The sequence below is a fragment of the Archocentrus centrarchus genome, chromosome 2, assembly GCF_007364275.1.
Source record: "Archocentrus centrarchus isolate MPI-CPG fArcCen1 chromosome 2, fArcCen1, whole genome shotgun sequence".
Classification (NCBI taxonomy): Eukaryota; Metazoa; Chordata; class Actinopteri; order Cichliformes; family Cichlidae; genus Archocentrus; species Archocentrus centrarchus.
The window spans coordinates 29973173-30117351 of record NC_044347.1 but is presented as its reverse complement, the minus strand read 5'-3'; the positions used below and the strand labels follow the sequence as shown (position 1 = coordinate 30117351).

The following is a 144179-nucleotide window of genomic DNA, read 5'->3' as shown; positions in this document are numbered from 1 at the left end:
TGCCATCGCTGTAGCTCTCCACTCTGTGTTGAGCCACTTGGAGCAGCAGCAGAGCTCTTTGTGGATTGCAGCTCAGCATTCAACACAATCATCCCGGATATTCTCACCACCAAACTGCACACCCTGGGCCTCCCCCCTCGCACATGTTCCTGGATCAAGGACTTCTTAACCAACCGGCCCCAGACTGTGAGATTTGGCCCCCATCTCTCCTCCACCCACACACTGAGCATTGGCTCCCCACAGGGCTGTGTGCTGAGCCCCCTCCTGTACTGCCTCTACACCCATGACTGCAGTCCGGCCCACAATAACAACCTCATCGTCAAATTTGCTGACAACACCACAGTGGTCGGACTCATCTCAAGGGGAGATGAGGCAGCTTACAGAGAGGAGGTACTGAAGCTGACAGCCTGGTGTTCAGAGAACAACCTGCAATGAACACCATGAAAACCAAAGAGGTCATCATCGACTTCAGGAAGCACAGGAAGCACAGGACTGACCCAGCCCCCCTCTACATCAATGGCGAGCGTGTGGAGAGGGTCCACACCTTTAGGTTTCTTGGTGTCCTCATCTCTGCTGATCTCTCTTGGTCAGATAACATCACAGCTGTTATCAAGAAGGCTCAGCAGCAACTTCACTTCCTGAGGGTCCTCAGGAAGAACAACTTGGACTCAAACCTGCTGCTGACCTTCTACCGCTCATCCATTGAGAGCCTGCTGACCTACTGTATCACAGTATGGTACGGCAGCTGCACTGAGGCAGACAGGGTCAGGCTTCAGAGGGTAGTCAAGACAGCACAAAGAATTGTTGGCTGCCCTCTCCCCTCCCTGATGGACATCTACACCTCCCGCTGCATCAGCAGAGCCAGGAACATCATCAAGGACAGCTCACACCCTGGCTTTGACCTGTTTGACCTGCTGCCCTCTGGCAGGAGCTACAGGAGCATCAAAGCCAGAACAAACAGACTCCAGAACAGTTTCTTCACCAGAGCAATCACCACCCTGAACTCTCACACTCACCCACCGTAACTGTGCAACACCCACATCTCTGTGCAATATTATATTATTCATACTGAACAATATCTATCACTCCTATATTGTGTAATATCCAGTATTCATTCACTAGTGCAATATTCATTCACCAAGTGCAATATTCTTTTCTTTTTTTTTTTAGCCTGTCATGTCTGGCAGATCTTGCAAGCAGAACTGTGATCTGAATGCATTGTTGTGCCAAACTTATTTGCTATTTCAAGATGAGCTCTATAGGTTCACTATAGGCTGCTCTTGTTATTGTGTGACCCTTTATTTTATTTGAGTTATTTTTAACATGCTATGTGACAAATTGTGTCAGAAGTGACAGGCTTAGAAAAAAGAAAAGAAAAAGGGAGAGAGAAAGAGAGAGAGAAAGAGAGAGGGGGAAAAAAGAGAATAGAAAGAAAAAAAAAAAATAGGAAAGAGCACAAGTAAATAAACCAAATAATTCATCAATTGTTAAACATAAAAGATACTGATAATACTTGCAAAATTAAAAATTGTGTGGGGAAAACAAAAATTGCTTGGTTACACAAACCAACCATTTTGTATTATGATTATGTGAGTGTTTTTGTCTGTGTCATGGAATGTACTTACAATGAGGGCAGAACGCCCCAGCTCTACCCATCAGAAGCTAGAGGCAGGCAAAGAAAGCCCCAGGAAGCCCAGGCCGCCAGCAGCCCATGAAGACCTACGAAGACCCGCGGCCACTCATTCCAAAGACAACCGTACACCCACCCCAGCAGACGGGGGAGGGAGGTCCCAGACGGAGTGCCACCAGTCAAGGAGCAAGGGCACCAGAAAACCTGAGGCAACGAGAAGCAATCCCCCCACAGAGCCCCCCCCCCCACGCCAAAGAAACCAATGCAGCCCCGTGCCGCAGCCCCCAGGGGAGCAGGTCAACACCCACGTCAGAACATCCAGCCCGACCCAGTGCAATATTCATCATCTTCATTATTATATGTATACACTTACTTGACTTTTTGTACAACGTATTTTTATACATTTTCTTATTTTCTGTATTTTTAATACATTCTATTTTCTGTATATATTTTCATACATTTTATTTTTTGTATATTTTATACATTGTGTTTTATTTGTGTATATTTTTAGATTATAATATTTTTATTTTAGAGAGTTTGGCTTTCTATTGCATGGCACTGAACAGGAGTGGCCCTCCAATCTCATTGTACATCTTGTATAATGGCAATAAAGGCATTCTATTCTATTCTATTCTATTCATAAACATGACAGACATCCAAAACAACAAGATCATCTAGTAATAACAGAAATGGGACAATGGGAGTGGTGTCACTGTTGCCTTCTATTATTTTAACATATGACAATAATCCAACATACCTGCAGAATGCTGGGTGCCTCAATGCTCACCAGGCTCCTTAGTTCCTGTTTTTCGGCCATTTCAACTTTTCTGTCTCTTATTGCCCAGGCTTCCAAAATGTAAACCAGCTGCCCTGTCCTGGCAGTTCTCAGAGGAAAAGGAGGGCCCCGCACCTGAAAATATCCTCAGCTTCTCATGTTCTATTGGTGCAGTCACCTGAGATAGAAAACATCATACAGCAGGCTGTCCTAACTGAACACAGCCCCAGCAGTGGACCCCCCAATCTATGGTATGTGCCTACTTCAGCCCGCTCAGCCCGCTAGTGCTGGTTAAAAAGCCTGACTGCTGCAGGCAGGAAGGACCTGCGATAGCACTCTGTCAGACCTTTGGGGTGCAGCAGTCTGTCACTGATGGAGCTCCTCAAGGCTGTCACTGTATCTCACATGGGAGTCACGTGGGAGTCATTTGACAACATGGAGCGCAGCGTTGTTGTCATCATCCTCTCTGTCACCACCTCCACAGTGTCCATGGGGCAGCCCAGGACAGAACTGGCCTTCTTGATGAGCCTATCAAGTCTCTTCCTGTCAACAGCAGTTATACTACTCCCCCAGCATGCCACACTGTAAAAAAAAAGGCTGATGCTACAACACAGTCATAAAAAGTTTTCAGGAGAGCCCCCTACACCCCAAAGGACCTAAGTCACCTGAGCAGGTCTGACCTGGTCTGCTCTGACCTTTCTTATAAAGTTCACTGGTGTTGTCTGACCAGTCCAGTTTATTGTTCAGGTGAACACCCAGGTACTTCTAGGATGTAACCCTATCAATGTCCATTTCCAGGATGTTCACCGGTGTGGGGGGAGTGCACTTGTGCCTGCAGAAATCCACCACCATCCCTTTGGTTATACCTGCGTTTATCTTGAGGTGGTTTCTTTGGCACCAGACTGAGAATCTTTTTATCAACTCTCTGTATTCCTCGTCATCCTCGTCTCGGTGAATGATAGGAGAAGTCGGCAGTGTATAAGGTGAAGAAGAACAGGGCTAGAACTGTTCCCTGTTGGGCCCCTATTGTCACGAGGACGAGGTGGGTGGACTCAACAACGCAGACTCCGGAGGAAGGTAAAAGGTGGTTTATTGGCAACAATAGTAACACTGGAATAATGCAAGGAATCTGGGGCTAGGGGCTGCGGGGCTTCCTGTGGGGGTCCGAATGTCTTCCTCGGGTCTGATCTCCTTGATATGGGTCTCTCCCTCTGCTCACAGTTTCTGAGGCACAAGACAAGAAAAAACAGGTTAGCGCATAGCCAGTACATGAGACGTTTTGCAGGCGAGAATCTGAGACAGCCAAACTAACACTTGTTCAGTCAACGATCCAGCGAAGACTAGATGCCATCCAACGGCTTAAGAAGGGGTCCTGATGGCCACATCAGGAACTGGTGTGCGACAGCCTCCTGCAGCAGCTGGTTTGGTGGGAGGAGACTCAGGCTGGCCAAGCCCAGTCAGCAACGAGAGAGAGCGAGAGAGAGACAGAGAGGGACAGAGAGACAAAAAGAGGCAGAGAGAAAGATCCCCCACAGAACCACCCCAGGACTACCAGGGACCATGACACCAATGCTGCCGACAGCACTTTGATACTGAACCCCCAAGTTCCTTTCCAATGTGTCCATTGGAGTATGAATGTGAGTAATAAGACAACTCCTCCTACTCCTGCTATTGCTACTAATAAAAATTCATGATCATACTGATATTGGCTGTAGGTGTGAAGTTTGTCTGAAAGCCCTGTGATACTCCCTGGACAGGTTACTTAATTTGTATAAGCAAGTTATGAAACTTGACTATACAAATTTTCACACATAAGACAATAAGTTTCATAGCTTAACAATAAAGCTGAGTGTGTGAGATGGAAAAGTGCTGTATTATCCTACCAACCAACCAATCTATAATTCATATGGTACCTACATAGAGTACTACTTGATAGTACCTTTATGTTTCCAGTCTGTGGAAAGAGGACATTCCATATGACGTCATTCCGATTTCAGAAAAAAAAAAAAAAAGATGCCATTTCAAAGCACCTGTAAGAGGGGTGTCAAACCCAATCACTGAACGGGCTAAAACTGAAAGCAGTCTAAGTGGCGGGCCAAACGGGATTAACATTAATTGAACAGTCTAAAATTGAACAGATTTTAATCAGCAATATGAATTTGAATAGTCAGAATACAGCATCTTTTTCCTCAACACATAAATAAAATATAAAACATGTTTTTTTTTAAATAAAATCAGGAAAATGTGAATATTTCAAGCTGATGAAAATTTGCAAATTTTTAAAATAAAAACTGTGATGTAATCTCAGCAAAAAGTCCAGAAACAGGCTATTTGTTTTCCTCTCTTATTTCATTTATTACCTATTTTCCATGAACTGACAAATGTCCTCAGGCAGCTCAACGCACCTCTGTATGATACGGCAGGTCGCTAAATTTGGTGACGTTCCCCGCACATAACAGGCAGGGAAATGAAACACATGGGTTTACCTCCGATGTCAGTGAACAGGTCCTCTGCCTTCTACCTGTTTTGAAAATCCCTGCTGTCAAAGTCCACTTTAGTTTGGCCATTTTTGGGGGTCAGCCTAGCTTAAATGTAAAAAGTGCTTAACCATGTCTTTATCTGCTGACCACTGATTACTGTCTCACTGGCAACGCAGGAAAACGGGTTAGTGCACAGGTCTTGACCAGTACGGCAGCTGTTAGAGTGCATAGTGGGATTTGTAATATAAGTGGTGGGAGGGTTATTTACCAGTGGGGCATTAATAGCTATATGAAATGATCTTGCAGAATGTATATAATTATGTTGCAGGCCTGATTTGGCCTTGACTTTGACACTTGTGGCTTACAAGATATTTCCAAGGTTTCTATTTTGAAATCCAAAATCAGATTGACTTGATATTGATTGTGTAACATCAAGAGAGTAAACTGTTGATCTAAAGTGAAATTAGTCCATAGAAACAGGAAGTTTCCTTTTAATAATATTTTTTCAACTAAGACAAAAATATACTGCTGTACAGTCATGTTTTTTTAATGAAACTCAGTGGATTATTATTCATAACTGTGATATTCTGTCATCACTGCGGTGAGGGATGTGGAACAAATCACATTCTGTATACCTTATTAAGAAAAATGTTCTGCTCTTCATTAGGTATGATTTGCTTCACTAGGAGACAGGAGACACGACTGTGTTATGTTTCCCTGTGTTCAGCAGCAGTCACATTACTGCATGAATGATTCTCACGCATCATCACCCAATGAGCCAGATTGAGTGACACAGTGATAATGAGGACACACAGAGAGGGCCAATCATGTCTCAGGAGAAGCAGGTGTCATTTTGTTGGGTCTGACTTTCAGCTCACCAACTCCACTAACTCTTCTATGCCACACTTAAGCATGAAGCTCAATCACAAGCTAAGAAATTATAATGCAAAATGTTTACTACTAAACAGGAAACTTTTAATTTTTAATAAAAGACAGCAGTGGCAGTCAGTGAAGTATTCTTACGTGAAGACCGAGGTCTGCCATGCTAGAAAACCTATTTTTTGCTTTCTCATTTAAGTTTAGTTACCTACAACACAACCGTTTAGCCCTTTAAAGCCTGAAACATGAAATAATTGCCAAAATTGAAAATGTTGTGATTATTGAACCATCTGACAATTTTTTAAATGAAATATTAACTTGCATATATGACTTTTTAATTTGTGTCATAGTTGCTACATCTGACTCTTTTCTTTAAATTCATTGCTTAAAAATATATTGTGCAATTTATTTATTTATTTTAAAAAATACAATTTATTTCCTCTATATTCATTTATTTATTTAAAGTCGTGGTGGGGGGTCATACTAATGTCAAAAACCTGTTTATCAAATATGATATGCTAGGCCTTAAGAAGTTAATAGCATAACTGACACACTCAAAGTATTTTGTAGATTTATAAATCAATTAAAAGAACACTTTGAATTCAGCCACCTGTAGGTTGATAATATTAATTTCCATCAAACAATGTGGCAGCCTTTCATTCTTAGATAACCAGGATGAATTTTTTTCCCGATGAGATCTGCAATGTTTTTAAAGATACCCTGAAAATCAAAGTGAAATAATAATACACAAGGTTAATCCATGTTGCTGAAATCTCATTGCAGCAACTCAAAATGGCACTCAGTAGTCTGTGTGGCCCCGTGTGCTTGTGTGCATGCCTGACACAGTCCTGTATCTCAGGAGGTAGAGCAGGTCATCTACTAATCAGAGATCAACTTGGGGTTCGGTGTCTTACACGAGGATAGTTTAGCATACAGACTGGAGCAGCCAGGGCTTGAAGCACCAACCTTTTGAATAGTAGATGACCTGCTCTACCTCCTGAGCTACAGCAACCACCAAGGCCCATGTGTCAAAGTACTACACACAATTAGCACAATCACACACCCAAGTAGATGAAAAACTTATTTATTCGAAAAATGCAACACTTCAGTCAAAACTACACAACTGTCTATAAAAACGCAATTTCGTCATCATATTGCAGACACAAGTCATATGATCGAATTCTGTATGTGTCGTGGTCCACAGTCCTCTCCTCATCATTGCCCCCCCCCCCTTATTGGTTTGAGTGTGTTTGTATGAGTGTGTGTTTCAGAGGTGGAACATGCCAGAGGTCTCAGTCCTGCTGATTACACACATGGGGATCACACACCTGCATGCTGCTGGATTGATTTCCCCCTGGCTACACAAGGCTGGAGCATCGTCTTAGTCATCTCCAGATTGTTGCACTGTTTGTGGTATTTCAAGCTTGGCTCTCGCAGTGCTTGTGTGCTGCTTTGGTAATTGCTGTTAGCGATCCCCCACCCTCCAGAGAGCCCTCATGCAACCCATTGTGGAGCCCTGTGATCAAATTGATGCAGCAACTCTCCAAGGATGGAATGTTTTCTTCTGATGTTCAGTACTGAATATCTGAGAACATGGAGAGAAATACCGTCCAAAATATTTCTATTAGTCTGCAGAATTGGTTTCTTGTAGTGTTTTATGAATTTATTTTTGCACTTTCTGCACATTAATCATTACAGAAGTAAAAAGTGTTTTAGATTTGGCACAATTATGTGTAACTTATTCAAATTGTCAAGCAATGGCAAAACCAGGACACAAGTGGTAAGGTTAAAACAGCATTTATTAAAGAGAATTTGCAAACAGCTCTTCCTTTTTTTTTTTTTTTGGGGGGGGGGGGGGTGGGTGGGTGAGGATGTGGCAGGAAGGGTACTGGTGCCGAGCAATGCTCTCCCTTCCATGTCTCTCCTCAGTTGTCCTCTTCCCATAGCTTCATCATGCAGTGGTGGGTTCTGAACAAAACAGCTATTGGGCTGTAAATTTTGGATTCTGAGGAAACCCGTTATGGACCAGAGGAGATACATTGTCCCAGACAGCAATTCATCACATCTGGTCCATTTGATTTGCTGATGTGGTGATATTGTGTTGCCTTCTTCTTCTTTCAGCTGCTTCCTTTAGGGGGTCACCACAGCAGATCGTCTGCCTCATTTCTTCCTGTGTCACACCACTCTCTCTACACCTGTAAAACATCTCTGTGGTCTTCCTCTTTTCCTCCTGCTTGGCAACTCCATATTCAACCTCCTTTGTCCTATATGTGCACTATCCCTCACCTACACACATCCACACTGTTTCACCCTGGCCTCTCTTTGTATCCTACAATTCAGCCTGAGCTATCCTTCTGATAAACTCATTTCTAATCCTGTCAATCCTGGTCAAGCTTAATGAAATACCTACATCTTCAGCGCTGCTGAATCCAGCTCCATCTCTTGTCTTTCTGTCAGTGCCACCAGCTTCAAACCATACATCATCATGCATCAGAGCAGTTCTCACTACAATTTTGCAAACTTTCCCTTTAAAGGTTTGCGAAGCAGCTGCAGCTCAGGAGATAGAGTCTGTTATCTCCTGCTCCTGTCAAGGCATCCTCAGGCAAGATACCGAACCCCAAGTTTCCCCTGATGCATCCATCGGATTGTTGGTGTGTGTGCGTGTGCGTGAATATTGGAGTGCTTCAGCATGGATAAAGGTGCTGTATGAATGTGTATGTAATTGGGTGAATGCGATTTGTAGTAGAAAAGACAAAGGACATGCTGTGGAAGAACAAAATAGGTAAAATTTGCCAAAATAAGTATTTAAGAGTAGTTAAGTTTTAGGGGTTTTAGAATCCACTAATACAAAAAGCAAAATACAGCAGACAACACAATACCAAACACGTGTAAATAATCTAGAAGATTTAATTATTATAGAAGAACAGCAATATGGTTAGGTGAGTTAAAAATGGATTTTTGAATAAAGAGTGGTATTAGTTACATTAAAATAAAGAAGGCTTTAAAAATGGAACAGCTTATTGGCTGTATTTTCAACTTAACATCACAGTTGGCTATAAAAAAGGAAGAAATGCATTTCAGTAAAATAATTATTGTAAAAGTAGAATATTTGAAGTTTTTCACACAGTCCACATCTACCTCCACATTATCGGACCTCCAGCCTCGCTCACATCCATCCACACTGCTCCGCCTCAGTCTGCAGCTTATTACCACCACACCACACTCTGAACTCTCGGTTCAGTTATGGTTCCCTTACTGCTCAGCAGCTCTTCCAGTGTACCAAACTGTGATCGTCTGCCAAAAAGTGATTTCCAGTATTTGCCAAAAATGAGTACCTATATTTAAACTAATATGAATGACTTGTTGGCCTAAAATCTGCCAAATGTCAAAAAATATTTCCCATCAATGTTATCAAGCCATTTTGAGCCACAAAGAACATTTCCATCATAAAATAGAAGCTACAATTACTTTATGGCAAAGTAACTTTTGTATATCCTTTATTTATCTCCGTAAAAAGTGTCATTGACATTATGGGCAAAAGGGCAGCAGAAATAGCAACAAATATACATCACGGTTTGATAAAGATATTGTAAGTGGCCAAAAATGACCGTATTCATTATAATGATAAATAGCATAACACAGAGTCATAAAGATACTTGCAAAAGTATCTAAATGTATTACCCATTCATATTTACCAGATTTACCAATATAAAAAAATATATTACACCTACAAAACATATAAGCATTGAAAATCACGTTTTACATCCCATCACGCACTCTGACCTGTCTCAGCATCACACCCGTGACCCGTTCATCCCTGCAGTCATTATTCATCTTTTAACTAATTACATTCTCATATAAAATGTATCAATCAATCACACCTTTCATGCTCTGGCTCATGTTTCAGCAGTTTTTGGATCATATGTGTGTCAGCAATGCATGTTGCAAGGCAAACTGACATACTGCATTTACATTAATTTCTGTGGAGTCAAAATGATGTTTTCGGTGGTTCTATGTATTAGTCATATTTTTTTTTCTTTTTATCACACACTAGCCAGAATTCACTATGTGATGAATAAAGCCATATGAGATGATGGGGTTTTCATTTAACAGCCTTATTTGATTTTTAGAATGTCAACATTATGGACTTGGGGGGTTCTAGTGTTAAAGTTTCCTTGTACTGACAATTTTTTAGGACAGCAGTCTCCTGGTAGCACAAGACAGTCACATCACTTTTTTGTGTTTCCTGTAGAAGGAAAGGTTGAAGAGTCTATTTAGACACAAATGTTTCTGATCTGGGAAAACAGGACAACAAGGAACTTTATAATTTTGACCAAAAGGTTGTTGTAGATAGGGCCTGTCTCAAGGGCTACAGTACTGACATGATGTGCACTGCAGCTAAAGATAACAGACAATCAGCTTTGGGTTTATGGCAGCACTGCAGAAGACACGAAGTCTGAGCCAGAGATTTTTTTTCTAAGTGAACTCAACAATTTGAAGACAGCTTTTTGAAATTAGATAAAGCTCAAATTTCTGTGAAGAAGCTGTTACCTTTGACACTCTGTGACAATGTGTGTGAGTCCTCCCTGCTGCGAAGGTGTTATTGTCTGACACAACAAACCAGTAAGACCATAAAGAGGTGTGTTCAGGAGTGAAGCTACCATGGTGCAATCACCAGATGTGGCAAAAGTAGACATTCTGTACTTAAGTAGAAGTACAGATACTTGAGTTAAAAAATACTCTGGTAAAAGTTTAAGTTCTAATTCAACTGCTTTACTCAAGTAAAAGTGAAAAAGTACAGCATCTGAAATGGACTCAAAGTAAGGTTGTAAAAGTAACTCTTTGGAGGACATTTTTTCTATTTTTGTGCAAAACTAACTGAACCTCATGCTATATTAATGTAATAATCCATCCATTTGCTTCCGCTTATCCTTTTCAGGGTCGCAGGGGGGGCTGGAGCCTATTCAATTCAATTCAATTCAATTTTATTTATATAGCGCCAAATCACAACAAACTGTCACCTCAAGGCGCTTTATATTGTGGGTAAAGACCCTACAATAATACAGAGAAAACCCAACAGTCAAAACGACCCCCTATGAGCAGCACTTGGTGACAGTGGAAAGGAAAAACTCCCTTTTAACAGGAAGAAACCTCCAGCAGAACCAGGCTCAGGGAGGGGGGGGGGTCATCTGCCGCGACCGGTTGGGCTGAGGGGAGAGAAAGACATGCTGTGGAAGAGAGCCAGAGATTAATATCAATTAATGATTAAATGCAGAATGGAGTATAAACAAAGTAAATAAGGTGAATGAGAAACAGTGCATTATGTGAACCCCCCAGCAGACTAGGCCTATAGCAGCATAAATAAGGGATGGTTCAGGGTCACCTGATCCAGCCCTAACTATAAGCTTTATCATAAAGGAAAGTTTTAAGCCTAATCTTAAAAATAGAGAGGGTGTCTGTCTCCTGAATCCAAGCTGGAAGCTGGTTCCACAGAAGAGGCGCCTGAAAGCTGAAGGCTCTGCCTCCCATTCTACTCTTAAGTATCCGAGGAACCACAAGTAAGCCAGCAGTCTGAGAGCGAAGTGCTCTGTTGGGGTGATATGGTACTATGAGGTCTTTGAGATAAGATGGTGCCTGATTATTCAAGACCTTGTATGTGAGGAGAAGAATTTTAAATTCTATTCTAGATTTAACAGGGAGCCAATGAAGAGAAGCCAATATGGGAGAAATCTGCTCTCTCTTTCTAGTCCCTGTCAGTACTCTAGCTGCAGCATTTTGGATCAGCTGAAGGCTTTTCAGGAAGCTTTTAGGACAGCCTGATAATAATGAATTACAATAATCCAGCCTAGAAGTAATAAATGCATGAATGAGCTTTTCAGCATCACTCTGAGAAAGGATGTTTCTAATTTTAGAAATATTGCGCAAATGCAAAAAAGCGGTCCTACATATTTGTTTAATATGTGCATTGAAGGACATATCCTGGTCAAAAATGACTCCAAGATTTCTCACAGTGTTACTGGAGGCCAAAGTAATGCCATCCAGAGTAAGTATCTGGTTAGACACCATGTTTCTAAGATTTGTGGGGCCGAGAACAAGAATTTCAGTTTTATCTGAATTTAGAAGCAGGAAATTAGAGGTCATCCAGGCCTTAATGTCTTTAAGACATTCCTGCAGTTTAACTAATTGATGTGTGTCATCTGGCTTCATTGATAGGTAAAGCTGAGTATCATCTGCATAACAATGAAAATTGATGCAGTGCTTTCTAATAATACTGCCTAAGGGAAGCATGTATAATGTAAATAAAATTGGTCCTAGCACAGAACCCTGTGGAACTCCATAATTAACCTTAGTGTGTGAAGAAGACTCCCCATTTACATGAACAAACTGGAGTCTATGAGATAAATATGATTCAAACCACTGCAGTGCAGTACCTTTAATACCTATAGCAAGCTCTAATCTCTGTAATAAAATGTTATGATCAACAGTATCAAAAGCTGCACTGAGGTCCAACAGGACAAGAACAGAGATGAGTCCACTGTCAGAGGCTCTAAGAAGATCATTGGTAACCTTCACTAATGCTGTTTCTGTACTGTGATGAATTCTGAAACCTGACTGAAACTCTTCAAATAAACCGTTCCTCTGCAGATGATCAGTTAGCTGTTTTACAGCTACTCTTTCAAGAATCTTTGAGAGAAAAGGAAGGTTGGAGATTGGCCTATAATTAGCTAAGACAGCTGGGTCAAGTGATGGCTTATTAAGTAGAGGTTTAATTACAGCCACCTTGAAGGTCTGTGGTACATAGCCAACTAATAAAGACTGATTGATCATTTTTAAGATTGAAGCATCAATAATTGGAAAGACTTCTTTGAACAGTCTAGTAGGAATGGGATCTAATAAACATGTTGCTGGTTTGGAGGAAGTAACTATTGAAGTTAACTCTGAAAGATCAACTGGAGCAAAAGAGTCTAAACAAATACCGGCAGTGCTGAAAGCAGCCGAACATGAAGATAAATCTTTGAGATGGTTATGAATAATTTTTTCTCGAATGTCTAAAATTTTATTTGTAAAGAAATCCATGAAGTCACTACTAGTTAACATGAAAGGAATACTCGGCTCTACAGAGCTCTGACTCTTTGTCAGCCTGGCTACAGTGCTGAAAACAAACCTGGGGTTGTTCTTATTTTCTTCAATTAATGATGAATAGTAAGATGTCCTAGCTTTACGGAGGGCTTTTTTATAGAGCAACAAACTCTTTTTCCAGGCTAAATGAGCATCTTCTAATTTAGTGAGACGCCATTCCCTCTCCAGCTTTCGGGTTATCTGCTTTAAGCTGTGCGTTTGTGAATTATACCACGGAGTCAGGCACTTCTGATTTGAAGCTTTCCTTTTCAGAGGAGCCACAGTATCCAAAGTTATACGCAGTGAGGATGTAAAACTATTGACGAGATAATCAACCTCACTGGGAGCAGAGTTTAGGTAGCTGCTCTGCACTGTGTTGGCACTGAAGAGCATAACAATGAAGGAATTAGATCCTTAAACTTAGTTACAGCACTTTCAGAAAGACTTCTACTGTAATAAAACTTATTCCCCACTGCTGTGTAATCCATTAAAGTAAATGTAAATGTTACTAAGAAATGATCAGACAGGAGGGGGCTTTCAGGGAATACTGTTAAGTCTTCAGTTTCTATGCCATATGTCAGGACAAGATCCAGAGTATGATTAAAGTGGTGGGTGGGCTCCTTTACATTTTGAGAGAAGCCAATTGAATCTAACAATAGATTAAATGCAGTGTTGAGGCTGTCATTCTCAGCATCTACATGGATTTTAAAATCACCCACTATAATGATTTTATCTGAACTGAGCACTAAATCAGATAAAAAGTCTGAGAAATCAGACAGAAACTCTGATTAGGGACCAGGTGGACGATAGATAATAACAAATAAAACAGGTTTTTGATTTTCCCAATTAGGATGGACAAGACTAAGAGTCAGGCTTTCAAAAGAATGAAAACTTTGTCTGGGTCTTTGATTAATTAATAAGCTGGAATTGAAGATTGCAGCTAATCCTCCTCCTCGACCTGTGCTTCGAGCATTCTGACAGTTACTGTGACTCGGGGGTGTTGATTCATTTAAACTAACATATTCATCCTGCTGTAACCAGGTTTCTGTAAGGCAGAATAAATCAATATGTTGATCAATTATTAAATCATTTACTAATAGGGACTTGGAAGAGAGAGACCTAATGTTTAACAATCCACATTTAGTTGTTTTATTTTTTGGTGTAGTTGATGAAGCTGTATTATTTATTGTTTTTGAATTTTTATGCTTAAATAGCTTTTTGCTCATTTTAGCTTTGGTTTTTGGTGGTCTGGGAGCAGGCACCGACTCTATGGGGATGGGGTTTTGGGGGGATGGCAGAAGGAGAGAAGCTGCAGAGAGGCGTGTAAGACTGCAACTCTGCTTCCTGGTCTCAACCCTGGGTAGTCAGTTTTCCCAGCTATCCCAGCTGTCATAGGGCGAGAGGCAGGGTACACCCTGAACAGGTTCCCAGCCTGTCGCAGGGCTAACACAGAAAGACAGACAATCTTTCACACTCTCATTCACACCTATGGGCAATTTAGAGTGGCCAATTAACCTAACCCCAGTAACTGCATGTCTTTGGACTGTGGGAGTAAACCGGAGTACACAGAGGAAACACACGCAGACATGGGGAGAACATGCAAACTCCACACAGAGAAAGGTCTGGGCCAAGGTGGAATCGAACCCGGACGTTCTAGATGTTATTGCAGCTGTGAGTGCTAACCACCACGCCACCATGCTGCCCATTATTACTAATATTATTATGCTATTATTATGAGAATCGTCATTCAATTATTATTTTTTTAATTAAAAAAATTTGATTGAATAAAGTTACTCCAGGCCTGGAGCAGCCAGGAATTGAACCGCTGACCTTCCCATCAGTAGATGACCTGCTCTACCTACTGAGTTACAGCCACCCCGGCAGAGAGTATTCTGTACAAGGTAGTACAAAGGTACAAGACTTTGCACCAGTCCCCAGCACTATGTGCACCTCTGGGGACTAGTACGCTGTCCACCAGATTGACCCCTCTGAAGCCACAGCCAGGACATCCTGGCAATTTCTGCAGGTTGATCAGCACTCAATCAGGATGAATCATCTCTGATCGCACAGTTTCTCAAAGGTGCCCATAGGCTTACAGTCATGTCTAACATCTCTGGACCCTTGGTTCCCCCATGGAACCCCTAAGAAAAAAAAAAAAAACCTAGTTTTTGGTGCTCTTCAGCATACCCCCCGTTGATCCCCTCAAGGATTCTGATTTGAAATGGCTTTCACTTAAACTTTCTGATAACCATGAGGGTTAGAGAATTCATGCCCTGTCACTTCGCAGGGATTGCTGCAGATCTTTGTTGGAAGGATTGGGGGTTATCCTTTGGCCTAACCTGTCCCACCTGTTCAAGTCTGTCGTGCTATGGTCCCTTCCCACTAGTGGCTTAGATCTGGAGGTAACTCTGCACCAGGCCGCTCTGTGCCCTGGCCAGATCTTGACAGACTATATCAGGTACACAGACTTTTAGTAAGACCGACCAGCTTTTCATCTGCTTTGGGCAGACCCTTGTCAAAGCTCAGGTTGTTCCACTTGGTTGTAAAGGCCGTTCAGCAGGCCTATGCATCTTTAGGTACTCTCCTGCCATTGAGAGTATGGTGCAACTCAACCCAAGGTGTGGCCACTTCATGGGCCTTGTGGAGGGCCATTTGTGCAGCTGCGACATGGTCACGTGAGTCAGTGTTTCCCAGATTCTACCATCTTAATATGGAGAGCAGGTGCTGTGTGCATCTCAGTGGTAGCCAACTGGGCAGCAGGTCAGCTGCTTTGCCATTTAACGTTCCAGTTTTTCTTGGGATTTGGTACCCAATCTTGGCGTGTGGGGATGATGAAGTCTCCCCCCTCGCCTGACATTGTGGTTCCCCCTTGCCGTAGCATTTATGCTATACCTCGTCATACTCTCTCTCTCTCTCTCTCTCTCTAACACTCAGTAACACTAAAATATCAGCTAATTAACTTTAATAAAACTTACTCACAGACTCCCACTTTTATGTGTCTTGTCGTTCTGTAATTTCAGAGAGACAGGGGTGCTACAATGAGTTGCATTAATTTACACCCACTCTGATTTCTGATATCTATACCTCCATTTTTACTGGACTCTGTCTGACCTATGGCTGTTTGAAATTCACTGTGTAGTTGAGCTATTTACCACCACATAATATCGTAACACATATTTTGCTTCAACAACCCCCCCCCCCCTTTAATGATTAAAACAAATAGAGTTTTAATATTTCCAACAAAAGGTACTGCTCTACATGTTCCCAGTGCATCTGTTGGCAAATGATAATATGGGCCATAAAAATGTGCTGTTTTCTATTTATAGGCTAGCAGCCTAATAACCTGTGCTTGACATACTGTTTAAACAAAGCACAGAGCCACAAAGAGGATCAAAATACAACACAGCTTGTTCCTTGTAAGCTTCTCTACCCACAAAAAAAGGACTTGCCTAATGGTTAACCCATGCTACTTTCTTTTGAATGAATGATTATAAATAATTTAAAAAGATACTATTGCCCAGTGTGTATCATTTATTATAGTACAACATTCAAAAATTCCTCCAAAGGGCAGAGGTGGCAAAGGTACAGACATTTCTGTTAAAAAAAACTTCAGTAAAAGCTGAAGTACTCATTCAATTCAAGTCAATTTTATTTACATAGCACCAAATCGTATTTTTATTTCTAACTTTCCTTTTGTGTGACTGCTTCTCTGTGTAGGCTGGAGTTTCAGCATGGGATCACCCCACCAGTTCCACAGCTGTGTTTGTGATGTGTGTGTGTGCTGCCCTGTGTCTCTGCAGTGGTAGCTCTCACGTTTATGCCTGAAAGCCCCCACTTCTACCTCAAGGTAAAGGAGAAACAGTGTACTGTATGAATCTGCTGCATGCAACCTTTCATTTGTTCATTCTTCTGTGCCATAAAGCTCAATTACTGCTTACAAACTATTAAAATCACATTAGTGAGTCACGCTGGGTAACAATTCAGTTCAATTCCTTTCAGTTCAATTTTATTTATATAGCAGCAAATCCCAACAAACAGTCACCTCAAGGTGCTTTATATTGTAAGGCAAAGACCCTACAAAAATTACAGAGAAACCAGTCAAAATGACCCCCTATGAGCAGCACTTGGTGACAGTGGGAAGGAAAATCTCCCTTTAAAAGGAAGAAACCTCAAGCAGAACCAGGCTCAGGGAGGGGGGGGGGGGGGGGGGGGGGGGGGTGTCATCTGCTGAGGGGGGGGAGAGACAGGACAAAAGACATTATGACTGACTTTATTCTTAATACTTGTGGGGTTTTTGCTGAACACAACCCTTGTCAAGATGGCCACCCCATGGCTTGAGGTGCATGGAGATAAACAAAATGAGAGGTGACTTGATTATCCAGAGCTCTGTCTGTCTTTTACTTAGCGATTACACAAAAAACAGTGAAACACAGTGACATCAAACACACACCTAACAATAACTCCAGTACAAAAAAACCTCCTCTATTTATAGATTACCTTCCTTATAACTACAGGGGAGTCATTCCCAAAGATATTTACAATTATGTACACAATATCTCATAAGATACCTGTATTAAACCCTAAAATGAATAACATGAGCATCCTACCAAAACTAGCGCAAATCTAAATAAAAATAGAAAACATTTTAACAAAATCCCCATGGCAAAATAACCCCCTTCCCTACCTTCCATATCCTATGGTTCAGTCCAATCCGGTGATTAAGAATGGAAATCAGGTGGCGTATCCTCATGTGCGCGCTTCATGAAAACACCACCCCCCACCAATCAGAAATGGACCTCGGAAGAAACAAGGGTTAATAACTGCCATAACTAATTACTTTAAAACCGTCAACACCTTAAATACATTTAAATATATCAAATCAGTGCTCACATCATTCACTAGTATATGGTTTAATCAAATCGTTGAGATATCAAAATCTTCAGGCAATATCAAAGATATAAAATGATTCATCACCTATCAAGTGAAGGATGCAGCTCAGAGCTCCTTCACAATACTATTTTCATGGAAAATATAAAACACCCAGGAAATGTGCTCATAAATAATACTTGTTTCACAAATGTTTCTGTAGCCAACTGTATACCATAACTGTAACTGTATACCATAACTTTAACTGTATACCATAACTGTATACCACCTGTGGGACGTGGAGGACGGGAGTTACCCCTCCCTACCGCTCCACGCTGCTCCCCACTGGTCGTCACTGCCGCTCCTGGGGTGTGGATGCCCGTGGGTCCCAGGGTGTGTGGCTGGATGTCTCGGCATGGTTTTTGACCTGCTCCCATAGGCGGCTGTGGCCTGGGGGTGGCTTGGGCCTCTTTGGCGTGTGGGGGGGCTCTGCCGGGTGTCGGACTGCTCTCGGGCACTTGGGGCCTCGGGGGCCGTGTGCTCGTCACCTCTGGCTCTCTGGACTCTTCCCCTTCGACCGTGGGGGCTCCGTCTGTGGTCTCCCTCCTTCCTCCTCTGGAGAGTGCACACGGTTGCCATCAGGATGTGTGGCCTCAGGTCTTCTGAGCTCCTGGGCTGTGGATGGCCTGGGTCCCCTGGGTCCTTCCCTATTTGCCTCTGGATCGCGGGGGGCATGGTTGCAGTTTCTTGCCCTCATTATTGAGTGCACTGCATGACAGAGGCGCATACACACACATTACTACAAACAATAAAATTGTGTGTGTGTGTGTGTGTGTGTGTGTATATGTATGTGCATGTGGGTGTGTGTATGGATGTGAGTGTGTGTGAGTATATCTACTTTTCTTCTATTTTTTTTTTTCCTTTCTTCCCCCCCCTCATCTCTGATTGTGAAAAATGCCAGACATGACAGGCTAAAAAAAAAAAACTGTAAAAATATAAAATATAAAAAATAAAGTTACATCAACAGTTTGTATTTATAAGAACATTTTATTATAACAACACACTCTCTGAATATTTAGTATATATTTATGATGTAGCATATATTTATTTCCACAGTAGTGGTAGTGGGTAAATTTTGTAAAATTAAGCATCCTGCTAAAGTCTAATGATAAATGTTATTTTTTTTTTTTTAAATCAAAGCCACAGATAAGGTAACATTAGGCTAGAGTGTCCTAAAAATCACACTTTCCTCTGACATTGTCACATCATATGAGACTTTATTCACTAAGTGCTTCCGTCCAACAATGTTAGATCCGTTTCAGAGAAATGTATTTTAATGTGCCGGCTTTAATGAGCATTTTGTTTCTTTGGGGTCTTTATTTGAATCTTTAAATCCAGAATTAAAACAGTTTAATGAACAGGAGGCTCTCTCTGCAACCATTTGAACTGAATCTGCAGGTCCATATTAGGACCACTGCTCTTCTCCCTATGTATAAATAACCTTTGTGATAATTTTTCAAGTGTTGCATTCCATAATTTTGCAGATGACACAATTATCTTTTGTTCATCTCTTTCAGTTGTACAAACCCTTGAATTTCTGCAATCTGCCTTTGATCTTGTTCAGTACCATTTAACTCAGCTTAAGCTGATGTTAAATGCAGACAAATCCAAGTTCATGTTATTCTCAAAAGGCAAGACCTGTTGTCTAAGCTGTCGAAGATCGAAACAATTAAATTCTCTCTTCAAGGGAGGAATCACGTGATCTCTGACTTTTTCCTTTACTGGATTATGGCAATCTGCTCTTTATGGATGCACCTGCTAGAACCTAAAGGGGTTTTTATACATCTATCCTTTACGTTTTACTACTGACTCTGGAAATTATATGCATCACTGTTCTCTGTATGCTGCTGCTAAATGGTCATCTCTGTATATCTGCAGACTTTCTCATGGAGTGTTTTTTATCTGTTGATCTCTGTTTCACGGCTTCCTTATTATCTGTGTGGCCATGCATGTAAAGAAAAAAAAAGAAAAGAAAACACAACCAGTGTAGCCTAAGGCCTCACAACATTATAAAAAATGTTTGGCCCCAGCATCAGAATGGAATTAGGAAAAAGGCATTTAAATACACCGCCCTTGCTTCCTTGAACAATCTTCTGAAGTAGCTGAAATTGTCTGAAGTGGTTACGATGGGGAGTTTAAGTCCGTTGTAAATGAGTGAGAGAATACTTGTTTTGGTCACTGTGACTGCTTTTAATGTTGCTTCCAAACATGCAAATCATATGTTATTACATATGATTTGCATGTTTGCGTTCACTTGCCTGTACTGAATATCAGTTGTATTTGTTTCATTATATGTTATATTGCTACGTGTTGAATTTTGTTTGTAATTTTGTTTGTTTGTTTGTTTGTATTGCTCTCTAGGCTAGCTTTCTCTTGAAAAAAAGATTTTAATCTCAATAAGTCTACTCCATGGATACATAGAGGATAATAAATAAATAATCTGTGGGAAAAGGAGACCTTTCAAACATCTGTTTGGAAGAAACCGTTTGGTTTTATTTTCCATGTAGCCCATTCAGGAAAAAACAAAACAAAACACCAAACAACTGTGCAACCTTTATTGACTGTTATCAATTTGTGACTCCAATAGACCTGCTTAACTTCCATTTCTGTGTTCACTGCTTCTGTCCAGACCAGTCTTGGTTTATGACAACTTTTCTCCTTTTTTTAGGTTTTCACCTACAGTCTAAACACAGGTATGAACCGTTAAATTGAATGTAAATGGAAAATGGAAAAAGCTACTATGTGAATGTGACTACTTATCCCAGCTGTAACAGGCGACAGGGATGGTGAAAAAAAACTCATTCAGGCACAGGGAAAACTTGCAAACCTCACACATAAAGGCCAAGAGACTAGGGGATTCCAACCAGGAATTTTCTTGTTGTTTGTGCTTTCTATTTATATTTCTGTTGTTGCTTGTTGTTATTCTATTGTTTCTTGACCAAAGTAGCACTGTGGCCATCGGTCCCCTCAGTAGTGGTTCCTGTGCAGTACTTTCATTTGTGCCCATAGTTAATAACTATTCTAGCTTCCCTGTAAAGACCTCATGAAACTGGTTAGGAGATTGCCAGTGGTGTGCAAAGTTTTTATAAAGGCAAACAGACTACTCTGAGAAATGCAACATATAAAACATATTATAGTTTAATACTTTTTGAACAGTTCCATATTATTTAATTTGGCTTCATTTTTAATTTCTACACTCTAAACAATAAAAAACCATACAAATTATCAAAGTATAGAAAATGATCCCATGAATTAATACTACTATGATTTAGTACTAGTACTATTTTGCATCGTAGGTAATCCAGTCATACTTTGAGACTGGCTTTAAGTGATTTTTAGTGTCATGAAGGTAATTTACTAGTAATGTGTTACTGCACTATGAAAATTGTTGGTTACAGTTCTTAATCTTATCACACAGGATGTGACAATTATTTACTTGAATTTTAAAATTTACATCAAAGTTGCTGCATAAATATATATCCATACAAGATATAAACTGTTGAATGTGGTTGGATCCTCGGTTCTTTCACTTTTGAAACTGATAGTGGAAAGATCTTTCATTGTCAAATGTAAACATTATTTCCAGATTTAATGGCTCAGCCATCACTGGCAATGATGAGCTGCCTGCTAGAGTATCAGTAAACTTTTTGTACAGAGGAAATGGCAGAGGACCTCGTGATACAGAATGAACCAGAGCAGAGGAAATGAGTGGAACAAGCAAAGTGTAGCAATTAAAAATAAGCCTTTGATAGCAAAATGAAAATCCATGTCAAGTCAGTGAGGAAGAACTGAGCACAATATGTGTTTACACTGCCAAACCTTTTCATGCATTTGTGTCAGAAGACAACGTCCTTTCAAATGTGTGACAATACAGAGGAAGAGACAGAAGCGACACCTTTTCGAAATTCATAACTGATTATGACAGGGTGTGATATTATTGTAGCTCCAGTCATTTGCATCTCACTGTGGTGAAATGAACTCATTTCATGGTCTGCTGGGTGGTTCAGGCGGCCCACAAATGAGTGAGAATTGCCGCTTGCCCAGATGGTTGGGGCATTGAGCAGTCCAGAGAAGAGGGTGTATGGAGAAATGTAGAAATCAAGTCTATGATGCCTAGTTGCAGTTCACATTAGTGCTAAGAGATTTCCTTCATGTGCCGTAGAAAGAGATGGATCATTTCCCGAGACTTTCAGCCCAGATAAGGCAGGTATTGGAGGGAGCTCTCCTGTCAGTAATGTCAGTCTCACCCTCCTGGACTGAGCTCAGATCTGTGGACTCACTCCATGACTTTTGCAATCCAAGGTCAAGGTCATTTTGAGTTTCTACTTTTAGTATTCATCCTCAATAAACTATTTCCATGTTAATTCCATGATGTTGGTATGATTATTGCAGCTAAATGAGGCCATCACTAAAAGTGTGCTATTTGTCAAATAACACAGTTGGTCTATCTTTCCCCTTGGCATCTGTAAATACAACCAACTTAAGATCAAGAATTGATCTAATGCACATGTCTGAGAGAAAATCGGAGCAGTTGGAGATTCAAACTCTATACAGAAAGACCCCCAGCCCACTACACTTGCAGTAAATGAACAGTGACTGGAATAATATCCATCCATCCATCCATTCGCTTCCGCACATCCTGTTAAGGGTCGCGGGGGGGGCGTCCAGATGGTATTCTAACTGTGAGGCAGCAGTGCTAACCACTGCACCACCGTGCTGACTGGAATAATATATCATACATAATTTAATTTTCTAGTTATAAATTACACAAAACTATACAGTTCTTCTCTGAGGAGCATAAACTCTACAAATGGGTCATTTTAGCCAATATGTAGGTGATTTCAAAGCAACACAATGGCATTATAATATATGATCTAGGTGAGAACCTTCAGGGGCCTACTATACTTACATGCCAATTTTGTTTAATCAACCCCCGACTGTGTAGAAGAGTTAGCAGTCAAACAAACAGAGATTTAGTGTATTACAGTAAGATGCACTGATTAATTTAAGGGATGTTTTTGCTGTTTTATCTTTAAGTCCTAAGAATGTAATCTACTATAATTTGGATAGTATAAATTTATATTGATAAATTAAATAAAGCCACTCATTTTTCTTGTAAGCAAATGTATTGGAACATGTGACTGACAGGTGTATTTTGTTGACCAGATTTGTCCTGCTACATAGATTATTCAAACAAATAATGCTGAATGTCTACACTCATTTTCAAATTTGGGTTTTGCCTGTGTAGACTGTGCATTTACAGTATAGTTAGAAGAGTAACATGAAAACCAGAGAGCTGGACGGAAAATTGTGAAACTGAGAGAAAATCAATCAGAGCCATTGCACAAACACTGGCCATCGCCAGTACAGCCGTTTGGACTGTCCTGAAGAACAAGGCAGTAACTGGTGGTAACAGATGTTCAACAGGTAGGCCAAGGAAAGCAACAGCAGCTGATTATAAGTGCTATAAAGCAAGACCATAAAACAGCTGTTAGTGACATCAGCAACAACCTCCAGAGGGCAAGAGTGAAGGTATCACAATCTACACTTTGCAGAAGACTTCATGAACAGAAGTACAGGGGCTTCACCAGCCAACAACTAGCAAGAAGAACAGGATTGCCAGGCTGGAATTTGCACAGAGAAAAGCCTCAGAAATTCTGGGATATTTTATGCACTGATGAGACAAAGATAAACTTCTACCACGGTGATGGAAAGGCTAAAGTTTGGAGAAAGAAAGGATCTGCTCATGATCCCAAACATACGCGCTTCTCTGTGAAACACAGTGAAGGTGATGTCATGGCTTAGGCTTGCATGGCTTCTTCCATAACTACACAAACGGTTGTAATATTGGAAAAATTCAAACAGTTTCTGAAAGCTGAGAAATTTTGCTTCACAGCCAACATAGGGTTATTATTGTAATTGTTGCCAGAAGTCACAAACAGTGGGACATTTGAAGTATGCTCTGTCCCCTGATGACACGTTCGGCTTTATGGGTTAAACCCAAAACACTAAGTTACAGACCTAGGACCATGACACATACATAAAAAAAAAGTCCCCACTCAGCCTATGGGTAGTTTTTGCCCTTCAAGCTCAGGTCCTGTATCAGAGACCTGGTGGCTCAAAGGTCCTGTGCTGTATCTTAGCTGTTCCTAAGACTGCACTCTTCTGGACAGAGATTGCATTAATATGAGGAATAATAATTATAGTATCTGTGTAAGGACTCACAAATGTCAGCAAATTCCTGGAGGGACATTGCTGAAACGAAAGGACGTGAGGGAATGAACAAAGAAGCGAAAAAAACTAGAAGGATGTTGGAGAAACTTTTCATTTATCAAAGATCAGGAGCACTGAACAGCTCTCATAATAAGGAGTTTATTTTTCTTGAAAGAAAGGAGCAGTTACACACACAAAGAAGCTGTCTGCAAAATGCTCACTTGAGGAAGTCTCACAGAGCATTTTTATACACATGATTAAATATAAGGCAAATTACCTTTTACACACAAGGGAGTGCAGACAAAGAGGAAACAAACCCACACAATGACAGTTTGACACTCTGTCTCCTCCTGGAAAACAAGTCATGTACTTGTTGCTGTAGCTAAAAAAAAAAAAAACATTAGTATGATTGTTTACAAACTGACAGTATAACCTTTCACTTCCCTACCATCTATCAACAAAAGCTGAAGTCTCTATCATTCTACTTTTAAATACCCTAGAAACCACAACTAAGCCAACAGTAAGAGTGAAGTGCTCTTTTGGGGTGATATGGTACTATGAGGTCTTTAAGATAAGATGGGACCTGATTATGTTTCTAATTTTAGAGATATTGTGGAAATGCAATAAAGCAGTCCTGCATATTTGTTTAATATATAGATGGAAGGACATGTTCTGGTCAAAAATAACTACAAGATTCCTCACAATGTCACTAGAGGCCAATGTAATACCATCCAGAGTAAGTGTCTGGTTCGACTCCATATTTCGAAGATTTGTATTGCTGTGTACAATAACTTCAGTTTTATCTGAATTTAGAAACAGGAAATTAGACATCATCCAGGTCTTTGGTTCCTAGGATACTTCAGAGTAGAATGGGAGGCAGAGCCTTCAGCTTTCAGGCCCCTCTTCTGCGGAACCAGCTCCCAGTTTGGAGACAGACACCCTCTCTGTTTTTAGGCTTAAAACTTTCCTTTTTCATAAGGCTTATAGTTAGGGCTGGATCAGGTGACCCTGAACCCTTCTTTAGCTATGCTGCAACAGGGCTAGGCTGCTGGGGGGTTTCAATGATGCACTAAGTGTTTCTGTTGATTCATCTCTTTTTACTTTGTTTATACTCCACTCTGCATTTAATCATTTATTATTAATCTCTGGCTCTCTTCCACAGTGTGTCTTTGTCCTGTCGCTCTCCCCTCAGCCCGTCAGCCTCCCTGAGCCTGGTTCTGCTGGAGGTTTCTTCCTGTTAAAAGGGAGTTTTTCCTTCCGACTGTCACCAAGTGCTGCTCACAGGGGGTCGTTTTGATTGTTGGGTTTTCTCTGTATTACTGTAGGGTCTTTACCTTACAATATAAAGTGCCTTGAGGTGACTGTTTGTTGGGATTTGGTGCTACATAAATAAAATTGAATTGAAGTCTGTGTGTGACATGAACAAAGGTGTGTGGGGAGGTTAGACAGAGACTTTTTTTTTTTCCTGGAAATATGATGGTGTTCTGCATGGTACTTTGAAGCCAGAACTATATGATCAGTTGTTGTCAGATGTATACATTAAATACACTCATCATGGGTATGAATGTTATAGTAATTCTGGGTTTTTAATGATTCTTTTTCCAGGGTGGAATGATTGTACAGCATGCATCTTTAATGACTAAAAAAGAAGAATTGGGTGAAGAGGTTTGGATTCATTTTAGGCATTCTTTAATCCTCACACAAGGTTCTGCAATGTCTTGCATATCTTGACTAGGCCAGGGCCTACTAACGTCTTGTTAGTGATCACAACTGGCAGTTTCTCCTTGCCAGTATAAAACTCATTTATTTGACAGCACTCACCGGATTGCCAAAAGGTCAAATTGTCACTGTCAGATGAAAGGAAATTGGTTAGGATGTTAAGGTACAACCCAGGAACCACCAAGGCTCAAGCCTACCAAGAAATGAAAAGCTGCCAGAAAACTATCATCACTGTCATCACTTTAGACTCTTTCGCTCCAGTTGATCTTTCAGAAATAACTTAAATAGTTACTTCCTCCAAACTAGCAACATTTTTTATTATATCCCATTCCTAATAGACTGTTCAAAGAAGTCTTTCCAATTATTGATGCTTCAGTCTTAAATATGATCAATCTATCTTTATTATCTTAGCTAATTACAGGCCAATCTCCAACCTTCCTTTTCTCTCAAAGATCCTTGAAAGAGTAGTTGTAAAACGGCTCACTGATCATCTGCAGAGGAACGGTTTATTTGAAGAGTTTCAGTCAGGTTTCAGAATTCATCACAGTACAGAAACAGCATTAGTGAAGGTTACAAATGATCTTCTTACAGCCTCTGACAGTGGACTCATCTCTGTTCTTGTCCTGCTCGACCTCAGCACAGCATTTGATACTGTTGATCATAATATTTTGTTAAAGAGATTAGAGCATGCCATACTGTAGGTATGAAAGGCACTGTGCTGCAGTAGTTTGAATCATATCTATTTAATAGATTCTAATTTTTTGGTAGCACTTTCTATTACAGCTCGGTAATAATGTGGTAATAAGGGGGTAATAATGGGGTAACAAGCTGGAAACAAAAGGTAATAATGGGGTAATATACAGGACATTATCATCCAATTACCAAGGTAATTACCAGCTAATATCCAAGTAATACCACTAGTAACAACAGCGAAAAAGCTGGAAACAGAAGGTAATAATGAGGAAATTTAACGGTTATTGCCATCCAATTATCAAGGTAATTACCAGCTAATATCAAGTAATACTGCTGGTAACAACAGCGGTTACAATTGAGTAATATTCCACTGAAATTTATGTAAATGGATCGTAAGGCCCCCAAAACTGATGGTAATGCTGTGGAAACAGAGATATGCCCATGAGGCTAAACCCTTTAGTAATAGTAGCTTAAAAATGTGGTAAAAATATTGTATGGAGATAGCAATAAGGAAGTAATGTTTATGCATTTAACTTTTCATAATTTTTAATAAATTGTAATAAACGCAAAATTATGAAGTAATATTGGCTAATGTTTTAACATAATAGGATGGTATTACCATGTTATAAGGCTTGAATTAATTATACCTTAGGTTCTCAGCATTCTGCTTTGCTTAATAGCCTAAATATTATGCTTAATGCTTTGGCTTATTAAATGGAAATATTTATGGTAATTTCTTTGTAATAAGCAGGAATCAGAGCTGCAAAATGCAAAACCGACTGTTTCTATGCAATAACCTATTTAAGTAAACTGCAACAAGTGTGAGCATTATCTGGAAATGCTCATGGTAGTTTCTGTGTAATAAGCAGGAATCAGGGCTGCAAAATGCAAAACCGACTGTTTCTATGTAATAACCTATTAAAGCAAACTACAAGAAGTGTGAGCATTATCTGGAAATAATGGTGGTAGTTTCTGTGTAATAAGCAGGAATCAGGGCTGCAAAATGCAAAACCAACTGTTTCTATGTAATAACCTAAGTGTGAGCATTATCTGGAAATAATGGTGGTAGGTTCTATAGCAATAACTGCAAAAACCATCAGATTACAAGAAGAAATTTCTGCTTGTTTACATATACTAAACTAAAAATGCTGACCAAATTCCTTCATGAACTTGCAGTTTTATTGTCATTTTCCTTAAAGAACAAAGCAATGTCTGTATAACACAACATGGATAAACTTGAAGCAACCTTATAAAAATGATAACTGGATCAATGCCTGAACATAAGTAAATAAAGAAATATTGTATTCTAAGATATGAGATCAGGATTTACAAAATGAAAATACAAACAAACAACCAACATCAACAACACAAAGACATGCGAAAAAATAAAACAAAGTAAATCAATAAAACAACCCTATGGTTTCACTTCTTATGGGTAATATTCAAAGAAAAACTTATCACACATGAATAGTTATCACAAAGAAATTAATAAAACATCATCCAATCCTGGAAATAGCTGGAAAAAACAGACTTCTCATTAACTAAACTATTCATGTTAAAACTGCAAACATTTTCTCAAAAGGTTGTGACAAAAAAATAGAAAAAAGCAAGAAGAACTTCCTAATTCCCTTTGATTTTGTAAGAGATGGGCAACAACTCTCTCTCTTTTTTCTTTTTGTCTATTCTTGCTCTTAACTCTGGCTCATCATCAAGGAAAACCTTCACCTCTTTTGCATACTTAAGGAGTGAGCCGCCAGTAAAGGGTGGAACCCTACAAGGACTTCAGCAATGACGGCTGTGTAGGCAATAGTGTTTCGATCCACGTTGAGTTTTTCACAACTTCGGTTCAGGCTGTGTGTTTTCTTGAATGTTTTAAGAACAAACATATACCTGTGTTTGACATCTTCTGGGTGTTTCACTGTAAAAGCCAAGAACAAAACAATCACAACACATCCAGAGGCATGAACAAGTAAGTATATATGTGTTGAATTGTTTCCAATATTTACACTCTTAATACCTAAAATGTTAAAATCACACAACTGAGCAGTCATACAAGACAGAACTCACTGTGACACATAGCTATATGACTGTGTCAGCAAATCTGACATTTTCTAAAAAAAAATGTAAAAAAAGAATGTTAACTGCTACATAACATACTTCTTTTGCCAAACTGTGACACTTTCTTCTTCTTCTTCTTCTTGGCCTTCTTGCTCTTTTTCCCGTCACTCGGTGAAGAAGACGACTCAGAGTCTGAGGCTGATGAATCTGAGGAACTGGAACTTGAGGGGGAATGATGTCGTTTTGCTGAGAATTGTAAAAAATAAATAAATAAAAAAATAAAATAAAGTGTACTGTGAAAAAGAGACAGGTGGAGTATACAGTTGTGATCAAAAGTTGTGACAATGGCACAAAGTTTTTTATCCATCTACTTTTACATGTTTATATTAAATTATTTATAAATGTGTCTATGACACAGTGAAAATCTATCACAAACAATTCGTCCGTCCATCCATCCATCCATTCTCTTCCGCTTATCCTTTTCAGGGTCACGGGGGGGCTGGAGCCTCTCCCAGCTGACATAGGGCAAGAGGCAGGGTACACCCTGTACAGGTCGCTAGCCTGTCGCAGGGTCAACACAGAGTGCTAACTCGCAAGCAATTCATATTTTTCAAAAACTGTTACTGGCAAATAAATTTTGCTTTCTTAGTGTTGCAACTGCTGAAGCCTTTGGCCACGACTCTAAAAACAAACCATTTTTTTCATTGACCGGACTGATGGAAGATGACTGACAGTTGAAGTTCTTCAACAGGTTAGATTATAAACTCTAAAAAAATGGATGAGGCTTTAGATTGTAGGTGTCCTCTGTTTTTATATATATATATATATAAGCCATATTGCATTTTTAAATTATCAATCAATCAAAGCAGATCACAATTTCTGTGTTTCACCTGAAGTAGTAGGGATGTTATCCAGTGCTTTTTTCAGCTGTTCTCTGAGGAAATTTCTTTCATCTTCAAGGACAGTAATTTTGTCTCTTAGCTGCTGAATTATTGCTGTAGCAGTTGGAGCCAATGTAGCTGGAGTTCCTGGCGCTATAATGGTAAAAAAAATATATATCATCACAAAACAAAAGAAAAAGGACATGTTTAGATACAATGAAAACCAAGGAATCAATTTTGATGTTTTAATTGTATTATACAATGTATGGCAACATTGTTGGGTTTTTTGTTTGAGTTTCTCTTTTCCATAATGTTCTTCTTCTACAACAATTAAATTATTTCGGTGTCTTCACTGTTGTGTTATTAGCAGATTCTAAAATATATGTTACGTTTCAATCTATGGCTGCCAATAAATACTAACTTTTGCTTCAAACTTTACTTGTGAATACAGTCAAATTCTACAACAGAATGCTTTTTAACATATATGACAGTTTGCGCTTACAAAAATGAGTAATGATAGGTATTTTCCCCCTGTATTTTTGAAGACTTAATAGTGAACTGTAGGAAGTTTGAGAGGAGTATAGAATTAGGGGGTAGTGATTTATAAATACTGGTGCATTAAAGGTGTCATACTGAAAAAGCCTACATGAGTGTAGTCAGTTAATGCTTGTGGATAAGATTGTATACTTACTTTCTCCTTTACCCTCTACATTGTCAAGTTGTTCCACCTGTGCAGATCCAGCACTGCCATCAGCACTCACAGATGGATGTACCTGGTTGGCTGTGTTGTACCTTCTTCTTAAAGGCATAGCTCTGAAATGTTAGAATATTGTATTGGAAACATTCAATGGTTTACTGGTAACTTTGGAATATTTAATGGCTATCGTTAATAATGAGCCAGTAATATAGTTAAGCAAATACAAAGTGCAGAATTTAACTTTTTTTTTTTTTTTTTTAAATAAGGATACAGGAAATACACCTGACTATAAACCAATAACCCTCTGGGTCTACACATATACACAATGGTCCAATATCAAGTATTTTTTGACAAACCTCAAAACATCAATTATCAGGATCAAAATAAACCACACAGTGATTCAGACTGACACAAACTAGTTCCTTTGTTGTATGTATGTATATATATATATATATAATAAAAATGTGCCAACCCCGAAACATCACAGCATGTTATCAAAAAAAGACAAAAATGCGCATAATTTTCTGTAATATTAAGAATTCATGTTCTTACCTTGCAACCTTACAACAGTAGAAAGTATGGCGATTTTATTCCAAAGACACTCTTGTAATCCAGTGGTTTTTGCCAGCTTGGAACTGTGAGGTACGCCAAAAAAGGAGGCAAAGTGTGGCTGTTGGCGCCAACTTCTTCTTTCTCTCTCCTCCAGAGATAAAGAAAATGCGCATATTCCCACCAGACCGCAGTCTGCCACCTACTGGCAGCCGGTTCTTTCCAGCAGAGCTTAGTTTGGAGGGGGAAGATTTAAAGTGATGCACAGGCACTCCTACGGCTGTAACGAAAACAGGGTACATTGTCCCACTTAACTGAATCTAAATTGACAATAAATCCAAATAAATTTGCTTTTTGCACTTAAAGAATGAAGTTATTTATTATTTTTTATTTACTTTTCTTACTGCCGTGGAAGCAGAGTGAATGGGGGACCATTAACTGACGGACCAGACAGCTGCTTTACTATCTGGCGCCAGTATGTGATTCATACTCGACTTGCAGTCCATTCAACATGAACACCGCTGAAAAATTATTAAACATAACACAAAGGGGAAATAAGAAGAAGCTTGTACTTATAAAATGGCTTCAAAAACTGAAATTACTCTCAAAAAAGAAGAGATGCTCTCTGTGTGAAAGAAAAATGAAAATGAGAAAAGGTGGCAACACAAGAGATGGATATCGCTGGTAAGTTCTTGATTTCCTATAAATTTCTTAAATTTGACCTATGTCTTCCATATGCCTGAATTACACATTTCTAGGTTAGTTATTTGCATTTGGAGAGTACTTTGAAAGTACTTTAGTAAGACATTTTGTAAAATACCATCAGCTAATCAGCACAGTCACAAAAATTTAAAATATTATTATTGTTGTTTATTGATATTTAATGTATTAATTCATGTATTCATTATGTTTTACCAAATGGCATATTTTGTTCAAAGGGTGTGTCGAAGACATAATAGATTCATGTCCAAATCCATAAGAGATGGGTCTATTTTCTCAGGCTCTCGCTCCTCCTTGACTTCTTGGATGATGTTCATGCATAGGTTTGTTACACAGACATACATATAGTCATGATAAACAGTAAGTACATATGTACTGCATGTAGTAAACTATTTTGACTCATAGCATAATATTAAACACAAACTGTTGTAAAATTAGGTAAATGCAACCTTGAATGAGCAGCAACAACATTTCATTATTTATTTAATAAAAGCTACGCAAAAATGAAGAAGCAGTATATGAAAAACTAAGTACACCCCATGATTAAGTAGTGTGTAGAACCACCTTTAGTAATATCCCTTCTATTCTACCACATTATTATTTTATAATAATTTCATACATGTGACATAACAGTAACACCTTTTACATGATTAAGAAGTCAGTAATAAACTGTGTTAATATCACATTAACATTATTCATATAGGTTTACTACATTGCTGCAGGTTTGCACAAGGGCTAAGACTGAGGCAAGTGGACTTAATTGAAGAGGGAGTCTGTGGAAGCACCCGCACTTTGTCCAAGATGTCCAAGACACTAAGGAGGGTGTGTGTGCAAGCAGTTAAGCACCTGAAGAGGAGGGGGAAAATGAGAATAGGTGGAAGACATGGTTTTGTTGTCATTGATGAGAGCAAGTTTTGTCACAAGAGAAAGGTAAAGATATGAATTTATTTAAGATATTAATTGGTGAATAATGGTGATAGGTACATCTGTATCTATGAAATTGTTGTTCAGACAACTGCAAATAAATCATGCCTTAACACTGTCCTCTTTCCAAAAACTTCTAATTTTTCAGTATGCACGCGGGCGATTTGGTGCTACTTGGCGCAGGAGAGGCTGGGATTTTGGATTGTTGGAAGTCAATCAATGGAGAAGGAGGCCTGTGTTGAAATTTGTTCGCCGACGAAATTCTGAAAGACTACTTCCTATTATACAGCGATATGTTAGACCTGCAAGTACAATTTTGAGTGACTCTTGGCGTTCCTACTGCAGACTGAGGCAACATGGGTATATACACTACCAAGTCAATCACCAGAGGTTTTTGTTCACCCTGCTACAGGAGCACATACCCAGCATATAGAAAGGTCCTGGAGAACCTTTAAGCAAAAGGTGTACTGTTTCAGAGGCAACATGACTGAGAAGTCACTGAGAGAGAGCCTACATTTTATTGAGTGGAACTACTGGCTGGGTAGACAACACAGAAATGGACCCCTTGGTCGCCTTTTCAAGGATATAAGAGCCATACATCCAGTACAATAACATCACCCCTGTGGCTGGAGCCTTTTTGCATGGAGTTTGTATGTTATGTCCAGATCTGTGTGGGCTCTCTCTGGCTACTCTGGCTTCCTCCCACAGTCATGCATGGGGTTAGATAAATTGGTGATTCTAAATTAGCTCTAGGTCTGACTGTGTAAATTGACCCTAGTTGTAAATGTGAATAGTTCGTCTCGGCATTAGCCCGATGACAGACTGGTGACCTGTCCAATGTGTAGCCCATCTCCCGCAAATGACAGCTGAGACAGGGTCCAGCTCCCCTGGAAAAAATGCATAGATGGATGGCATTTTGTTTTTGTGTATTGGACATTTAAAATATGTATTCCATTGTCATCCAGATATAAAATGTGCTGTGACAGAGGATCTTCTACACTCCTATGCAATTTCAAAAACTATTTTAAATAGACCTCTTAGCTATGCTTAATATTGTGATCCTCAAACAAATACAATGCAGTTATTTTCCAGCGAGCTTTTAATGAGTGTTTTATGCATGTTTATTTTTTTAAATCTAATACTTAATGTTTTTCAAACAGGTAGTTTAGCATTTTCCATGTGTTTCCAGTTCATCATCAGAACTCTTGACTTTTGTTTTATTCAGTGATTAACTTGGCAATAAATACAGTCAGTTTACAAGCCTGATTCTTGCTTATTACACAGAACCTACCACCATTATTTCCAGATAATGCTCACACTTCTTGTAGTTTGCTTTAATAGGTTATTGCATAGAAACAGTCGGTTTTGCATTTTGCAGCCCTGATTCCTGCTTATTACACAGAAACTACCATGAGCATTTCCAGATAATGCTCACACTTGTTGTAGTTTACTTAAATAGGTTATTGCATAGAAACAGTCGGTTTTGCATTTTGCAGCCCTGATTCCTGCTTATTACAAAGAAATTACCATAAATATTTCCATTTAATAAGCCAAAGCATTAAGCATAATATTTAGGCTATTAAGCAAAGCAGAAAGCTGAGAACCTAAGGTATAATTAATTCAAGCCTTATAACATGGTAATACCATCCTATTATGTTAAAACATTAGCCAATATTACTTCATAATTTTGCGTTTATTACAATTTATTAAAAATTATGAAAAGTTAAATGCATAAACATTACTTCCTTATTGCTATCTCCATACAATATTTTTACCACATTTTTAAGCTACTATTACTAAAGGGTTTAGCCTCATGGGCATATCTCTGTTTCCACAGCATTACCATCAGTTTTGGGGGCCTTACGATCCATTTACATAAATTTCAGTGGAATATTACTCAATTGTAACCGCTGTTGTTACCAGCAGTATTACTTGATATTAGCTGGTAATTACCTTGATAATTGGATGGCAATAACCGTTAAATTTCCTCATTATTACCTTCTGTTTCCAGCTTTTTCGCTGTTGTTACTAGTGGTATTACTTGGATATTAGCTGGTAATTACCTTGGTAATTGGATGATAATGTCCTGTATATTACCCCATTATTACCTTTTGTTTCCAGCTTGTTACCCCATTATTACCCCCTTATTACCACATTATTACCGAGCTGTAATAGAAAGTGCTACCAATTTTTTTTGTGTAAATGAGGAGTCTTCTTCACACACTAAAGTTAATTTGAGCATGATACAAACCATCACTAGTATCAAACACTGCAGCAGTTGAGTGTGAAAGCCTTTTTATTTAAATCCTTTTATTCTTGTTTATTGGTTAGGAGCTTAGATTAGAGGATAGTCTTTGTTTTCCCTTTTATTTACTGCTTGGAAAGAGTAGGGAACATTAGAGATGTTTGTTTTGTCATTATTCACCTCCAAAGCAAATAAAACCTGTTTAATTTCTTGAATTGTTCTGTGCTGCTGAGTCACACCTCATGTTATGTCTAGGTTATGCCTAGGCTGGGGACGTAACAAGGACCGGGGGGCTCGTCCACCTTTTCTTTTGTTCATTGCCATCGTCATCTTTGGTGAGTTAAACAAAGTTACTCTAAATGTTTGTTTGGCAGTTTTTTCTTCTTTGTGGGGGTGGAGCTTAAGTTGAACTTTACTTTAAGGCCAACAAAGGAAAAGTTGGAAAAGTGTAAGAAAGATGACCTCCTACTCACTGCAAGTTTCTTTGATATGTCTGCACCACTGAAAGTGAATGAAAAAAGAGCTGAAGGAGCTCCTGTGTGCAAAGCTGGATGAAAGGGGTTTGTTTGGTGAGCCATCTCCAGCAGAGGGAGTTTGGGTGCTACTGCCGGTATTTCTGCCCCATTGCAAAATCTCCCTCAACAAAATGGCTCTTCTACAGAGGAGCTATAGCTTACACTGTGTATAACAGCAGCAGTTGGAAGTGGAAGCCAAGCACTTTAAGGTGAAAGCTGTGGAGTGGGTGAGTAGACACATCAAATTAGTCCCACCTTTTAGGGAATCTGAGGCAGATGCATATTTCACAGCATTTCACAGCATTTGAGCACATTGCTGTGCTCTACATTGGTCAAAGAGTATGTGGTCTCTGTCACTTCAGTGCAAACCAGTGGGTAAAGCACAAAACGTATGCACAGCCCTGTCAACTGAAGAGTTTGAATAATGACATACAGAAAGCCACTGTCCTGTCTGCATGCAAGTTAGCACCAGAAATATTTAGTTTAGGCTCAGAGAGAGAGAGAGTGCACACTCTTCCTCTGAGTCCCACACATGCATGTGTATTTTTTTCTGATTCTTTAATATGTTAAATGTCTTACTTTTTTAATTAAAGTGTTTCAGGTGTCTTCCTTCATAAACGTCCTGTTTACCTGTAAACTCCACCGAAAAAAAAAAAAAAAAAATTAAAGATTTACAAAACCACAATAAAGATCACAACTGGAGACTGTGTGGGAAAAGTTCCTGTCTGTCACATTTCTGAGTATACATGTTGCATAAGATCAAGGTGTCATATAGGAAAAAAATGTCTGGGACTGTAAAGTCTTACATTGTGCAGGTAAATGATCAACTATGCACTGTGCAAGCATTGCACTACTTCATCAGGTTAAAAAAAAGTGTTACATGCCTTTGAGAAAACATGCATTTGGCACAATTTGCATTTCTGTGCTGTGCTATTGTTATTTTAACTGTTTTTTCTTGTTGTCTGCCAAAACATGGGTGGAATGTATTCTGTCATCTTTATACTGATCATGTCTCTTGTTTCTATGGAGGAAAAGTTTATTCATCTCTGACTCAATGAGTCATGGACATCCGAAAACCTTTGAAGGCACGCTGTGGTATCAGGCACCGCATTTAGGGAGGGACCTCTAAATTCTGGAAGGTGTGAAGCAAAGCACCCATCACTCAGTATTGTTTCCAACACATTGCAATGAATTCAGTTCAATTCAATTCAATTTTATTTATATAGCGCCAAATCACAACAAACAGTCACCTCAGGGCACTTTGTACTGTAGGTAAAGACCCTACAATAATACAGAGAAAACCCAACAGTCAAAACGACCCCCTATGAGCAGCACTTGGTGACAGTGGGAAGGAAAAACTCCCTTTAACAGGAAGAAACCTCCAGCAGAACCAGGCTCAGGGAGGGGGGGTCATCTGCTGAGGGGGGGCTGAGGGGAGAGAAAAAAAGACAGCGGTCAAGTTATCAACTCAGATAATGCTGCAGTGAAGCAGGGTGCACTTTCCTTCACAAAAAAGATCACTTCCATCAGGGAATACCACTACGGTCACATAATGATTGCTTTCTTTTTTTTTTCTTTTTTTTTTAAAGCTAGGTTTAGTTAGGTGGTGCATAGCAAAGTGTCACCCACATAAATACTATGAGCCCAAATTTCCCAGAAAATTGCTCTCACCATCACACTTCCTTAGCCAGCTGACCTTCTTCCTATAGTGCATTGACAGGTACACACATGCATCAATATTCAGTGTATTCTTAAAAAAAAAACTTTGTTTCAGGGCAAATCTGGATTACTTTCCTTTTTGTGCTTTGGTGGTGGAGAGATGAATACATTTCCTACGATAACTGGACTCATACTGTGTCTTCCTGCTTGAGGTTTTAAATGTATAAGAACGTGGCATTTTGCTTCTGAGTCAGCTGCAACAGGCAGCTTTGTCGTTTGCTGAGCTGCCCTTGCTGCAGCCTTCCTTGCTCACTTGCACATTTGATTGAACTGAATCAGAACCACATCTCCTTAAGTAGGTAAGGGCAAGACAAAAACAAGATGAACTGGAAAATACAGATGTTCTTGTTGGTGTCAAGATGATAGTGTGGATTTTCAGACCAGTGGGAATGAAACAGATAAGGCACCATGTACCATAGTCACTTTCAAAAAATCTAGTTTAAACTGCTAGTTGGGTCCAAAAATAGGTCAGGAGGCTATTTTTGGGAAAATCATAAGAAAGTATTCTTATTCAAGTCCCAAGGCAGTGGGGGTATAATTTATTCCTTGAATTTTTAAGCCCAGGCCAAACTGAAAAGCTTAATGTCTTCTCATTTAGGCCTGAGGCTGAATAGGCTTATGCAGGCTTATCTCAGTGATGCTCAGTGGCCCAAAATCCCTATTGAGTTTTGATTATTAAAGCCTCTTACAAGGCAGATGTAGATGCTAGTGAACCTCTAGAGCCACATTCTATACTATACTTGCAGCTCTGAACTTTCTAAGACTGTCTTGTCTCTTTGGTGGTTAACCTCCTACACATATGGGTGTTCTGATGACTTTCAGAATCAGACACTAGTGCAGTGTCATCAATACTGTTTTGAGAGCTGCAGACACAGGGAGAGGCCAATAATTTAGATACTATTTTAGGTGCAAGCCAACTTTATTATAATAGATGTTCAGCTGGGAATTGTATGAGGTTGCCGTAAAATGACTGCACCTTACATTACTACATCACTAATTAGTTTTCACCCACTTAAAATAAGTCTCAGAGTGAAACTGAAGCCCCTCAGACTGCTATGCTTTATCATGTTTCATTTAATTGTTCTATATTGCTTTTCCTTCCTTCTTTCTGCTGCTGTTTTTGCTTCTTCTTAAGATATGAACCAACATTCAGTCACTTGCTCTGCCTTTTTAACCCCTTAACTGGCCGGTTTTCCTTTTGTCTCTGAAAAATAAACCATAAGTGAATAAGGCATATCTTCCTGTGCACCTTTGTAACCTATATGCACACTTATGTGCCTTTTTAACCACGCAGTTGTGAAAGAAGTGTAGCTTTTTAAGCTTACTTTATGCAAATTTCAGTAAAATTATACACAACTTTTTTCAGACCACTTGTTTAAATCACTGTGTAAGTGAAGGCATCCATGTATGTCCTCTGCAGGAAGCATTATGTGTTCAAAAAAGCTGACCCAATTGCAAACAAGGAGATTGGCAGATCGGGCAGACAAAGATGAACATTAATGAAACTTGCTCAAGTTTGACGAAAGATGCTCCAGAAGAGCGAAACACCAGATTAGATACAAGACCAAAACTCATCAAGCCTATGCGTCAGTTCAGTGAGGAAGCTCGGTAATCACTCATCTACTTTCCCAGGTGTTAGGCTGCAAGTTTATTCTTCTCATCACTTTTTCACACGCTGTCAAACTCAAAGTTGTCATCATTGCTTTAGTCCAAACATCTTTCTGCCCTCCTTCTTCAAGCCAATCAGTCTCCTCTCTGCATACTTTAAATCTCACCACTTACCTGTCTCTCTTGCAAACTTATTTGTGCAACCCACCTCTGCACCATCTCCACCTTAGCCACGTCACTCAGTCCTCTATCCAAGCCTCCATCTTTATCTTCATCACTGCCAAGCATCTAGACTCCGGGTGGTCCTGCCCTAATTCTTATCACCGCTGAGATTCCATTCTGCCATGATGGATCATCAGAGTCTAATTGACCAATAGCTTAATTAAATTCTGTATATCAATAAATCATGTTCAATCCCTCCTAATGATTGCTCCTTTTTGAAATCTTGACATAACGAGACAAAGAGAGAAAGAGAGATGGAAAAACAAACAAATGGACAAATAAAAGAGGGACAGTTTGTTTTGTGGTTCCGAGCAGCTCAAGTGTCTCAGGCTGTGTCAGTGACAGCGATGGGAGCGTGTTTTAGTTTTTTCTTTATAATCTCCTTTGACTTAAGATACATTAGATCATCCTTTATGAAAGTAAAGGAAGGGAATGATGTTGTTCCAGAATTCCTTGTAGCACCACCGTAAAATAGACTTTATATCTGTTTTACATACGTGCACAGCAAGATAAGCCCGAGAAACCATTCTTAATGTGACCAAGCACTTTTTTCACTCAATGATTGTAGTGTTACTGTTGTAAATTATTTGAATTGATGGCTTAAAGGGAAAAAAAAACTGCTTGTAATCAAATTATGAACATGCTTTGAAACTCACCTACAGTATGTCTTCATTGCTTTCACATGACTAGTATTTAGTTACTGCACTCCAGCCATCCAAATACTGTCTGGAGGTCACTTGCCAGATTACTGACGAGAGGTTTTCTGTTGGCTTTCAAAATTAGTTTGCAATGAATGCCTTCAAAAAGGTTCTTATTGCAAAGTAAATTATTATTTATGTTTATAAATTATTATTTAGTTTACAGCCTTCAAGAATTAATTCAGTTCTGTTTATTTATATAGCACCAAATCACAACAACTGTCACCTCAAGGCACTTTATATTGTATGTAAAGACCCTACAATATAACACTGCAATTATTGCAATTAAATAATGCTATCAACAGAATATGAAAAAAATGGGTATAATGTTCTATCCAAAACACCCATGAACTGATTTTTTTAATTGTCTTGGAATGATTTTATTAATATTCAGAACACAGGTCAGACTTTTGTGTAATACCAATTTGTGCCATGAGATGATGTAACAAGTCAATGCAGCTTTGAGTCAGTGAGCCCAACAGGACAAGAAGATGAAATGCTGGTGAAAATGCAAATATGGAACAACATATGTTGCTGTTACTATGTTTAACTAATGACAACAGTAGGCTCATGAATATGTTTGCTCAAAAATAGTTTTATATTAAAGGTTCCAGGTTTGTCTATTAGGAAATACCTGGTGCTTAGGCTCCGCTGGGGTCAGCATAACACAACAGCTGTTTGTGATCAGCACTTTACAGATATCTGTTATCTGAGTGATCTCTGAAAATCTATCAATCAGCTTTCTTAACTGCTTTGGTCTAGAGCCTAGAGAAAATGTTTTTGCTCTCATAGTCATAACTTTGGCCAATTTAGATTTTTCAGTTAATGGAAGAAGCTCATCTTGTTAAACTGTGGGAGAACAGACTCCACAGAAAAGCTGCAGCTAAACAGGATTGCAAAGCAGAGCACCACAGTAACTGAAAGCACCCCTAGCGCACTTAGGTCTAATTCTGGGACTAGTTAAAACATCTCCACCAGATGACCTGAGAGGTCTGGCTGGGTTACAGATTTAATATGATTTAATAAAAGGATATTAAAGATTATTCTGTGTTGAGCTGGATGCAAATGAAGTGACTTCATTGCTGGAGTAATATAGTCAAATTTGCATGTACATGAAAGTATTCTGGCTACTACATTCTGAATGAATTGATGTCATCCTACTGATGATTTGAATAAGATAAGAATTTTTTAACGTTTTAACTGTCCAAAATAATGCCAAGGTTTGACTTGCTCACTGTTTCAGAGGAAGAGATATTGTTGTAGCACTCGAGATCGGTCTTGGTCTCGAGTCCACTTTGTGATGGTCTCGGTCTTGTCATGGACTCGGACCTTGCGGACTCGGGATTTTATTTCAAGACCAGTCAAGACCACAGCTCTGGAAATATCACTAAATTGCCAGAATATTGTCCAATTTATTTGTTAACATCTTTGCTTTTATTGGATGCAAATCGTACTGATTCAAATCCAACAAAGATTGTGCTCCTCTGCCTCTCAAAGGAGCACCTCGCAGACTCCGCCCCGGCTAGGTCACTGCTATTATTGCTACGCCTGTATCATTTCACCACAGTTTGCAATCTACCACAGAGCACGGACAGTTTCATTCACAATGTGCATGTTTGATCTCACTATGGTCACGCGTGTGCTGCATAAATAGAAATAACAACCGGCATGAACACGAAGAGAAGTAAGAGGGAAATGAAGATCAAAGGAAAATTTCAGGCTTCCGATTCAACAAAAAAATCCCAGCATGAAAGGTAAATACCAACCTTCATGTATTTGATACACAAACTGAAAATTTAATGCACGTTTTAGGGCTGCAACGATTCTTGGAGTAACGCAATTTGATTATTAAAAATCCTCGACACAAATTTGTTGCTTTGATGTTTCGTTTCAACTCTGCAGCTCAGGTGTCTCCGTGTAAGCGGAGCATTTCCTCCACGTTAGTTCTTCATCGCTGTAACGGATTTCCGTCATTTGGAAAAAAAAAAACAAAAACAACCCTTTAACACGAGTGGATCGCTGAGATGTTTTCCACGCCCCCACTTCTCTGTGCTGTGAGTGCATGTTGTGCAGAGGATGTCAGCTGTTATTTTTTACTGTATGTCAGCTGTAGCCACCAGAACAGACCTATAACCACAGTGTACTGGGGAAAGGGGGGCTGCCATTAGCACTAGCAAACGTTCGGTGCCTGCCCCCCCCCCCCCCCCCCCCCCCCCCACCCCCTTCAGTACAGAGGGGATCTGTCAAAATGTTTTTTATCAACCACCTGATCAGCAAAATGAAGAACAGAGAACTTTGTAGCTGCTCCATCCACCCTGTTTGTTTCACCCAGAGAAACATCTGCAGTACGGAAGTTAAAATATGCTGATGAATTGTTAAAATGAAAAATGATTTCTTATCCAATTACTTGATTAATTGACGGAGTAATCAATTGAATACTTGATTACTAAAATAATTGATAGTTGCAGCCCTACTTGTATTCAGAAAGCCATAGTCAAACATTAGTTTTCAGCACCAGCATGAGAGGCCTTCAAGAATAAAATAACTACAGTTCCCAGCAAGATGATGTCCCTTCCTATTGTTGCATTAAAAACGTGATAGTTTATGCTCACAACATGGTGGCTGATATTCAAATGTAGGAAATGCTTTTAGCAGCTGAGGAATCTGGATTATGTTTTTGTTGTGTATGTTTTTTTATGTGATTTCTGCAAACACAGTGGAAGGAAACGGCACTCTGGGACACATTAAATGCTTGATATATAAATGTAACTTTTCTGGATTATATGCAAAAATTATCATTCTATCGATCTAATAAGGCCTGATTTAGAGTTCTGCATTGATCCTTTGTGTATAACTGAAAATCCTCTCTGAAATGTAACTACATGTCCAAAAAAACTGATTACTGCTTTCCAGTTACATCTTAGGCCCCATTACTCAATTAACAAGTGGGAGCGGCATTTAGCTGTTAGCATTAGCTTACTAATTAGCATTAGCGTTAGCACTGGGGTGAGAAATATTTCTTGCTACAACCCTGAAGTTACCATGGCCACCACCAATGGTAACGGCAAAGAAGAAAGTAAGTTGTTTCTCCGCCATTAGTACATTGAGCTAGTGGTGGGCAGATCGATCCTGATATCGATAATATGGATGCCAACGTTGGTATTGGTATTGATCAATATCAGTGTAATGAGATTGATACTTTGGCTTCAGTTTCTCTCCTGTATGCAGTGCTGCGGTGTCATCAAAGATGCGAGCTGACTGTCTAAGTGTGGCTCCTGTCACAGCACAGAGCAGGCACACTTTGCTCCTCCCCTCCCCACAGTGTTTTGTTATACTGTCATGTGACGCATAATATATTTTATTTGGGGAAAAAAAAGGATTTTGCTATGAAACATTTAAATCAAATTTAAATTTAAATTTGTAGAAAATTAGTGAATGAAGGAACATTTTTTATTAATTTTTTTTATTATACTTTCTGAACGATCTACCTGGAAAAAAGTTTGCATTTGTTCTTGAGTGATGATTTTGTACACTTAATTTATGAAAAAAATATTCCAGACATCAGTGTATGGGGAAAATTGTTTTGTTAATGTTCTATTGTTTCAGAACAATAACTTTCTACTTATATATAAACTTTGCCCAATTCTATCCTGGGTTTTAACTAATTAATAATCCAAAGGAAAAAAATCTCAAACCAGTTAAACTTCATGGACATTCTTCATAATTATTAAAAAGTATCGGTATCAGTATCGGTGATAATTGCCCTGTGTTTACTTGGCATAGGATCGATACCAAATCTTGAAGTATTGCACACAATACTCTGATGGCGGCGCGCACAGACGCAGCGGCTCACGGCTCTTCATTTCGGTGCTCTTTTTTTTACTTTTTGTATTTCATATTTGTTAGTTTTGGTGCATTTGTCTCTGCAAACAACTGCTACACACGCCAGGATCTTGTGGACATTGGCTACCGGCACAAGATATCAGTATCAAGTGATTTTCACTACACTCATAACATCCCAGACAACATAGCGAGACCGCCGGGGGCTCCGTGGATTGTTATCGGGTCTGGAAGGCGCCGCCGACGGCGGAGGGAGACGAAGCAGAAGCGAGGCTGCAGGTCCGGCTTTATGCTGAAGCTGAAATGCCAACCACACAGACCTCCTCTGCCGAGCCTGTATCTCTCCAACGCCAGGTCTATGGTAAATAAAACGGACAACCTAGAGTTAGAGCTGGCTGTAAATCGCTATGTTCGTGACTGCTGTGTAATGATTATCACCGAGACCTGGTTAAACCCGCAGATTCCCGATGCTAGCGTGCAGCTAGCAGGCCGCACCCTGCTACGCGGAGATCGGGCCAAGGACTCCGGTAAGAGCAGGGGAGGGGGTCTCTGTATTTACGTGCATGAGGACTGGTGTAACAACGGAACAATTATAGACAAACATTGTTCCCCAGACCTCGAGTACATGTCTGTAAGATGTCGGCCTTTTTTTCTACCCAGAGAGCTAACAGTAGTGATCGTCACAGCTGTGTATATAGCTCCCGATGCTAACGTTAGCATGGCGCTCTCTCTCCTGCTGAACGCCATTAACGAACAGCAGCGGGTCCACCCCGATGGTGTTTTTATTATCGCGGGAGACTTTAACAAGGCCAACTTAAAGACTGTACTCCCGAAATTCCACCAACATGTCAAATGTTCTACAAAAGGGGAGAACACTCTTGACCATGTTTACTCCAACATTAAGCATGCTTACAGAGCCAAACCCCTCCCCCACCTCGGCCAGTCCGACCATCTTTCCCTGCTGCTCACCCCAGCATACACCCCCCTCAGACGGAGAGCCAGGCCTACTGTAAAAACCATTACAACCTGGCCTGAAAACGCACTCTCCGACCTACAGGACTGCTTTGCATACACAGACAGGGACTTATTCGAACACGAGGACCTAGAAACATTCACAGGGACGGTACTGGACTACAATAAGTTCTGTATCGGAAATGTGACTGTTAGCAAAAACATCCGGGTTTTCCCTAACCAGAAACCCTGGATGAACAGCCAGGTCCGTTCACTCCTCAAAACCCGTGATGCTGCCTTCAGGTCAGGCGACAGAGCTTTGTACAGTGCTGCTCGAGCTGACCTGAAAAGAGGAATTAAACAAGCCAAGACGGACTACAGGAGGAGAATAGAGTCCCATCTGTCCAGCAATAACACACGGGAGGTGTGGCAGGGCATTCAGAACATCACAAACTTCAGAGGCTGTGATGTGACTGAGTGTGTCACTAGCAGAGGAACTTAACTGTTTCTTTGCTCGCTTTGAGATGCCTCAGGACCACCCATCTGCTCCAGTCCTGCCCCCCAGACCAGGCTGCACCCCACTCACTGTCCAGGAGCATGAGGTACGGCGTGTGCTCCTGGCAGTGAACCCCAGGAAGGCTGCCGGACCAGACGGAGTACCTGGCAAGGTGATCAGAGCGTGTGCCCACCAGCTCACCCTGATTCTCACCAGGATTTTCAACCTCTCCCTGGCCCAAGCAGTCATCTCTCCCTGCCTAAAAACAGCCACAATCATCCCCGTGCCCAAAAGGTCATCTGTCACCAGCCTAAATGATTACCGCCCTGTGGCCCTCACACCGGTAATCATGAAGTGCTTTGAGAGGCTGGTTCTCCAGCACATCAAAGACCATCTGCCCCCCACTTTCGACACCCATCAGTTTGCTTATCGTGCAAACAGATCCACAGAGGACGCCATCACTGTAGCTCTCCACTCTGTGTTGAGCCACTTGGAGCAGCAGCAGAGCTACGCTCGCATGCTCTTTGTGGATTACAGCTCAGCGTTCAACACAATCATCCCGGACATTCTCACCACCAAACTGCACACCCTGGGCCTCCCCCCTCTCACATGTTCCTGGATCAAGGACTTCTTAACCAACTGGCCCCAGACTGTGAGACTTGGCCCCCATCTCTCCTCCACCCACACACTGAGCATTGGCTCCCCACAGGGCTGTGTGCTGAGCCCCCTCCTGTACTGCCTCTACACCCATGACTGCAGTCCGGCCCACAATAACAACCTCATCGTCAAATTTGCTGACGACACCACAGTGGTCGGACTCATCTCAAAGGGAGATGAGGCAGCTTACAGAGAGGAGGTCCTGAAGTTGACAGCCTGGTGTTCAGAGAACAACCTGGTACTGAACACCATGAAAACCAAAGAGATCATCATCGACTTCAGGAAGCACAGGACTGACCCAGCTCCCCTCTACATCAACGGTGAGCGTGTGGAGAGGGTCCACACCTTCAGGTTTCTCGGTGTCCTCATCTCTGCTGATCTCTCTTGGTCAGATAACATCACAGCTGTTATCAAGAAGGCTCAGCAGCGACTTCACTTCCTGAGGGTCCTCAGGAAGAACAACTTGGACTCAAACCTGCTGCTGACCTTCTACCGCTCATCCATTGAGAGCCTGCTGATGTACTGTATCACAGTATGGTACGGCAGCTGCACTGAGGCAGAAAGGGTCAGGCTTCAGAGGGTAGTCAAGACAGCACAAAGAATCGTTGGCTGCCCTCTCCCCTCCCTGATGGACATCTACACCTCCCGCTGCATCAGCAGAGCCAGGAACATCATCAAGGACAGCTCACACCCTGGCTTTGACCTGTTTGACCTGCTGCCCTCTGGCAGGCGCTACAGGTGCATCAAAGCCAGAACAAACAGACTCAAGAACAGTTTCTTCGCCAGAGCAATCACCACCCTGAACTCACACACTCACCCACCGTAACTGTGCAACACCCACATCTCTGTGCAATATTAGATTATTCATACTGAACAATATCTAACATTCCTATATTGGTAATATCCAGTATTCATTCACTAGTGCAATATTCATCATCTTCATTTTTATATGTATGCACTTATTTACTTTTCTTACAATGTACAGATGCACCAATGTATGTATATATTTTTATACATTCTATTTTTTGTATATTTTATACATTGTTTATTTTCTGTATATTTCTTGATTATACTAGACTATAATATTTTTATTTTTTATTTTAGAGAATTTGATTTTCTATTGCATGGCACTGAACAGGAGTGGCCCTCCTATCTCATTGTACATCCTGTATAATGACAATAAAAGGCATTTTATTCTATTCTATTCTATTCTACAACTACATTGGCCCCATACACGAGGAGTGATTGACAGTGCTAAGACCCTCCTCCTGGCTCTGATTGGTTGTTTTTGACTGGGAGCAGTTCAGGGAGGAGGTGGAGGAGCTCCATTTTTTCCGCAGATTATCGGTCTCATACTGTCGTGACATGGTGACAGTTTTAACAAATATGTAAAAACCATTTTTATAAAAGTTACATCCTGCAGCTTTAATCTGTATAAGTTTAAAGGCTTTAGTTCTTACTGTCGATGAGTGTTTGCCATTTTTTCAGTTTTACACATTTAGCTATGTGGTTTTGAAAAAGCACCCATTTTTACAAAGATTGTTGGTTTAAAAACAACACAACTTTATGCATTGTTTATGAAAGACAGAGAAAAGTTAAGACTATTGTGATGAACTATGAATAATTGTTTTACATTTTGTGATAAATGATGGAAGTCACCCAGGAAGATTAAATAAAGATGGTTATATTTATTTGAGCTGTGAGTGTTTAATATCAGGATGATTTTATGGGAATGTGGATCTTTCAGATCAATTTGAGAAGTGATTTTGATCATGTTTCACATTTTATTGGGTCATGTAGCGTCAGGCACTGGTCTTGGTCTTGTCTCGGTCTCGCCCTCCCTCAGTCTTGTTCTCGACTGGTCTTGGACCCTAAAAGTCTTGGTCTTGTCTCGGTCTCGATACAGTCTGGTCTTGGTCTTGTCTCTGTCTTGGGTTAGGTGGTCTTGCCTACAACACTAGGAAATGTGAACAAACTGTCAGACTCTGACTTTAGCCAGTCTCCAGACCTGAACCCAATAGAAAACCTTTGGAGGGAGCTGAAACTCAATGTTTCCCAGCGACAGCCAGAAACCTGAAAGATCTGGAGCAGATCTGTATGGAGGAGTGGGCCAAAATCCTGCTGCAAACTTGCTCGAGAACTACAGGAAATGTCTGACTTCTGTAACTGCAAATAAAGGTTTCTGTACCAAATATTAAGTTCTGTTTTTCTATTGTATCAAATACTTATTTCATGCAATAAAATGGTAAATGGACTAGTTCTTATATAGCGCTTTTCTACTCAGCTAAGCTAAGTGCTTTTTAATTATATAACATTCACACACATTCACACTCCGACGGAACGGTCGGAGAGCAACTTGGGGTTAAGTATCTTGCCCAAGGATACATTGGCATGTAGCCTGGAGTAGCCAGGAATCGAACCCCTGACCTTCCGATCAGTAGGTGACCTGCTCTACCTACTGAGCTACAGCCACCCCTGTAAAATCAGATTAATTGTTTAAAAATCATACAATGTGATTTTCTGGATTATTTTTTTTTTTAGATTCTGTCTCTCAGTGCACCTACAATAAAAATTACAAACCTCTCCATTTGTTGTAGGTGGCAAAACTTGCAAAATCAGCAGTATATCAAATACTTATTTTCCCCACTGTATTTAAATGGGTGTATCTATGTGTACCTGTGCTCTGTCCCCTTATTTCTTCTGTTTTCTCCCCACTACCTTTTGTTTTCTTCCTCTTACACTTTTCTCCCTGCAGTAATAGAAATGAATGAATAAATAAAATAAAAGGACAAATATTAACAAGAATAGCCTATAGAGAACTTACAGAGTTCTTCTGGTTAAAGCAAAGATGTTTGGTACAACAGTGCATTTGGCTCATGATTCTGATGGCGAAAACTGGCAGACATGACCGGCTCAAAAAAAGAAAAAAATGACAGGAGTAATGGAAGGGGAAAGGGTGGCTGTACTAACAGTATTCTTCCTGACTTCTATGATTGCCAGCTGGTTAGTAATCCAGCTCTTGGACTGTTTCATTTTGCTCAGTAAACCCAGAATCTCTATGGGTCCAGCTAATTGTTGTAAATAGGACATAAGGAAAATATCTCCCCAGTGGTGGTCTACATCCATCTACTTCCACTCAGAGCCAGGTCGTGGAGACAGCAGCCTAAACAGAGAAGCTCAGACCCCTCTCTCCCCAGTCACCTCCTCTAGCTGAGTTCTGCGTCCATCCCTTAAATTAATGCCATTTTGTGGCTGCAGTTGTGTATTGTCTCTGGAAGCTGGCTTAACTCTGCTTGCTGTTATTCTAATGGGTTTCTCATTAACAAAGTCAGTTTTTTCTGGTTGTTTTCACACTGTGGATAAACCTGAGGTCTTTGACGAGAAACTGAGGAGAGACTAGCATGGTAGGCCACTGACTCTGAACCCTATACTATGAAGTGAGTTCAACATACCCAGGGTATCTTTCCATTATCTGGATTCACTTACCCTAACATTGGTAAACGCAAAGCTGGTTATTAACCCGTTAATTTAGCCCAGTTTCCCGTTTGTGTTCACATGAAAGTGGTGGTGTTGGCAGCATCTGGCCAATCTAAATGGAGCGTTTCATGGGTCATATGACACTTGTTCCACAGAAAATGATCCCTATGCCACCTACACTGGAGACATTATCAAATGGTGATTAAAAATCTACAAAGACCAGTAAAATGCAAGAACAATAGATGAATACTTCAAATGATTAATCTGGTTATTTAGCACATAGAGCAGTAAAACAAACATTTTAATTCCAGTTAATAGTTTTATTCCTGTGACAATGTAACACAGTTTGTGCTTCATTCAGTGGTTTTAGTAAGGTACAGCTTAACAAGCTGCACATTTAAAACATATTCTCCCAGCAGAGAACCTATATTGCACTTAAAACATGCAGTAAATAAAAGACTCAGTAAAAACGTGTCACTTCCAGCTGATTTTAAACAGAAACTTTGAACATAACCTGCTCCTGACAGTTTTAGGTTTTTTCTCTCAGCTGCAGACTCAGTGCTATTTAAGGGTTCGAGAGTAAAGATTAAATATAAAAACAGACTTAAAACGTAGGCTTAGTGTACGTACAAATTTGATATGAGGTGTACCAAATACACAGTGGGTGTCCTGTTTTAGGATCATATGCTTACAGAACAACAAAACTCTATTTGCTGCCAAAAGAAAAAGAATCTAAGATTCTATGATTCTCACTGATGCTCATCGGGAAAACATGAGACTTTAGACCCTCCTACTCTCCAAGGGTCCAAGTCTAAGGGATTTTCCAGGAATGGTGATGCCGTTTTCGGAAGAACTGATTAGTCAGTAGGCAGTAATTTCTTACCTGTTGATCTCTAACCTGCTCTGGAGGAGATTAGGTTCAAAATATAAGTTATGATACTCGATTTACCCCAGTGAAACGTGAGCCACCTTTGTAGTTGCCTGGATAAACCAAAATCCTGCTTCGTAGTATACACTGTAAAATCCAATTAGTTTTAATTACTTAAAAAAAAGGAAGTAAACCGATTGCACTTATAAAAACAAACAAACAAGTGTTGTATCCATCCTCTTCTGCTTATCGTGTTCAGGGTCACGGGAGGGTTGGAGCCTATCCCAGCTGACATAGGGCAAGAGGCAGGGTACACCCTGTACAGGTTGCCAGGCTGTTGCAGGGCCAACACAGAGAGACAGACAACCATTCACACCTATGGGCAATTTAGGTGCCGTTTACACGAAGCCGTTTCCACTGGAAACGGTGTCGTTTTGATGCGTTTCGGCCTTGCGTTTACAAAATAGCGTTTCAGAAACGATCCGCGTTTACACGAGGACACGTGAAACGATGAAAACGATGTAGTTCCCATGCCAGGCCACAAGTTGGCGTTGGTTTTCTTTTTGCAAAGTTTTTTTACGCATGACGCGCATGTGTGGAGGGATTCAGTAGGAAGCGCGGCAAATTGTTCATTATTTACAAAATGGCCGGTGTGAGAGGTTTCGTGTGGACAGATGATGAAGTGGAGTTGCTGCTCCACACAACCCTAAATTACAAAACCTCAAAATCACAAGAAAATGTAGACTGGGAATCGTGCTACTCAAGGTACGCTGACATCCACGCTGAATACCTTGAGCATTATCCTGCTAATGGGACGGCAGATGGCAAAGACTTTCCGCACGACCGCAGCGCAATAACGAAGGCCCAGGTAACCGGCAAGCTGAAAGCGGTAAGGATGAAGTACAGGCAGGCAGTGGATTCGGGGCGTCGTAGTGGTCATGGACGTGTTGTGCTCCTGTTTTTTGAACTCTGTGAGCAAATATGGGGCGGATCGCCAGCCACTAGCACCCTGGAAGTAGGTCTCGAAACCGCCGATTTAGAAGACAGTGGGGCGGACAGCACAGCTTCGAGTTCACGAAGCTCTACGCCCTTGCCAGCCATGAGCTACGCTCCCATGGATGACCCAGGTGCCTCCCCAGTTCAGCTGGATGTGTCACAAGCCCGTCGGGCTGAGCTTGAAGTACGTATAAGTAAACAGTGCTAAACGGTGTAATTGCTGTTTGTTTTAAAAAATGCTTAGATGTGTACATCTGTGCCGTATTTACAAATAATGTAACATCTGCTTTATTTTTTAAGGCAAAGCTGTCCAACCATAGGAAAGACAGACTGAAGCGGAAAATGCACTCTGACCCAGCAGTTCTGGAAGAGCTCCAGCTAAAGAGGAGGATGATCGACCTACTAGAGGAGTCAGAGAGACGCAACTCAGAGAGACTGGATAAAATTTCAGAAAATATTTGCAATATAACCTCAACGATTAGAGATGGCTTTACACTTCTTGGGCAACTAATGACCCAGCAGCAACAGCCATACAGTTTTGCACAGGGGCACATGGGAGGATATGCACAAGGGCCATTTGCACACACCCAACAGCATTTTTTCAGCGGCCCTGCCAGTGCACAGGCACATAGGGCTCCAACACAGCACAACTCTCAGCACAACTCTCAGCACAACTCTCAGCACGGGGACTTTCTGGACTTGTGACAGACTTTGGAGTTCACTTCATGTACATAAATGGGACATGCAGATGGTGTGTAAAAAGCACACCATCTTTTGTAAAGCCACTTTGTACTTGCTCTTATAACCTTTTTACTATTTATGCATGTATAGCACTATTAGTGATTTTGGTATTGACATTTTATTTTCCTCAATAAAAGCATGAAAATGGCACTTTCAAACAGTTACTTGTTTACAAACATCACTCAAAAATTACACACAACTTTTTTTTTTCCCCAAAGCAACATCAACATACTGCTGTCTAAAACTATCAGTACCTACATAAGCAGTTTTCCATTTAGATTTATTACACAAGTAATCACAGGACGGCAGCTCCAAATTACATGCAGTGTAAAACTGTACATGACAGAAACAGAATCATAGATCGAGGTACTTTGTGACAATTCTTCTCACACGTTTCCCAGCACTTTCATTGCAGTCAGTCACATATCTATTATTCTGTGTGCGAGGCTGCCAGTCGTGGTCGATCTCTATGGCGTTACGCACACATTGTGCATCCACAGTCTCTTGTGCGGCCTCGCAGTAATTGTGTAGGACAAAACATGCGTAAATCACATGGGGCAAGTCCTTTAGGTTAATGTCCATTGGCCGCCTGAGTGCTGCAAATCAGGCCTTGAGTCTGCCAAAGGCACACTCTATAACCATTCGCGCTCGACACAAACAAAGTCCAAAATACTGTTCCTGTGCAGTTGAACCACCGTTTGAGTAGTCCTTCATGAGGTACGGCAATAAAGGGTAAGCGGGGTCCCCCAGAAGAAAAATTGGAACCGGTTCCTCATCATCAACAATATGCTTTGCTAGGGCAGGGATTTTACCAGTCTTGAAATAAGTGTTTATTTTTGAGTTCGCAAAGACGCGGGCATCGTGCACACTTCCAGGCCACTTGATAACAACGTCCATGAATCTGTATTTATAATCACAGACTGCTTGAACATTTAGGGAATAATTACCTTTCCTGTTAATGTAGTCTGTGGAGTTAGCTGATGGTTGTTTAATGCCGATGTGTGTTCCGTCGATGGCTCCCAAACACTGCGGCATACCGTGAGCATCTTGGAATCCGTTTACGAGCCTTTGTGCCTCTGGTTCGGTGAACGGCAGCTGTATGTATTTTGGTCCGAGGTGAACAGAGATGGCGTGGCACGTTTGCCTGATAATTATCGACACAGTTGCCCGTGACAAACCGAAAGCATTGGCCGTTTTCCGCAGTCTGCCCTCATCACTTAAGTAATAAATTGTACACGCCACCTTTGTGAGTGCATCCACCGGCGCTCTCATGGTTGTATTTTCACCATCGATGTAAGGGCGAAGTTCCTCGCACAGGGCTACAAGAGATGTTTTGGACATTCGAAAATTTTCCCTCCATTCATCGCCATCGACCACATCAGCCACAAAGTTATCCCACCATTTGCTTGTCCTCCCAGGCCGCTTCCAGAAGCGCCTTCTTGCTGCCCTTCGTCGCCGAACATGCCCGCTCAGAACCTGACGCATGATAGAAATGCGTCTCCGTTGATCCACATGATGGTGTAGCAAATGTACATTTTGTTGAAGAAGGGCTGCTAAGTTTAAAAGACTGAGCAGCACAAGAAGCACTCGTGAATCCGCCATAGCGAGTATTGTTTACCAATTTGCGCGTGCGCGAAAACCTTTGGCCGTCGCAACCAGAGTGCGCATGTGCGAGTCGAGCGTTTTCAAATCACCCCGGTTTCAAGTGTTTACACGAGAACGCAAGCCGGTGCGTTTCTGAAACGCTCCACTCTGGACCCCGTTTCCAAAACACAGCGTTTTCACTCTGTTGTCGTGTAAACAGAAGGGCGAAACGCATCAAAACGACACCGTTGTCGTGTAAACGCAAGGCCGAAACGCATCAAAACGACACCGTTTCAAAATGAAAACGGCTTCGTGTAAACGGCACCTTAGAGTAGCGAATTAACCTAACCCCAGTAATTGCATGTCTTTGGACTGTGGGAGGAAACCCACACAGACATGGGGAGAATATACAAGCTCCACAAAGAGCCTGGGCCAAGGTGGAATCAAACCCAGACCTTCTAGATGTTATTCTAACTGTGAGGCAGCAGTGCTAACCAACACGCCACCGGCCTATGGGCTGGACTGTTCAGTTGCTGAATGGGAGAGACTAAACTGCGTATGCTCATTTCTTTGAATACGAAGTGGGAGTGACACTGGCTACTTATTGTTGATAGTGAACTTAACTCTAAATTAATTATTTTGCACTTTTCCTATTGGAAGTAAATGTTACTTCTTCATGAGAGCATATTTTTGATAACCTTGTAAAGTTAACTAATATATGTAAGTCAGGATAGCTATTGGATTTTAAATGGTAAATGGTAAATGGACTAGCTCTTATATAGCGCTTTTCTACTCAGTCAGAGCACTCAAAGCGCTTATTTTACAGTGCAGGTCCCTGATCTTACTGTTCTGAGATCAGTTCAACCTGTGCGTTGTATGGAAAGCAGTTGGCAGTTAACCATGTCACACAGTGCTCATGCCATTTAATTCAGCTGTTTTTGTTTCATTATTATTTGTTTTTACTAATACTCTTTAATATACTTTCTTAATCAAGGTCTAGACCTGTTTTCTGAATACATTAAACGCTCATTTTTAGAGATATCTTCCATTACTGCAGATTAAATAGAATAAACCTTTTTTGATACTGCTTAGCATAGAAGTTCAATCACAAAATAGCACTCCAGTTTAGATCAGGCAGGACATTCTTCACAAACACCCAAAAGTGTGTCCCTGTAGGAGTGCCTGCCAACTATATCAGACCCTGCATTTTGAAAAATGATGGATTAGCACCCAGTTTGATAACAGTGTGACCCTTATGGGTCCTGACAGTGTCTCTGACACCTTTGGAGTAAGAATGATCAGAACATTCAAGTGTTCTGTGTGTGTCTCTCTCTTTTCATGACTTTCATTTTCAAACAATACAGTAAAGTAAAAATTTAGGGACAGAATTTTTACTGCATGTGGGATTAATAAATAAAAAAGCATTTTGCTTTTCAGCCCCTTTTAGCTTCCAGTGTCTGACACAATAATGCAGTATTTTGGATAAACCCAATATTTAGTCAGTTTGTTGGCTGCATAACACAGAAACACATTTACAGCATCTCATTTCTCCACCATATCAGCTCCAACACTCTTGTCTGCCAGTCAATATTTTCTTGATCTATTGGCACCACAATCTGAATGCATTGGGTGTAACAGAGCATCTTATCAGGCAAACACACAAGCAGAGCTGATGAAATTGTTATTGAACATCATCCGAGACCAACAATGGTGCAGCCACAGTGAAAAATGATGTGCTAAGTGGCTAAAGCAGCTCTGCAGGAAAAAACAAATCTGCTCATCATTTTGTTTAAAAAATTGATTTTATTTAAACAATGACAGCGACATGACAAAAATGTTATAATGAGGCCTTGATGGATATGTTAATTGAGACTGGTGTCTAGAGGATGGTGATTCAACTGCTGCAATGTTTTTATTTTAATACCAAATTACTGATTTTCTTAAATCTTGACTCTGACATATGATCTTTTTGGCTATGTTATGAGACCATGACGCTGTTATTCTAGCTGCAAATGTGCTTAGATCTGCATTGCACTGGCTAGAATATATCTCTAAACTCACATCCTCTAAAGAACATCCATCCTCTTATCCTTTTCAGGGTCACGGGGGGACTGGAGTCTAACCCAGCTGTCATAGGACAAGAGACAAGGGACACCCTGTACAGGTCACCAGCCTGTCACAGGGACACAGAGAGACAGACAACCATTCACACTCACACATATGGGCAATTTAAAATCACCAATTAACCTAACCCTACTAAGTACATGTCTGTGGACTGTGGGTGGAAAACGGAGTTCCTGGAGAACCCATGCAAACATGGGGAGAACATGCAAACTCCACACAGGATAGCCCGGCCAAGAGTTTTACATTATTTTGGTAAAACATGCCAGACAGATTGCATATACTTTGAGATACATTTGTCAGTTCACAGGTGCATAAAGTTGCAGAATTTGGTATTTGACATATCCAGCAATAGATACATTTACTTCCTGTCAGACATAGTCCAGTAGTATTATGATGGTGATATTATGTGTTATGATGGTGTAGCAATCACAACAGTGTGTAAATATGACACCACCTGTATTTGATGTATATGTATGTTTGTATATTCCTATCTGGAACAATCTTGATGAAATTTCCATAAACATTGTGTAGGGCACTGTTCATTTGGCATACACAGATATTTTATACAAATCCCACAATCATATATATTTGTACATTTGACAGTTCAGTTGAGCACTGAATGGAATAATATTATACAGAAGGGAAAGTCAGATTAGAATGGTGTCACAATATAATGTATCAAAGCAGATCTCAATGGGAAGAAAAAAATCATGTTGGATGTCTATTTTGATATGGACTTTATAATGTGTTAGGAACAAAGGTGCCCCATCATGTCATAGATGTCACAGTCCTGTGTTTTGTGTTTAATTCTGTTTCCACTGTGTTTTGTTATATCCTTCCTTGTTTTGGTTTTGATTATTCATCTTAGTTTCCTGTCTGGTCAGTTTTGGTTTAGTTCCCTTTGTTCCTGCATCTCTGTCCTGTGTCTGTGTGTTTCCTGTTTTACTTTGATAGTGCTGTGTTCCTGGTGCTTTGTGTTTAGTTTTGCTTCCCCATTGTCTCGTCTAATTAATTACATTCAGCTTTGCCCCTCACCTGTTGCCCGTTCCCTGATTACCTAGTGTGTGTATTTAAGAATGAATGAATGAATGAATGAATGAATGAAGTTGAATGAAGTTTTATTGCCATGTGGGTGAACAAGTTCACACATTGGAAATTGCAGTTACAGAACACCATCCAAGAATACACAAAAACACAACACACATGGGGGGATATGTGTCCTCGGGTCATGCAGCCGACTTGCAGCGCTACCTTTGGCAGGAGGAGAAAACAACACATCATGGGGAAGTTAGGTTAAAAAAAAAAGTCATCTGGTACAGTGCTCAAAAAGAGCACTATACCAGGGTCCAAAAAAACCACCTTAGCAAAGCATTTGCACATGTAAAGCTAGGACAGCGGCGGTAGGTGAGGTCAGGTCAGGAGGGGATGCAGACGGAGACGAGAGGTGGGGGCATTGTGGAGCCAGATGCCAGTTTCCAGCCAAAACAGTTCGCTGATAGTGGTGGAATTTCATCAGCGGCCGTGATACACCAGACCCAGCTTCACAAATCACAACGCGGAGTGGGGGGAAGAGCAGCCGCACACAGAGCCCTGGAGAGAGATATGGTTGCCAACCCAAGGCTGGCAGGGGAGCCGAATTCCTGATAACAAATGTTGTTTTGGAACAGGCTGCTTGTAAATCCAACAGCCTTCAGTCTTACTGGGAAACCATTCGAAAATCCAATATTCCAAATTCGTTGATTGCCGTCCTCACTGTGCAGAACCGAACTATATCTCCTGATCTAACCCCTCTCGCCTGCGAGCCTGCTAATCTTGCGGCTCAGGTCCACCAGGCTTTGAGTCTGAGTTTGTACGGCTCTGCTCAGCCCTTCCACCTGGGTCGGCAGCCTCTGCAGATGTCGAACCGCCGTCCAGATTTTCTTAATTTGCCAGTAAAGCAGGTATCCACCGAGCCCAAACAGAGAAGATACCGCTACCAAAAAGCCGAATATATATGCGTCTTCCACGTCTTCCACTCCAAGGGCTGAGAAGCACACCAGTCTCCACGAGCTCCAAGAGTCGATGACGTATCCAACCGGGTCTGTTCCACTCGGACACACAGGCTCCCCTGTCCCGGGTCTCATAGTGGAAAAAATTCGATCAATGATGGAGAATGCCCAGTTTGCCAGATCCATGTTTCAATCTTGTTCTTATTCGGACAGTGTGTAAAAGACGCTCTCACAGCAAGCAGCAAGCGGAGAGATGGGGAGGGCAGGGAGAGAGAGATAGTGCGACCGTCTCCGACAAGAGCAGGAATAAGTGCTCAGTCTGTGTCTGTTCCTTGTGGCGTCATCGTTTGTCTTCTTGCTGTGTGCCTCTGTGTTCTAGCCTGTGTTCTAGTCCTTGTTCAAGTCCGTAGTTGTGAGTTCTGGCAATAAAGCTGTGTATTTAAGTTCAAGTCCGCGTCTGGAGTGTCCTGCATACTGGGGTCCTCAATCCTGCCTGCCACAGTGTTCCATGGCAATAGAAATAAAAATGATCAATCTACAGAGGGCTGAATTCAAAGACACCATGAAAATCAAAGTGAAAAATGATCCATTTTGCCAAATTTCCATTGCAGCAACTCAAAATGGTATTTTCTATGGTCCCCAAATGCTTGTATGCATGCCTGACAACACCAGGGCCTGCTCCCACTGAGACGATGGATGGTGTCCTGGAGATATCCTCGCACATCTGGACCAGAGCACCGATGAGCTCCTGGATAGTCTGAGGTGCAACCTGGTGGCATCTGATGGAACAAAACATAATGTTCCAGAAGTGTTCTATACCATTTAGGTTAGGCGAGCGTGGTAACCAGTTAATGGTATCAATTCCTTCATCCTTCAGGAACTGCCAGCATACTTTGACTACATGAGGTCAAACCCAGGACCCACTGTACCAGCATAGAGTCTGACAATACTTCCAAGGATTTAATCCCAATGCCTAATGGCAGTCAGTGTGCCGTTGCCTAGCAGTAGAGGTCTGTGTGTCCCTCCATGGATATGCCTCCCCAGACCATCACTGACCCAACACCAAAGCGGTCATACTGAATGTTACAGGCAACATAATCAATGATTCTTTCGTGCCTGCCACATGTGCTCAAGGTGAACCTGCTTTCATGTGTGAAAAGCACAGTGGTGGACATGCCAATTCTGGTGTTCCATGGCAAATGCCAGTAAGGCGCCACGGTACCGGGCAGTGAGGACAGCGCCCACTAGAGGATGTTGCACCCTCAGGCCTCCCCCCTGGGTTTGGCAGTACTCAGCCTTTTCCTCCTTGCACAAAGGAGCAGATACCTGTGCTGCTCATGAGTTAAGCACATGATAGCTATTGACGATAAGACTCATGCCTGTGGACGAGTGTGGACTGTAGAAGCTGTATACTCATTCTGTCATTTGCACTGGACAAATTGCTTGACACATTTAGCATATTTTTTGTCAGGCTCTGGGAAGTCTATGATTTTTTATTTCTCTTTCTCTGTTATTCTCTGTTTCACTCTGTTCTCTCGCAGGAGAGGTGGGCCTACCTGTTTCTCTACCTGCAGGCACGTGTCCTAAAGCACCTGTAGCACATTTCTTCATCAAGGAGTATTTAATGTACATTCCTGTTATTATCCGCCAGATTGTTGCTTGCACCATGGTGGTAAATTGGCTCACATACTTTAGTTGTGCAGCACTGTCTTTGTGCTTTTTTCTCAGTAATCCATTTCCATGTGTGTTTCCCAGTCCCCTGCCTGTCATTCATTTTATCCGTTCTGTAAAAAGAAAAAACAAACTTTTGCTGGCTATCTGACTCTGTTCCATGGGTCCAGAAATTGCAAAATTATGACAGAACAATCTGGCATATTACTGGACCCAGCAGACTCAACTGCCATAAGAGTTGCCATCTCCTGTCTGAGGGCAGTGATAGATGAGCACAAACTAGTCTTAGCTTCTTTGGCTCAACAACTGATACACATCAGTGAGTAGACCAAATGCATTGCATTATTCAGTCTAATCATTCTAAGCTTTCCTCCACTCCTGCTGCTGAATCCTTGGCCCAGATCAGCACACCCACTCCCAGTGCTACAGTTAACCCACAGCCAACTGGTCGCGATCTGGCTCCTCCCTCGCCCAGGCTATTCAGGGGAGAGCTGAGTTGCTGGGTTGCAGTTCAAGCAAACATCTTAGGCTTTCTGAAATGGCTATACCAAGAGCTCTCATCTCATAGATCTGTTAAAAGACCCAGCTCTTTAATGGGCCTTACCTGATTAAGCAACTCGCTGTTGATTCAGCCTCCAGCAGGGTAATAATTGCTAAATTTTCCACAAAGTTTTGAGTACTGACTGCAAAGCTTGAATGGGAGGAAAGAGAATTAAGAGGAATCTTTTTTGCTGTGTTTTTTTGTGTTTCAGTCACCACACCTTCTTGTAATTCTTTGTTACACGTTAACTGGGCAGACAGACTTGAAAATTAGTCTTTGTTTATCACATTGCTGCAATTCCACCTGCACACAAAACAGAGAAACCAGTAGGACTTAACCCTCTTGACCTCTTTCTTGTTTCCAAGGAATACAACAAGCTGGGACTAGTATTTGTTAAAGAAAAGGCATCGTGTCTCCCAACTGTGCCATCAATCTCATGCTGGGAGCATCTCTTCCCTCCTATCAACTTTACAACCCCTTTTGCTCTGAGTGAGAAGCCATGGAGAAATGCATCAAGGGCTCACTCGAGGTTGGCGGGGGTGGGGTGGAGGTGTAGGTGGAAAGACTGTGATAAGACTCTCAGGACTGCATCACTTATTGAGGACTAAATCCAATCACTGTTAAAAAAACAAACCAAAAAAAAGTACCTCTGTCATTGTTCATGTCAGCTGTGGTGTCAGTGTGGCTTAAACTGGATCTCCAACATGCATATCATCTAGTAAGAATATGAGAAGGCGATGAGTGGAAAACACCTTTCAATACCGTGCTTCTTGACATTGAATATTTAGTCATACTCATGAATATTCCTGCTGTTTTTTTCAAGCCTTGGTGAATGATGTGCAATCTAGATGACAGCCTGATCTTTTTAAAAACCATAGAAGAACACAGGGGCCACATCAGGCCAATGCTTAAAGGCAGAAAAATGTGGGTGGCATGCCAATTCTGCAATATTTCTGGGATGTATCTTAGAATGGACAGATCCCAAAAAGGTGAAAGCTGTCATGGACTGGCCAACTTCCTGTAAACTCAACAATCTTTAGGTTTTGCAAATTTTTAGTGTTCCTTCATTCAAAATTACAGTCAGTTTGCTCTTTCTCTAACTCAGCTCGCCTCTAGTTACTGTTTGTGTGTATCAGTGCAGCAGAAGCTCAAGTGTTCCAGAAACTCAAATACAAATACCAATCAATTCAATTCAATTCAATTCAATTCAATTCAATTCAATTCAATTCAATTCAATTCAATTCAATTCAATTCAATTCAGAGAGAGAGAGAGCGACAGGACAAAAGACACACTGTGGGAGAGAGCCAGAGATTAATAATAATTACTGATTAAATGCAGAGTGGGGTATAAACAGAGTAAAAAGAGGTGAATGAAGAAGAAACACTCAGTGCATCATGGGAAGCTCCCAGCAGATTGGAAATTAATATATCAGACTGTGAGATGGAGGTAGATAATCAGCTGTGGTTGACCTTAAAGGGAGCAGCTGAAAAACAGAGAAAATGCCAGTTAGGAGACCGGGGAAGTATATTTGGAGGCAGCAAAAGAGAAGGAAATCCAGGAGAGTGGAAGTGGAAGTAGGGGCTTTAATGGTAGGGACTAGGACTTATAGGTTAGTGGATAAATTGGACAAAGAATGTGGAAAAGAGGAGTACAGCAGAAGAGGAAGACCACAGAGAAGCTACACTGAGTCAAGGAGGAATGTAGAGTTGGGCTGACAGAAGAAGACGAGAGGGATAGGGTGAGAAGGAGGCAGATGATCTACTGTGGTGGCCCTTAAAAGCTGAAAGAAACAGAGAAAATGCCAGTCTTTAGAGACCTGGAAAGGAAATTGATTATATTTCCCAAATGATTTATAAGATAATGGAATACAGATTTGACCAGTTTAATGGGGATGGGGTCAAGTAAAGAGATATGAGACTCAGCTGATAATTAACTTCATCCAGCTCTTTAGAATTTACAGGTGAGAACACAGATGTTGAAAGAAGAATTTTGCTTATACTAAATATTACCTGTTCTATATCTCTGTTATTACTATTTTTGTTTCATATCCTTTGTTCTGGCATTAGTCGTCTTTTATTTACTATTTTGTTTCTCTTACTTGTCCTCTTATTTCCTCTCACCACTTTTATTTGGATTCCTTCTGTTTTCCCTTTTCTGCTTCTGTCTTTTGTTTTTGTATACCTTCTGTCCATCTCTTTTTTCTTTCTCACCTCATACCCACTTTCCCTCCTTTCTTCTTTTCTTTCCTGCCTCCTCTCCCTTTTTCCACTACACTACTGTGTTCCTTTGCTTTCATTAATTTTCTGTCTTCTGCCCTCAGTCTCCCCTGCTCACCATAATAGAGTAAGTGGCCCATATAAACCTGCTTGTAGCTCCCTGGGGTCTGGCTGGTGCATTAGGCTTTGGGTGATGGTTTCTGCCTTTCCACTTTTTGTTTTTTTGTTTTTTTCAGCCTAGCTTCTAATCTGTATTCTGTGGACTTTTCTCCCTGTGGATGCTCACTTTAAACTATTTGGGAGGCAGACACCAGAAAAAACAGGTCTTTTCAGCCTTGCAGAAAAAATATCTGCTGACTTTGAAGCAGAGGGGTTTTTTTCATGTCTTATCTTTTTTTAACAGTTTGCAAATTGCAATTATTTTTTCATCTTTCTGGGGTGAACATGTAGTTGACAAAAGAATCACTGAAAACAAATGAACATGGGTGTAGATGGGTTTGGAGAGTGAGGTTGAGTATTTGGAGTTGGAGCTAGTGGGGGACATCAGTAGCACAGTAACTTCCTGGCTAGTTTATCAGCACATTTGTTGACCACAGGCTACAGCAGAGCTTAGAGCACTGAAGACACACAGATCTGTCCAACACTCCCCCAAAACGATGAGCAGCCACTCCATTACTTCCTGAAAATATGTTAGATGTCAAACAAAGTTGTTTTAGATACAACCCAGCTAGATGGACACCAATATAATTACTTTTAAGTGCTGTCCACCTACTTCTATAAACTGTAATCAAACCCATGCACTGAAACTGCAGTTCACCAGGCCTGTACACAAAGGTGGGTGAAGTAGTAGAAACAAGTGATCAAGTAGAAGTAAATGTTATGACGTGGTTTGGACTTACTGCTGCAGTCTTCTGATCAGCTCTGTGTGCACAGTTTGCATGTTCTTCCTGTGAATACATGCATTTCTTCCTGGTGAAGTATTTTATGTCACCATTTCATGTCTCTTAGATTAATTAGTGATTCTGAAGTGTCTTTCTCAGCCTGTTCTCATCTCTGGGGTGTGAATTTGTGCAGTTTTTTCAAAAGCATTGGTGTGGTGTCTTTGGTGTGTGTACCCTGATTGCACAGGCCTATGGCACAAGTGACACTGAGTGGTCACCCCCAGTTTGTATTGGTCATTGAGCAGGAGTGCTTTTATGAGGTGGCATGCCTTAACACAAACAACCAACATTTTCCAAACCATAACCAATTACCAAAGTACACAAGGAAGAGGGAGGCAGTCCCTGAGGAGATCATAAAAAATCATAAATGAAATGAGAGATAAAAATCCCAAAATATTACAAAATTTAACTCATGACTGACAAAAATATCCAAACAGAGACCAAAAACTTAACTTCTTGTTGTTCTTATTTTGGCTGCTTCCTTTAGGGGTCGCCAAAGCCATCTGCCTCCATCTCACCATATCCCTTGCATCTTCTTCTGTCAGTCCAACTCTGTATACATTGAGTCCTCATCCCTACCATTAAAGGCCCTGTTCTTACTTCCACTCTACTGGCTTTTCTTCTCTTTTGCTGCCTCCAAAAATGCCTCCTCCCTCCTGGATTTCTGTCTTTGGCCAACACTAACACAGTTTCCACAGGTGCTGGTCAGCAGCACTGATGACTGCTGTTAACCCAGACCCCAACTGATCTAACCGAACTTCCTGATTAACCATTTATGCCGGATGCACTTCCTGATGTGACTCCCCTCATTTCTCTGGGTTTTGGAGCGACACTTGTACAATGGCTTGTGAAACTGAAAATTTTAACATTCTGCTCTTCTATGTGCCAATATGACCTGGATGAATGGAAGGCTCCATAGTATCATGTTTTATCTCTGTATCATCTTTTATATACTCATATACTCAGCTGTACAGGTTATCTTTTGTACAGAATGTTCTGATTGTATTCTGTGACCATGGCTAGTAGATATTGTTTGTTTTGGTTGTTTGTATTGATTGTTCCTACAAATTATTCTATGCTTGTTATTATTCCTTGTTAAATGCCATGCAGACTGATGTTACACTCTGTATTGTTATTTAATCCCTTTGCAACAGCAAATGAAAACCTGAACATGACAATCTATTTGTGTGAAAATTGATTTATTTCAGATTTCAGTCAAGTGGGATCTCTTGGCTGATGTGGGGTAGCTGTAGCTCAGGAGGTACAACAGGTCATCTACTAATCCAAAGGTTGGTGTTTGATTCCTGGCTGCTCCAGTCCGCGGGCCAAAGTATCCCTGGGCAAGATACTGAACCCCGAGTTGCTCTCCGATGTGTTCATTGGTGTGTGAACAGAAAACACTCAGATGTAGAAAAAAGTGCTTGTATGAATGGCTGTGAATGACAAATGATGTATTTACGATGTGCATTCTAGGGTTGACATGGTGGTGAATGATCATCCTGGAAGAAAGTCTTTCTAGCCTCAAAACTCACATAGTTGAGAGAAGAGAGTCTACCATCTCCCAGACCATCTCCACTGGGAGAACAGGAACAGGGAGCGAGCTTTAATAAACTGTTATAACTGGGGATAAGGGAAAAAACGAAAACAAACAAACAGGAAAATGATTGTTTCCCCATAATCCTCTCTGATCTAAGGTCATTACATGGCTGAGTAATGACACCGTGTTATGTCAATCGGAGGTCACTAAAGTTAATATTGACTCGGTGTGTAACTTTGCAAAAACAATGTCGGACTCTGTAGTTTTCTCTGGACCCTCCCCAATCAGACCAGGAGCGACATGTTTAGCTGCATGTTCTCCTTGAATCGCTGGCTGTCTGAGTGGTGTCCAAAAAACGACGTGGGCTTCATAGATAATTGGCAAAGTTTCTGGGAAAACCTGGTCTTGTTAGGAGAGACGGCATCCATCCCACTTTGGATGGAGCAGCTCTCATTTCTTTAACTCAAGCCACTCAAGTCACCAATTGTGACTATCCAGGAGTGAGACCAGGAAGCAGAGTTGTTGTCTTACATGCATCCTGTCATGCCCCGTAGAGAAGGTGTCTGCTCCCAGACCACCAAAAACCAAAAATCAGTAAAAAACTATTTAAGGATATAAATTCACAAAGAAACAAAAATATAGAATCCGCAACTGCACCAAAGAGTAAAACATCTCTCTCTGTTAGTAAGTGATTTAATAATTGATCAATATATTGATTTATTCATCCTTCTAGAGACCTAGTTACAGCAGGATGAATACACTATTTTGCCAAAAATATTTGCTCATCAGCCTTCACACACAATGTGAGTGATCTCATTCTTAATCCATAGGGTTAAATATGATGTCGGTCCACTGTAACAGCTTCAACTCTTCTGGGAAGGCTTTCCGCAAAGTTTAGGAGTGTGTTTATGGGAATTTTTGTGAGGTCAGAATGCTGAGTCAGCGAATGCTTTATGAGAGGCCTCTGCTCTAATTCATCAGAGGAAATGGCGACTCAGTCATTTAGAAGATTTTCATTTAATCTGGAAAAATAATTGGTTGCTCTATTTAACAAAGTTAGGACATCTTAATATTCATCACTGATTGAAGAAAATAAGAACAACCCCAGGTTTGTTTTCAGCACTGGAGCCAGGCTGACAAAGAGTCAGAGCTCTGTAGAGCCGAGTATTCCCTTCACTTTAACTAGTAGTGACTTCATGGATTTCTTTACAAATAAAATCTTAATCATTAGAGAAAGTTATCCATCACCTTCTAACAGACCTGTCATTGTGTGCATAAATGATTTAAATGATGGCATCAGGAAGCGCAGTTATTTTATGACCCTGACCAAGTACCTTCCAGCACTGCTTCAGATCACCTTTAATAAACTCACTATATTTCCACTTACTCACTCTTATAATGTGTCAGTTTATTTTTATATATAATTCTTTGTTTGTACAACTTCTAATATAAACTTAAAAAATACAATATAGTTTTTTAATTGATCTTGAAATGTCTCTAATAAGCCATTTTTTCTGACCTCCCACATCACTTTTTATAATCATTTCAGGTATGGTGGAGTTTATGGAATCAGTTTCCAAGGAATACAACAAGCTGGGTACTAGTAGAGTTCCTCATAGGTTTTATCAAACATTTTTCATTCAGTATTTTCACTTTCATTTCTAGATGTAAATTGATCTTTTTATTGAGGGCAATAAATAGTACTGTAGGAAAATGATCTGTAATATCTGACAGAATTAAACCAGAGTCAACACAAGCATGGCACTGAACAGGAGTGGCCCAATCCAATCTTATTGTACATTCTGTATAATGACAATAAAGGCATTCTATTCTATTCTACTATGAATATTTGTGATACTATCAGTGATTGACTTGCTAGATTTTATTTCTGTACTGAATCCATTTATTGTATGAATAAAAGATGAAGCGTAAACAATATTCAGAAAATATTTTTCCACTGTTTAATATTTGTAATATCAATGTATAAAACAATTTTTATTTATTTTACTTATATATGTGTTCTTCCAGTTTAATATTGAAAATGTTGAGATCAGTCTTGAGATTGATAAATCATTCCCAGTATTATGTTTCTTTGCCATTTTTTACATGTATCTAAAATTAATTATCTAATAAAATCAACAACAAAATCATCACAAACACAGAATGCCACGTACTCACATTGAAGCACACTCCACCACATGATCCATTTCCATAATATAGTGTATAAACTTTCAGATATGTTCTATCATGAAATGAGGTTGCACTGCAGCCAATTTTACAAAAATATGGTCTAGAGTGCCAATGGGCTATTCAATTCAATTCAATTCAATTTTATTTATATAGCGCCAAATCACAACAAACAGTCGCCTCACGGTTCTTTGTATTGTGGGTAAAGACCCTACAATAATACAGAGAAAACCCAACAGTCAAAAATGACCCCCTATGAGCAGCACTTGGTGACAGTGGGAAGGAAAAACTCCCTTTTAACAGGAAGAAACCTCCAGCAGAACCAGGCTCAGGGAGGGGCAGTCATCTGCTGTGACTGGTTGGGCTGAGGGGAGAGAAAAGACATGCTGTGGAAGAGAGCCAGAGATTAATAACAATTAATGATTAAATGCAGAGTGGAGTATAAACAAAGTAAATAAGGTGAATGAGAAACAGTGCATTATGTGAACCCCCCAGCAGCCTAGGCCTATAGCATCATAACTAAGGGATGGTTCAGGGTCACCTGATCCAGCCCTAACTATAAGCTTGATCATAAAGGAAAGTTTTAAGCCTAATCTTAAAAATAGAGAGGGTGTCTGTCCCCTGAATCCAAGCTGGGAGCTGGTTCCACAGAAGAGGCGCCTGAAAGCTGAAGGCTCTGCCTCCCATTCTACTCTTAAGTATCCGAGGAACCACAAGTAAGCCAGCAGTCTGAGAGAGAAGTGCTCTGTTGGGGTGATATGGTACTATGAGGTCTTTGAGATAAGATGGGGCCTGATTATTCAAGACCTTGTAGGTGAGGAGAAGAATTTTAAATTCTATTCTAGATTTAACAGGGAGCCAATGAAGAGAAGCCAATATGGGAGAAATCTGCTCTCTCTTTCTAGTCCCTGTCAGTACTCTAGCTGCAGCATTTTGGATCAGCTGAAGGCTTTTCAGGGAGCTTTTAGGACAGCCTGATAATAATGAATTACAATAATCCAGCCTAGAAGTAATAAATGCATGAATGAGCTTTTCAGCATCACTCTGAGAAAGGATGTTTCTAATTTTAGAAATATTGCACAAATGCAAAAAAGCAGTCCTACATATTTGTTTAATATGTGCATTGAAGGACATATCCTGGTCAAAAATGACTCCAAGATTTCTCACAGTGTTACTGGAGGCCAAAGTAATGCCATCCAGAGTAAGTATCTGGTTAGACACCATGTTTCTAAGATTTGTGGGGCCAAGTACAAGAACTTCAGTTTGATCTGAATTTAGAAGCAGGAAATTAGAGGTCATCCAGGCCTTAATGTCTTTAAGACATTCCTGCAGTTTAACTAATTGATGTGTGTCATCTGGCTTCATTGATAGGTAAAGCTGAGTATCATCTGCATAACAATGAAAATTGATGCAGTGCTTTCTAATAATACTGCCTAAGGGAAGCATGTATAATGTAAATAAAATTGGTCCTAGCACAGAACCCTGTGGAACTCCATAATTAACCTTAGTGTGTGAAGAAGACTCCCCATTTACATGAACAAATTGGAGTCTATGAGATAAATATGATTCAAACCACTGCAGTGCAGTACCTTTAATACCTATAGCAAGCTCTAATCTCTGTAATAAGATGTTATGATCAACAGTATCAAAAGCTGCACTGAGGTCCAACAGGACAAGAACAGAGATGAGTCCACTGTCAGAGGCTCTAAGAAGATCATTTGTAACCTTCACTAATGCTGTTTCTGTACTGTGATGAATTCTGAAACCTGACTGAAACTCTTCAAATAAACCGTTCCTCTGCAGATGATCAGTTAGCTGTTTTACAACTACTCTTTCAAGAATCTTTGAGAGAAAAGGAAGGTTGGAGATTGGCCTATAATTAGCTAAGACAGCTGGGTCAAGTGATGGCTTATTAAGTAGAGGTTTAATTACAGCCACCTTGAAGGTCTGTGGTACATAGCCAACTACTAAAGACTGATTGATCATTTTTAAGATTGAAGCATCAATAATTGGAAAGACTTCTTTGAACAGTCTAGTAGGAATGGGATCTAATAAACATGTTGCTGGTTTGGAGGAAGTAACTATTGAAGTTAACTCTGAAAGATCAACTGGAGCCAAAGAGTCTAAACAAATACCAGCAGTGCTGAAAGCAGCCAAATATGAAGAATAATCTTTGAGATGGTTATGAATAATTTTTTCTCTAATGTCTAAAATTTTATTCGTAAAGAAATCCATGAAGTCACTACTAGTTAAAGTGAAAGGAATACTCGGCTCTACAGAGCTCTGACTCTTTGTCAGCCTGGCTACAGTGCTGAAAACAAACCTGGGGTTGTTCTTATTTTCTTCAATTAATGATGAATAGTAAGATGTCCTAGCTTTACGGAGGGCTTTTTTATAGAGCAACAAACTCTTTTTCCAGGCTAAATGAGCATCTTCTAATTTAGTGAGACGCCATTCCCTCTCCAGCTTTCGGGTTATCTGCTTTAAGCTGTGCGTTTGTGAATTATACCACGGAGTCAGGCATTTCTGATTTGAAGCTTTCCTTTTCAGAGGAGCCACAGTATCCAAAGTCGTACGCAGTGAGGATGTAAAACTATTGACGAGATAATCGACCTCACTGGGAGCAGAGTTTAGGTAGCTGCTCTGCACTGTGTTGGCACTGAAGAGCATAACAATGAAGAAATTAGATCCTTAAACTTAGTTACAGCACTTTCAGAAAGACTTCTACTGTAATAAAACTTATTCACCACTGCTGTGTAATCCATTAAAGTAAATGTAAATGTTACTAAGAAATGATCAGAAAGGAGGGGGCTTTCAGGGAATACTGTTAAGTCTTCAGTTTCTATGCCATATGTTAGGACAAGATCCAGAGTATGATTAAAGTGGTGGGTGGGCTCCTTTACATTTTGGGAGAAGCCAATTGAATCTAACAATAGATTAAATGCAGTGTTGAGGCTGTCATTCTCAGCATCTACATGGATGTTAAAATCACCCACTATAATGATTTTATCTGAACTGAGCACTAAATCAGATAAAAAGTCTGAGAAATCAGACAGAAACATTAGATGATCATGATGGTTGGTCAGGCTTCAAATATTTAAATGAAGCAAATAATATGAGTAGCTATTAATCTTTGGTTTATGTTTTAATTTATCCACTGTATAACGTTTACACTTTAACTTCTCACCGTCATCAAAGTAATGCTCTTCCAATACTCCACAGTTTTTCTGACAGATTATATGGTTGAGCTAGAGAGTATCTCAATATTTTAAATAGAGTACCCAATGTCTAATAATCCAAACATCTAAAATCAAAACTACGCTAATACAATTTGGAAAAACAAAAGAGAAACAAAAAAAAAAAGAACAAGAAAAGGAACACAAACAGAAGAATTCAGTACCTGCTTTAGGGAAAAGAACTGATCAACCTCCAATGAAAGATCGTACCAACAACAACAATAACAATAAGTACAACAATTCACTACTTCTAGTAGATTAATTATGAATATACTGTCGAGGAGGTATAGATGCTTTTGTCCTGTCTTCATGTATTTGCCAATCACAATCAAGTTTAGTGAAAATGCAGCTTCTTGGCATCACACGGTTTATTGAAAACATATCACTGATTTGAATTTTTAAACAAATAAATACATCCATCCTGAGTCGAGCTGGCTGCGAGCTCATCCTTAAATCTTTTGCATAGATCATCCTAAAGTTTCACCCTTTTTTGCAGTTAAACTTCCCAGGATGTACATCTTTGGTCTCAACCGCTTAAGGTTTTTTTGCACAATGGACCCAGTAATTGCATTCTTGATCAAAGAGTCCACCAATATCTTGCTGATTTTGCAAACAAATTCACAATCCTAAAATAATGTGTCAATCTGCTTCCTTAATGTATTTTTGGTGTCAACTCTCGATACATTTCTGGATATGTTTTTGCCCAGGTTTTTCCGATTAAACTTTACTCATGGTTTTCCCAGCATCAGTGTCATGCTGAGTTATTTGCTCAGCAGTAGCGCTGCAGTGAGTCTTAGTCTGTAGTTGCCATACAGAGATTCTTTGCCAACAGCAAGTAAATAAGGTAATAAAATTATTGAGGTTAGGTTAGGTTACAGGACAGAGACAAATTTAAGTATCGGGGGCATATTTAAATCATATTGATTATTGCCAATCTGAGTTTGGATTAGCACCACCCATCTCCTCTTGATGAAATCATCATTGGTCAGCTCACTTCAAGGTTTGTGCATTTTTAGAATAGATGGCTCTGCAGAGGCCTCTTCTGGATATAAATCTTTTAAATGCAAGGAGAAATTTTTCTGTTGACTGGTCTGACACTAACTCCAGGTGAACAGCATGAGTCACAGCACAGGTGAACAATCCTATTCTTCACTGTGATCCTTTTTTGACATAAAGAGGAATTGCAAAGTCCAAACCTACTGTTTTAAATGGGGGTGTTTCAGTGAGTCAGTCTCTTGGCACTGGTGTTGTTAACTGCTGTATGGCTTTTACTCTTAATCTCTTGCATATGCGGCAAACAGCAGTAATAATTTTTGCCATTTACCTGGCTCGAGGAATCCAGTACTTTTCTCTTAGTTGCACTAATTTGTGTCTCAGACCTGATGCATAACTTGTTCATGACTGTGTTGAATGAGCATCTCTGACAGTCTGTGAGTAGAAGGCAGCATCAGTGGATACTGTTCCCTAAAAATGTTTGAATGTTGCAGCCTTCCCCTACACAAAGCAAACCATTTCCATCAAGAACTGTCTTAAGATCTCTGCTCTTTGAGCTGCTGCCTTCGTTTCCATTAACTCTCTGTGGTAGGTTTGCTCGTGTACATCTAAAATCCAGTGTTTTTTAGCTTCTGCTATTTCCTCTGCAGTAAGAGCTCTTTGTCTATTTGCCCTGGAGCGAGCGTTGTGAATGATCACACTGCAGTCCAGGCTGAGCGTGAGCACAGTTTTTAGTTTACTGCAGTTCTCCAGCTGCAACAGTGAATCTGGTTGTATGGTTTCAGGATTACTCGGGTGGACTGTGACTTTTGGTTTTTTAAGCTCGGCTCTTATTTCTTCTTCACAGAGCTCCCTAGAAAATGACTCTGTATTTGATGTATTCAGAAACTGGGAGACAGCTCACCAGAGCTCCACTTTGTTCAGTTTTGAGGCTGTTTTACCTCTTATGATAAGGCATGCAGGATTCAGCCTCCCACTGCAACATGATCAAGCCTCTGGTGTGCTTACTGACTGCATCTCTCTAGCCATCTCTTCCAATAATTCTTGTTGCTTTGCCTTTCCAGAGGTTAAGATGATCCTGATAATCCACAATTTTAAGCATTTCTGCCTCCAACATGTCAGTTGGTATCTGTCTTTCTAATTCCAGGAGATTCGTGGAATTTGTGTGGTTAGGATTAGGATGGCAGCGTGCTGCTCTGAAAGGGACAGTGTAGATACATAGATTTTCTCACTGTAATTAATTATGCAGGGGAAATTTTCTGACACAAAGCCTTGGAGTTTTAAGGGAACCAATAAATGCAGAGCTCATTCGTCTCCCTCCTCATGTCTCTCTTTCTCATGCAGAGATTCATCTCTCATTCCTCCTCTCTGCTTCATTTCCTTCCTGTGGTTCACCCAAGATTGATGTTCCCCTCCTCTGATTGTGTTAATTACCCCTGTCCTGCTGCTGCGATGTATTATGCACAACAGACTCACAAAGCATCTGTGGGGGGTAAGGCCAGATTGCTACTCACTGGCCTCTTGATGCACGCTGGGAAATGATGAAATGCTCATGAGGAACCTAGTCGAGCACTGGAGACAATAGCTGGCTTGTACTTGAAGCATTTTGCATCACTAGCAGATGATTGATGTGTTGACACTGATCAAGTGAGACCTGCCTCATTGTAGTATTGTATGTCAAGCTGAAGATTGCTGCTCACCCTGTTGGGTCTTACTACAGTGTCAAATATAGCTTTGTGATGCAACAGAGATTGAACACTGCTCAAAAAAATTTAAAGGAACATTTAGAAAACATCAGATTTCAATGGGGGAATAATACTGTATATATAGGCTGGGTAATCTGTTAGGAATGAAAGGATACCACATTGTTTGATGTGGATAAAAGACACCCCGAAAGTTAAAAAACTGATGTGGCAGGTTAGTCCATTTTGCTGAAATGGCATTGCAGCAGCTCAAAATAGTACTCAGTAGTTTGTATGGCCCTCACATACTTGTATGCATGCCTGAATACGTACTCCCGAAGAAATGATGATGTCCTGGGGGATTTCAACCCAGATCTGGACCAGGGCATCTCTGAGCTCCTTAACAGTCTGAGGTGCAACCTGGTGGCATTGGATGGACTGAAAGATAATGTCTCAGAGGTGTTTTATTGGATTTACAGTACTGGACAAACTTTTGTCCAGTGTCCAAACTTTTGACTGGTACTATAGGTCAGGTGAGCATGGGGGGCAGTCAGTGGTATCAGTTCCTTCATCTTCCAGGAACTGCCTGCATACTCTTGGCACATAACGCCAGGCATTGTCATGCACCAGGAGAAACCCAGGAACCACTGCACTGCTGTGATGTCACAGTTTTGTAACAAAAAACTACCGAGCATGTCCAGGAACAATCAAAACAAAATCCAAAGATGTGACAAACTGCAAGATCCACCAACGCTTGTCATTTGGTCCACATAATAGAGGAAGATGAATGGAAGACAGTCTTCAGCATGGCCCACACTTTCAGTATTTGGCCATGCCTTTCAGACTTAAAGGCTTTGGTGAACAATGTGCACCAGGATTTTCCACCTTGTTTTTGTTTACCTTGAGAACATCGTCGTTTTCAAGACACTTTTGGACCATCAACAGCATTTTCTCCAGGTACTTGAAAGACTGCTTTAATATTATTTTTCTTGCTGACTTTCTTCTGCAGAGCAAAATTATTGTGTGATAGACCAAAAACTGCTAGCTTTGGAGGAGTGGAGAAATTAACTAGAACGCATAAGAACCTGGCCTACTGTTAAGCTCTTGTTGTTAACTGTACACATGCACAGATTATGGTGGTAAAGTTGAATTAATGTTTATTCAGATTAGAAACAAAAAGTCGCCTGGGCGGCTGAGGCTGGATTTCCCCCACACTCTTCTCTTAGTCTCTCCACTCCTCTGTCAGAGAGTTTTCCAGTCCTTTACTCTATGGCTACTGCTGGCAGGCTGGAGAAAGGAAGGAAAAGGTAAGCAGAGGACGAGACAATAATCTGAGTATACGAAGGTTGTGAATGAGAAGCCAAGCTTTGTGTTACAGCTTGCGATGAGACAAGAAGATTCCATTTTTTAAAGCCAGGGTCTCAATCAGCATGATAGCCAACAGGTGAGTAAGCTGGAGCAGGGAGTACAGGTGCTTAATTACAGGGGTGGAGACCACTCCTTTGATCCCGCAGCTGGAGGAACAGCACGGAGCCTATGTACACACACACACACATACACACTCACACAGAAAAGGGTGGAAGAAGGGAGGAGAAAAGGCAGGTCAGCCAGGAGGCATCCCAGGAACCAGACCTCCTCCTTTATGTGGACTCTTCAGTCTGATTCCAGATCATTCATTGCACATGCACAGAACCCTGTGGAACTCCATGATTAACCTTAGTGTGTGAAGAAGACTCCCCATTTACATGAGCAAATTTGAGTCTATTAGATAAATATGATTCAAACCACTGCAACACAGTGCCTTTAATACCAACACTGTGTTCTAATATCTGTAGTAAAATATTGTGGTCTATAGTATTTAGCGTTACACTGAGGTCCAACAGGACAAGCACAGAGATGAGTCCACTGTCAGAGGTTGTAAGAAGATCATTGGTAACCTTCACTAATGCTGTTTCTGTACTGTGATGAATTCTGAAACCTGACTGAAACTCTTCAAATAAACCGTTCCTCTGCAGATGATCAGTGAGCTGTTTTACAACTACTCTTTCAAGAGTCTTTGAGAGAAAAGGAAGGTTGGAGATTGGCCTATAATTAGCTAAGACAGCTGGGTCAAGTGATGGCTTTTAAAGTAAAGGTTTAATCACCACCACCATAAAGGCCTGTGGTATATAGCCCATTATATTTAATGAGCCCATCATATTTAAAATTGAAGCATTAATTAATGATTGGACTTCTTTGAGCAGTCTTTTAGGAATGGGGAGTAATCGAAACGTTGAAGGTTTGGAGGAAATAATTATTGAATATCAATCAGAAAGAAAGACTGGACTGAAAGGTGCTCTACATAGTGATATGTCTTTGGGTTGGTTATTGACTTCAAACTCTGTATAGGGTCTTTATCTTACAGAATAAACCAAAATGCATTTTCCAGGTTATCCACTTTACAGTGCATGTTAGTGAGTTATACCAGGGAGTCAAGCACCTCTGATTCGAGGAGCCACAGTATCCAGGGTCATATGCAGTGAGGCTGTAACACTATTAATGGATAATCGACCTCTGTGGGAAAGAGTTTACATAGCTGCTCTGCTTTGTGTTGGCACATGGCACTAAAGATAACAGTGGAGGAATTACATCCCTGAACTTAATTACATCACTTTCAGAAAGACATGAACTGTAATGAAATGCTTTATCTACTGCTGTGTAATCCATTATGGTACCTTTAAATGTTATTAAGAAATAATCAGACAAAAGAGAGTTTTTCAGAGAATACTGTAAAATGTCCCATTTCTATGACATACATCACAACAACATCCAGAGTATGAGACAAAGATAATAAACACCTTATGTCAAAAAAGTCATTTGTGGCCCTGCCTGTAAACTGCCCTCTGCTAAAGGCATAGGCATAACTTATTTCTCCATCTGAGTCATGAATGTAGTCATGAATAATAATAATAATTACAGTAAATATCTACAGTATATACCACAAAAATCCCTGTATTTATTTATTAATCATCAGTCTTAAGAAAGTAAGAAAGTAAATTTTGTTCTGTGTATAATATAATACAATACTGTTTTATATTGTCTCACAGGAAATGAAACAAATTTAATGTGATTGAAAAAAATATTTTGTAGTTTGTGGTTGAAAATCATGTTCTGTGGGGGCTTGAATGCTAAATGCTGTTTTAATTCTCTCCTACCTGCTGGCAGTTTTTGCACCAGACATAAACAAATAACCACTGCAGTATTAGGTTGGACACTTTTTGCTTTCACAGTGAAGCACAGCATTAAAATCACACAGAGGTGATAAACTAAGATTTGCAACTTAGTGCATTGAGTAATGTTGAAAGTGCATGACTGTGATTGTTGCTGCTATGACTGTTAATTTATTTGGAAAGCCAGCGCGTCAGTGGTGCAGGATTATTCCCTGTAGTGGTAAAGGCCAAATCTTTGGGTCCCTCCTGTAACTTTTCACTGAGTCCTCATCCTAGATGTTTAGAGCAGAGCCTCACATATTTCTGGCATATTTCTTTAGAACTGAAGACATGGGCACATACTGTATTATTGCACATTCCCAGTCTGTCTGACTTGCCCTTTATTATCATATCTATAATGTACCCTTCTCTGACAGACCACAGCAATAATGAATTCATGTTTAAAGTTTGATTTTACTTTTTGTTTTGTTTGCACTGGGCCAAATCTCCGGGTCCCTCCCATACAGTAGTATTTCCATAAATATTCAGAACAGAGCACCACATATTTCTAGCATATTTCTTTCTGCATGTGCAGCTGAATACACATGCACATACGGTGTTGTTACACAATCCCAGTGATCTTTGTCATATCATATCTAAAATGCACCCTTCACTGACAGAAACCAGCAATGATCAATTCACATTTAAACTCTGATTTTACTTTTTGTTTAAAAACATTAGCAGTGTGATTAAATTGTTTTATGCTTTCATGTTCAGCAACATTAATCAGCAATAACCATCAAGTGCAGATATACTCTTATATACAGAGTAGCTGCTCTTATCCACTGGGGCATTCCAGAACTAATTTTAGAGATTTTCAGAAACCTCAAAGCTAGGTGGTCTACCTACCTGATTAGTGGCAGTGGTGCAGTGGGTAGGTGTTCATCTTGTAGCCAGAGGGTTGCCGGTTTGAGCCCCTGTCCCTGTGTGTCCTTGGGCAAGACACTTAAACCACATTGCCTAACGGTAGCTCCGGTCTCTGGCTGCATGACCGCAGATGAATGAGTGATCTGGAACGATCATTTCGTTGTGTGCTTTGTATGCACAATGACAGTGAGTTGAATCTAATCTAAACCTATGGGGCTTCATTTTCCTGTCTTACAGCACAGAACCAAAAATGGAAAGTTAGTGTTTACTCTCTGGAGAACATGCGCTGACGTTAATTTTCAGGATGGGGTATGTAACCATCGCAACAAGGAGAGAGCCTTGATAGGGGTGTGGACCACGCCTAAATTTAATATAGCTCTAGAAAGGGGGTACAAGATGGCTAAAATCACAGAGGTATGGCACTTTGATAGACAGACTGATGCCATAAAAGGCAAATATTTAAACAGACTTTAAATAATTTTGGGGGGAAATTTGGTCAGAGAAAAAATCTGTGACACACAAAGTAGTTAATGAGCCTGAATGGTACCGGGAAGACATATTTTGTAAAAACTGTTTAGAAAAATTGTGAACAAAATTATTGAAAACATTGTATGGATTCACTATTTCAATATTTTTATGCTGATTCATTGGAGGCCTGCCTGATTATGTGAAAGATGAGTTTGTTTCTCCCTCATTCTCCAAAGTTTAGGTGAGCGTTTCATTAATCATTTGAATGGAAAAATACTGATTACAGAGTGTCGGTATAAGAAGCAAATCCCATTTTTTCACAAAGGGGGTTACAAATCTGAATAAATTAGTGAAATAGGTGCTCACCTGTGACCATACATTACCTGTGCTCCCATGAAACTGGGGAGACCGTTACCCGCCTGTGATTGGTAGTAAGATATAAATCTGAAACTAACATAATTTTTGTTTTTAGAATAGAATAGAATAGAATAGAATGCCTTTATTGTCATTATACAGGATGTACAATGAGATTGGAGGGCCACTCCTGTTCAGTGCCATGTAACAGAAAATCAAACTCTCTAAAATGAAAATAAAAATATTATAAAAATAATATAATCTAGTATAATCAATATGCTCAAGAGATATACAGAAAATAAACAATGTGTAAAATATACAAAAAATAGAATGTATAAAAATATATACATACATACATACATTGGTGCATCTGTACATTGTAAGAAAGTAAATATGTGTATACATATAATAATGAAGATGATGAATATTGCACTTGGTGAATGAATATTGCACTAGTGAATGAATACTGGATATTACACAATATAGGAGTGATAGATATTGTTCAGTATGAATAATATAATATTGCACAGAGATGTGGGTGTTGCACAGTTTTATGAGAGAGTTTACAGGTCTAAAATGTGGGAATGTATGTGAGTCAAACATGTCCAGTAGCTCAGAGAGCTCCTGATAATATCTCATTTCTTGTCTGCCACCAAGAACAGAAACATCTGCATCTCGTCGTTGGGCCACGATGTTGCTTTGGTGTCTCCATTTCTCTCACTGTCGCGTTTTAAAAATGACACCTTTGATTCTGGTGAGGGAGTTCCTCTCATGACTCAGCTAGAGACCATATTCCCTGGCCAATCAGTGCATGCTGTTCCTCAACGTCATATTTTTGGATTGCCTCAGACTGCTTGGAACCCAGGGTACTAAAAAAGTACCTGTTACTTGGTGTTGAGTGAGTAGGTACAAGTGGCGTTTGCCTCTCTCCCCTCTCTGAGCAGTCCCTTAGCCTTGGGCAAGTGTTAAATTTAATACTCAGTGTTAACCCTGGTGATTTTGCTGTGCACTAGTAAAGGTTTTTTTTATAAAAATCAAAACAAACAGGTTCACAAATCATGTCATTTGTTGCTCCCCACCCCACTGTTGCACCTCTCACAGGCTTGCTTTAATTTATCAGTAACAGCTGTATGGCTGAGTAGTGAAACTTGGCATTATCTCTTAGCCATGGTGGTGAAAGTTTTTTGTTATTAGCTATTTTCTTAGACAACTCTTAAATTGTAATTCAAATTTATTTACCATATCCTTCCATCCTAAAATTGTCATCAGAAGGTGGTAAAAATGTACAGTCAGCATCATCAGTTTCTTGTTGGTTGAAGCTAGGACCATGCTTTCCTTTTTGTTACTTTGTCACTTCAGGTCACACCTCTGACTTTCATTCAAAGCTCTGCTCAGCTCAGCTCAGCGGGATATTCAGATCAACATGACCCTGAGTACCCACTCAGTGCGGCTCGACTTGACTCAACATGGTTTGAAGGCATTTCTATTAGTACCAGGTACCAGGTACTTTTATTAGTACCCACTCAGCTGGGGTTCCAAGCGATTTGAGGTGACCCGAAAATGTGACGCGGAAGAACAGCATGCCACTGATTGGCCAGGGAGTGTCATCACCAGCTTGAGAGAGACTCCTTTACCAGAATCAATTGCCTCATTTTTAAAACCCGACAGCAAGAAAATGGAGGCACGCAAAGAGGCTTGGTTGAATGCCCAGACCAGGGGTTTGCAGCTGTAGTTTTGCAACAAGAGAGCCATCTGAAATGTGCACATGTCATGGTCCTGGGCCGTGGCCCACTGTTTTGAGTTCCTTTTTGTTTTGTTTTGTTGTAGTTTTGGGCTGTGCTCTTATAGTTTAGTTGTCTCAGATTTGTTCTTTGTGTAATGTATGATCCCCTTTGTCAAGTTTTCTGTGTTAGGTCTGCGTGTGTTTTGTTGGTCACTTCCTGTTTTATTTTGGTAGTCTGGTGCTCCTTGTGTGTTGTGATCATTTTGCTTCTCCTTTGTCATTAGGTTCATTTAGTTCACCTGTTGTTTCCACTGTCCCTGATTTCCTTGTCTGTATTTAAGCCATCCGTTTTCCTCTGTTCTTTGTTCAGGTCCTCGTTATTTTAACATCTACGTTGACGTCTGCTGTGTGTTTGTGTCTTCAAGTTTTGGGTTTGAAGTTTCGAGTTTTATGTTTTGAGTTTTTGTATGTAGCTGGCCCCCAAGCAGCCAATTTTTTGTTAACGTCCATCCATCCATTTTCTTCCGCTTATCCGGGGCCGGGTCGCGGGGGCAGAAGCCTAAGCAGAGAAGCCCAAGCTTCCCTCTCCCCAGCCACCTCCTCCAGCTCATCCGGAGGGACCCCAAGGCGTTCCCAGGCCAGCCGAGATACATAATCTCTCCAGCGTGTCCTGGGTCTACCACGGGGCCTCTTCCCGGTGGGACATGCCCGGAACACCTCACCCAGGAGGCGGCCAGGAGGCAACCTAATCAGATGCCCGAGCCACCTCAACTGGCTCCTTTCGATGTGGAGGAGCAGCGGCTCTACTCTGAGTCCCTCCCGGATGGCCGCACTCCTCACCTTATCTCTAAGGGAGAGGCCAGCCACCCTTCGAAGGAAACTCATTTCTGCCGCTTGTATTCGCGATCTTATTCTTTCGGTCACTACCCAAAGCTCGTGACCATAGGTGAGGGTAGGAACGTAGATCGACCGGTAAATCGAGAGCTTCGCTTTTACGCTAAGCTCCCTCTTCACCACGACGGACCGGTGCAGCGTCCGCATCACTGCAGAAGCAGCCCCGATCCGCCTGTCGATCTCCCGTTCCCTTCGCCCATCACTCGTGAACAAGACCCCGAGATACTTAAACTCCTCCACTTGAGGCAAGAACTCGTTCCTGAGCCGGAGATGGCACTCCACCCTTTTCCGGCTGAGGACCATGGCCTCAGACTTAGAGGTGCTGATTCTCATGCCAGCCGCTTCACACTCGGCTGCGAACCGTTCCACTGCGAGCTGGAGGCCCCCCCCTGATGAAGCCAACAGAACCGCATCATCTGCAAAAAGCAGAGATGAGACTCTGAGGCCACCAAGGAAGAAGCCTTCCGCCACCTGGCTACGCCTAGAAATTCTGTCCATAAAAATTATGAACAGAATCGGTGACAAAGGGCAGCCCTGACGGAGTCCAACACCCACAGGAAACAAATCCGACTTATTACCGGCTATACGGACCAAGCTCTCACTGTGGTTGTACAGGGACTGAATGGCCCGCAACAATGGGCCAGACACCCCATACTCCCGCAGAACCTCCCAAAGAACACCCCGAGGAACACGGTCGAATGCCTTCTCCAAGTCCACAAAGCACATGTAGACTGGTTGGGCAAACTCCCACGCACACTCGAATATCCTTGAGAGGATAAAGAGCTGGTCCAGCGTTCCACGACCAGGACGAAAACCGCATTGTTCCTCCTGAATCCGAGGTTCGACTAACGGACGCACCCTCCTTTCCAGCACCCTGGCATAGACCTTACCGGGGAGGCTGAGGAGTGTGATCCCCCGAAAGTTGGAGCACACCCTCCGGTCTCCCTTCTTAAAGATGGGGACCACCACCCCGGTCTGCCAATCCAATGGCACTGCCCCAGATCTCCACGCGATGTTGCAGAGGCGTGTCAACCAAGACAGCCCTACAACATCCAGAGCCTTCAGGAACTCAGGGCGAATCTCGTCCACCCCAGGGGCTCTGCCACCAAGGAGTTGTTTAACTACCTCAGTGACCTCACCCCCAGTGATGGTCAAGTCATCCCCCTCATCCCCAGACTCTGCTTCCACTACAGAAGGCGTGTCAGTGGGATTCAGAAGGTCCTCGAAGTATTCCTTCCACCGTCCGACTATAGCCTCAGTTGAAGTCAGCAGCACCCCCCCCGCACTATAAACAGTGTGAGTGAAGCACTGCTTTCCCCTCCTGAGTCGCCTGACGGTTTGCCAGAATCGCTTCGATGCCGTCCGAAAGTCTTTTTCCATAGCCTCACCAAACTCCTCCCACACCCGAGTTTTTGCTTTGGCCACTACCCGAGCTGCATTCCGCTTGGCCTGTCGATACCTGTCAGCTGCCTCCGGAGTCCCACAGGCTAACCAAGCCCGATAGGACTCTTTCTTCAGCTTGATGGCTCCCTTCACCTCCGGTGACCACCATCTGGTTCGGGGGTTACCACCACGACAGGCACCAACCACCTTGCAGCCACAGCTCTGAGCAGCAGCCTCAACAATGGAGGTGCGGAACATGGTCCATTCAGACTCAATGTCCTCAGCCTCCCTCGGAATGCTGTCGAAGTTCTGCCGGAGGTGGGAGTTGAAGATCTCCCGGACTGGGGCTTCTGCCAGGCGTTCCCAGCGCACCCTCACAATACGTTTAGGTGTGCCAGGTCTGTCCAGCATCTTCCCCCGCCACCTGATCCAACTCACCACCAGGTGGTGATCAGTTGACAGCTCAGCTCCTCTCTTCACCCGAGTGTCCAGAACATACGGCCGCAGATCTGATGATACGATTACAAAATCGATCATCGACCTGCGACCTAGGGTGTCCTGGTGCCATGTGCACTTATGGACATCCTTGTGTTCGAACACGGTGTTTGTTATGGACAAACTGTGGTTTGCACAGAAGTCCAATAACAAAACACCATTCGGGTTCAGATCGGGCAGGCCGTTCCTCCCAATCACGCCCCTCCAGGTCTCACTGTCATTGCCCACGTGAGCGTTGAAGTCTCCCAGCAAGACTATGGAGTCACCAGATGGAGCACTCTCCAGCACCCCACCCAGCAACTCCAAAAAGGGTGGGTACCCTGAACTGTCATTCGGCGCATAAGCGCAAACAACAGTCAGGACCCGTTCCCCAGCCCGAAGGCGCAGGGAAACTACCCTCTCGTCCACCGGTGAAAACTCCGACGTACAGGCAGCAAGCCGGGGGGATACAAGAATACCCACCCCAGCTCGCCGCCTCTCACCGAGGGCAACTCCAGACTGGAACAGAGTCCAGCCCTTCTCCAGGAGACTGGTTCCAGAGCCCAGGCCATGCGTTGAGGTGAGCCCAACTATGTCTAGCTGGTATCTCTCAACCTCACGCACTAGCTCAGGCTCCTTCCCCACCAGAGAGGTGACATTCCATGTCCCAACAGCCAGTTTCGATAGCCGGGGATCGGTCCGCCAGGGCCTCCGCCCTCGGCCACCGCCCGACACACATTGCACCCGACCCCTTTTTGTTAACGTATTTTTCAAATAAAACTAAGCATCAATTTAGCTCTCGCCCTGCGTCCTGCTCTGAGGTCCTCCCTGCCTTGGCTGCAGCAGCCACGACAGCACACAGCATACATATTATAACCCTATACTGCTCGCTGCAGAAGCACCCATTACCTGCCCCTACTACCCGTGAACAGCTGGTTAACACCGAGTGCTGAGGCAGCTGATCAAAGGAACTTTAAATTATCGTAATTACACGACCGTTTGTCCTATTGGAAAAAAATGCAAATGGTTTCTGAAAGCTGAGAACCTGCACTTCACACCCAGCATAGGGTAATTACGGTAATTGTTGCCAGAAATACCTGAACGGCGGCACTTCTGACATACACTGTCAATTACGACACATTCAGCAGCATAGGGTTAACGGTCTTTTTTAATGACTTCATAGCTAATGAAGTAAGGGCAACAGGCCTGAAGTCATTCAGAGACTGAATGGCCTGGTTTTGACAGAGGCTTTCCAAAGCTGAGGGACCCTGTGGGTCTGATAGACATAAAAAGGAAACAAAAGATGTCTGCCTGCTGCAGGGCACAGCTTTTAAGAATATGGCCTCCTATGTCATCATGACCTGGACATTTCCTCTCCCTGGTCTCCTAAAAGAGATTAAAAACAGTTCCACTATCAATGTATACTCTCACATATAAAGGCATGTTTTTAAAACCATAATGCTCCTCTGTAAAATCATAAATATTAATCAATTGTAAGAACAGTTAAAACCATTAGACAACTAAAAGGCCACTGATGTGAATGTCAGCAACAGACTTTGTGAGGGTGGCCTGAGGACCCGATGTTCTCTAGTGCTCACTGCCCATGGAGCCTGATTGGCATTTGCCATAAAATACTGACATTGGCAGGTCCACCACTGGTGCCCTGTGGTTTTCATAGATGAGAGCAGGTTCACCCTGAGCACATGTGACAGATAAGAAAGGGTCTGGAGAAGTCGTGGAGAACATTATGCTGCCTATAACATCATTCAGCATGAGGGTGGGTCAGAAATGATCTTGGGAAGCATATCCATGGAGAGACACACAGACCTCTACAGGCTGGGCAATGGCACCCTGAGTACCATTAGGTATGGGGATGAAATCCTTCAACCCACTGTCAGACCCTATGCTGGTGCAGTGGTTCCTGAGTTCCTCCTGGTGCTCATGAGAAGGGAATTATACCACTGCCTGGCCTCCATGCTTGCCTGACCTAAATCCAAGAGAACACCTCATTATGTTTTAGTCAATCTGATAGGGCCAGATTGCACCTCAGACTTTCTAGGAGCTCAGTAATGCCCTGGTCCAGCAACTGCCAGCTGCACTGTGTTTGTCACTGGGCTTTGCTGTGGTGTTAGAAAAGTAGAGAATGGCTTTTTTCAACCATTTTCCCATTGTCTACCAATGAAGTCATGTGGAAACCCTAAGAATATGTGTGTGTGTGTGTGTGTGTGTGTGTGTGTGTGTGTGTGTGTGTGTGTGTGTGTGTGTGTGTGTGTGTGTGTGTGTGTGTGTGTTTCCACACACCTTTCCTTCTGGTCAAGCTGGTGGCAGCAGTGGCAATGGCAGAGTTGGTGGTGTAACTCACTGCTGTGGTGGTGGCTGCGAATCAGAGATGAGAAGACAGCTCTGTGTGTGTGTGTGCACACGTGTGTGTGTTTGTGTGCACGTGCATGCGTGTGAGAGTCTGTAAACACGACTGATCATTTTAAGGGTAAGAAAAGTCATCTTTGAGGGATATGTTTCATGTGTCTTTGAAGAGGTGCTTGAGTAAAATCGTGGCCTCCTGCCTCTGCTGTACTCCACAACAAAATCAAAAACAGCTGTTAGTGTATATGCACCTGGCTGCTTTCACAGCCAAAGATAAACATGCAGCTTGGCTGAGGGGTCATTTCATTAGTGAGCAGAGAAAGAGAAAGAGCTAGAGCAAAGAAAAGAGACATTTCAGTGCAGAAGAGGCTTTAGAAATGGCCATGCAGCCTTTTTCTGTCAGCGAGCTGCAGAACTCATGTGAAGAAGACACGGGCTTCAAGGGAGAGTCTGACACAGACTGCTCACTGAAGTCCTTCACTTCTTTGAGTGTCTCCAATGAGAGGACACTGGGTGTCCTGCCCATCCCAAGAACGGGCAAGTCTGGTCTCTATCTTATGCCAAGATGCTGCGCTACATTCAGGCACCCACTGGTATGGTGCCAGAGCATATGAGATATGCCACATCAAGAATTTGCAATGTGCTATCCTTTTTTGAACTCTTCTTGCATCCTTTTTTAAATCCTGGCTGCTCCAGGCTGCATGCCAAAGTATCCTTGGGGAAGATACTGAACCCCAAGTTGCTCTCCGACACAACCGTCCAGAGTATGAATGTGTGTGAATGTTAGATAGTAAGCACTCAGCTGTAGAAGAAAGTGCTTGTATCAGTGGGTGTGAATTGGTAAATGCAAACGGGTTGTATAAAGCGCTTTGAGTGCTCAGCTAGAGTAGAAAAGTGCTATATAAGAACTAGTCCATTTACTATATTGTCCATTCTTCACTCCTGGCTTGATCCAGCTGATTTTCAAGAATGAATAACAGACCACTTAATAATGATTTATGGGTCGAAAATTGACAAAAAAAAAACCTTATAACCTAGAAACTATGGTTCTTTCTTATAAGTGTGGTGTGTATTGATAACATATACTGTAGAAAGTACCATATAAGGATTTAAAATATATATCACTTCGAGGTCAGGAGATTGATCTGAAGGTCAAAGAGAAAATATAGCACTATTTGCTAAAACTATGTTTCTCTCTTCTTTGTGTGGTGTTTAGCTTCAATAATGGGGTGCCTTGATTTTTTTTTTCCTTTACACAGTTTCTTGTTTGCTGCCATTTTTTTCCCTTAGATTTGCCTCTTTAGTTCCAAACAATTTTAGACTTTTCTGGGACCATTCCATGTTTAATAGGTTTAATAGCTGGACCAGTGTGGTCCAGCTAATTTAGATGAGCCCAGGTGGTTTTGAATAAATCTTGTTCAGTATAGTCCAGGACTCCACTGTTGAGGTATTAGTATACTTTAATGCCAACAGTATTCACCCATCCAAATCTTTTAATTTTTTTGTTCCCATGACTAAAATGGCCACAGATGTATAAAAATCAAGCACCTAGGCAGGCAAAATGCTTCTACAAACATTTGTGAAAGAATGGGTCGCTCTCAGGAGTTCAGTAAATTCCAACTTGGTACCGTGACAGGATGCCACCTGTGCAACAAGTCCTGCTGTGAAATTTCCTCACTACTATATATTCCATAATCAATTGTTAGTGGCATTATAACAAAGTGGAAATGATTGGGAATGACCGCGACTCAGCTACAAAGTGGTAGACCATATAAATGGTAAATGGACTAGTTTTTATATAGCGCTTTTCTACTCAGTCAGAGCACTCAAAGCGCTTATACAACATGTTTTACATTCACCCATGCACTCCCATTCATACAAGCACTTCCATGTTTACTAAGCTAAGTGCTTTTAATTAGCTAACATTCACACACATTCATACTCCGACAGGACGGTCGGAGAGCAACTTGGGGTTAAGTATCTTGCCCAAGGATACATTGGCATGTAACCTGGAGTAGCCAGGAATCGAACCGCTGACCTTCCGATCAATATGTAACCTGCTCTACCTACTGAGCTACAGCCACCCCCAAATATAAATATATATATATATAAAAATATATAAAATCACAGAGCAGGGTCAGCTGATGCTGAGGCTCGTAGTAAGGAGAGGTCACCAACTGTCTGCACAATCAATTGCTTCAGACCTTCAAACTTCATGTGTCCTTCAGATTCACTCAAGAACAAAGTGGAGGTCGTCCAAGAATTGCTGATGAAATTCCTGGTAATGTTTGGAGTGATCGATGCACTGCACCTCCTACAGTTAACCCAGAGAACTGATCAACACTGTATTCAGAGTACAGTGGTCTGGAAGCTGGTTAACTGTAAATTCGTTAACCAACCAAGAAAATCCTGTTGAATTGAAGAAATATACTTAAGCTGTTAAATTTAGCAGAACATGGTTTTGAGTTTCCAAAGTCCAGATGTTTAACTTTATTTAAAAAGATTAATAATCTGAAAAAGCAACTGTTGTACTGACAATTAAGTTATTCCCAAGCAATTGTTACTGAATTTTTTTTTTAATTTAATTATTAAATAAGTTAGTTGGTGGAGTTTGCATGTTCTCCCCGTGTCTGTGTGGGTTCCTCCCACAGTCCAAAGACATGCAGTTAGTGGGGTTAGGTTAATGGGTCACTCTAAATTGCCCATAGATGCAAATGGTTGTCTGTCTCTCTGTGTTAGCCCTGTGACAGGCTGGTGACCTGTACAGGGCGTACCCTGCCTTTCGCCCTATGACAGCTGGGATAAGCTCCAGCCCCCACCCACCCCCACCCCCCACAACCCTGAACAGGATAAGTGGAAGAGAGTAAATGGATGGGTGGATAAGTTAGTTTTATTGTAGTCAAAAGGTGCATGTTAAATATAATCAAAATACTGAAGTTCTGATAAGCTCTAGCTTTTAAATTCATCAAATTAAGGAAATCAGTAGCCTTAATTTTTTAGAGTTCTGCTAACATTTTTGGACTTATATTGTAGAGAACTATTAAAGGCTTCACTGCTGTGACTGTGACTTTTGAATTAATAAACGTTCACAAAGGAGTCAGGTGATCTATGGTATCAAAGGAAAACATTTTTATGACAACATGATTAAGGTCTATTTTCCCTTCTTTTGTTTTGCATTAGACCAATTTTTTTGGTCAACACAACATGTAAGCAGGAAACACTCCACAGCTAAAGTGTAGACAAGTAAGCATTTAGCATATTAAAGCTGAATGACATTTGCATTTTTTAAGTGGAAAGGAAATGCTGTTTATAGTCACTTTACTCACTGTTTTAAACTGGATCACAAATGATGTCACCCTTGGGGCCTAATTAAACTCTGATAAAATGTAATCCTGGTTTAATTACTTCCTTAGTAGTAAAGCTTTATGCACTTTCTGTTTGTGGTAAATTTTGCAGATCTTGCTCTTTCTCCTTAAGGTCAATGAAGAATTGGCCTTATTCTTTGTCAAAAAGCACATCAAAGACTTAAGACATCTGTATCTGTAATGTCGGCACTGACCATGGAACAGTTTCACCACCCTCACTTCCATTCTGCTGCAGTGCAATTCACAAAGAACATTTTCAGCACATTTACCACAATTAATGTGCACTTTCATCTCTGGGGGCAAGAGCTGGAGTTTCCTAATTATCATTGCTTTCATTCTTTTGTTGTTTTATTGAGAGGAAAACAAGCAGTGAGTCAGGAGTTTACATGGTGCTGAAGATGCTAGCAGAACCATGCAAGATGTATGGGATGCTGTTTTTTTTTTTTTTATCACAGTTTTTAAAAGAGGAATTTAAATATCTTTTCTACAGTGATTGATCAACTTAAAGCAATCAGTTTAAATGAACAAATTTTATAGGGTAAGATAACTGTCAATAAAAAAATGTATGCATAGGAGCCTAAATTAGTAAATGTAAGTCAATAAACGTGCATAAATTTAAGATTTGTATTTGTTCTGTTTTCCAGCTCATACATACTTGTGAAATCAGAGGTTTTATCTCTGAGAATACAAGTTTACAAGTTACGAATACAAGCTACAAAGTTACAGCTTTGAACAATAGAAGTACAAATCACAAATTTACGAATACACATCTCTAACTGTCGAACGTCATACTGCACACGCATTAAAAGACAACATTCCTGCCCAAAGATGGCGGCTGGAGAGAGTGAACGTAATCACGTGACAGATCATTTAACGTTGGAGTTATTATAATCAGACAGTTTAATATTGTGTTATGTTCTATACCACTGTAGAGTATCTGCCGTCCAGAGCATTTCTATTTTTTTATATATATTTTAGGTTGGTGAGTATGTCAAGCAAAGGTACCAGGGCTCAAAAGGCTGCTCATAGTGCATTGTGGGCCGGGGTTGCCATGTTGCATGCAACAGGGTTTGTTTACGGTGCTGAGTTAGAAACTAGGGTTTAATCCTGGGAGCCGGGATTCCCGGAAAATGCAATCAGAACCATTTCAAGTTTCCCGGGAAACGTTAAGACGGGAAACTGGGAAAAAAGTCGCATTATGTAGCCTATAAAATATGCCTGCCCTGAACAATAAAGAAATATCTGTTTAACTTCGAGTGTTTCTTTTACTCGTTTGCAGCCGCTTACTAACAATCATGAATTAGGATGCGGGCCTAATGTGTGAAGAAAGTATCATGAAATAGATTGCTTTAACATATTTCGCTTTTAAAATGGAGTTGAGTAAAATGTATATTTTTTAGGCTATAAGGATCGGCCAGTTTTTCAAAAGACGATTCACAACGAACCCACTTTAACCCTCAGACACGGTGTTATAAATTTGCTGTTGCCAGAATGGCAATGACCAAGTCGTAGTGCATTACTCAAGGCCCTGTGTTATGTCATATTATAGTGTAGTACGGTAGTTAACTTTTCAATGACTATTAAAGCGTTCCACTGGTGGAACGGTGTGCACGACAGCGCAAGTGACTGAGCCTTTATCAATGCTGTGGACATGAACCGTATTGTTTTGCACCAGCAATTGTAAAATATCTTGGTATAATTCCATGTACAATGCAGGAATATTCAAATTATATTTGTTGAGGGAGTGTTGAGGAACGATACAACACCGCATAGCTCGAGCACTCGACTGCCGAGATGTAGGTTTTATTGCGTTAATCAAGCCAACATTGCCCCCTACTGGGCATAACAGGACATAGCTGGAAAGCTACCTCTACAATATCAAAATAGGTTAAGCCCGACACAGGCTACAGAAGGCCTAATAAAAAAAAAATTAAAAAAAACAAAGCAAAAAAAACTTTTTCCGGGATTCCCGGGAAATGGCTAGTCTTTGATTGATTCATGTCATTTTGGGGAAAAATATTAAACCCTATCAGAAACGGTGCTCTGAGAGATAGAGGTTTTTCAGCTTTGTTTACACGAGACCGCTGTCTGGAAACTGCCGGTATGTTGGGAAGTTGATTGGGGAAAGGCTCCATGTTTTGACGGCTCTCCATCGTTAGAATCCGCTGTAGTTGTCATGCCAGGGTACTCTTTTATCAATAATAATGGGCTGCCCAAACAGCAAAATCAATATCATAAACAAAGAACATAGAAACAAAAATATAACACCAGGGGGTTATATAGCAAACATAAATAGATAGAAATGTCAAATGAATGAATGAATTAATTCACCAACATGTTAAAGTGAGTCCACATGTCAGTTGTCTTAATGGCTTTATTTTTTTTAGAATATTGAAGTATTGTAATATATTGTTTGAACTCCTCTTTAAAGATTAAGAAAGAACGTTTGTGATTTGAAAATTTAGATTTATGTATATAATATTTTGCAACTAATAAAATTAGGTTGATGATATAAAATTGGTCTAGGACAAGAGAAGGATCCAAACAACATAGATAGAATAGAATAGAATGCCTTTATTGTCATTATACAGGATGTACAATGAGATTGGAAGTGACTGAAAAGTTATGAAGAATGTTTTGGAAAATAAAAGTACATATATCCTGGCAGAAAATACACGAGACAGGACCAGAATAAATGACAAAGATCTTCTTCATAGAGATTGCACAGTGAGCAGTTCATGTCAATGCCTCTTTTTGTATCGTTGAAGAAAAAGCTTGCAGGGATAAAAACAATGGATGATCTTAAAAGATATTTCTTTAATCTTATTAATCAAAAAGTTCTACTCGAGACCTGGTTTCAAACAGTGGGTACTCTTTTGCATCAGCTTTTTGAAGATAAAACAGAAACAAGAGAAACAGCAAGAATAAAATCTTCCTTGCTGTTTCTCAAGAGGGACCCTGAGCTCTTATCACAGAAGTTAGCAGTGGAAGAGGTCGACCTAAACTAGAAGTCTCTGAGGACCTGCTTGCTCATCTGATTGACATGTCCCTTCTTGTGTCATGTGTTGCTCATTTTCTGGGGGTCAATGGATCTATCATCTTTCAATGCATGAGAGGACTTGGGTTGTCAACAAGATCTTCCTACAGCACCTTATCTGACACAGAACTGGACAGTGCTGTGTTGTCTGTAAATAACAGACTACCAAATGCTGGCTATAGAATGGTTAAAGATTGCTTGCAAGCAGAAGGACACAGAGTTCAATGGGAATGCATTAAGGATTCAGTGCACAGAGTTGATGCTGCTGGAGTTTTGGAGAGCTTATTGCAGCTTGGTTGTATTGTCAGCAGGACATCATCAGTAGAACTGTGCAGATAAATTGTCTCCTCCTTGCAGCTCTTAATGTGTAAAGGAGGAGCTTGCAATGGAAACATCTTCCTGCAGGTTGTGAAAGTAGCTTTGGGCATATGCTCAAATTCGTTGGCTTCTGGTGGTAGTGGAGCAGTGTCCATATTTTTCTGTATAGGAGCAATGTAAAGGGTAGACTTCCCATTTCCGATAACACCTTTAAGCTGTTGCCCTGTGTAGCCATCTGAGTCAGGGGGAATGACTGCCAATTTGCACAACTTAAAAAGGAGAAAAAGATGATACAAACATTCAGAACCTGACAAAGAAATTCCACAGCACTTTTGGCTGCAACTGTGAAGAATCTAAAATAATGGAAATATGAAAGCACCACATGTCCGTAATAAAACATTGTTATACAAAGAGATCCCCTAGAAATATGCTTACATTTGTTAGTAACACAGCGACATAAACACCAATGACAATCAGTTAATCTATTAAACTCTAAATACTTGTGACTAACTAACTTATAAATCATAACTTTTGGCCAGTCAGTCTTTCGATGTGTAAAATTTTGATCTTTTCTGGCCATAATTCTATATTGTTTAAAAGTTTGTTGACTTAATTTATTCATTCTCTCACCTTGTCCTTATGCTATCTTTTCCCACAACATAGTATGGTAATAGTTTCTTCATGCCAAATTGGGAAATTTGTTGAGCTGCAGCATCAAAAATTTTGATCATAGAAAAGCATTATATATCAATAGATTATACAGACCATTTCAATATGTTAAAATATTACTGAAAACCCCATTTATTTAAGTAACTTTATCACTAAGTGAAGAAGATGGATGTTTAATATGGAGGACAGGTCCTGATATAATTGTCAATACAAACAAAAATAAATAAATAGCTTGATGAAGTAATTCATGTGCCAAATATTGCATCCAACAAATAAAAATAAGAAATTTTCCAACTTATTTGATTATACAGTGTAACAGAAATTAATATCTGTTTATTATTTGCAACAGTATTCATTTAACATAACTATTTAATTTCCCATTGTGTTTCCAATTTTATTGTTTTATTAGTTTCCTTTTTTGTTTCATTATTTTTTCTTTTTTTTTCATATTGTGTATTTCCTGTTTTTTAACTTAATGTCACATTTTATTTTCATTTTTTTTCTATATTCAGAATTTATTTAATATTTTTTACATACTGTAATTTTGTTAAGCATACATTGATTTATTTTCTACTCTGATATTTAAGCTTTGCATTTTCTCCCCTCCTGTTTTCTCCTCTGTCCATTTATTAACAGGTTTGTTTTTGTAAAGTGATAAAGGAGGAAGGACAGGGTCAGTTTCTCTCCTATTGGTCAACATTGATTTATTTCTGTTTTTATTGCCAATTATGTCAGGAACCGACCTCCATAGTTTGAAAGCTTTTATTTCTGTAAATTATTATTATTTTCCCCTTACAAATAATGAAAACATGACATTCAAAATTTGAATATTTCAGTGAAAAATATGGGCTTAGTGAAATGTATGTTTAAAGTTGATTTTTTCAAAAGGTACTTTTTATCTGACGAACAAGCCTCATCTGAACATATATTCTAATTTATTGAATATGACTGAACAAACATACAAAAAACAGCCATATGATTCAGTGTAATCTACATGTAACTACTTGTTTGTGTGTGTGTGTGTGTGTGTGTGTGTGTGTGTGTGTGTGTGTGTGTGTGTGTGTGTGTGTGTGTGTGTGTGTGTATAAATATGCTGCAAATGAGCTATAAGCTGTTCATAAAAGTTCTTGATTAAAACCTTTTAAAAACTCTTAAATGCTTAAAAATACTTACCTGCAGCTTTGTGAAGCAACCACCCCCACACACACTTCCAAGTTTTCGGTATGGATTAGGGAGGAAACCTGTCAACTTATAAAACAAATCTGTAATTAATCAAAAACAATATATGAAATTTTCACATTTCCAAGGTCTTATGTTTTCACTCATCTGATCCAAAAAGATGAAACATACTTTGATGTATAAACATACACAAACTGTTGAATGAGTAATATTCTTGTTAACAATTAAAGAGCGTTTTCCCAGACCTGGCAGTACAAGCTCGAGTTTTTCTTCCCCCGTGGGTGTCGTAGAACGCATTTTGTCAAGCAAAAACAAGTTTATTAAAAAGCTTCTTTGCTGGTGTCCTGGATAAGGAGCAAAACGTTGTTTCCCCTTTGCCTCTTTACGAAACAGTCCAGGAAAAGCTCTGGAAATATAGAAATTTGATTAAATATCAATAACACACAAACTAGACTTGCCTTAATTAATACCTTCATTTGATCTGAGTTTGAGATAAATGTGAGAGCATTCACAAAGGAATTTAGTTTGAAACAGTGCTTTAAGTGGAAGAAAGTGCCAGTGCTCCCCTTGATGTTATAAAAGTATTGGACAGAAGCACATAATATTTTTATATAGATATGTCTATTGATCTAGGGATCAGTAGTTTTATTACACAAAAATGACAAAGAACAAAGCCAGTTCTAAATCAAATCCATGAGTCAAATTCAGTGTCTTGGAGTGCATAGTCACAAATTCGAATTATTTCTAATAACCTCAGGGAATTTTTCTGTACAGTATATTGTTATTATTATTATTATTGTTGTTGTTGTTGTTGTTGTAATCTTGTTTTTTTATACATTTTTTCAACACTTTAGGAATCTTTATACATGATGCTGTTACACCTGAATTTCCCCTTTGTGGGACAAAGGCTGTTTCTGTTCTATTCAATTCTGTTCTATTCTATTCTACTCTATTCTAATTACTTTTACTCAGTTACGTTTACTTGAGTAACTTTTTGGAAAAAATTTACTCACGAGATTTGCAAGCAACTTTAGAAAAAAACAAGCCCAAACTCGGTTATAATAAGCGGACTTGGCAACACTGGTTTGAGCACAAGCTTTGTTGATCTGATCTTAGCTTCTGTCTGCTGAGACATTTAAGGTCAAAAAGACTTTAGACTGTTCTAACACACATATATATTACCTTCTGCATTAGTTTAAGATGTTTTATATAGATATGATATGGAAAAGTGTTTCTTTGGCCCTAATTTGCTATTTTGCAATTATGTTATTTATTTGTAATTATTATAGTTATGTGCATACCAGCCCACTTAAAGCACTGGTTTGAAAGAAAAATGGCCTAGTAGCACTGTAGTTCAGCCAAAACTTAAACAAGCCGAGCAATTTCCTGATGCACTCCCTGTCCAGAACTATTCCGGTGGTTATTCCAATGGTTGTCTTATCTGTTGTCTGTCTGCTGCCCCTCGACAGGCCGTGATGAATTTCCCTCTCTAACCCTTTGCCTGGCATTCCCTGACAAACCTAACCTGCTTGTTATCATTGACACCAGACTGTTAGCAGTGTTCAAATTCTCCATTAGCTGCACCTAGCAAGTGAACTCAGAATCATACTTAATAATCAACACAATAAAAAAGATGGACAGAAACTAAATGAATAAGCAAATAAAAAACTTTTGTTACCCTATCCCCTTTACTCGCTCCATCAGCCATACTGGAGCCAACAACATAGAACATAACACAATATTAATCTGTCTGATTATAATAACTCCAATGTTATGTTATCTGATAAAGTTCACTCTCTCCAGCTGCCATCTTTGGGCAGGAATGTTGTCTTTTAATGCATGTGCAGTATGACGTTTGATAGTTAGAGATTTGTACTCGTAAATTTGTGATTTGTACTTCTATTGTTCAAAGTTGTAATTTTCTAGCTGTATTTGTTACTTGTAAACTTGTATTCTCAGAGACAGAACCTCTGATTTCACATGTAAGTATGAGCTGGAAAACACAGAACAAATACAAATCTTAAATTTATGCACATTTACAAATTTACAAATTTAGACTCCTACACATATATTTTTTATTGACAGTTTACGTACCCCATAAAATTTTCCTCATTCATGAGTGCCATGAGACAGTTTTCTAGATCGTTGATTTCTTTTTTTCTTTAAAAACTGGTGAATGTTGTTACTTTCTTTGTTCTGGGTAGCTACAGCCTAAAATTATGGTTAAAATATTGACATTATCTGACAATATAATACAAAATTCACCACTGATTTCCTTCACATTCAGAGAGATAATAATATTTTGAGCAAAGTGTGGCACTGACTTTTTAATCTTTGCAGTCTAGTGATAAACCTCTGAGCAGCCTGATAATAATGAATTACAATAGTCCAGCCTAGAAGTAATAAATGCATGAATGAGCTTTTCAGCATCACTCTGAGAAAGGATGTTTCTAATTTTAGAAATATTGCACAAATGCAAAAAAGCAGTCCTACATATTTGTTTAATATGTGCATTGAAGGACATATCCTGGTCAAAAATGACTCCAAGATTTCTCACAGTGTTACTGGAGGCCAAAGTAATGCCATCCAGAGTAAGTATCTGGTTAGACACCATGTTTCTAGGATTTGTGGGGCCGAGTACAAGAACTTCAGTTTGATCTGAATTTAGAGGCAGGAAATTAGAGGTCATCCAGGCCTTAATGTCTTTAAGACATTCCTGCAGTTTAACTAATTGATGTGTGTCATCTGGCTTCATTGATAGGTAAAGCTGAGTATCATCTGCATAACAATGAAAATTGATGCAATGCTTTCTAATAATACTGCCTAAGGGAAGCATGTATAATGTAAATAAAATTGGTCCTAGCACAGAACCCTGTGGAACTGCATAATTAACCTTAGTGTGTGAAGAAGACTCCCCATTTACATGAACAAATTGGAGTCTATGAGATAAATATGATTCAAACCACTGCAGTGCAGTACCTTTAATACCTATAGTATGCTCTAATCTCTGTAATAAAATGTTATGGTCAACAGTATCAAAAGCTGCACTGAGGTCCAACAGGACAAGCACAGAGATGAGTCCACTGTCAGAGGCTGTAAGAAGATCATTTGTGACCTTCACTTATTCTGTTTGTGTGTTTCTGTACATAAAGAGTGAAAAGAGGTGAGCAAATGAGAAACACTCATGCATCATGGGAAGCCTCCCAGCAGCCTAGGCCTAATGCAGCTTAAACAAGGGATGCTTCAGGCTCACCTGATCTAGCCGTAAGTATAAGCTTGATCAAAAAGAAAAGTTTTAAACCTAATTTTAAAAACAGAGAGAGTGTCTGTTTCCAAAATTTGGAGCTGGTTCCACAGAAGAGTTTCCTGAAAGCTGAAGGCTCTGCCTCCCATTTTACTCTTAGGTATTCTAGGAAGCACAAGTAAGCCAGCAGTCAGAGAGCGAAGTGCAAATGCACCAGGCAGTCAGACAATTCTGATTTGAGGTTCTCTTTTTCAGAGCAGCCACAGTACCCAGAGTCAGTGAAGACATAAAACTACTGATGAGATAATCAACCTCTGTGGGAGTAGAGTTTAGCTAGTGGTTACTCGAGTGCTCTGCAGTTTGTTGGAAAATGGCACTGAAGAAGATAATAATGGTGGAATTATATTCTTAAACTTAGCTCAATAAGGAGGGATCATTAGGAAAAATTTTACATTTTTTATTGGTATACAAAATTCAATTAATCTATTTGGCAGTTAGACTCCAATGGCCCATCAAAGCAGAATGGAATCCCAGCGATGATAGGAATTAGGGCAGGACCCCCTGGAGTATAGACGCTGGTGGTGGTGAGGATGAAGATGGAGAATTCGAGGTCAGACTGAGTGATTTGGATGAAGTTTTTCCCTTCCCACTCTTGCCAAGTGCTCATAGGGGGTTGTTTGATTGCTGGGGTTGTCTCTGTATTGTATTGTATTATTGTAGGGTCTTTGTCTTATAATATAAAGCCCATTGAGGTGACTGTGGCTGTTATTTATTAACATATAAATAAAATTGAATTGAAATTTATATATAATTTTGTAGGTCTCTGGCAGTACTCCTCCTGTTCCTCCCCACAAAAAAGAACCGCATACTGGTGACGCTGCTGGGTTGAGCTCCTTTCATGGCCCTCCAGAGGCCGGTATTCCATAGCAGGATTTCGACTTTCTCCTCTCCTCACCTGCCAGCAGATATATACAGTAAAGCAAAAAAAAAAAAAAAAGATGATAAATTTGTGCATCTGATCTGCTATCAAACAATTATACTTTAAAAAGAAGATTAATAGCATCTATAAAATTTGACCTACACAGGGAATAAATTTTGGAGCAATTTCTGTAGACTCTCGACTGCTCTAAGTTAGACTCTATTTAGCATATGTTAATGCACAAGCCTTTAATTAATGGGGAGTGTTTCACTTGCATGTGACCTTGGCATGGCATGATGTTAACTGCTGACATGTTTCTCTGTGAGGGGTAAAATAATGTGCTGACACTGGTACAACCTCTCTCCCCATTTGCTGTCAAGAATAATCAGATTAATATATTAAATCATGAATATACATTAGATGTAAGATATATGCTCAAGTTATATACATATGTTGTATCTACTGTATGCACTCAGCAGTGATGTCATAGAAGCTTTGTACATTTTTACCTATTAAGGCTGTATTTTTTCAATAGCTTAACAAATATTAACTCTATCACAAAAGACATTTAAGCAGAATGATTTAGCAGCCTGACACTGAATAAGTCACAGTTCAGAGCAGAGGAGGAGCACAGTGACTCTAGAAACACAGAAAAAAACAATAGTTAGCCTGTTCAGCCACATGATATTATTTGATAGTGAAACTCCAGAGCAGCATGGAAACAGACCTTGTAATAGGATTCATTTTGACAGTGATTATATTGTCAGGATTTGTTGTATTTTACTTCTCCTTTCTCTTACATCCTTTGTCTACTTTCAAAAAAAGAGGCACAGAACTAATTTTGTGTTGGATTTTTCCTACAACTAAGATTAGATCAATAACTTTATTGATGATGTCATACATTTGCTTCTTAAAAAGAAAGACAGGAAATAAAGTGGTGAGAGAAAATTAAAATGATTGTTTTATACCTGATACATGAATTTTTAAACTAGCAGTTAAGCTTTTACCTGGAGTAGCTTCTTCATAGTTCCACTATTGATTTTTTGCTTTTGTGTTACTGGAGAAAAATGGTTGCATACACTTTCACACACTTTCAGCCACACCTACAGAATCTATAAAATTTAATTGATTCACAAATTAACCTTGCTTCACAGCAAGAAGGTCCTAGGTTCGATTCCACCTAGGAAACTCCACGCCTTTCTGTGTGGAGTTTGCATGTTCTCCCCGTGTCTGCGTGGGTTTTCTCTGGGTACTGGGGTTATGTTAGTTGGTGATTCTAAATTGCCCATAGGTGTGAATATGAGTGTGAATTGCTGTCTGTTGCTCTGTGTTGGCCCTGCGACAGGCTGGCGACCTGTACAGGTGTACCCTGCCTCTCACCCTGTGATAGCTGGGATTTGCATTTTGGAAGTGCAACACATGATTGTTTCACATCTGTCATAGTGTTAGTGTAGAGGGAAATTATAAGATAAGATAAAATTTAATGCTCCCATGATGGGGAAATTTGCACATTACAACAGCTCAAGTAAATGGTAAATGGTCTAGTTCTTATATAACACTTTTCTACTCTGTCTGAGCACTCGAAGCGCTTATATAACATGTTTACATTTACCTATTCATACAAGCACTACCATGATTAACTAATCTGTGTGCTTTTTATTATCTAACATTCACACATTCATACTCTAACGCTTGTGCCGGAGAGCAACTTGGGGTTCACTTTGGCACGCAGTCAGGAATCCAACTGCTGACCTTCCAGTCAGTGGGTGATCTGCTCTACCTCCTGAGCTACAGCCACCCCCACTACAGAGAAGGATGCAATAATATGAAATAGAATAAAACAGAAAAACACTATATACATAAAAAAATATATCACTACATATATACAGATATCAAAAAACACACTATACATTTGTAGCTGGTAATCTGCAGTTTGTACACAGCATACACAGTATGCATTATGGGTGGGAGTGTAGATAAATAAAATGTATATGTACTATATGTAAAGGTATACTGTGTGCATAATTGACGGCAGTAAAGTGTCCAAGTGACTCATGACATCATGATGTGTTGTACAGTTAGGCTGTACAACACATCATAATAGTAGTATGATTGTAGTATGCTGAAATGTAGATACATGTAACGGAATGGCTGTGTAGCAGGTAGAGTAAAACCCAAATGCAGGATGCTGAAGTTTCTTCAAAAACACCAAATACAAAACCAAGGCAGGGACATATACTATGAACCTAACCTGCTCCGGAGCAGGCTAGGCTCCAGATTAGAGAGCAACAGCCTACTGACCAATCAGATCTCCAGAGCGTCACCATTCTTGGAAGATCCTCTGGAACTTTGCGGTTGAGAGTAGTAGAGTCTTAAGTTTTTCTGTAGTGTCTAAAGTCTTTGTGCTTCCCTGATGAGCATCAATGAGAATCATAGATTCTTAGATGAAACTTTATTCCTTGATTTTTTTTTTTTTACAACAGTTTTATTGTTCTGAAAGCATTCATATATACACTGCCTGCCCCCCCCCAAAAACGTTGCCACCTGGATTTAACTAAGCAAATAGGTGCGAGCCTCCTATTGGATAATTACTGCATGGGCGATTATGTTTCAGCTGGCAACAAGTTATTTAACCCCAACTGGTGCAATGAGTTGCTTCTCATTTCTTACACAACCATGTCAAAAGACACATCGCGTGGTTGTGGAAAAGATATCAGTCTGTTTGAGAAGGGTCAAATCATTGGCTGCATCAAGCAGGGAAAAAAATCTAAGGAGATGCAGAAACTACTAAAATTGGGTTAAGACCTGTCCAATGCATTATTAAAAACTGGAAGGATAGTGGGGAAAAATTAGTGATCACCAGGGTTATAATAGTTTTGATTTTACATTATAGTTTAGTTTTAGTTAGTTTTTACTTTTTTTTCTCTAATTCAGTTAGTTTTAATTAGTTTTCAGAGTGGTTTTGCTCGTTTTTATTAGTTTTTATTTTTGGTTTTATGCTTAGTTTTAGTTAGTTTCAGTATTAGTTTTAGTATTTTCATACTTAATCAGGTACGCTTTAAAGATACCCTTTAAAGAAATAAATTCAGCAACCAACTGTTCACAGACAGCAGAACTACATGCTAAATGTGTGTAATATTAAGGACACACATGAACATCAACAGGGAGAAACTGCTAACAATATGAACTCCAAAACTCGATAAATTCTACAATAAACTCCCAATAAAGTTCAGCCTCAGTGCAGCAGATTAACAACAGCTACATGTGGTGTTTGACAAAAACAAACTCCTTGAAGGAGTCAAAGCTCAAATCCAGCTGCATCCTGATGTTCTCTCCACCTGATGCTGCTTCTGGTTTGGAGCTAGCTTGGTTAGATGCTCGCTGATTAGACTTGCAGGGTCTTTGCGGCCTCTGTAGCCTACGGAAGTGTCCGACCTCATGTCCGCATTCATGCATGTATAGCTGGATTGCGTGTGTTAATTACCTTGTGGTTGTGTGCTGGGGGTTTTTTGGTCCTTGCTCTTTGTGCTCAGTTTTTAGGGTGCAAACATATTTGTCCCTGTTTTTTCACTTTCTTCATTTCTTCACGTCCATTCCCATCGTTTCAGCAGCTCCCTCCAGGAATTTGCTGACATTTGTGAGTCCTTATATTGATGCTTTGATTATTAGTCCTGATTGTTATTATCTGACTGATAAAGTAGCCGGAAACGCACAAGGACTAAACACAACGTTGTGGCTGCGTTGACCCGATGAGTAGTCACGTTTCTCTGGAGGTGCAGGCCGGGTTGCCTTGTAGGATGAGAGCGGTTTCCGTAGCTGCCTTGTGTGCGCTTCTCAGGTCTACTTTGATGTTGGTGTTTTTTTTCCTGACTAAGAAGTGTTCCGTACATCATCCACAACATCATCCACAACAAGACACTCGCTGCTATCTATGCTATCATAGTAAAAAAAAACAAAAAAAAACACTCCACATGGGACTCTCTGAGGAGCAGCGCGGTGTGCGCACGCACGCACATGCGCACCCATTTGCCCGACGGCGTTCCGAGCTTAAACTCGGAGAGAGGAAAAAAATGATTTCATATCAATCCACAAGACTTTTGAAAAAATAACAATATAATTTCAGTTAGTTTTAGTTAGTTTTGTAAACTCACAATTCAGTTTTAGTTAGTTGTCGTTTCTTCCTTTTAATTTTAGTTTTTATTTATTTCAGTTAACGACAATGTTTTTTCAATTTCAGTTTTCGTTATTTCGTTCGTTTTCGTTAACTATAATAACCCTGGTGATCACTTAAACGTTTGGTGAAATCATATAAAGAAAAACAACAGTAGCACTCAGGGCTATGTTTACTAGTGAAAGTAAGAGCATTTCCACAAGCACAATGCGAAGGGAACTCAAGGGATTGCGACTGAACAGCTGTGTAGCCTTAAGAAAAGCACTAATCAGTGAGGCTGACCGGAAAAAAAGGCATCAGGGTAAGAAGAGAGGCAGGCGAAGTGATGCACCCATCATGCCGAGTGCCTACTGTACAAGCCTGTGGGGGCAGTAGTATGATCTGGGGTTGCTGCAGTTGATCAGGTCTAGGTTCAGCAACATTATGTGCTCAAAGAATGAGATCAGCTGACTACCTGAATATATTAAATGACCAGGTTATTCCATCAATGGATTTTTTCTTCCCTGATGGCACGGGCATATTCCAAGTTGACAATGCCAGGATTTATCGGGCTCGAATTGTGAAAGAGTGGTTCTGGGAGCATGAGATATCATTTTCACACATGGATTGGCCTCCACAGAGTCCAGACCTCAACCCCACTGAGAATCTTTGGGATGTGTTGGAGAAGGCTTTGTGCAGTGGTCAGAATCTGCCATCATCATTTTTGGTGAAAAATTAATGTAACACTGGATGGAAATAAATCTTGTGACATTGCAGAAGCTTATCAAAACAATGCCACAGTGAATGCATGCTGTAATCAAAGCTAAAGGCGGTCCAACAAAATATTATTGAGTGACCTTTTTTTTGGTGGCGACTTTTTTTTTTTGGCCAGGCAGTTTATGATCCTAAAACAGAACACCTACACTGTACTTGCAGACCTTAAATCAAATTTGTACGTACACTAAGCCTGTTTTAATTCTGCTTTTATATTTAATTATATTTAGTTTAATGTTCTTTGTAGATTTTTATTAACCATTTGATAATGTGTAATGGTAAATAATGTGTAGGTGGCATAGGGATCATTTTCCCTGGAAGAAAAGTCATATGATCCATGAAATGCCTCTTTTTGATTGGTTAGAGGCTGCCAACACTGCCCCTTTCGTGTGAACATGCTGGGTAAACCCAGGGTAAAGTAAACGAGTTGATAACCAGCTTCATGTGATGTTTTTCCTGCTCGCCAAATTTACGGTAAGTGAATCCAGATAACAGAAAGATATCCTGGTTATGCTGAACTCGCTTAATCGGATACACCCCAGGACGGAAGCCAGAAATACAAAAACTGATACAAAAGAGAAAGCTCAGGATGAGGGGGGGACACGACAGAGAACTGTGGAAAACTAAAGGCTTAATACCACTGATATTTATTTAGACTTTCTATTCAATTGATCTTTCTAAGTTAACTTTCAAATTAACTTAGAAAGATCAACTGAAACTCTGCAAGTCAAACCTTTTAACACCAACTGTACCATCACCTACACAACTAATTCAAACATGTCTGTGTTCATGGGCTTTATGCAACACCTCAAGTGAAATTACTGGAATAACCACATGCTGGCTGTGCAGTTTCTCAGCTTTCAGAAACCATCTGGATTTTTCCAACAGGACAAATGTGTAACTACAATAATGCAACGTGCGCTTGTGCTAATGTGTTGGTGGCAATACACACAGTTTTAAAGGTTGTTAAAGGACGTCTTGACAACGATAGCCCAGTGTTAAAGGGTTAAGGTGGCAGTAATTTACAGATACAGCCACTTAAAATTACCATTCCCAGCCACTGGGAGTCCCACCTCTTTCTCTGGGAGCGTATCTACTTTCCACTACAAACATGCCCCTTTGAGTCAATTGCAGAGTGTCACCAAGAGATGGCGCTTTCTTCACAAAAACTTTGACTTGCGTAGTTTCAAATTGTTTTAATAGGTTTTATGCTTAAATATTTTCTCCTGCTGAAATATAAAAATGTATATATGGATATTTATATATATTATATTTATTTATATTAACATATATAGATGTTATATTTTGAAAATGTAAAATAGATGGATAAAACTTGAAAGTCAACTTGACCATTCAGACATTTTGCACTGCAAATCACCAAAACTATTCCCAGCAAACATTTCTTTGTTCTTCCAGTTCTATTTAATACAAAAAATATATAAAACTTAAAAGACACACTACCACAGAAAAACTAGTTCATGCAGTTATTACTTATAGGTATTTAATTCTTTATTATCCACAGTGTGTCTTTTGTCCTGTCTCCCTCCCCTCACTCCCAACCTGTCAGGCGGATGACTGCCCCTCCCTGAGTTCTACTGTAGGCTTCTTCCTGTTAAAACAGAGTTTTTCCTTCCCACTATCACTAATTGCTTGCTCATAGGGGGTTGTCTGATTGTTGGAGTTTTCTCTGTATTATTATAGGGTCTTTACCTTTCAGTATAAAGCACCTTTATATTTATATCCCTCACACAATCAAATATCCTTTAGAGGATAAAGAGTTGGTCCAGCATTCCACAACCAGGATGAAAACTGTATTCTTTCTCTTGAATCTGAGGTTTGACTAATGGGCCAATTCTCCTTTCCAGCACCCTGGCATAGACCTTCCCGGAGAGGCTGAGGAGTGTGATCCACCAATAGTTGGAGCACACCCTCTGGTCCCCCTTCTTGAAGATGGGAAACACCACCCCAGTCTGCCAATCCAAAGGCATCACCTCAGATCGCCACGTGACATTGCAGAGACATGTCAACCAAGAGAACCGTACAACATCCAGAGCATTCAGGAATTCTATCATGTAACTCGTTATGTGTGGCAGGTTTAGGACCCCAACTCAAAAACAGGACAGGACTGGACTTTTTATCAGCATTTATTGATGGAAAACTCAGGGCTAAATGGAACTTGACCGAGCCAGCAGAACAAAATACAAAGTCACTTAGAAACAGGACTCGGCCAAATGGACCACACAGTGGAAGGAAATCAATGATGAGGACGCAACAGAGAGCAAAGGGAAATGCAGACAATATATAGACAGGGAATGATGAGGGACACATGAGACAGCTGGAGAGAACAGATGGACAGAATCACACTAATGGAACAGAGGAAGTGTAAGTCAACATGACATACAGGGAACAGGAGGCTAGGAAAATAAAACAGGAAGTGAAAACCAGGCCCTTTTTCCACTGGTACTGCTGGTGCCAGTGTTTGAACCATTCAGCATTTTTTCCAGGCACTCGGTGCTTGGCCCATAAACGGGTTCAACTCCAGCACTGCAAGCTAGCTGGTCTGGAACCAAGAATGTGTGATGCAAGCAGCAGAAGAGCGTGACTCTGCCATCTTGACGTAAAGTTTTCTACCGCTATTTCACAGCACGTGGTGTGTATTACACAAGAAAAGTGATGTGCTTTTGATGTCCGTGAATTAGGTTGGGCCCTAAGGCTAAACTTGCTGCTTTGTATTGGTTCATATCACAGTATACCTTGTGCAGCACACAGATGTTGCAGTAGTTTTGTGTCGACTGTAAAATATGTTCACAGCACAAGAAAGGGAGCATGTTCTGCCACATTTGTGTCCCTCAGCTTCTGTTTCCAGACAAGGATCCGCCCACATTCATACATAAAGGATCAGCTCGCAAAGTGCAGTGGAAATGTAGACCCGTTGTTACGCGGTTCACTGAAACCGACACCAACCCTGGCACAAGCATCGGCACCTCGGCAGTGGAAACGTAGTATGAGGGAGAGATCAACAGGCACTGGAGCACAGGGATGTGGGGAAACAAGGAGAGTAAAGGAAGCAGGAATACTTACAATAACTAACTAAGGCACTAACTAAGAACAGGACTCAAAAGTCATAGGGATAATCAATGATAACAACACACAACACACTGGACAGAAGACCCAGGACCATGACAAATTCTGGGTGAATCTCATACACCCCAAGGACCCTGCTACCAAGGAGTTTTTTAACCAGCTCAGTGACCTCACCCCCAGTGGTGGCCCTCATCACCAGACTCTGCTTCACCAACAGAAGCCGTGTCAGTGTGATTACGGAGGTCCTCAAAGTATTTCCTCTTCAGCTTGGTGGCTCTGGTGCCCATCATCTGGTTTGGGGATTATCACCATGAGAGGCACAAACAATCTTACGGCTCCATGCAGCAGCTTCAACAATGGAAGAGCAGCACATGTTCCATTTGGACTCTGTGTCCAAATGGAAAATCTCACGGACTATACATTTAGGTGCACCAGGTGTGTCCAGCATCCAACCCACCACCAGGTGGTGGTAAATTGACATCTCAGTTCCTCTCTTCACCCGTGTCCAGAACGTACAGCCGAATATCTGATTTGATTTCAAAATTGATCATTGATCTGCAAGCTAGGATGTCCTAATACAACATGCACTTTTGAACATCCTTATGTTCATTATGCACAATCTGTGGTTTGCACAGAAGTCCATTAACAGAACACCAGTCACATAAGAATTATTTTTAAAATGATGAAGGCACAGGTGAGGCGGAGGAGGAGCTGCCTCCTATTGCTGCTGCAGCAGAGACAGGGCATAAGACGGCCACTGGTGTAGGTACAAACTCAGGTCAGTCAATCAGAGGCTCCCAGTGCTTGTACAGTGTTTACTCTTACAAGTTATGGCTGCCATCTCTAAGATTTACAAAGATTTTCTAAAGGTGCTAAAATTGTTACATTTCAAACACCTACACCTGTCTGCTCCCACATTCCTGCACATTTTACCCTCTGTCTTGCAGGAAGCTTGAGCCGCTCTATATTTTCTCACACTATATCCTAGCTGCAAATAGAGAGTGGGACAGCAAATAAACAGCTTTGTCTGTATGGCTCCTTATTGATCAAGATGATGAAAATATTCTCAGTGGACCTCAGTGATTTAAAACTAGAGAGAAAGGTGTTCATAACATGAGGCCTTTTGTGTTTATTGGATAAGACAGTAGACAGGAAGGAGTGGGGAGGGAAATGACACACAGGAAATGATCTCAAGCAGACTCAAACTAAGAAATGCATATGCAACATGTAGAGATGTTATGTTCTTCAGTACATCATAGAAAAATGTAAAAAAAAAAATCTAAATAAAAATCAAAGCCACAAACTATATGAAAAAGTAATTTCGGCAAAGACTGTAGGGCTTCCTATATTTTTACTAATATTGGATTCAGTATTAGCTCTGTACTGTACTGCTGCCATCTCTGTATCAAATAGATTTTCCCTCAGAAGCAGCCCCCTTTATATCCGCTGCTGTAAATCTGACAGTAAAATGCTGAGCCATTGTTTCACAGGAATAGAAAAGCCTCACACTTAATATTCAGAACCATAAATAATGTCTCTGTTGCCACTTTTATGAGTGCTTAAGAGGCCAAACATAAGATGTGTCCCTGACACAAGAGGAAGGAAATGATGGATCCATGACATTGGTTAAAACAAAGTCACTGTAGTCCAGTAGATCATGAATGTAATAATGAGAGGGGAGAAATATCTTGTTCAGACCATGGACACCATGGACTACTAACTATGGTCAAGAGAGTAATAAACTGTTAAAAAACAAACAACAAAAAAAAAAACAATCAGAATGGCAGCATTATGATGATTGCAAAACTTATGTGCTTTCACAGTGTCATTACTTATGTGTCTAATGTCATCTAAAGAAAAAATAATAATGGTAAGTTGCACTTGGAAAGTTATACTTTAGCCTAAACATATTAAACATAATTAGCTGCTTATTAGCGTGTTTGGTGGGAGTCTATTTGCTCTTACTGGTCATTTGAAAGGATTTCTTAATGACTCTATATGATCATATTGTACACTTATTAGGCCATTAACTGAGTTAAAATAACCTCCTAATTAGTGATTACTGACAGAAAGTAAGGAAGATATTGTATATTGGTTATGATGCTTTGGTAAATGCAGACCTTAGGACCACAAGAATAATTCGGTTCCCCATTCTAAAGTATGGCCTTGTTCATAATCAGTTCATCTATAATTAACCTACACAGGTACACTATTCAAAAGTTACCCCCACTTCACAACTACACTATAAAAAAATCAATAAATAAGAAAAAAATAATTAAAAGAAACACTAATATTCTGGCACGTAGCACATAACAGATTCTGCAAAATAACAGAAATTTACCATCACATAAAAATATGAAAATTTCTGTATTTTACATAATGGGAAATTAAAATACAGTGGTTTTACCTTTAAATTTACATTAAATCCTTTTTATATTAAATAAAAGATATTTACTTAATATGGTCAAACACTGTTGTAGTAAAATTAACCAGGCTTAAAAAATAAATACTACAAATTTACCTGTTTATTTTTGATATTATCACTGGCAAAATTGATTTTTTACTGGTAGTTAAAGTAAATTGATTATTTTTTTTTAAATATCCAAAAATGTTACTTAATTACAGATTAAATATGATTCAACATAAAATCATGTGTAAAAGAGATGTGCTTTATATAATGATGTCATAATACTGTTGTAATACAGCATCACTGCATTACTTCATTTTGTTATATTTGTGCTTAAAAACATTTAAAAATGTCAAAGAAAAAATCTATTGCTGCTGTAAGACCATTTCTTTTTTTTTCTTTTTTTTTCAGTTAGTTAAAACTATGCTGTGGTTACATCACATAAAATGTTTTACAGTGAAATCTTTACCACTTAGGACACACTTGCCTCCTGAGCCTCAGCATTTAATTTTCTTCGCAAATAGACTGCAACAAAAAACTTCTAACAATTATTTATTAAATATAAAAGTACTATGTCACATATGTCTTTTTATGAGCCACTCAAACAAAAAAGAACTTAGAATTTAGAATCACACTGAACATGGCACATTTCCTGCTGCTGCAGATACCTAAAGATGTTTGGGCACTTGTAGACTGCAAATTATCTTTAATTTTAGGTGCAGTTGACAACAGGTACAATTTTTCTAGTTTTGTTTTTTGCTAGTGTCCTTGTCAATATTGGTAGCATGAGACAGTACACGCAGTCCATTCAGGCTGCACAGGTAGTCCAGCTCAACCAGGATGGCACATTCATAGGTGCAATCAACAGAAGGTTTGCTATGCCTCCAAGTACAGTTTCAAAAGTGTTGCACAACAAGAAAAAAGCTATTGCAGTACAGGACTGTAGAAGGGCATCAACCGAGTCACAGGACCAATGTGTGCTTCTTTGTGCAGGGAGGAACAGAACAAACACTGCCGATCCTTTTGTGGGACGTTCTCACAGGTCAGCACCATGCAAATCGATGGGCATTCCCAATACCAAAACTGGCTAGTTTACCACTGGTATCCCGTTCTCTTCACAGATGATAGCAGATTCACACAATTTCAAGGAAAGATGACTGCAAGCCACCTGCTGGAAGTGTTCCTCTTCCCTTTCTCTTTTTTGCTTAGATTTCACTTGAGGCATTTCTCCGTCGAATTAACTTAAAAAAAAAAAAAAAAAAAAACCTTCCAAACTAATTGGAAGGTTGGCAGTTCCATTCCTTGGCTGCATACCAAAGTATCCTTGTACTGTAGCTCTCCAATGCAAGCATTGGAGTATGAATGTGTGTGAATGCTAGTCAGTAAAAATCACTTAGCTTAGTTACACATGGAAGTGCTTGTATGAATGGGTGAATGTAAATGTGTTGTATAAGCACTATGAGTGCTCAGATAGAGTAGAAAAGTGCTATATAAGAACTAGTAAATGGTAAATGGTAAATGGACTAGTTCTTATATAGCGCTTTTCTACTCAATCAGAGCACTCAAAGCGCTAATATTATACTAGTCCATTTTAACTAAACAAAAATTATATATGCATATATGAAAGCAGGAAAATAGTGGAAATTTGTAAAGAGCATGTGTGTGGTGGAGTCTCCATGTGTGGCTCTTTTCCACAATGTGTCCACAATGTGTTTTGTCCTCTACCTCCACTCACCCCCAACAGGCTGTGGCAGATTGCTCCCTGAGCCTGGTGCTGCCAGAGGTTTCTTCCTGTTAAAAGGGAGTTTTTCCTTCTTGCTCATGAGGGGTCATCTGATTCTGGGGTTTTCTCTGTATTATTCCAGGGTCTTTAGCTTTACAAGATAAAGCACTTTGAGGTGACTGTTGTTATCCTCTGCTATATAAATAAATTGAATTGAACTGAAAATTGAATTGAATGAGGTCTCTGGTCTATAAGATGGACCAACTAGCAGTGTTAACAGTGAGGAAGAACCAAGTCGCTATCATGATAACGACTATGGAGAACTCTCTTGGTAACATAGCACCCGATGCTAATGTGGTGGAGGCATGTGACGTCATCAGCATGGTGACGGTCCACAGTCACCATACTGATGACATCACCTGGTACTCTGATGCCCTGACAGCAGTGTCACGGGATTTAAATTACATCAGTCTCTCAGTCCTACTCCCCACTTTTAAACAATATGTTAACTGCAAAACTAGTAATAATAAAACACTGAACTTATGCCAACACTACTGAGGCATACAGCTCCAACTCTCTCACACCCATGGGCATGTCTGATCATAACCTTGTCCATCTCCAGTCCCCAGTTCAGCAGGACATACAGACTCCTCTGACTCGGGCTGCTCAGCATCCGCTGTGTAGGCCTGAGCAGGCTTCCCAGCTCAAGGTTTAGAAACAAACAAAAGCCTCTTGGCTGGCCAGAGCAAAGGCAGGTGGGGGGGTTGCTGGTGTTGACAGATGCAGGAAAAGAAGCAGTCTCTGGGATGGCCAGGGCAGAGAGGCAGTGTCTGGAGCTGCCAGCATGGGTTCAGTTGGGGTTAGTTAGGTTAGTTTCAGGAGCCACAAATCTGGTGATATGCTAAAAACAGAATCCAATCATAATGTCATAGACACAGGTCTTCATTCTTCATTCATTCCACCATGCACACAAAGAAGCCGTTGCACATGTGAGCATCTGCTTTGCGCACATTGCTGCAGTTTCACGCTCTCATGGGTAATTCTAAGCACACAGAGGTGAATCCTGCTCGGTCACATCAACTGACTTTTCACTGTTTGGGTGAAGCCTAATGTGATTGGTCAGTTTGATGGACTCTTCAGGTTACTGCATAAAACCAATTTACACTGTGGCAGCAACATAAGCTATTTTAAACCATATTTGTTTACAATTTGGAAAATAAATTTTGCCGAGTTAACAATCAGCAATTACTGTTTGCTGTTTAGCAGTGGAAATACTGACAACTCCCTCCTCTTTAATTACATCATAGACATTACAGCTCACGACACGTCAAAGCACACATAAGCATTGGGGGGGTCACACAGTGGTTAGTGGGTGGAGCTGCTGAGGTGGCCCCACTTGTCTCTTCACTGCTGCCTGCTCCTCAGTTTTATTTACATCTTAGACACTGAGGGCTTTTTTTTTTTGGAGGGGGGGGGGGGGGGGGGGGGGGGGGGGTGGGGTTAGGGTTGCGCATGTCTGTGTACCTCCAATTTTAACAGAACTGTAGATTTCACACAGTCATAATCAATCTTCACACTACATACACTCATACACACCAGCACATACATGCAAGATGTTGGGTGGGAGGAGGGGATGGGCGGGTCTTCCCACACCCCAGTTTCCTGTGCCCTGTCTAGGGTGGGGTCTGACTAGTGGTTCAGAGCTGGGTCAGCTGTTCCCCGGGTTCCCACTGGCTCTGCGCTGATACCCACTCGTCCACACTATGTCCATGTAAGGTTTGTGTGTATGTGCATGAGAGTGTGACTGGTATATATGTGTGTGTGTTTGTGTATGAGTAGGTGGCCTGTGTGTTTTGACGTGTGTGCATGTGTACAGTTGGGCCTGAGCCTGTGACTTACTGAGCTTTGACCCCTCCCGTCCTAGGGTGTCCCTCCTTCCTCCTCTGGGATGCGCAAGCAGTTATCTTCGAGATGTGTGGCCTCAGGTCCCTGACCTCCGGGTGGGCTGTAAATGACCCGGGTCCCCTGGGACTTTTCCCTGGATGGATGGATGGATGGATGGATGGATGGATAGATAGATAGCTTAATAAAACTGACAATACACCGAGTTAATGCTGGTTAATGTGGGTTAATGCTGAATAAATCAGGGACAAGCTGGGCCTTAGCCATCCTCAACCTGAGAACAAGAATAGGTGCAGGAACAAACTGGACTCTGGCACCGTCATTCTGGGAACAGGAAAGGGCGCAGGGTTCTCAGTCTCTGAGGAGGCCCTGGCTGGAGCAACAGTCTCAGGGGAGCAACAGTCTTAGAGGCAGCTAATACACTAGATGGAGTGTTGGCACAGAAAACAGTTCCTAACTCAGCCTGGTCAAACACAGAAAATTCAACTTTAAAATTAGGAGGCTCAAACACAGAAATCACAGTCTTTTCCTTTGGAGATTCAGAAATATAAAAATGATCTGGTAAACGAAACAGTTCACAGACATGTCTCACCTAGATTTGGGGGCTTTAACCACAGAAAACATAGTCTCAGAGTTACCTAGCAGAGAAACACAGCAGTAAATGTTTTTATTATAAACACAAAACACATTTTATTTGCTGGCTCAAGAACACATAACACAGTTTCAGGACATGCTGGCTTTGAAACACAAATTCAGATTTTTTATGTCTGGACAACATGGACTTATTTATTTGCCAAAATGGAAACAAAAGAAACAGTCTTAGAGAAGAGTAGTTCGGCATACAATGAGCACATACAATGTTGGGCTGGGCAGGGCTCACAGCTTCAGAGAGCTGGGACAGTGCTGGTCACACAGTGTCGATGGATGGGGCAGCACTGGTTTGCAGCCTAGACAAGGTGGGGGGTGTCAATTCCACTGTCAGGAACCACACTTCATCCTGCAGGAACCAAGATGAAACGGCAGTGATGAGTCATTGGGCTGAGCGAAGGGCTATGGCAATGAAGAGCTGTCAGGCTCAAGTAGCGGCGATGTGACAGTGGACTGTAGGAGTGAGGAGAAATTCCACTCTTCGACCGGGCTAACCATGCCAAACACTTCATAGTGGAGTTTCTTTGTGTGCCAACAGTGTCCAGGATCATCGTGTTGATCACCTGCTGGAGCATTGCATGAAGGCAGGAAGTGAACCCCAGTGCAGGACTCAGGAAACAGATGATGATGATGATACTTTATTGATCCCACAATGGGGAAATTACAGTTAACAGAACACCCATCCAAGATGTCTCAACCCCCATTCACACCTTTGTTCCAGTGACCTCAATGGGTCCACATGATACAATGGAGCAAAGTCCTATATTGGTTTCATCTGAAACCACTGATTGAAATGACCATGCCTGCCTTCACACCTGGGCACATGCGCTTATGCACATGAACAATAGAGGGTCATAACCACCTCCAGGTGGATTATGCCCACAGGGGTTTAAATTCCTGGGTCTCTCCACCATTTGGGTGAGAATTGAAGAAGCCTTTTGGATCAAGCTCCAGAGACTACTATGACCTGGATTACTGAGAATCTACAGAGACAAATGTAAAGGTATGTGTCATCTTTTTTAACATTCAACATTCAACTCACCGAGGGCACCAAAATGGCTCTGCCTGAGATTCTACCTGATACCATTTTCTTCACACTTACCATGCGAACCCAAATGGCATTCTACTGGCTTTTCAGTTTCAACTTGGTTAAAATTTAGAATTTCTTTTTCTTTCCTGAGGTACTTTCATTTTCCTCCTGGGATTATGGAGAACGAGGATGGTTGTTAGAATAGATAAACATGTAACTGTTTTTCTATGTATCACAATGTGTTCATCATAAACATGCACATGACCATCAGATTGTAAGCACAAACATACTCACACACACCTGGACCCTCCAGGTGAGGAAAGCAGGTAACGCCTGTTTCCTGACGTCACACGCACATACACACACCCCCCCACACACACTTACGTGATGCTAAAATAAAGCACCGGCAGGAAGAAGAAAGTCAGACTCTCTTTCAGAGGCACGTGAGTGTTAGCTGACTGAGACTCTCCCTGCAGGTAAAAAATCAACTACGGGTTTCTGTGTCTTTCTTTATTTAACGGTGGTCGAACCTAACATTTTTTGGTCCTTCGAGAGCCGGGCGGGCAGTGAGGAGGTTTTCCAACGACTACGGAGCGACGCTGGCAGACTGTCCGGACAGCCAGCTGCAATAGAGGCGCTGCACAAAAGACCTGGGGCATGACATTTGTCGCCAGGCCCGGCTTAATAGGTTTCTCCGCGGTCGCTGGGAACGCTTTCCTCGAGACCCGATCCACCAAGTGAAGACGACAGAAACCAGGTAGGACAAAACGTGGACTACTGAGTCGGACCGGGTCCGATTGCCATTATAACTTTAAGGGAAAGTTGGCTTTTCAGGGAAAACTTTAGTCTACGTCCTCCGAACCGGGTTCGTGAGGTAACCGGCCGGAGCTTTTCAGGGAAAAGCACAAACAAATCGTACACTACTGAGTCGGACCGGGTCCGATTGCCAGGATAACTTTCAGGGAAAGTTGGCTTTTCAGGGAAAACTGTAGTATACGTCCTCCGAACCGGGTTCGTGAGGTAACCGGCCGTTGTAACTTTCAGGGAAAGTTCGCTTTTCAGGGAAAAGCGCCCTCAGAACAGGGTTCACGAGGGGCACCGGTCGAAGTAACTTTCAGGGAAAGTTAGCTTTTCAGGGAAAAGCAAATAAAGCATAAAACGGTACCGTAGGTGTTCTCGCCGAAAGGAGAAAGTAAATTGGTAACTCCCGCCCAACGGAGAAATTTTAATTTGGCCTTAATTTGGAATTTTGGTGTTCTCACCGTAAACAAAGATTAAAATAGGCGCCATAAATACGCGTATGTGTGTGTGTGAAAGTGAGTGAGAGTGAAAGCCGCCATTGAAGTGGAAGCAGCAGCATGAAGAAAATCTAACGGTTTTCAACTTCATGGTCTGTTGGAGTACACAGTGAAGGGCGGATTTGGGTTTAGGTCTCAATAAAGACACGTGGTAACACCCATCAGCGAATGGGTGGCTTTAACCTAAGGTGATTAGGCCTCCTTGAACGTGTCCTTTTTTCTGTTTTCTTACCTGTGAGAGACGTCTCACTGGGAAAAAATGGAGATGGGAACGCAGGAGTAGAAAATTAACAGTTAAAGAACTCTGCGTAGAGCGCAATCTTAGCGGAGTTTTGAGCGGCAGAACAGCTGATGCCCTAATTAATGGAGTGGCGGTTTTGGGGCCACCTCCATGTGTTGTTACTTGTGATAATCATCTCTCAATGCCCTTTTTTCAGGCAAATTTATAAGCGCTGAAAATCTCTGACCCAGATCTGGACTCCTGCCCTCCGATCAGACATCGTCGGACCAGAATGATCGTTGGTGCATCGAGATGACAGATGTTACAACTGCAGCCTGACGGGTCATTGGTGAACTGAATGTCCACAACTGGTGAATGGAACGTGGACTAACCAGACTGTGTCACACTGATCGGAGAGGAGGACTTCAGACAAGTCAGATGAGGGCAAGTTGCTTGATCAGCAGAGAAGGGAAGTCAGATAACACCCACACACACACACACACACACACACTCACTCATTACTGGCATCTAACACACACACAGCACTAGCACAACCACCTGAACCACAAACAAAGAAGCAACTGATGGCCTTTTTAGGCCTGTGTAATTATTGCAGAGCATGGATCCCTTTGCGTGCAAGCAGTATGTGCAGCAGCACTCGCTATGTAGGCCTCCAGAGAACTGGTGCTTTTCCACTCACTTACACTTGAGGTGCTGCTCGTACAGAGTAAAATGACATTCTTATCTCCAGCCAGACACCGGAGCTGCATAGCGCTCCTGTTATCGCAACCACACATAACTATAGAGGGCTGCATCACTCTAAACCCAGCCACTCTGCTACCACGCCACATGACGGCGACCCTTATGACTACAAAGTGCTGACGGAACAAAACAGCAAGCCCAGCTTAGACTTGCAAGATGAACCACTGGCGAAAGGCCACGTTGTTTGTGGACGGCTCAAGCGGGAAAAATGATAAAGCAAAACAGAAACGGGCTACGCTATAGTCACCAATACCACCATAATCAAAGCGGAGAAACTGCTCTCACACCACTTTGCTCAAGCAGCCGAGTTAATCGCATTAACCGAAGCATGCAAGCATCATGCAGGTAAGAAGTCACGTTTTACACTGACAGCCAGTATGCCTTTTCTGCCGTATGTTCGTTTTGCAGCACAGTGGGCGAGAAGGGGAATGCTGACCTCTACAGGGAAGCCAGTAAAACATGCTGAACTGTTTAAAAAAACCTATTAACGGCCATAAACTACCATCAGCCCTGGCCATTTGTAAATGCGCGGCACACAAAACAGGCACAGACTTGATAGTATTGTAAAACAGCTATGCTGACAAAGCAGCAAAGCTGGCCGCAAGTGGTAAATATGGCACCTCAGCAATTACACGACAATTGTGGAACGCTTGTGACCTGAAGTGCTCCATGAGATGCAGCAGCAAGCAAAATTGAAGTGGAACAACTTCCTAGGTCACTATTCAAAACAGCAGCCATATTGATACATGCTTTAACACATGTATCAACAGGGGGGATAGCGAGTAAGACCTATAAGTATTGCTTAGTCGTAAAACCTAGGGGTACAGCTAAAAAAATCACTGTTTTTATCATCCGCAAGAGTGTAGGACTCGTTGAAAGAACGAATGGTACAGTAAAAAATAGACTAAGGAAATGTATGGCAGAAACGGGAAGGCCCTGGGTAGAATGCATAGACTTAGTAAAAACATACATGCATGTGACCCCCCAACAACACAGGGATAACCCCCTATGAGGCATTGTTTGGCTAACCTTTTAGACTCCTGGTGTACACAGAATAACAACAAGCAGAGGAAGAGACAGACTTGAGTGATCGGATGAGAAAGTTGTTCCAAAGCAAAAATGTTGTTGATACAAATAAACTGCCGGAAGGCTCTTCTGCTTCTCCACAGGAACATCCGGTAGCGGTGGGAGACTGGGTCCTGGTCAGAGTGATCAAGAAGAAGTGCTGGAACCAACCCCAGTGGGACGGACCCTACAAAGTACCACTGACCACGCCAACTGCAGTCAAAATAGCAGAGAGATCCACGTGGATCCACCTCAGCCAGTGCAAAAGGATTGAGCCAACCAACGCTGAGTAGGGGATGGAAGTCGGGGTACAAAGGGGGCAGTGAGCCCTAGGCCACCTTCGTCTCAAACCCGTGAAGAAAACAACTGAATCCCCCACTAAATAGGGATGGCTCGTTCACATGCAATGACCACGTGGAACTGGATCTGCACCCTGGGCGCACTGATGACCATCGCGACTGCAACACAAGAGTTGAGCGCCTTTCGTGCAATGGTGATGCAGAACAGAGTGGTTTTGGACTTGCTGGCCGCCCCGCAAGGAGGAGTATACACCCTGCAGCAGTATATGGAACAGCAGACACCTGGAGGGAGTCAGGACTGCTCTCTTGGCTGACTACTGGAGCTTGGTGGCAAGCCCTGCTGAAAGTCTTAGGGCCACCAGGGGTCCAATCTGTTACTGTTTTGTTTATTTTTAGTTGTATTGTTCCATGTTAAGGAAAATGATGACGAATGTTTTTCCTCTCAGCTTCTATCAGTGTATCCTTGTGCAGGGTGGGCAGGAGGGTGAAACAGAAGACCAAATATGAAACCCCCATTGAAAATGAGGAGACCAAGTAATGGGGGTGGATGTAAACTGGTTTCAAACTAATGTTTAAAATTTGCAAATGTATGTAGGTGCTTCCCTGAGTGAGACTGACTAACAGTGGCTGCCGTGAGCGGCGGGGCCGTTGAGGAATTTTCCTGTCTTGAAAGAATAGAAAGTGACTTGTTGGTCAAAAGAAGGATAGACAGCCGCATGACAGGTTTTCACCTCAACCTCATTCAGGATTGTATGTGCTATGTTCATGATAAACAGGGAGGAATTGTTAGAATAGATAAACATGTAACTGTTTTTCTATGTATCACAATGTGTTCATCATAAACATGCACATGACCATCAGATTGTAAGACAAAACATACTCACACACACCTGGACCCTACAGGTGAGGAAAGCAGGTAACGCCTGTTTCCTGACGTCACACGCACATACACACACCCCCCACACACACTTACGTGATGCTAAAATAAAAGCACCCAGGAAGAAGAAAGTCAGACTCTCTTTCAGAGGCACGTGATGTTAGCTGACTGAGACTCTCCCTGCAGGTAAAAATCAACTACGGGTTTCTGTGTCTTTTTTATTTAACGGTGGTCCGAACCTAACATTGGTACTATTAGTTTTTCTTTTTTTTTAATATATAAAATATATATCTCCTCCGTGAATCGCCACCTATCATGGTGGGGGTTTGTGTGTCCCAGTGATCCCAGGAGCTATGTTGCCCGGGGGCTTGTCCCCCTGGTAGGGTCTCCCATGGCAAAATGGTTCTGGGTGAGGGTCCAGACAAAGAGTGGTTCAGAAGACCCCTATGATTGTAACAGCAAGGGAACAGTTTACCCTGCCCGGGATAGGGTTACCGGGGCCCCACCCTGAAGCCAGGCCTGGAGAGGGAGCTCGGGGAGAGCGTTGGTGGTCGGGCATTAGCCCATGGTGCTTGGCCGGGCGCAGCCCGAAGAGGTTACATGGGCCCGCCCTCTTGTAGGCCCACCACCCGCAGGAGGCGTCGTAGGGGTGGGGTGCAATGTGTGTTGGGCAGTGGCCAAGGTCGGAGACTCTGGCGGACCGATCCCCGGCTATCGAGACTGGCTATTGGGACGTGGAATGTCACCTCTCTGGTGGGGAAGGAGCCTGAGCTAGTGCGTGAGGTTGGGAGATACAGCTAGATATAGTTGGGCTCACCTCAACGCATGGCCTGGGCTCTGGAACCAGTCTCCTGGAGAAGGGCTGGACTCTGCTCCAGTCTGGAGTTGCCCTCGGTGAGAGGCGGCGAGCGGGGTGGGTATTCTTGTATCCCCCCGGCTTGCTGCCTGTACGTCGGAGTTTTCACCGGTGGACGAAGGTAGTTTCCCTGCGCCTTTGGGCTGGGGAACGGGTCTGACTGTTTTTGCGCTTATGCGTCGAATGACAGTTCAGTGTACCCACCCTTTTTGGAGTCGCTGGGTGGGCTGGAGAGTCTGGTGACTGCATAGTTGCTGGGAGACTTCAACGCTCATGTGGGCAATGACAGTGAGACCTGGAGGGGCGTGATTGGGAGGAACGGCCTGCCCGATCTGAACCCGAATGGTGCTTTGTTGTTGGACTTCTGTGCAAACCACAGTTTGTTGAACACCATGTTTCGAACATAAGGATGTCCATAAGTGCACATGGCATCAGGAACCTTAGCTCGCAGGTCGATGATCCCACCAGGAGGAGGCCCCGTGGTAGACCCAGGACTTATATCTCTCGGCTGGCTGGGAACGCCTTGGGGTCCCTCCGCATGAGCTGGAGAAGGTGGCTGGGGAGAGGGAGCCTGGGCTTCTCTACTTAGGCTCCTGCCCCTGCAACCCTGCCCCGGATAAGCGGAAGAGAATGAATGGATAGATAATATAAATATATATATATATATCTCAATTCCATCAGCTGATATGGGCAGCTGGAGAATTTGGTTATTTATTATATATACTGTATTTATTATAATATTTAATTTTTGTCATATCCTTTTTTGTTATATCCCTTATTAAATTTGTGTTACATCCTTGGCTATGAAGAACAAAGGTTGATGTAATTATATATTTTGAATGTCTTACAGTTTTAATGCTGGAAGATGAGACCACTTCATTTTATTGTGAAGTGTCATGTTTCAGACTGCTATCTGAAGGGAGAATTTTGTGCCATTTTAGTTCTCTTTATAATTTGATGCCATCATTTTGCCTGTTAGACTTCCAACGTTGGTTTGGGTTTAATTTAATACATTTTAATTACTAAATAAAAAATGTATTTGTTAAGTCCAGATTTCCAATGTTGTGTTTAACCACTGCATTTTACACAGGATTATTTGTTAGATATTGAAGTGTTGTTTTAATCATGATGCCTCAGTTTCCATCCTGAAAACACAAGAAAAGGGGTTGACAATAACATAAAACATATGAAAATAGTGGAGGATATACATGTTTAAATGAAAGAAAAATGTGTATGAGACCAGAAAAATGTTGCAATAACAGACTCAGTTAAAAAAAAAAAATGCCTTATGGCAGTAGAGATAATTTCCCAGACAACACATATTATTATTGTTATTATATGTTACTGCAGCATTAAAGCGTGCACCAATGCATGCTTTTGATCTGAATAACTAGATCATCTCTAACTCTCATCTATGGATGTGTTCTATCTGAGAAATGTCATCAAACCGTTTTGTAACCCACTGTAATTCTTAATCCTGGAACTCACAGACAAGGAGCATAACGAGCTATATTAACTGCTTTGTTGAAACAATTTTACAAATTGATCCCTCAAACCTGAAATACAACTTTGCTTAGAGTAACCACAACACTAGCTCTGTTACACCAATTCCAGGGTCTCCTCCTTGTAGGATGTGCCCAGAACACTTCACCAAAAATGCACCCAAGTGGCATCCTAGTCAGATGCCTGAACCACCTCAACTGGCTCCTTTCAGCGTGGAAGAGTAGTGGTTCTACTTTGAGCCCCATTTGAATGACTGCGCTCCTTGGCTGCCACCTTTCAGAGGAAATTCATTTCTGTCACTTCTATCCACAATATCATTCTTTCGGTCCTGACCATGGATGAGGGCAGAGACATAGATCGAGTGGTACAGTGACAGCTTTGCTTTCACACTCAGCTCACTCTTCAACACAATGGACTGGTGCAGTTAAGACATAACCATATTTTCAAAGGTGTGTTATTTAAACAGTTGAAAAGGATAAGGTGTAAGACCTGTGATGGCCTTGGTATTTTATCTGGGTCAAATATTTTATGAATAATTTTTAAATGTTTGGGTGTAAAATTGTAAAGAATATGTGGAGTCAATACAGCACTTTGTAACCAGTGAAGGAATTTAAATAATAAGTGTGTGCTGCTGCTTAAGCCTTTAGGTTTCTGCGTGTTCATTTATCGAACAGGAATTACACAAAACAACAGAATAAGGAGTCTAATTATTAAATTTAATAAAGCCATTTCAAACAGTTTACAGATTAATCTGGTTCAGAATTGTTGGAGCTGCCTGATGCAGTCAGTGCAGCTTCACACAAGTCTGACCCCGCTCTCTATCTTAGTTCAGCTTTTATACACAGACTTCGACACAGTTACACAGTTATTGAAATATGCAAGCATGTAGCAGCTTATCAGTTCCTCCTTCTGTGCCCTTCACTGTCGCCTGTTAACGGCCTCATCTGGGTCCTGTAGACACAAAACATCAGACCAAAACACACATTCTTTTCCAGGAAATCATCGGCATGTGATTTTGTTGTTTCTCTGCTATGCAGTCTTATTTCTGTCTGCTGTACAGAGTTATTTCAACACTTTCACCTTGTTGTGAAGATTAATTCTGCGATATGCTACTTGATGCTATATTTCTATTAAAATTGTTATATTTATGATATGTCTAGTGTGCAGCTTATTTACACTTCTCCCTTCAACAGCTACCTGAGAACCTGCTGAACCATGCCTTTCCTATATTGTTAGATGCATGTTTGTATTGTGATTCACCTCATGTGCATCAAATTTTGGAACTGGCCCAACAATTTCTTTGTTCAAAGGCTTTTTTTTTAGCTGCTGTCAAAAGTAAAGTTTTTTGATTAGACAGAAATTTTTTATTTTTATTTTTTTCCACTTGATAAAGAGACTTGTTGCATTTCAAATGCACATTTAAGTCCTGGGTGCTGCGTCAAGTGGCAAATGAGTGCTGCTAAAATTCTACATTTTCAGATAAGATAGGGTTATGTTTTTTATTTATTTCACTGTAACAACCCTATAATTTAATTCTTTAGGATGATATGCAGTAATATACTCATGGAACACCAGGCTCTGATGCTTTTGGAATGAGGGTAACTAATGCACAATTTGTCACCTTAATTGTGTTTTGTAGTACCAGTTGTTAAAAAGCACATAGGTTGCAGGGAGGACTTCTCTCCCATGCAAACAGACTTTCCTTAAAAAAATATGAATATCAGAGGGACAGCACAGGGCAAACGGTCTGGAGGCAAATTTTGAGAGGCAACGCTGATGGTTTGGACATGCTCAGAGGAGAGATGTGGACTTGTTGGAGCTGCCAGGCAGGAGAAAAAGAGGAAGACCTCAGAGAAGGCTCATGATACAGTAAAGGAGGAAAATACTCCGGATAGTGTGATATGGATACAGAAAAGTCTGTATCTTTTAAATCAACTTTATTTTAAAAGATACAGACTTTTATTATACTCAATCATGTCTTTACAACCTATGTAAACACTATGGATTTATTTACAATCTGAGTAGTAGTTTCTTTTTCTTTTACCTATAACATCCAAAGTAGTGATTATTTCACTTCATGTCACAGATATAGTAAATATTTCTCTGTTTAGTTCACATTATGTAGTAAATGTCAAAAAAAAAAACCTACACAGGGGGATGAAAAAAACTATTACTATCGCTTCTCACTTCTTGTTTTATTTTGGAAGTCATTTGTTCTCTGTGTTTTGCATTTACAGTAGTTTCACTTCGCCTTGTATCACATTGTCTTTGTTTATAATCACCAGCATCTCATTTTCCTGTAGTCTCTTCCTGTCAGTCTTTGTCTCAGTGTCTGTCAAACTACTCTTGTGTGTTTCCTGGCTGTTAATATGATCATTGGCTTCTTTGTGATTTTCTAATGAATTTTTGTATTGTTAGACTTCTGATCCATCCACACTAAAGGTGTGGTTTGAGTTCACTGTTGCCTCTTCCTGTGTCCTGCCTTTGGATCCTAATTTCACGCTTCATGACAGAAACCTTCAAGTCTGAGTGAGGAATGGAGACCCTGATATCTTTTCTGAAGAAATGTGTGATGCACATTGCACCTGAGAAGAAATCCAACTTTGTCTCCTGTTAAGTATGAAATGATAGTCAGCTGGCCTTATTTTTTTTTCAGTTTGTTAATGGAAGTGTGAAAATATCAAAGGTGACTGAACATATGTTAATTTAAATTAACATACTGAACTATGTTAATTTAATTTTGATTGTTTAGTAGAATGCAGTTATTGTTTATTACGTTCTTTTTTGTTTGTTTGTTTTGTTTTGTTTCTGTGAAATTGTTTTGGTAGGACAACTACCATAAATACTATATTCACTGTGTGGCATTATTCTATACATCCATTTTTCCATTATTTATCTTCTCCTTATCCAGGGCTGGGTCGAGGGTAGCAGCCCAAAGAGAGAAACTCAGACCTCCCTCTCGCCAGCCATATCCTCTAGCTCATCCAGGGAAACACCAAAGTGTTCCCAAGACAGCGGAGAAATATAAGCTTTCACATGTGTCCTGGGTCTGATCCGGGGCCTCCTCCTGGTAGGACATACCCAGAACCCTTCACCAAGAGGCACCCAGGAGGAATCTTAGTCTGATGCCCGAACCACCTCAACTGGCTCCTTTCAGTGTAGAAGAGTAACGGCTCCACTCGAAGCCCCATTTGAATGACTGCACTCCTCACCCATCTCTAAGGGAGAGGCTACCCTTCAGAGGAAGATCATTTCTGCCACTTGCATCCACGATCTTGTTGTTTTGGACACTACACAATGCTCTTGGCCATAGAGGAGATCAAACGGTAAATCAACAGCTCTGCTTTTATGCTCAGGTCTCTCTCTACATCACTGGGGTGGCAGCCCCAATCTGTCAATCTTCTGCTTCTCTCTTTCCTCACTCGAGTTGCTTAAACTCCTCCACTTGGGACAGCAACTCGTCTCTGACCCACAGTGGGCACTCTACCCTTTTTAGCTAAGAACCATGGTCTCAGACTTAGGCCCCGTTTACACAGGAGCATTTCCAGATGAAAATGGCACAGTTTTGATGCAATTTCGCCACCTGTTAAACCAGAACAGAGTGAAAATGATTCTGAAATGCTCCAGCTTCTGTTTCCATGTAAGCATACAAACACGCCGCTTTTTGGAAATGGGGGCACTGGCACTATGGTTACGGCTCCTATATCCACACTGCCAGCTTGTGGCCTGGCAATAGGAACTGCACTGTTTTCAATATTTTGTATTTCTGTGTAAACAGAGATTGTTTCTGAAATGTTTCAGTGTAAATGAACTACTTTTTGAAAACAACGACGGCAAAAGGACGCCATTTTCACTGGAAATGCTCTCGTGTAAATGGGGCCTTAGAGGTGCTAATTGTCAACCTTCTGCTTCACACTTGGCTGCAAACCACTCCAGTGAGTGCTGGGAGGTGCAACCCGATGATGCACAGGAACACATCATCTGCAAAAAGCACAAGTTTCTGAGGCCACCAAGGTGGAAGTCTTCTGTTGCTTGGCTGCACCTAGAAATTCTGTCCATAAAAATTATGAACAGAATTGGAGGCAGCCCTGGTGGAATCCAGTGCTCACCAGAAACAAGTTCAACTTATTGCCGGCAATCTGGCACAAGCCAGATTGCCATAAATACACATGGCACCAGGACACCCCAAGTCACAAGTTGATGATAAATTTTGTAATTGTATCATCAGATATGTGGCTGTATGTTCTGGATACTCAGGTGAAGAGAGGAGCTGAGCTGTCAACTGATCAGCCCATGGTGGTGAGTTGGAACATGTGGCAGGTAAAGATGCTGGACAGACCTGGTGCATCTAAACATATAGTGACAGGGTGCTGGGAACACCTGGCAGAGGACCATCTACAAGACAATAATAGAAAACCACTTGGGTTGACATCAGGCACGCTGATCTACCCAGGCACGCTGTTCCTCCCAGTCTTGGCCCTCAGGGACGTGAACCTCTCATCCACTGGTGAAAACTCTGATCTTCAACTCCCATCTCCAGCAGACCGTCAACAGCATTCCAAGGGAGGTTGAGGACATTGCATATGAATGGCCCATGTTCCACATCTCAATTGTTGAGGTTGCCATGCAGAGCTGTGGCTGGGAGGTGGTCGGTGCCTGTTGTGGTGGTAATCTCCAAACCAGATGGTGGACATGGAAGGTGAAGGGAGCCATCAAGCTGAAGAACGAGTCCTATTAAGCTTGGTTAGCCTGTGGGACATCAGAGGCAGCTGACGGGTACCAGCAGGCCAAGCGGAATGTGACTCGGTTGATTTTATACAATTTAGGTTTATTCAATTACTTCAGCTTTTTACTGTTACACAAGGCAGACACCTGATGTATGCCTTGCAACATAAGGAATAGGCCTGAAGTTGCTCCCTAGCCCAACTTCAGGCCTATTCCAGGTAGCAGGTTTAGCTAACAGCTCTAAGTTTGCTAACCCTGAGATGAGGGGAACTCTGGGTTTCCTGTTCCAGAAAGAGAGTTACCTTCAACTCTGAGTCAGTTAATGAGGTAACACACTCAGTGAACTTAACTTGTTTGTGGAAGTTTTTCTTCAGCAAACAGAGATTCTTTTGATTTATGATGAACCTGAACCAGCTGAATGACACTGATTAACTCCTTCAGTCATAAAGTCATTGTCAAAGTGCATAGCAAAGTGTTTAAATAAAAATTATCTGTATAAAGCTTTAGGTAGACAACACACAGGTACCTACCCCAATAACAGCTGGTACATTGAATGCCAGAGCAGCTGACCCCCCCCCCCCCCCCCCCCCCCCCCCCCTTTCCCATGGCCGATTACAAAACTACATGACGAACCCTCTTAAAGTGTACTAGATGATTTGAATACAGCATAATAGATGATCCCAACTTCAACTATCACTGACACCAACCAGTTGATGTATACCACAGCAGCAATGATCATTGAGGTGCTTGGCTATAAAATGAACAGCCATATGCAGCAGATCAGAGGCAGCACAGAGGGAAGTTACACAACTATCAGAGCTGCAGAAAGGTGTGATGAAGAAAGGGGTGCGTAAGTACAATAAGCTGTCCATACCCGAGGCCTTAGAAACTGCCAAGCAAAGACTCACGGCCTTGGCTAACCGCCTGAAGAGGTATACCACAGACATAGAAGCCAGGAAAATAAACCAAGGTGTACTCTCAGTGGCAGGGGAACAATATAAGAACAGCCCCCCAACCAAGGTGGAGCAATACTGGGAGAGCATATGGGAGAAGCATGCAACACATAACAGCAATGATCAGTGGCTACTGGATTTAAGAGCAGACTACAGCAATCTCCCTGAACAGGCTCCAGTAACTGTCACAGTGGCAGACATCCAGGAAAGAATCACAAATATGAAGAGTTGGACAGCACCGGACCCTGACGTGATTTACATCTACTGCCTAAGAGTAAGTTCAGAGCTTATTGAACTTACTCTGGTCACTGAAACTCCTTCCTGGATTAAGGCCCTTGAATGCCCCTCCTCTGCATCACACCATAAGCACTCTGTTACTCCCAGCTGTTCTAACCAGTAAGACATTTTTTACAGTACAGTGAACTGCATGTTGGCATAATAAGCCCTATAAATGTAGCTAAAAGATAAAGTCACATCCACCAACAAAGACACTCAAGTTAAAACAAATCTAATCTAAAGTCTAAAGTTCTTAGTTTTGGTCTCTGGTTTATGAGTTATTTTCTTTGTTTATGCCTTTGGGGCTGCTGTGGCTCAGATGGTCAAGCGGGTGGTCTACCAGTCTGTGTGACTGGGTGAATGAGGCTTGCAGCAAAAATGCTTTGAATGCTCAGTTAGAGTTATCTAAGTACCAGTCCATTTACCTTTGTTCCCATGTCTCCATTTTCATTTTTAGTGCAAGTCTTCTATATATGTTTAGTTTCGTGCTTTTATTGTTTGCTTTCTGTATTTCTTTGATGAATGGTTTCTCTAGTGTCTTGCCTTGAGTTTAGCTTCCTGTGTGTGTGTGTGTGTGTGTGTGTGTGTGTGTGTGTGTGTGTGTGTGTGTGTATGTGTAGCATTATTTGTAGTATTAATATTATGAGTGTTGTGAGGCATTGGGATAAACCAGTGCCTCTCAGCAAACACGACCTTAATAGATAGTTGGAACTTCAATGCACTGATATCAATTAAAAAGCAGCATTGAAACAGTGCAAGAAAACAGTGTTAAGTCACAAGAAACAAAGTGATTAACAAAGTCATTAAAAAGAAAATAAAGCATCTGTGAGATAATATGACAATAAGTATACCAGTGAGGGTGGTAGGTTTTCCACTCAGCAGTAATAAAATTAAACATATCAGCTCAGGTAAATGCTTTTGTATTCCACTGCCTAATAAAAGACAATGAACAGCAGAAACTTTTTCAATAAATTCATATTCAGAACTCACAAAAAAGAAAACTGAGATATTAATTAATATTACTTAATTAATCAGCACAACAGTGATGACTAGTTCAAAGGAAGTCTTAGATAATGTGTGACAAATATTCAGTCACTATAATAAAACTGCAAAAACAACAGTGAATATGTGGGATTTTCAGAAATGAGGGACATCTGCTTACCAACACTTACTTATTCTGCTCGGTTAAATTTAAGTGAGCACATTTTTGGCTACAGGCCAGCAGAAAATGTTGCAGCACCTGTTCTGGCAAACAGAGCTTACTGATGTAAACAACCAGCTACAGGCAAATAATAACTGGCACACCAGATCACTAATGGGCTCATGGTAAGGTGGTAATCACGGGCAGAATCATCACCATCAGATACAAATCGTATCTGTGACATCTGCCCCAACTGCAGCATAATATCACCTGGATGCTGGAACTCAGTCAAGAGTTAGAAGAACCTGAAGGAGAGGTGGTGCTCACAATAATGCATTCCTGAGACAGCCAGCAAGTCATAATAACTGCTTCCTGCTTCTATCTCAACACAACACATCTCATAATAAGTCATTTTCCATAATGAAAGACTTTATGGTTGTGCTGGGTAGAAAAGTAGACACTGTGCCCTTTGCTCTTGCTCATCTCTATATTCTCTACCTTGATTGTAATGTAAAGGGAATACAGGCTAATTAACATTTTATTTCAAAGCAGTTTAGGGACATGGGATATGCATCGTACTGAAGGACAATCAGCTCCCTGCAGAGAGGCAAAAATAATAATGTGCTATCAAATAACAGGTATATCATAGCATCTAACTGAAATTGTCCTGTAAATAATAATTTCTGTCTGCAAGTGTTGATTAATTCCTCATTGCATGGTTTTGGGGATCATGTAACACATTGTTGTTTTAACCTGCCTACCGTCCACCAAAAGAAGCATGTCTAGTCTACTCATTTAAGATAAGAAAAGATTGAGCTAAGCATCTCTCATTTTCATCCTAAACAACGGGATTGTGCTCCTAAATAAAGCTGAGGACCACTGATGTAAAACAACACACCTGACATCTGAACACTTCTGCTTAAATATTGGTTAAACTTGGTGTTTCGAATGAGCACTTCACTCAAAACTTGTGCTATTTGGTTTCAAATTAACAAAAAATAATACTACTAGGTACCCTCTAGTGTCTGGAACCCAAGGCCTTTCCAGCAATCCTTAGCCAATCAGACTTTCAGCACATCTTATTTCCTTTTTCATGGTAAACAGGAAAGGCAGTATTATGAAAGAAAATAATCGGATTTTTTGTGCACAAAAAATAAAAGACAGAAACAAAAGAACAAAAGAAACAAGTTGATTTTGACAATAAAATCAAGCAACTTGAAAACATTAATGAAAACAACCCAAGAAATAAGAAATGAGGAAATTAGGGAAATGAAAACATAAATTAAATCAAATAATTACTAAAATAAATACATTTATTTTACACCAACTGAGACAAGAACATTTCCACGATACTATTAAATCAGGTAAATACTTAATAATAATAATACATTTTATTTGTGGGCAACTTTCAGGACTCTCAAAATTGACAAATAGGAGGACTGGAATGGACAGGCTTTAAGTGGAATGCATGAAGCACTATAGCCAGGCTGACAAGGAGTCAGAGGTCTTTTGAGCAGTAATGGTATAGTTACCTTGAAAAAGTAATCTGATTACTGATTACTCCTTTAAAAAGTCACTTGATTACTTTACTGATTACTTAATTTTAGAAGTAACTAAGTTAGATTGCAAGTTACTTTATTAGTTACATTCAAGAGCTGCCGGTGTCCCAAAAACTGATCGTCTGTATTTAAACAGTTATAAATGACTTGTTGACCTATAATCTGTGAAACGCGTGTCAAACATATCTCTAATTAATTATATCAAATCCTTTTGAGTGAGAAACAGCATTTCTATCACAAGGTAGAAGCTGCACTCAGTTTTTGGCAAAGTGACTTGCATATATATATATATATATATTGTTGGAGCTATTTGTGGGTTATTTGCTTTTTGGATTAAAGTGTTGAGTTTATTTTGCTAAGGTTACGTTTATGGTTTATTTTTCTTTTTGGTAAATTTGGGTTTACTTTTTGCGTTTGGCTAAGTAGGCGTAAATTTAATTTACTTAAGTAGGTCAAGTGGGAGGAGCCAGCAGGTACCGGGTCATGCGGTTTTTTACCAGGCGACAGAGAGGCTGCAGACTAAAATTGCTTATGTCTGTAAGTTTGCTTCGTAATGGAGAATAAACTGACCTAAAGGCATTTCTGTATGGACATTATGTTATTTTTAAGACCTCTTTGACCTGCGTAAGATCCAGTTCTGAGGTGCCTCAGTGGCCATTTTGATTTGTTGAGCCAGAAGTGGACAAATGGCCGCTACATTAAGTAAAAAACCTTTTCCCTTTACTGGATACTTATTGGATTCCTGTGAAAGTGGACTTGACCGTTTATCAGAGCAGCTTTGTGTGAGTTTGGACGCGCAAGGAAGCACCCCAGCAGCCACGAGTGAAGGATCTGCGGCCTGTATTCAGTGCACTCAGTAGGATCCAATCCGTTTGCACTGGAAAGTTTTCCCTGGACATCGTATAGTATAACGCTGATGCTATTGGAGCAGTGGAGGAACGTTTCACTGCACGGACTTTTTTTGCATAGTATTGGACTATATTGGACGCCATACGGCCTACAGACTCTGCTGGCGCACATCGGCGCGCACCGGGCCTCCACAAGCAACCTGCTGCACGGTATGTGTCTCGTTGACATTGCATGAACCTTTCTAAAGTTAGTTTGTATTAAGATAAAAAGGTACCATGTCAGCCGCCCCATCGAAGGCGCCATCAAAAGCTGCTAGTGACGCGCAGACTGCAGCCAGGTCTAAACGGAGCACCAGCTTCACAGCAAAAGGATTAATGTTTTTCATACAATCATGTCAGGAAAAAAGAGCCGGCAAGTGTAAGCAAGCTATAAAGTACATGAACCAGCTGCGTGAATTAATGCAATCCACGGACAATGTTACCGCTGTGAATTCTTTATTGAATAGACTAATAAAATGCCTGGACGAGGCTAAAGAATTACATGAAACCTTTTTATCAGTGGATTTGCCGGAGGAGGAGGTGGAAAAACAGTCTAAATACTTTGATCAACAGGTAACTGTAATTTCAAGCTTCATTCAGGATGTAAAGAGCTGGTTGTCTAATGCTGGACATTCATTTAAACAGTCCAATGATAACCCTCCTGTTGAAAATCAAAGTAATGTTTCTGATGATGTCCAGCCAGAGGACAGTGTTTCTAATATCGCATGTTCAATAGGACTTTGTAAATCTAGCTCTCGAATATCTAAAACATCATCCACCACCTCTGCCAAAATTAAAGCACAAGCTGAAAAGGCAGCATTAATGGAGCGCATGGCTGCCTTAAACAGTACACATCTTTTAGAGGCAAAAGAGGAGAAACTAAGAATGGAAAGGAGCAGTTAAGGAAAGAAAAGGAACAACTGCCTTAGAAACTGAATTAAAGGAGATTAATGCAAAGCTTAAGGTTCTGAAGCTAAGCTCCAAATGCAGCTCTAAAATTTCAGATGGCATGAATTCATATATTGAGAGGGCAGAATTACAAAAGAAATTTGGACTAAATCCATATGCTGACCAGTTTGAACCATCTCAAAGCCAATCTAAATCTCCACTAGACTGTCGAGCTGTCACTGTCAAGCCAAAACATCCTGAAATAATACAGCTACCAGTTGCAGATGCTCTGCAAAACCGGACAACAGTAACACAAATGACACATGATGCTCCTAGTGTAGAACAGCAATCCCATCCCACTCAGGACACTTTGAGAATCATGCAATGTCAAAATGAGATCACTGCTTTGTTAGTCCAGCAAATTGTAGCATCTACTTTGCCCATGAGGAATATTCCTGTGTTTGACGGTGACCCTCTGCGGTTCAAATCTTTTCTGGGAGCTTTTGAAAATTGTGTGGAGGATAAAACTAACAACTTTAGTGACTGCTTGTATTTCTTGGAACAATACACAAGGGGGCAGCCTAGAGATCTGGTTAGAAGTTGTCAGCATCTTCCCCCTGGAGAAGGATACCAGAGAGCAAAATCACTCCTTACTGAACACTTTGGCAGCGAACATAAAATCTCTTCTGCTTATATGGATAAAATCTGCAACTGGCCCTCAATTAAATCTGAGGATGTAAACGCACTGCAATCATTTTCTTTGTTCCTTCGAGGTTGTTCCAATCTAGTGCAGCACATCAAGTACATGAAGGAGTTGGATATGCCAGCAAACCTCAGGACCATCGTGATGAAACTCCCTTACAAGCTGCGGGATAAGTGGAGAGATGTTGCATGTGACATTCATGACGAGACTGGAAGCAGAGCAGTGTTCATTGATGTGGTAAACTTTATTGAAAAACAGGCCAAAATTGTTTCAGACCCACTGTATGGCAACATCCAGGCTACATCTTCATCTGGCCAAGCACAAGCATCCACTCACTCACAGCAGAGGTGAAAAGGAGGTGCCTTTGCAACCAGCGTCACTGCAATAAAGAATGGAGTTAAAGACAATAACAGGAGAAACTTTGCTCCTCGTCAAAGTAACCAGACTCAGTGTTTGGTTTGCCACCACGCCAACCATACTCTGGATAAATGCACACAGTTCCAGTCAAGGACACGACAGGACAAAATAAACTTCTTGAAGGAAAAGGGGATTTGTTTTGGCTGCTTAAAGATTGGACACATAAGCAAAGACTGTAGGAGTCGTTTGGATTGCCGAGTGTGTCACCAGAAGCACCCATCTGTCCTGCATGTTAAAAGGGAGGATACAACAGCATCTGTCAAGGAGACAAATGGAACTGTGAGTACCCCTGCTTTACTGGAACATCAGCAAACATGTGGCCATATAGGGGCTGGTGAGGAGGACAGTGCTGTCTTTTCCATTGTTGCAGTGAAGGTGAAAAGCCAGAAGAGTAACAGGACAGTGCATACGTACACTTTTCTGAACCCTGGGAGTTCAGGTACATTTTGCACTGCTAGTTTGGCAAAAAGGTTGGCAATAACAGGCAAACCAAGCAACATTCTGTTAAGGACAATGGGGCAGATTAAAGATGTTAAAACCACTATCATATCTGGATTGGAAGTGTCGGGGTTTGATAGAGATGATTTCATTGAACTGCCATCTGTTCTGACACAAACCACAATGCCAGTGTCACGAGGAAACATTCCAAGGCAAGAGGATGTTGTTCAATGGCCCTATCTGAGCAGAGTTGCATTGCATGACTTGGATGCAGGTGTGGATTTGCTCATCGGGATGGATGCTCCCAAAGTGCTGGAGCCATGGGAGCTGATCAATAGCCAAGGTGACGGACCCTATGCCGTGAGAACAAGAGTCGGCTGGGTGATAAACGAACCTCTTCGCACTGGAGACTCTGGAGGTAATTCTGTCCAAGCAGGCTGCATTGTTGTAACAGCAAACCACATAGCTGTTGAATACTTGGAAAGTATGTTAATACAGCAGTACAATCATGATTTTAATGAGAAGGCAGCAGAAACTCAGCTGGAGATGTCGAGAGAGGACATTAAATTCATGAATATAATGAAGAATACGACAGAGCTAAAAGATGGACACTATTGCATTGACTTACCGTTCAGAGTTGAAGATCCTGCTTTGCCGGAGTAACTACTGTATTGCCCAGCAACGACTACAGGGTCTTAAGCAGAAAGAGCAATCATTCATTTTGTTCAGAATCAAAGATTCCATAGGGAAATAGCGCTGTTGAAACAAGACTCTGAGAATATGCCCAGAGACAGTCCTCTGTGCCGTCTTGATCCCTTTCTGGATGATGGCATCCTCAGAGTTGGTGGCCGTTTGTCTAAATCTGCACTGCCACTAGAGGTTAAACACCCTGTTATACTGTCAAAGGACCTGTTTGTCTCACGGCTGATTCTGCGTTATATTCACCAACAACTTGGACATGCTGGCAGGAACCACATGCTGCATAGGTTAAGACAGAAATATTGGATCATTAATGCTAATGCTGCAGCCAGGAAGATCATTAAGGAATGTACCATATGCAGAAGATACAGAGGAAAGCTGGGTGAGCAGAAAATGTCAGACCTACCTGAGGAGAGAGAGTTTTGCCAGACAAAGCAATATTTACTGATGTGGGGGTTGATTATTTTGGCCCACTTGATGTTAAAAGAGGAAGGACGATTCTAAAGAGGTATGGAGTGATCTTTACCTGTTTAAGCAGCCATGCTGTGCATTTGGAAGTGGCATACTCCCTCGACACAGACTCCTGCATCAATGCTGTGCGAAGATTTGTCTGTAGACGAGGTCCTGTGTCGAGCATAAGGTCAGACAATGGCACAAATTTCACTGGAGCCAAGAAGGAGCTTAAGCAGGCTCTAGCGGCTGTTAACCAACAGAAGCTAGAGAGTACCTTTGCACAGGAAGGAATAAAGTGGAACTTCAATACACCATCAGCCTCACACCAAGGTGGTGTTTGGGAGCGTCTTATACGTTCTGTCAGAAGTATACTCACATCTGTTGTTGGACAGCAAGTTTTGGATGAGGAGGGCCTCCACACGCTGTTTTGTGAAGTGGAGGCAATTCTAAATGACAGGCCACTCACTTAAGTGTCAGATGATCCCAGTGACTTGGAAGCGCTCACTCCAAACCATATTCTCCTGCTGAAAGGGAAGCCTATTGTGTCACCAGGTTTGTTTGAGTCAGCTGTTTTATATATCAAAAGGAGATGGAGACAAGTGCAGTATATTGCCGAGCTCTTTTGGAAGAGATGGACGTCAGAGTATCTGCTTGTAATGCAGGAAAGACAGAAATGGATGAGACCAAGGAGGAGCATTTGTGCAGGAGACATAGTCGTCATTGCTGATGCCACAGCTCCAAGAGGATCCTGGATGATGGGCAGAGTCATAAGTACTACATCAGACGCCAAAGGGTTGGTTCGCTCTGTGAGAGTCCAAACTAAGACCAGCGTGTTGGAGAGGCCTGTAACCAAGCTCTGTCTCCTCTTGGAGGCGGTCACCTGATGGAACATTCTTTTTCTTCTTTCTCTTTCATCAATGTGTTTTGTTTCAGGTATCCAAGAAGAATGGGAGAAGAAGTGAAGCCATAGCGTAGGTTATAGGACACAAAAATAGCTCCTATATGCTTATGCTAAAAGTAATTAGGGGGTGGGTTGTTGGAGCTATTTGTGGGTTATTTGCTTTTGGATTAAAGTGTTGAGTTTATTTTTGCTAAGGTTAAGTTTATGGTTTATTTTTCTTTTTGGTAAATTTGGGTTTACTTTTTTGCATTTATGGCTAAGTAGGCGTAAATTTAATTTACTTAAGTAGGTCAAGTGGGAGGAGCCAGCAGGTACCGGGTCATACGGTTTTTTACCAGGCGACAGAGAGGCTGCAGACTAAAAATGCTTATGTCTGTAAGTTTGCTTCGTAATGGAGAATAAACTGACCTAAATGCATTTCTGTATGGACATTATGTTATTTTTAAAACCTCTTTGACCTGCGTAAGATCCAGTTCTGAGGTGCCTCAGTGGCCATTTTGATTTGTTGAGCCAGAAGTGGACAAATGGCCGCTACATATACATATATATATATATATTATATATATATATATATATATATATATATATATATATATATATCTATATATCTATATATCTATTACATCTATATATATATATATATATATCATATTATCTATATATATCATATATCTATACTATATATCCTATATATCTATCTCTCTCTCTCTCTCCCTCTCTCTCCTCTCTCTCTAATCTCTCTCTCTATCTCTTCTCTCTCTCTCTCTCTCTCCATATCTCATCTCTCCCTATCTCCTCATCTCTCTATCTTCTCTACTATCTCTATCTATCCATCTCCCCTATACCCTATATATCTCTCTATCTCATCTATATAATCTATATATATCTTATATATATAATCATATATATATACATATATATATATATATATATGTATATACATATATATATATACTATATACTATATATATTATAGATCTATATATATATATATATATATATATATATGTCTAGGCCTCTCTGCTTAGGCTGCTGCCCCCACAACCCAGCCCCAGATAAGCAGAAGATGGATGGATGGATGGATGGATGGATGGATGGATGGATGGATGGATGGATGTTACTTGTGCTTCGTTTTAGCTACTTTTCAAATATGAGTAATTTTAGGCTTGGCATTCTTAATATTACTGGAGCCAAAGATATTTCAAAACAAGCCACCCCTTTTTAGTCCAGTGGATCTTAAGATGGTGAATGTAGCTTTTGTCCAGGAAACACACAGCACTGAGGATAACATTGCTTAATGGAAGAGAGAGGTTAATGGAGACGTTTTCCTCAGTCATGGAGTGTTTTTTTTTCTGTTTTTTTTTCCTTCTTTCTGTTCATATTGATGAAGTAATTGCAGCTTATATTTTATAAATCATCGCTGAAATTGAAAATATGGAAAAAGTTTTTTTACTAATGTGCTCCAACCTTAGGCACAGAAGGACTGGGTGTTTTAACTGCCTTAAGTGAGGCGATACAGAGATGTAGGGGTGGAGAATAACTGTTTGTTGAGGGTGATTTTAATTGCACCGAAAATCCTTCATACAGAAACCATCCAGAACCACATGCTGCCACCAGAAAGAGCTTAAAGAACCTTATGGATTCTTACGAGCTCTGTGGTGTATGGAGAAACTTTAATAGATTTTATAGTTTTAAACATCATGTTAGTGTTTTTAAAAGTTATTCTATAACTATGTGTTGTTCAGTGTTGTGTTTTTATTACAAAAGTTAAGTTTCTCTCACTTGGAGAGTAGGAATGGACAGAGAAGATGATTCTCTGTGCTCTGACAATGGACAGCTTATCCAAGATCTGCAGAGATCCACGACTATGCTGCTGGGCTCTATAAAGACCTGTTGCAGTCAAAGTGAGAAAAGTCAAATGAGCTCTTTTCAAACCGGTCTACTGAAAGTGTTGACAGATATAACTGCATAACTGGAGAGTGGGATCACACAGAATGAACTGTTTATTGCCCTATAATGTCTGCAGAATGGAAACGCTCCAGGTTTTCATTGTTTACTGCCTGATTTCTACAAGATGTTCTGGACAGATATTAGTGAGGACCTGCTGGATATTCTGTCTAACAGTCTATGGAGGGGTCAGCTGCCTCTGAGCTGCACGAGAGCTGTCCTCACACACCTCTCTAAAAAGGGAGAACTTCACAACATCAGGAACTGGCAACAAGTCACCCTCCTTTGCACTGACTCAAGTTCTTCTCTAAGGGTTTTTGACAAGAAGTTAAGGTAAGTGATAGAGCAGGTTGTAAATGTGGAACAAACCTACTGGGTCTCTGGCAGGTTAGTTACAGACAACATACACCGGTCAAGCATAACATTATGACTACCTGCCTAATATAATATATGTAGGACCCCTTTTGCTGCCAAAACAGCCCTGACCCATCAACATGTGCTGTAGTATCTGGTAGTGTTGTAGTACTCGAGATCGGTCTTGGTCTCGAGACCGGTCTCGAGACCGCTTTTTGATGGTCTCGGTCTTGTCATGGACTCGACCGCATTTGGTCTCGGTCTTGTCATGGACTCGGACCTTGCGGACTCGGGATTTTATTTCAAGACCAGTCAAGACCACAGCTGTGGAAATATCACTAAATTGCCAGAATACTGTCCAATTTATTTGTTAACATCTTTGCTTTTATTGGATGCAAAACGTACTGATTCAAATCCCACAAATATTGTGCTCCTCTGCCTCTCAAAGGAGCGCACCTCACAGACTCCGCCCTGGCTAGGTCGCTGCTATTATCGCTGCTTACGCCTGTATCATTTCACCGCAGTTTGCAATCTACCACAGAGCACGGACAGTTTCATTCACAATGTGTATGTTTGATCTCACTATGGTCACGCGTGTGCTGCATAAATCGAAATAACTGCATGAACACGAAGAGAAGTAAGAGGGAAAATGAAGATCAAAGGAAAATTTCAGGCTTCCGATTCAACAAAAAAATCCCAGCATGAAAGGTAAATACCAACCTTCATGTATTTTGATACACAAACTAAAATTTAATGCAAGTTTTAGGGCTGCAACGATTCTTGGAATAACGCAATTCGATTATTAAAAATCCTCGACACAAATTTGTTGCTTTGATGTTTGGTTTCAGCTCTGCAGCTCAGGTGTCTCCGTGTAAGCGGAGCATTTCCAAAAAAACCAAAAACGACCCTTTAACACGAGTGGATCGCTGAGATGTTTTTTCACGCCCCTACTTCTCTGTGCTGTGAGTGCGCATGTTTGAATGTGCGCACGTGTTGTGCAGAGGATGTCAGCTGTTATTTTTTTCTTTACGTCAGCTGTAGCCACCAGAACAGATCTATAACCACAGTGTACTGGGGAAAGGGGGGGCTGCCATTAGCACTAGCAATCGTTCGGTGCCCCCTCCACCCCCTTCAGTACAGAGGGGCTCCTTCAAAATGTTTTTATCAACCATCTGATCAGCAACATGAAGAACAGAGAACTTTGTAGCTGCTCCATCCACCCTGTTTGTTTCACACAGAGAAACATCTGCAGTACGGAAGTTAAAATATGTTGATGAATTGTTAAAATGAAAAATTATTTCTTATCCAATTACTTGATTAATTGACGGAGTAATCAATTAAATACTTGATTACTAAAATAATTGATAGTTGCAGCCCTACTTGTATTCAGAAAGCCATAGTCAAACATTAGTTTTCAGCACCAGTAGAGCTATGAGAGGCCTTCAAGAATAAAATACTACAGTTCCCAGCAAGATGATGTCACTTCCTATTGTTGCATTAAAAACATGATAGTTTATGCTCACAACATGGTGGCTGATATTCAAATGTAGGAAATGCTATTAGCAGCCGAGGAATCTGGATTATGTTTTTGTTGTGTATTTTTTTATGTGATTTCTGCAAACACAGTGGAAGGAAACGGCACTCTGGGACACATTAAATGCGTGATGTATAAATGTAACTTTTCTGGATTATATGTAAAAATGATCATTCTATCAATCTAATAAGGCCTGATTTAGAGTTCTGCATTGATCCTTTGTGTATAACTGAAAATCCTCTCTGAAGCAAACCTGACATGCACCTCGAGAAATGTAACTACAAGTCCAAAAAAACTGATTACTGCTTTCTGGTTATGTCTTAGGCCCCATCACTCAATTAACAAGTGGGAGCGGCATTTAGTGGTTAGTATTAGCTTACTAATTAGCATTAGCATTAGTGCTGGGGTGAGAAATATTTCTTGCTAGAACCCGGAAGTTACCATGGCCACCACCAATGGTAACAGCAGAGAAGTAAGTAAGTCGTTTCTCTGCCATCAGTACATTGAGCTAGTGGTGGGCAGATTGATCCTGATATCGATAATATGGATGCCAACGTTGTATTGGTATTGATCAATATCAGTGTGATGAGATCGATACTTTGGCTTCAGTTTCTCTCCTGTATGCAGTGCTGCGGTTTCATCAAAGATGCGAGCTGACTGTCTAAGTGTCGCTCCTGTCACAGCACAGAGCACTTTGCTCCTCCCCTCCCCACAGTGTTTTGTTATACTGTCATGTGATGCATAACATATTTTATTTGGGAAAAAAAAAGGATTTTGCTATGAAACATTTAAATCAAATTTAAATGTAAATTTGTAGAAAATTAGTGAATGAAGGAACATTTTTTATAAAATTTTTTTATTATACTTTCTGAAAAATCTACCTGGAAAAAAGTTTGCATTTGTTCTTGAGTGATGATTTTGTACACTTAATTTATGAAAAAAAATTCCAGACATCAATGTATGGGGAAAATTGTTTTATTCTATTGTTTCAGAACAATAACTTTTATTTTGATAAAGTATTTTCTACTTACATATAAACTTTGCCCAATTCTATCCTGGGTTTTAACTAATTAATGATCCAAAGGAAAAAAATCTCAAACCAGTTAAACTTCATGGAAATTCTTCATAATTATTAAAAAGTATTGGTATCAGTATCGGTGATAATGGCCCTGTGGCATAGGATCGATACCAAATTATGAAGTGTTGCACACAACTACATTGAGCAGCATACACCAGGAGTGATTGACAGTGCTAAGACCCTCCTCCTGGCTCTGACTGGTTGTTTTTGACTGGGAGTGGTTCAGGGAGGAGGTGGAGGAGCTCCATTTTTTTCGCAGATTATCGGTCTCATACTGTCTGACATGGTGACAGTTTTAACAAATATGTAAAAACCAGATTTTTTATAAAAGTTACATCCTGCAGCTTTAATCTGTATAAGATTAAAGGCTTTAGTTCTTACTGTCGATGAGTGTTTGCCATTTTTTCAGTTTTACACATTTAGCTATGTGGTTTTGAAAAAGCACCCATTTTTACAAAGGTTGTTGGTTTAAAAACAACACAACTTTATGCATAGTTTATGAAAGGCAGAGAATAGTTAAGACTATTGTGATGAACTATGAATAATTGTTTTACATTCTGTGATAAATGATCTTTATTTAATACCCAGGAGTATTAAATAAAGATGGTTATATTTATTTGAGCTGTGAGTTTTTAATATCAGGGTAATTTTATGGGAATGCGGATCTTTCAGATGAATTTGAGAAGTGATTTTGATCATTTTTCACATTTTATTGTGTCATGTAGTGTCAGGCACTGGTCTTGGTCTTGTCTCGGTCTCGCCCCCCCCTCGGTCTTGGTCTTGACTGTTCTCGGACCCTAAAAGTCTTGGTCTTGTCTCGGTCTCGATACCCTCTGGTCTTGGTCTTGTCTCGGTCTCGGGTTAGGTGGTCTTGACTACAACACTAGTATCTGGCACCAAGATGTTAGCGACATAGCTTTAAGTCTTTAAGCTGCGAGGTGGGGCCTCCATGGATCAGACGTCTTTGTCTAGCACATAACTCAGATCCTCGATTGGATTGAGAGCTGGGGAATTTGGTGGCCAAGTCAGCACCTCAAACTCATTGCTGTGGTCCTCAAATGATTCCAGAACCATTTTTGCTTTGTGGCCATCAGAGAATACCATTTCCATCAAAGGGTGTACGTGATCTGCAACAATGCTTAGGTAGGTGATATGCGTCAAAGTAACATCCACATGGATGGGAGGACCCAAGGTTTCCCAGCAGTGCACTGCCTCCACCGGCTTGCCTTCTTCCCATAGTGCATCCTGATTCCATGTGATCCCCAGTTAAGTGACACACATGCACCCAGCCATGCACATGATGTAAATCAAAACATGATTCATCAGACCAAGTCACCTTCTTCACTTCCATTGTTCCATGTTTCAGTTTCGACGCTCACTTGGCCATTGTTGGCGCATTCGGTGGGTGACAGGGGTCAGCATGGGCACCCTGACTGGTCTGCTATGGGTCAGCTATGCAGCTCCATATGAACCAAACTGCAATGCACTGTGTATTCTGACAACTTTCTATCAGAACCAGGATTAACGTTCTTGGGAATTTCAGCTGCAGTAGCTCATCTGTTGGATTGGCCCACATGGGCCAGCCTTCACTCCCCCCACGCATCAGTAAGCCTTGGTCGCCCATGACCTTCTTGGGCCACTTTTGATAGATACCGACCACTGTAGACTGGAAACACCCAACAGGACCTGCATTTTTGGGGATGCTCTGACACAGTCATCTAGCCATCTCAGTTTGGCCATGTTCAAATCCTTGTCCATTTTTCCTGTTTCTAACACATTATTTTTTAGGACAAAATGTTCACATGCTCCTAAATATGCTTCATCGGTGTATATATGATTAGGGATGCGTTGGACAGCTTGGATTCAGGAGACAGACACCCTCTCTATTTTTAAGATTAGGCTTAAAACTTTACTTTTTGATCAAGCTTATAGTTAGAGCTGGATCAGGTGACCCTCAACCCTCCCTTAGTTATGCTGTTATTGGCCTAGGCTGCTGATGCACTGAGTGTTTCTTCTTCATTCACCTCTTTTCACTCTGTTTATACACCACTATGCATTTACTAATTCAGAATCAGAATCTTTATTGTCATTGTACACAGAAGTTGCACAACGAAATTTAAAATGCATTCCTTTCTAGGTGCCTCAGACAATAAATAATAAAATAATAAAAATATGAGTGATAAAAATGATTACTAAAATACAGTGCACAATAGTAAATTAACAGACGAATCTAGCCCCAATACACACCAACGCACGCACACAGTCAGCACTACCACCCCACATCACTGTCCATTTAACCACACAGAGTTCAGTTCAATGATAGCCCTGGCATAAAAGCTGTTCCTCAGTCTGTTTGTTCTGGCCTTCATTGTCCTGAAACGTCTGCCTGATGGCAGTAGCTGAAACAAGGAGTGTCCAGGGTGTGAGGGGTCCTGGAGGATGTTCTGTGCCCTCCTCTGGCAGCGGGCATTGAACAGTTCCTGGAGGGAGGGCAGGGGACAGCCTATGATCTTTTGAGCCGTGTTGATGATTCGCTGGAGTGTTTTCCTGTCTGCTGCTGTGCAGCTGTTGAACCACACGCACAGACAGTAGGTCAGAATGCTCTCTACAGAGCAACGGTAGAAGGACACCAGCAGATTCTGGGTCAGATGGTTGCTCCTAAGAACCCTCAGGAAATGCAGTCTCTGTTGGGCCTTCCTGACAATGCTGGTCGTATTGATACTCCAGGTCAAATCATCCTGCAGATGTACTCCCAGGAACCTAAAATCTGAAACCAGCTCCACTTCATCCCCCTCGATGAACAGAGGTTGAATGACATGTGTTGTCCTCCTAAAGTCTACTACCATCTCCTTTGTCTTAGTGGTGTTCAGGATCAAGTTATTCTCACTGCACCATCTTGACAGCCGCTGCACCTCGTCCCGGTATGCTGACTCATCCCCGCCTGATATGAGCCCCACCACAGTGGTGTCATCCGCAAACTTAATGATGCAGTTACTGGCATGTATGGAGGTGCAGTCATGTGTGTAGAGGGTGAAGAGTAGGGGACTCAGCACACAGCCCTGTGGAGAGCCGGTGCTGAGGCTGATGGCTGAAGAGAGGTGGGGACCTACTCTTACCCTCTGGGAACGGTCTGTCAGGAAGTCCTTGATCCAAAGACAGGTGGAGCGTGGTATCCCCAGATCTGACAGTTTAGTCACCAGTCTGCCAGGAAGGATGGTGTTAAACGCCGAGCTGAAGTCCACAAAGAGCAGCCGAGCGTAGTTCCCCCCCTGCTCCAGGTGAGAGAAGGCAGAGTGGAGGGCCGTGGCAATGGCGTCCTCTGTGGACCGGTTGGCTCTGTAGGCAAACTGGTGGGGGTCTAGTCTGGGGGAGAGACTGGAGATGACGTGAGCCCGGACAAGCTTTTCAAAGCACTTCATAACAATTGGTGTGAGTGCTACTGGCCTGTAGTCATTCAAACCTCTGATAGTGTTCTTCTTGGGGATGGGGACGATAATGGAGGACTTCAGGCAGGAAGGGACAGCAGCCTGGCTCAGGGACTGGTTAAAAATGCTGGTAAAAATACCAGCCAGCTGAGCCGCACAGACCTTCAGTATCAGATTAATTACTTACCATTAATCTATAGCTCTCTTCCACAGTGTGTCCTTTGTCCTATCTCCCTCCCCTCACCCCCACAGATGGCTGCTCCTCCCTAAGTCTGGTTCTGCCAGAGGTTTCTTTCTGTTAAAAGGGAATTTTTCCTTCCCACTGTCATCAATTTGTTTTCCATTTGTTGTCGTGTTTCCCTGTGTATGTGTGTGTGTGTGTGTGTGTGTGTGTATGTGTATGTGTGTATGTGTATGTCACTAAATCTGGTACAAAGCATCTTTTCGCCATGTGTGATTAATGTATTTTTTACATAGTCCCTTAATCTCTGTCTCTCTTCCACAGCATGTCTTTTCTCTCCCCTCAGCCCAAACGGTCACAGCAGATGACCCCCCCTCCCTGAGCCTGGTTCTGCTGGAGGTTTCTTCCTGTTAAAGGGAGTTTTTCCTTCCCACTGTCACCAAGTGCTGCTCATAGGGGGTCGTTTTTACTGTTGGGTTTTCTCTAATTATTGTAGGGTCTTTACCTTGCAATATAAAGCACCTGAGGTGACTGTTGGGATTTGGTGCTATTTGAATTGAATTGAATTGAATTGAATTGAATTGAATTGAATTGAATTGAATTGAATTGAATTGAATTGAATTGCCACTGGGCAGAGGGTACACCTCTCCCCATCATAGTAGATGCGGAGCAGGAGATGAGGAGGCAGATGAGTTGTGGCAGCACAGAGACCTTACGTTCCAAACCTGGGCAAAGTTTGGAGGCAAACATTTTCCTGTGCAGTATTCAGTAAAAGTATTGTGAGTATTGTGTGATTACCAGCCCCCCTGTGATCACTCAGCTGAGACCGTCACATCAATATTATCACATGATGAATGATCTGGAAAAGTTTGAAAATGTATGGTGTTGCAATCATATCCTGTGTTCTATAAAAGAAGGACACTGCATCTTTTGTTTAATACTTTTTTTTGTGGATTATCTCTTTTAATTTGTAGAAATTTCTACTCGTCTATTAAATGAAAGAAAGGGCTTTGAAAAATCAAATCTCTCTCTCTTCGTGTGTGTGTGTGTGTCTGAATGTAGAAATGGACTCCATGCCTTAATGTCATGCAAGAGTATTTTAAAAAACATGAAGGCAAACAGCCATCACCACAAGATGAAGAATTCAAGTAGATATGCAGAATTCTCAATTTTCCACTCTCTTCACAGACAATGCAGCACTTATTAACTGTCATAAAAACAGATACAGATCTTTGATTTATTTTCCTTAACTTTTATTGTTGCACTGCAGATAAGGGTCAGAAGACCCTTATGAGTGAAAAAACAAGGGAACAGTTTACCCTGCCCGGGATAGGGTTACCGGGGCCCCACCCTGGAGCCAGGCCTGGGGAGGGAGCTCGAGGGAGAGCATCTGGTGGCCAGGCATTAGCCCGTGGTGCTTGGCCGGGCGCAGCCCGAAGAGGTTGCATGGGCCCGCCCTCCTGCAGGCCCACCACCCGCAGGAGGTGTCGTAGGGGTCGGGTGCAGTGTGTGTCGGGCGGTAGCTGAGGGCGGAGGCCCTGGCGGACCGATCCCCGGCTATCGAAACTGGCTATTGGGACATGGAATGTCACCTCTCTGGTAGGGAAGGAGCCTGAGCTAGTGCGTGAGGTTGAGAGATACCAGCTAGATATAGTTGGGCTCACCTCAACGCATGGCCTGGGCTCTGGAACCAGTCTCCTGGAGAAGGGTTGGACTCTGTTCCAGTTTGGAGTTGCCCTCGGTGAGAGGCGGCGAGCTGGGGTGGGTATTCTTGTATCCCCCCGGCTTGCTGCCTGTACGTCGGAGTTTTCACCGGTGGACGAGAAGGTAGTTTCCCTGCGCCTTCGGGCTGGGGAACGGGTCCTGACTGTTGTTTGCGCTTATGCGCCGAATGACAGTTCAGGGTACCCACCCTTTTTGGAGTTGCTGGGTGGGGTGCTGGAGAGTGCTCCATCTGGTGACTCCATAGTCTTGCTGGGAGACTTCAACGCTCACGTGGGCAATGACAGTGAGACCTGGAGGGGCGTGATTGGGAGGAACGGCCTGCCCGATCTGAACCCGAATGGTGTTTTGTTATTGGACTTCTGTGCAAACCACAGTTTGTCCATAACAAACACCATGTTCGAACATAAGGATGTCCATAAGTGCACATGGCACCAGGACACCCTAGGTCGCAGGTCGATGATCGATTTTGTAATCGTATCATCAGATCTGCGGCCGTATGTTCTGGACACTCAGGTGAAGAGAGGAGCTGAGCTGTCAACTGATCACCACCTGGTGGTGAGTTGGATCAGGTGGCGGGGGAAGATGCTGGACAGACCTGGCACACCTAAACGTATTGTGAGGGTGCGCTGGGAATGCCTGGCAGAAGCCCCAGTCCGGGAGATCTTCAACTCCCACCTCCGGCAGAATTTCGACAGCATTCCGAGGGAGGCTGAGGACATTGAGTCCGAATGGACCATGTTCCGCACCTCCATTGTTGAGGCTGCTGCTCAGAGCTGTGGCTGCAAGGTGGTTGG

The 144179-nt window shown here is 41.1% G+C and overlaps 1 protein-coding gene across 1 annotated transcript; it reads right to left on the bottom strand.

The window, feature by feature from the left end:
- Positions 1-28155: 28155 nt before the first annotated feature.
- Positions 28156-29682, bottom strand: LOC115792336 (uncharacterized protein DDB_G0280579-like). Its single transcript, XM_030746823.1, has 4 exons — positions 29634-29682; positions 29383-29526; positions 28592-28738; positions 28156-28352 (listed from the first exon to the last, which is right to left on the bottom strand). The coding sequence occupies exons 1-4, from the start codon at positions 29680-29682 to the stop codon at positions 28156-28158; spliced, it is 537 nt and encodes a 178-aa protein (XP_030602683.1).
- Positions 29683-144179: the final 114497 nt, after the last annotated feature.

Coding starts and splice junctions, on each gene's coding strand:
- LOC115792336 (XM_030746823.1), bottom strand. CDS start 29,682: ATGGAAAAGAGAAACTCAAACAAAAAACCCAACAATGTTGCCATACAT. Junction 28,739..29,382: donor TAACATCCCTACTACTTCAG/GTGAAACACAGA, acceptor TACAATTCTCAG/CAAAACGACATCATTCCCCC. Junction 28,353..28,591: donor GTCACAGTTTGGCAAAAGAA/GTATGTTATGTA, acceptor TGGCTTTTACAG/TGAAACACCCAGAAGATGTC.